The sequence below is a fragment of the Pinus tabuliformis genome, chromosome 7 (assembly GCF_031772625.1).
Source record: "Pinus tabuliformis cultivar Carrire ecotype Pingquan chromosome 7, CPIR1, whole genome shotgun sequence".
NCBI lineage: Eukaryota > Viridiplantae > Streptophyta > Pinopsida > Pinales > Pinaceae > Pinus > Pinus tabuliformis.
This window is the reverse complement of record NC_142293.1, coordinates 465,873,150-466,017,328: the sequence shown is the minus strand read 5'-3', so window position 1 is coordinate 466,017,328 and position 144,179 is coordinate 465,873,150. Positions and strand designations below refer to the sequence as shown.

Below are 144,179 nucleotides of genomic sequence, written 5' to 3'. Positions count from 1 at the left end.
TGCTTCCTATATCCCACACTAGAGTGTCAAGTGATGGTTGCAAGTGGAGGAACCATAAACTGCTCATGAAAGTGCCATAATATCAAGCTATCCATGGGAGAATATGTATTGAATAGCCCAATGCTTTCCATTCCAATGGGTGGTGTTGATGTTGTACTAGGAGTCCAATGGCTACAATCCTTGGGTACAATAGATTTTAATTTTCAAGAACTTTTCACAAAATTCTCTTCAAAAGGAAAGGAAGTTGAATTAAGGGGTATCGCAGGGAAACCAGGAAATATAATCAGCTCTAACGGAATGAAAAAGCTCCTAAAGAAAGAACAAAGAGGCATAATTGCACAATTATTTTCACTAGAAGTTCCCACATCGAAATCATCCATTTCTCCAGATCTACAGAATGTCTTGGAAAATCATTCCATGGTACTTGAGACTCCAAAAGGCCTCCCACCTATTTGTGATTATGATCATGCTATTAATTTGATTCCAGGAAGTGTTCCTCCAAACATCAGGCCTTACAGATATCCCTATGTCCAAAAGAGTGAAATTGAACGTATGGTTGCAGAAATGCTAGAGACTGGTATAATTCAACCTAGTCAAAGTTCTTTCTCTGCTCCAGTAGTATTGGTTCACAAGAAGGATGGATCATGGCGCATGTGTCAAGATTATAGGGAGCTCAACAAGCTCACTATTAAAGATAAATATCCCATTCCTGTCATTGATGAATTATTGGATGAATTGCATGGATCAATTTACTTCAGCAAGTTGGATCTTCATTCAAGATATCATCAAATCAGAATGAAGAGTGAGGACATTCCAAAAACAGCATTTAGAACTCATGAGGGTCATTATGAATTTTTGGTCATGCCTTTTGGCCTTACTAATGCACCTTCTACATTTCAAGGTTTGATGAATTCCATTTTCAATCCCTTCATTAGAAAATTTGTGTTAGTATTTTTTTATGATATACTAATCTACAACAAGTCTTTGATCCAGGTCCAGGTGTGACAAAGGACCCTTCCAAGACCTTTTACTTTTGTGACGTGTTAAATTGCATTCTTAAAAGAACATTAATGAATACATCTGCATGTTGTAAAGAAGAGGAATATGTTAATCACTAGCAATATAAAAACATAAGCATTGATAATGGAGTTCGTCCAGGAGGGACTACGTCTCCGGGCCCCGGTGTCAATATGGTGTAAGCCGCCGCATTAAGTGTTGTCAATAGTGATGATGTACACAAGAGATGATGTTGCGATCATACAAGGAAAATTCCCTCACACAAGAGTGGCTCTAAGAGATGTTCCACTACAGGAACTTTCAGTCAAAAGACTCCTATCAGTATAACACAAACTCATGCATGATGAGCATCCTGCCAACATGGCATAAAGGGATCTCAATGCAAAACATGCATGACGACAACATGAGTATCCCATCAACATACAACAAAGGAATCTCAACACATAACATGACGAATCATGACAGCAAGTACATCACATAGAATATTTCGCATCACATCAAGCAAGGAATCATGAAAACATGTAAGAAACAAAATCCGGCATCAACATCAAAAGGGATCTGTGCAGCACATTGCATGAAGATGAAGTACATGGACACATCATATACTTCACAACCAAGGGCCATCTGAAGAAGAAGATGTCAAATTGTTGAAGCTGTTCGGACCATCAATCACATGACTGCTTACACATGGATGTTGACACCTACATTCCACTTAGAAAATTGGATGAAGAATAGAATGAGAAAATGAGAAATTTGAATGCACCATCAGATTTGTGGCATCGAGTAGTGCAAAATCAACTGTCCAAAATCTGAATTCTGAGAAGTTGAGAATCTAGGGCTCAAGGAATCTTTTAGATTCCCCCTAGATTCCTCAAAGATTCTGCTCCATGGGTGGATTGGAAATCTGCAACTCAAATGGAAAATCTGACCTCGCCATTGCGATCCCTGTGGAAAACCATGAAAAACAAGTATAAACTTGACTATATTCTGTCATGGCAAAATTTTACCTCCTCAGGAAAATTTCAAGGCTCATGGTTCTGCTCCTTGTTTTTACAACGATCATGGTTCCACGTCCATACTGAAAAATGGCCGAAAAATGTAGAACTTTGATGGAGAAACGGACAACGCCATTGCGTTCATGGCGACAAGAGGTGTTGAATCCATATAAAATTTGTCAAAATCTGACAAAGTGGAAATTTGGCCCTCCTGCAAAATTCATGGTTCCACCTGCATTAAAAATTAATTAATTCCCCTTGATTTGCATGCCCACTCCTGGTTCCTCCATCTCTGTCTCGAACTACGTGCACTGCAAAAATTTTCGGGTTTTATATAAAAATATGGACGGATTTTTCCATAAGCCCGTTCGGGCGGATTGGTATGGCCTCTGTTTATTATGGAGGAGGTCGGGTAGTCAAATCCTACCTCCACCCTTCTCTTAACACCAACGTTGTATATTTTTTGGTTAAAAAAGGGGGGTCCAGTCTACATTGGGCGGCTTGCCCCAAAATCCCCGCGTTGTTTCATTTTATAACCAATCGTTTTATATTTTTGGGTGCATGTATTAAAGGCGGTGTTTGTTGGTTTATATTTGGTAAAGTGTATGGGGCTGCCCGCTCAGGGGCCGGCACACATGGGTTGGGCGGGTTCGACCCCCGCGGCCCCCAAATCTTATTACGTTGATTTATGGTATGGGGAGGGTGGTTGGGGTTGGTGGCCCCCACCCCCCTTAAATATATATATATATATATATATATATATATATATATATATATATATATATATATATATATATATATATATATATATATATATATATATATAATAGCACACTTCGAAAATTTCAGAATTTTAGGTCATGAGAGTCAAATTAATAACCCCACAATTTCGCCCGGAATCTGACCGGAGTTGGCCGGAATCCAGTGGCCGGGTTTGGTCTGAATTGTGGCCTCCTTAAGCCTACCCACTGATAAAAAAGTCAACCCAACTTTGACTGCTCCTAACTTTCGCATCCGGACTTGGATTGATGAACCGTTTGCACCGCCGCGATCAAGAAGATGAGATCTATGCTCTGATCTTGGTTCGAGCATAATCCAAGCACTTTGATTTTTGAGCTTCCCTAAGTCCTCCTTATCCTATGTGTGTCTCTGGAGCCACCTAGATCAATCTTGGAAGGATCATGTCCAACATGTTGACATGGTGCTCAAACTATTGGAGGAGAAACAATTATATGCAAAAATCTCCAAATGTTTCTTTGGAGTACAAGAGGTGGAATATCTGGGTCATATTGTATCTCATGAAGGTGTTAAGGTAGACCATTTAAAACCATTAAGGAATGGAAAATCCCCACATCCATAAAGCATCTACGAGGATTTCTTGAGTTGACAGTGTATTATCGCAAGTTTTTTAAGAATTATGGGAGAATAGCAGCACCTCTAACAACATTATTGAAGAAAGATGCATTTTCATGGACTCCAGAAGCAACGAAGGCCTTTGAACATCTTAAAGAGGCAATGTGCCAAGCACTAGTCTTAGCTACACCGGACTTCACAAAAACCTTTATTGTGGAATGTGATGCCTCAGGAAATGGAATTGGTGTTGTTTTAATGCAAGAAGAAAGACCCATTGCTTTCAAAAGTCGTCCAGTCAAAAGAAAGTATTTACACAAAGCTATTTATGAGAAGGAAATGTTGGCAATACTACATGCACTTAAGAAATGGCGACCCTACCTAATGGGAAGACACTAAACAAATCATGATAGTCTTAAATACTTTTTAGAACAAATATTATCTTCAGAAGAGCAGCAAAAATGGGTCACAAATATGTTGGGTTATGACTTTGAAATCATCTACAAAAAATGGAAGCAAAATGTTGTGGCAGATGCACTCTCAAGAAAGGATGAGGATGTGGAAGCATTTCTTTGCGCCATTTCTATTATCCAACCAGATTGGATAAACGAAGCAAGGGATGAATGGAAGAATGACGAGGAAGTGTGGGCACTCATTCAAAAGATACAAGAAGATCCCAGTACATCTGATACATTTAGCTAGAAAAGTGATTCGTTATGGTACAAGGATTGATTATACCTATGTAAGAATTCCTAACTCAAACAAAATATTCTTAGGGAATTGCACACCTCTCCCTTAGGAGGGCACTTGGGATTTCTAAAAACCTACCACAGGGTTAAGAAGGTTTTTTTTTGGGATGGCCTTAAATCGGATATTCAAAAGTTTGTGGCGAAATGTTTGGTTTGCCAACAAAATAAAGTTGAAACAATTAAGACCCCAGGACTATTACAACCTTTATCCATTCCAAGCCAACATTGGGAGGACGTTTCAATGGATTTTATTATAGGTTTACCCAAGTCCGAAGGAAAGAGTGTTATCATGGTGGTAGTTGACAGACTTACCAAGTATGCACACTTTTGTGCATTATCTCATCCATTTAAAGTGAGTATAATTTCTACTGCATTTATGGAAACAATTCAAAAACTACATGGAAACCCAAAGATTATTGTAAGCGACAGAGATCCCATTTTCACTGGAAATTTTTGGACAGAATTATTTCCTTGTCTTGGTACTCAGTTAGCTCATAGCTCATCGTATCATCCTCAATCTGATGTGCAAACTGAGATAGTAAACAAATGTTTGGAAGGACATCTTCGTTGTTTTGTATCTGATAAACAGACATAGTGGGTCAAATGGTTGCCTCTGGTTGAATGGTGGTATAACACTTCCTTCCATACTGCAACAAAAATGACCCCATTTATGGCATTTTATGGATATCATCCACCATCCATCACATCATATTTAAGAGAAAATTCTAAGGTTCAATCAGTGGAAGATCACATCGAGCATCAACAACAAGTTCTCCAACTCTAAAGGATAACCTCACCTTGGTGCAGAATAGAATGAAACAGCGGGCATATCAACATCACAGCGAAAGAAGTTTTGATGTAGGTGATTGCGTATTCCTATGGCTACAACCATATAAACAAATGTCCCTCAAGCAAGCTAAGAAGGATAATAAATTATCACCAAAGTATTATGGTCCGTACAAGGTGTTGCAAAAGATAGGTACTACGGAATACAAATTGGAGCTTCTTGCAGCTTCCTGAGTGCACCCACTTTTCCATGTTTCATGCTTAAAGAAGGTTATAGGTGACAAGCTTCCAGTTCAAACAATATTTCCAGAACTCGATGAGGAAGGAAAAATCATATTGGAACCTGAATCAGTCAAAGAAACAAGAACTCGACAGCTACAAAATCGATCAATTTCAGAGTATCTCATCAAGTGGAAGAACTTAACTGTTGAAGATTCCACATGGGAGGATGAGAATTTTATACAGAAGCATCTAGAACTACTCAAGCGTTGAGGACAACACTTTTTTGAAGGAAAGGGGCATGTTAGGTCCCTATAATACTAGTGATTCCCCCATTACTATTGTCGTTGTATCCCTTATTGTTATTGTTGTGCCCTTATTGTCCCCATATTGTTATTATGGTGCCCCATAGAATCCCACTGTTGTTATTTTTGTGCCTTTATATTATTATTGTTAGGTCGGCTTTGGTTATATTGTGACTCCTTAGACTCCTATATATAGAAAGGAGGTTTTGTGATTTGAATCATCTAAGAATTGTTCATTTGTGTAATGTAAAGGAGGTTTCCCCCTCGAAGAGGCTTATTTCTAAGGTGTTTATCTATCTTTTCTATCTTTTTGTGAGCTGGTTTCATAACATATACAACCACCACGATGGTAAAACCTCATTACAAATAAGATGTCTTCAAGATTACAACAAAATTTCAAGATACAAGTGGATGCAAGAGTTAAGAACATTGTATAACAACGAATTTAATGCCAACGACTTATTAAGAATTTGATTAATGTTTTTACTGTAACTAAAATGAAAGTGAATCAAAGAAATCACCACCAAGTTCCCCAAAGAACAACCATCATTTTAACCTAAGGTAGTTAATTGCAATTGCTTAGTATTGCTCAGTATTTCATGTGCATGTTTTTCTTCAATACAACTCATACTTTCACTATGATAATAAGGGGGAAATTATGGAACTTCCAAATTTTATCTTCTTCATTTAATATTAACAACAAAGAAAGAAATAACCTAAGTGCATTGCAAAAGACAAGACACCAAGTAAAACCCATAAATATGGATATGAATGAACAAAAGGATATCAATGTACAAAGATGACTATCAATATAAAGTTATCTGCAAGGTTAATTGTAATCTAAATTTTACATGTGCAATATTGTTAAAATGCATGGCATGCTCAGACAATGTTGAACCAGGGAACACATCCCCACCAATTTTGATACCTATAGGAGTTTAAGGTTTCCAAGGGATGTGAAATATATGGATGCTTGTAGATACTAGGATCTATGCAGGAAAAAAAGGTTTGTAAATAATTAATTCATAACGACTATAATAAATATCAATCACAAAAAGGCCTGGTATGATTCAGAATTTTCATGATATGAAATTATCAATGAGAATCCATTCAGTTATTCAAGTACATATTCAATGTAAACCTAGTCTCCCAATAATAGATGGTATGAAGCAGATATAGTGGTCGTATTATACATCCTTATCCGGGTTTGGAAAGATATGGAATGAGAATACAGGTGATGAAGAGGATTCATCTCTTCAGACGATGACATTGACATATGGTTGATGGACAAAGTTTCCAAATGGCTAATAAGGAGGCAGGATCAAGAGGGATCTTAGAGCTTCCTACAATCTGCATTGAAGATCAGTACTTCCAAATATTTATGTTATTTCTTTGTGACTCCACTCTTGTTTAGATTTATCATTTTTATATTATTGTTTCCTGCATGCGCATTTGAATATTTCTAACTTCTTGATTGACAATGTGATCAAGGAAAGCAGATCCTTATTGAGGACCATCAAGATGTAGAGCATTGTAGGAATAGTTAGCTCTAAGAGGGAGATGGTGCAAGAAAATGAAGGATCCACCCCATATCTAGAGAAGAAATACAATCCTACCTCATCATTGGGTACACTTTCATTATATTTATTTTGCTCTTACTATTGTTTTGAGGTTATTAGGTACATCTGATGAATGTGAGGACCAATTCCTCTATATCGAGATTGAGGAGGGTATATATTATGGTTAGAGTGGAAATGGACATGATCCCAGACCTTGGAAGAAGGATTGTATTCCCCTTGGTTCATGATTATGAATAACAAGGTTTTCCATTTAGATGGAGTAGATTGTCATGTAACAATGAGATATTATAAGATAAGGAAAAGATGAGAAGCAATATCTCCTTCATGAAAGGATCATTCTAGATGACAAGATATAGTAGTGTCATATGGCTCTGCAATGGTAATTTTATCAGTGATAAGGAATACGCGCTGAGAGGGAAAGGATTATAGCACTTGTTTCTAGATGTGACTGTTATCAAGATGTATGTGAAGTGAGCTTCCTCCATGATCCACTAAAGAAAGAAGCATAGTTAAAGCTATCTCAGGGACTTAAGGTATATAAGAAAGAGGCTCATGATTAAAAATTGAAGAAAGTCCCATATGAACTCAAGCAAGTCCCCTAGATTTAGTATGCTTGGAATGATGGACATCTGATGTGGACTCCAACATCTCTTCATGATGGAAGGTATGTCTTTAATTTTGGTTTTATATATGCTAATAATTTAATTTTGACAGGATAAGATCATCTTCATGTTCAGTGCCAAAGGGAGTTGACCTCTAAGCCCTGATTATCCACTTCTCAATATTTGAAATGTAACAGAGAGATGACGCTTGTTAAGGGGAGTATGTTGTCAAAGACTTTGGCATGATAAATATCACTGAAGCAGTTGAGAGAGACTCCTCTTTTAGATTCATATTTGATGGATCCTATGATGAACTGGAAGTCAGATGGGTCCTTGATTTGCATCATATACTCTGAGCCTGATAGAGCCTAGACATGTATATTGGGTCGCTTCCAAACATGTGTTGAGATATCTACATAAAACTGTTAATCATGGATTGAGATACATTGTCAGACTTCTTGATTCACTGATACTATTTCGGTTGGAAATGTTGTTGATAGGAAGATCACATCTTGATGTTGATTTAGCTAGGTTCTGTCATGATTTCCTAAATGAGATGGAAACATAAGTTTGTTGCTTTGAGTTTAGCAAAGGAAAAGTAAATTGTTTCTAGAATGGATAGCTTTGAGGCGGTGTGGATTGAAAAAGAGAGCTATTTGAACAAGTGTTATGCACAAATGTGATATATTGCAACAATAAGAGTGGGATTCATATTTCATAGAATCTCATGTTTCTTGATTGGTCCAAGCATGTTGATATTATATATCACTATATCTTGGATATGGTTCAGAGAGGAGCAATAAATCTCTAACACATCTCATCTAATGAGAAAATAGTTGACATTCTTACCAACTCTTTTCTGGAAGGGAAGTTCTTGGTCTTCAGAGAGAAGATTGGACTAGGGGATCTGACCCTTCTGGGAAGTGTTCACTACTTATCGAGAAGACTGAGCTATGCTCTTCCCCCCTGTTGAGCTCCAGGGAAAGGAATGGAAACAAATATCTTTTAGGGTTGAGGGAACTCAGAAAATAGGTGTGTGTGATCCTTACCCCTTGCGGTAAGTTTGTATATTTCATATTGTCACTATAGGGTGTGTGTAATCCTTTTCACTTATGGCAAGTTGGGTATCTGCCCCTACTATCAAGTTTGGTACATGACAGAGTATACCCCAATATGCATCCTACCCACAACATGGCAATATAGATATTTCCACCTATTTGGCCAATGAGTGAGGATAATTAAGTGTGTGTTTGATCCTTCCCATTCATGGTAAGTGGTATCTCTCCCAAGTTATATGATGCAGGTGTTCTACCACTTGATTCTTGAGGATCAAAGTGGGAAGATCAGTAGACAATAGGTGTGTGTGATCCTTACCCTCTCTAGTAAGTGTGCATCTCTCCTATTGCCATTGTAGGATGTGTGTGATCCTTTTCACCCATGACAAGTAGTATCTCCCCCCTACTGTAGGGTGTGTGTGATCCTTGTCACTTATGGGAAGTGGCGTCTCCCCGTACTGTCAAGTCTGGGACTTGACTGAGTGGATCATTCTTCTTCTTATTAATATTAAGACATCATTCTTCAGCTGATGATCAAAGGAAACAAGTTAAGGCGATATAGATGTCTTGTTGATGCAACTGAGATGAAGGTCATGAAGTTTGACTTGGAGACCAGTAGGGTTTGGAGGATCTTGACCCTTGTGGTAAATCGATCTCCCCTACCATCGCTTATGGACTACTCTTCTTTTATGAGATGAGATGGGACATGATACAATAATTATGAGGCATTTGAGATGAGACTTATGATGCAGATGGAAATTCCTCCCTAACTAAGAGGGAGTGTTGAAATTTGGGGTAACTATGGTAATAATTTCCCATGAGAGACCCAATAACCCAAAAAGAAGTCCACCTTGCCCCAAAGGATAATTTAAGTTGGACAAAAGAATTATTATTGTTAATAAATTTGGCACTCCTCTTATTATTTATTGTGATATAAATTTCGACAAGCAATTGAGCGAATTTGAATGTAATATTTACCTCCATAAGTCAACCTCAAAAATCAAGTCAGCTTGCCCCAATGGTCATGTATTTCCTCACATTGAAACAACTACAAATTTGGCACCAATCCTCCTTCATTGACACATTGAATTGGGATCTCTCATGTTTGAGGCTAGTAAGATCACTTTGTCTAATATGTCCTAGATTGCAAATTTATATCCCTGTGGTAGCTCATGTTGTGGCTTGCATTATTGTCTTGAAGAGCTCAGATCTATTTATATTTTGGTTCGTATTATCTCATAGTCTCATATCTATATATCTTAGGCTTGCATTATTTAACTATGGTTCGAATTGCCTCATTGGCTCGAATCTATATAGTGGCTCGCATTCTTATGGTGGTATGTATTATTATATAGTGGCTCGCATTCTCACAATGGCTCGCTACATTCATAGTGGCTTACATGGCTCGCAGAATATTCCCGTAGCTTGCATATGTGTTCTATGGCTAGCTAAATACACTCTAGCTCGATATCACTATGCTCGCATTACTCTGAGGCTCACATCCTATTACAGTGACTCTCATATGTACTCTTTGTGGCTAATATTCTATTCATTTAAGGTTATCATTCTACCTAATGTGTCTTGTAATGTATGGCAGATTGCTTTGAAATTATGGGAAACTCGTTGACATTTTTTGTGGCTCACTTTCTATGAGTTGTTCGCTTTATATTATCTATGGATCATCTATGGCTCGTTATTCTCTATGACTCGTTTATATTTTAAAGGCTCATAATTATATTTCAGTGCTTAGCATTGTAACTCTATGGTTCACATTGTTATTTCTATGGCTCACAATTTGATCTACAATAGTGACTTGAGGGTATGAACAATTATCTATATGACTGAGTGACCTGTGTGATTTTTTGGAAGTAATCCTATATCAATGACCTCTAATGATACATGGAAGTGTGACCTACATTGATATCTCTTAATGACAATAATAACCTTAGTCTTGTGACAGTTATATATACCAGTAATATTTATGATGATTGGACATTATACATGGAAGAGATTTTAGTTCTTATAACAGTAACCTAAATGAGTATGAAAGTGACCCAAATGCATGTTAGTGATCTATATGTACATGGAAGTGACCTCTAATGTATGATAGTGACCTTTGATGTACGGCAGTGACCTTGACATGACAGTGACCTCTGATGAATGGCGGTGACCTTGACATGGCAGCTACCTTTAGTGTATGAGAGAGAAACTTTGATGTATCGCTTGACTCTATGTTGATGAGATGATATTGAAGTGTGTATTAATCTATGACAGTGAAAATAATGTATATTATGTTCTTCTGACCATGTGATTTGGAAGTCTGCCTTTTGTTGGATTGTCCAAGTAGGACTAATGTTTTGGAGGATAAAAGATTTATGTTTCATGATTATTGTACTTTATATCTCAGTTGAACATTGATTAATATCTAATAGAATAATAATAATTTATTTATGGGTTCTCCCCCTTGTGGGGTTTTTCCTTGATCTCTAACCAAAATCCTGGTGCCTTTATTGTGTATACTTTTATTTTGTTGTTCCTTACTATTTTGTTGCATTGTTGATGTTATTGTTCTCTCTACATAGTTTCTAATGATGATATGATGTTATGGGGTGAATATAAAATGAAAAATGTTGAAAAAGTATAAAAATGCAATTGCCTACAATAGAGAAAAATCTAGCCCTAAAAATTAACAAATAAGTATTGGTATTCATGCAATAGGTCAAAGATCTATCTGACAGTTTCTTCATCCCAATAGTCTCCAATCACCAAGAACTTAGTGATGTCTTTTGTACCAATATTCACTTTGCACAGTTTAATGAGTTTAGTGTAGTTCATTGTAGTGGAGTCTAGCTGCAGTCCAGTTACTTTATGTTTAATTTCGCACTTCGGAATATGTAAATCATGGGATCCTCCTCATTTTCGATCCCTTCTGGATGTTATAATACTCTCCCAGCTTCCTTGTAGTCTGATAATTCTAGTGAAAAGTACAGATTGGCACCTCCTTCGATTTAATCCTTGGTATTGGTGCAAATATTTTATCCTTTATATTGTACAGTGCTTCATCTACAAATGGATCATCATATTCAAACTGAAAAGTTAATACGAAACTCTTTGTCATAGCTATCCAATCTATAATACCTTGTCGCAGCTCCAACTATGTATACCAATTTTGGAGCACAATGTATAAGGTATGTACAAAGTGGTGTACCCACTCAACCTATAGAATGTCTCCCTCTCTCCATCCCGCAATACACTTATCTAGGTGCGCAGTCAAGGACTCCTTACAAGTGTATAGTTCTTCACAATCCCCAACATCCAATCCAAACTAGATCTGCAATAGGTGTTTGCATTGTTACGAAGTTTCTATTTCCCCTTATGTGTTTCCCACCAATGCGCAGGAGTAGCTTTGAGAGCAATATATAGCGATGAAAACCTAAGGTGATTTAGCACTTGCACTTCAATTTTTTTAACAAAAGCAAAAACATTTATCAACTCGTTAAACTATGGAGGTTCTGAAACTTTTGTGTCATTCCACCACACTGAATTGGTTTATATGTGCACATCTTTGCATGGAAACCTCGTGGAGGCATTGCTACCAATTCTCCAATGCCTAATTTTGATTTTGACGAGCATGAATTAATAGTTCTCTAACTCAATGCACCATATGTTGGTGGGTTGACATAGTCGTCGTGCCAAATTGTTACCTTATAAATGTTGTCAAGGTCCACTACACCAAGGTCCTTTCTCACATATTCAACATAGAAATTTCCTTCCTTCGGGTCCAATGGTGCAACTACTTGCAAATATCCCAAGTCAAATATCATCTGTCATTTCTTCAAAATTATAATGGCATGATTATCAAAAGCCCCCTCAGTACCAAGAAAAGTCGAGTATGTAGAAAATTATGTAGATTCACATGCTCATGTAATCTACTAAAACAAAAGACAAGAATATACTTCTACTCTTTACAACGGAAGCACATAAAGATCGAGAAAAACAATAATCGACAAGAGGAAGAACATCAATGGCACATAACACAATAAATATCTAGGGAAAGCCATAGCTCAAAACCCCACTATCTACATTACATTAATCAGAAATCCAAGATGATAATACAATGCTTGTTCTCACAAGAACAATCCCAGCACTTAGTAAAATCAATATCCCATCTCACAAGCAAGCTCAAGCCAAATCCAGGCCTCTTCTCTGCTCTCCAAGCTTCCTATTTCCTTTCACCCTTGGTCAAATAATTTGGATAAATACAACATGCTCCGCTCAACCTTGATCTTAACCTGCACAAGCATTTCCTATCCTCTGCCTGATAACTTCCTTTGGCCAATACTTAGCCAAATTTCCAAGCCTCCAAGCTTCTAATTCTTTGCATAATTCCTAAGAGAATTAGCCCGTATTTAAAGGGAAATTCCTCATCAATAACTGTGCAATCCCTTCTAGTTTCAGTCCCTAATTGTATGCACCATTTGTACAACTCAGAAAATTATACAACAAATATTACATTGTCCCTGCCCTCTAGTCTCAACTAGATCTTTCTCATAATCGACATGCATGAGTTTTTGATAAGGGAATCTTCAATTAACTGGAGTAGCACTAGTTAAGTGCACTAATGCATCAACTAACTGTTAGCTCACTATTAGTTCCTCAAATAGTTTTGAACTAATTTAACTGGACTTAACTCAGTAAACTAAGTTAACTAATTACCACTCATACTTAACTCATCCTGAACCCCTATAATATAGGAAGAACAAATACATGACTTCAGGAAGACTTCCAACTCGAAATTCCTGAGTTAACTAAGTCAACTCACTCTAGTTAACTATTACAAGTTGTTATGAGAATAAAATTCGATTTTGATTCTCAGTTTTAAGTCAATGACAAATTAAACTAGAATTTCTAGATTCTATTTTTATCATTTCTTGTTGCTATTTTCAAGACTCCATCTTAACAAGAAAGGAATTCAACTCTATCTTGATCTTGAACCTTTGGAATGTTTTTCATGCAACACTTCTCTCTAGTGTTGTTGCTCCAGCAACTACAAAAACAAAAAACATACAACCTGAATCAGAATGATGCCTTTGTCATCAAAGTCTTTGACTACTATTGCCTCTGTCGACTGAAAACTATGTGCTTATGTTGACTCTGCCTTTATGCACTGTTGTCAACCCTCTTTATGCTTCTTCAGTATTTGACTGCTCTAGCCTCTGTCACTTTGATCTCTGGCTGCATCAATCCCACTAATTCCTCCTGCTACTATGTACTTTGGGCTCTCATAGCAAGGTACAATCCATGAGATAAAACCACTCAATGGACCCTGCCCAATTTCAGCCCTCTTGGGACTATCACTTCAAATCGCCTCACCTCACACCTGGAGGTATGTCTGCATGTGATCCCTCTGCCCACATGGCTTGAAATTCCCCCCTACTGGAGGTCTCTGCATGACTGGATGCCTCCACTCGATTTCTCCAATTGTGGCTGCTCCACAATTGTTTAAGACTGCTTCTGGGGCTACATGTTGAGAGGTAATTTACTCTCCCTCTCAACCACCAAGTCTCTAACCTTTATCTTTCTCCTCGAGGCTTTGCATGCATCTTGAAACTCAAGAGCATTTAGGGTCTTGGCTAGCACACCAATATGTTTCATCTATCCCGTTGTCACGAAATTTCTAGAAAAAGAGTTGATTCTAAATCAGCGATATCTCCCTCATCAGAACTCTGATTCGGTCGATTTTTTTTTTAATTTGAGTATGTTTTGGTAAATAAACCAAATATTTAATTTGTTTCTAAAACTTTTGCACAAAATTTTTCATATCTTCTCTGCAAACTCACGGCCCAAAACTCAAAACTTCGAAATCTCCTCTAGTATATTGTTCTCAGCTCTGATACCACGTAGAAAATCCTATATATTCACAAACTCATGTAATCTACTAAAACAAGAGACAAGAATATACGTCTACTCTTTATAGAGGAAGCACATAAATATCGAGCAAAACAATAATCGACAAGAGGAAGAACATCAATGGAACATAACACAATAAATATCCAGGGAAAGCCACAACTCGAAACCCCACAATCTATATTGCATTAATCAAAAATCTAAGATGATAATACAATGCTTATTCTCACAAGAAAAATCCAAGCACTTAGTAAAATCAATCTCTGAGCTCACAAACAAGCTCAATCCAAATCTAGGCATATTCTCTGCTCTCCAAGTTCCCTATTTCTTTGCGCCCTTGGTCAAATAATTTGGATAAATACAATATGCTCTCCTCAACCTTGAGCTTAACGTGCACAAGTATTTCCTATCCTCCACCTGATGAATTTGGCCAATACTTAGCCAAATGTTAGGGTCCCACCCTAACCCCCTTATTTATGTAATGGGATCGAGTCATAGTCAAGAGTCAATAAAGCCCATATTAATAATTGTAAGTGGTTAACCCGCAATTAATGGCGGGACCACAGTTAGTTGCAAATGGGTCGTAGTATTAGATAGATGGTATTAATAAAACCCATGGTATTGATCCTTGGTATTCCATGTATGAGTCATATATAAAGGATAGAGACTCCCTGCGAGGAGCATTGTGTCTTATTTTTGTATCGAGCTTTGCTCTATTGGAGGTTGCCCCCTCGAAGAGGCCAGTGAACATTGCTTTCTGAATAATAAAATATTTGTTGTTGTCTCTCACTAGTCTATGTTCTGGGTATATTTCTTCGCATATTCTATATTTGGGTATCTTTTTGCACGTTAAGAGCATAAAAAGTGGTATCAGAGCACTTTCCAGGGCCAGTGGGATCTCCATTTCTTAGAAAAAAAAAAATTTGGCTAGAGACGTGTTTCGGCGTCTTTAAACCACAGGATCTGTCGTTGAGCGCATAAACCTGCGGATTTGGGGAGGCATGCACGCAGGAAATACAAGAGGTGGTCACGCTTGTTGGACTCCCTTGTAACCCCTGTGGGTACCCCTTCGAGTACTAGCGCATTAGACAGAACCGTGTACAGACTGTCTTCCAAGTACCTTCTAGGTATATCGGAAGCCCCTTAGCTCCTCTGCAACCTCGCCATAGATAAACCGTCGGCTGTCTTGCTGCTACAGTACACCGAGAACAGCACTCGGAGAGATTACTCGCCCGTACGATAAGGTAGTCGGGTTGTACGGCTAGGGGTACTATTGATCCTCCTTAGTTAGAGCCCTGAAACATTGGGCCGAGTACTACTATCAGACCCTTATGTATATTGCGATCTGTAGCACCTGACACTCCTCGATACCATAGTTCCCTTTTCTATCTAGGGATCACGCATCATCTCTGCCAGATCAGCGCGCAAAGAGGTGTAGCAGCAGCAGACATCAGTCCCGCAGTTCCGAGTTAGCAGACCAGCCATTCCGATCTATTAGATCCATCAGATCCGCAGCAGCAGTCTGTTTCGCCACACAAAGTTATCCGATCCACCGTTCATATCTCTCAGATCCACCAAATCTGAGTAGTTGTGTGGGGTTCCTATACCGGGGTATAATTTTCGCAGGACTTTTGGCCGCATTGACATTTTGAGGATTCGGCAACTGCAGTATTCATAAGGAAGGAGTAAAACTCCATTAGGAGTTTTTAGAAAAGAAAAAAAACAAACAAACAAACAAAACAAACAAACAAACAAGAAAACAAAAAAACAAACAAACAAAAAACAAAAAAAAAACAAAACAAAAAACAAAAAAAAAACAAAAAAAAAAAAAACATCACGGGGTGCTTATTGGTGATCTAGCCCATCAGAATCAGGATGACGCTGAGCACAGTGGTACCATTCAATTCTTAGTAAAGAAAAAAAATTTAGGCGGTCCCAATTTTCAAGAACATCAGGTCGGTGCATGGTAGAAACTAGAGCTCAAGCTATGGCCAATGAAAGGATGGACAAACTTGAAGAATCCTTGAAATCCCTCCACATTCAGCTTGACCGACTAAATAGCATGATCCCGAGCATAATCCCGACGGGCAAGGAGGAAGCCCATGAGGAGGCGTATATTGGCAATGGACACAGTGAGGGTGAGTCTATTCACCTCGGGGGCCCCAACCAACAATCCCGTCCGCGACCTCCCAAGTTGGATATGCATAAATTTGATGGTTCTCACCTAGCAGCATGGATTGCACAAATGGAGCAGTATTTCAATCTGAATAAAATCTTAGATAATGAGACTAAGCTTATGGTGGGGAGCATGTACTTGGACAATGAAAGGTGGCAATGGTGGGAATGGCATCAACGTTGCAATGGACCTTTTAGGACTTGGAACTCCTTCAAAAAATCTCTTACAGAACGCTTTGACCAGGAATCTTCTTTTTTGGGTCGTCTTACTAAGCTCCGACAGACTGGCACAGTGGATGAATATATTACAGCCTTTGAATCCTTAGCCTTCCGCACTAGGGGTCTCTCAAATGTGTTCTACATGGAATGTTTTATCAGCGGTCTTAAAGAAGCCATAAAAGCCCACGTCCTACTACACCACCCTCCCACATGGACGGAGGCTTGTAAGGTAGCTTGTAACATGGAACATGCGTTAGCAGCCTAGTAAAATCGCCCAAATTTCACCGCTAAGGGTCGCCCCCCACAGGCTCACAGCACGACTGAAACCCTTAAGGTTCAAAAGGTGTCACCTGCAGAAATGGCCGAAAGAAGGAAGCAAGGATTATGTTACTACTGTGATGAAAAATACTCCCCAGGTCATAAATGCAAGGAGCCCAAATTTTTTCAAATTAATGCCATTGATTACAGCTCATCGGAGGAAGATCCACCACTGGAGGAACATGAGGCGGTGGAAGAGGACAACCAAAAGGACAATGTCCCTGAAGAACCAGTTATTTCGCTGCATGCTTTGGCAGGGATTTCTTCACCTCAAACTCTCAAAATCAGAGGTTTTATTAAACATTGCCCAGTAGTAGTCTTGATTGATAATGTAAGTACACATAATTTCATCCATCAAAAAGTCGCGGAAGCAGTGCATTGTTTTGTACGAGCAGTTTCTAACTTCCAAGTCCAAATTACGGATGGGGGCACAATGAAATGTGAAGGCCACTGTGAAAATGTCAAACTTCAAATGGGGGATTATCAGTTGAAGACCCACATGTTTGCCATACACATGGGAGGGTGCGACATTGTCCTCAGTGCTGAATGGCTTCACACTCTTGGGCCAATCACAATGGATTTCCAGGAGTTATATATGAGTTTTAAGTAGAACAACTCCACACATACCCTCCGTGGACTCCAGGCAGGAGCTCCCTCTATCATCAGCTCGCATAGGATGGAAAAATTGCTAAAAAAGGGCCATCATGGAGTTATAGCTCAATTTAATGCCATCCAGGCAGTCAAAACTAAGTCTCTGCCGATTCATCCTGAGATGCAACAGATTTTAAATAATCATTTGCCGGTCTTTGACAAGCCTCATGAGCTTCCACCCTCGAGAGGGGAACATGATCATAGCATCACCTTGGTTCCAGGGGCCTAACCCCCAAATGTGTGCCCATACAGATATCTGTTCACCCAAAAGAATGAAATAGAAAAAATAATCAAGGAACTTTTGGAAGCAGGTGTCATTCGTCCCAACATTAGTCCTTATTCATCACCGGTGGTCATGGTGCTCAAGAAAGATGGGGAGTGGCGGATGTGTCCAGACTTCAGGGCCCTCAATAAGTTGACATTCAAAGATAAATTTCCCATCCCGGTGGTTGACGATTTGCTGGATGAACTCAATGGGCTCAATTCTTCACTAAGCTAAATCTTCGCTCGGGCTACCACCAAATTCGCATGAAGGAAGTCGACATTCCAAAGACTGCTTTCAGAACTCATGAAGGCCATTATGAGTTCCTGGTCATGCCATTCAGTCTTTGTAATGCCCCCTCTACTTTTCAGAGCCTTATGAACCACATTCTCAAACCATATCTCAGGAAATTTGTCCTTGTCTTCTTCGATGACATCCTCATCTATAGTTGCACTTGGGCCGCACATCTTCAGCATGTAGATCTACTCTTGCAACTGCTCTGCAAGCATAAATTATTTGTCAAGATGTCCAAGTGTTCGTTTGGCATGGAAGAAGTTGAGTATTTGGGCCACATTGTGGGGCGTGAAGGTGTCAAGGTGGACCCCAAAAAGATCCAGGCAATGCAGGATTGGCCTCAACCTAAGACCTTGAAGAGCTTGAGAGGATTTTTGGGTCTCACAGGCTATTATCGTAAATTTTTCCGCAACTATGGTCGCATAACGAAGCCCCTCACTCAACTCCTGAAGAAAAAATCATTCTTCTGGAATGAGGACGCACAACAGGCATTTACAGCTCTCAAAAATGCCATGTGTTCCACTCCAGTCTTAGCACTACCTGACTTCACCAAATCTTTTGTCATTGAATGTGATGCTTCGGGTACAGGTATTGGGGTGGTCTTAATGCAGGAAGGGCGACCTTTGGCCTTCATAAGCCAACAACTAAGTGGGAATAATCTGGGCCAATCTACCTACGAGAAGGAAATGATGGCCATCTTACATGCAGTAGAGACCTGGCGACCTTACTTATTGGGGCGACGTTTCCAAATCCGCACAGACCATCACAGTCTTAAATATTTTTTGGAGCAACGCCTATCCTCCCCACAACAAAATAAATGGCTCGCCAAAATGCTGGGATATGATTATGAGATCATTTACAAGAAAAGGCAAGACAATAGTGTAGCAGATGCATTATCTCGCCAATTTGAGGAGGAAACTACTCTGCTAGCAATTTCCCTCCCTATTCCAGAATGGATTGAAGAGGCTCGCAGGGAATGGTTTTCACATTCCGGGCTCTCCCAACTCATTTCTCAATTGCAGGTAGATCCAAATTCCACCAAGGGCTACTCGTGGCAGGATGAGATTCTTCGCTACAGGGACAGAGTCGTAATATCACCAACATCCACCCTCAAAAGTCGCATTTTGGCATAATTGCACTCATCCCCCATTGCAGGACATTCATGTTTTCAGAAGACGTATGCTCGCACCAGAAGATCATTTTTTTGGACAGGCATGAAAAAGGACATCCTTACTTTCGTAGCAGAATGTGATGCCTGTCAATGCCACAAAGGGGAGACCGTCAACACACCAGGCACATTACAACCGTTGCCCATCCCAGCATCAATTTGGACGGAGGTTTCTATGGATTTCATTACAGGTCTTCCAAAGTTAGGAAACAAGTCAATTATCATGGTGGTTGTGGACAAACTTTCGAAGTATGCTCATTTCTACGCCCTACCCCACCCGTTTACACCGACTTTGGTCGCTCAATCTTTCATGGATCAGATATTCAAATTGCATGGCATGCCCACTTCTATTGTGTCCAATCGCGACCTGATCTTCACTAGTAATTTTTGGAAGGAACTCTTCAAGCTACAAGGCACTCAACTAAAACTCAGTACTTCCTATCATCTGCAAACGGATGGTCAAACTGAAGTCGTCAACAAATGTCTGGAAACCTACCTTAGGTGTTTCACTTCAGAAAAGCAACATCTTTGGGTACAGTGGTTACCTCTGGCTGAATGGTGGTATAACACCAACTATCATGCCACCACCAAAATGACTCCCTATGAAGCAGTATATGGTCAACTCCCTCCTTCCCCTACTTCTTATATCAAGGGGTGCTCAAAGGTACAAGAAGTGGATCAACTCCTACAACACCACGCAACCATGCTCGCCCATCTTAGAGAGAATCTTCATCAAGCTCAAAACCGCATGAAGCAACAGGTAGACCAACATCGCTTAGAGCGCCAATTTCAAGAAGGGGATCAGGTCTTTTTGAGGCTGCAACCATATAAGCAAACATCACTCAAAGACAAGGGTTGTCAGAAACTATCTCCAAAATTCTACGGACCATATCAAGTACTTCAGCGCATTGGAGAAGTGGCTTACAAGTTGGCTTTGCCACCTACTGTAAAAATCCATCCAGTTTTTCATTTCTCATGCCTCAATAAAGTGATTGGGAATAATTACAGAATTCAAACCAGTCTACCTGAATTGGATGAAGAAGGGTCAATCTGGCTCCAACCTGAACAGGTCCTAGACACACGAGACAAGCACCTGCGGGGCCACATGATTAGGGAAGTCCTCGTCAAGTGGAAAGACACCTCTCCGGAAGATGCAACTTGGGAACCAGCCACTATTCTTTAGCAGTTTCCGTAGCTTCAGCCTTGAGGACAAGGCTAGTCTTAAGGGGGAGGGCATGTTAGGGTCCCACCCTAACCCCCTTATTTATGTAATGGGATCGAGTCATAGTCAAGAGTCAATAAAGCCCATATTAATAATTGTAAGTGGTTAACCCGTAATTAATGACGGGACCACAGTTAGTTGCAAATGGGTCGTAGTATTAGATAGATGGTATTAATAAAACCCATGGTATTGATCCTTGGTATTCCATGTATGAGTCATATATACAGGATAGAGACTCCCTACGAGGAGCATTATGTCTTATTTTTGTATCGAGCTCTGCTCTATTGGAGGTTGCCTCCTCGAAGAGGCTAGTGAACATTTCTTTTTGAATAATAAAATATTTGTTGTTGTCTCTTACTATTCTATGTTCTGGGTATCTTTCTTCGCATATTCTGTATTTGGGTATCTTTTTGTAGGTTAAGAGCATAACACCAAATTTCCAAGCCTTCAAGCTTCTAATTCTTTGCACAATTCCTTAGAGAATTAGCCCGTATTTAAAGGGAAATTCCTCATCAATAATTGCGCAATCCCTTCTAGGTTAAGTTCCTCATTGCATGCACCATATGTACAACTCAGAAAATTATACAACAAATAGTACATTGTCCCTGCACTCTAGTCTCAACTGGGTCTTTCTCAGAATCGACATGCATGAGTTTCTGATGAGGGAATCTTCAGTTAACTAGAGTAGCACTAGTTGAGTGCACTAATGTATCAACTGATTGTTAACTCATTATTAGTTCCTCAAAAAATTTGGAACTAATTTAACTGGACTTAATTTAGTAAATTGAGTTAACTAATTACCACTCATACTTAACTCATCCTAGACCCCTATAATATAGGGAGAACATATACATGATTTCATAAAGACTTCCAACTCGAAATTCATAAGTTAACTAAGTCAACTCACTCTAGTTAACTATTACAAGTTGCTATCAGAATAAAAATCAATTTTAATTCTCAGTTTAATCCAATGACAAATTAAACTGGAATTTTTGGATCCTATTTTTATCATTTCTTGTTGCTATTTTCAAGACTCCATCTCAACAAGAAAGGAATTCAACTCGATCCTGATCCTAAACCTTTGGAATGTTATGCATGCAACACTTCTCTCTAGTGTTGTTGCTCTAGCAACTACAGAAGAAAAAAACATCCAACCTAAATCAAAATGATGCAACTGTCATCAAAGTCTCTGAATATTATTGCCTTTGTCGACTGAAAACTCTACACTTCTGTTGACTCTGCCTTTATGCATTGTTGTCAAACCTCTATATGCTTCTTCAATATCAGACTGCTCTAGCCTCTGTCACTTTGATCTTTGACTGCATCAATCCCATTGATTCCTCCCGCTACTATGTACTTTGGGCTCTTGTAGCAAGGTACGATCCATGAGATAAAACCACTCTTTGGACCCTGCCCAATTTCACCCCTCTTGGGACTATCACTTCAAATGACCCACCTCACACCTGGATTTATGGTTGCATGTCATCCCTCTGCCCACTTGGCTCGAAATTTCCCCCTACTGAAGGTCTCTGCATGACTGGATGCCTCCACTCAGCCTCCTCTCGGCTTCTCCAATTGTGGCTACTCCACAATTTCCTGAGACTAATTCTGAGACTGCTTCTGGGGCTACATGTTGAGAGGTAATTTAGTCTCCCTCTCAACCACCAAGTATCTAACCTTTGTCTTGCTCCTCAAGGCTTTGCATGCATCTTGAAACTCAAGAGCATACAGGTTCTTGGCTAGCACATCAATCTATTTCATCTGTCCCGCCAAATTTTCTGGAAAAAGAGTTGATTTTAAATCAATGATATCTCCCTCATCCGAACTCTGATTCGGCTGATTTGTTCTTTGAATTTGGGTATTTTTTCACAAAGAATCCAAATCTTCTATTTGTTTCTGAAAAATTTGCACAAAATTCTTCAAGTCTTCTATGCAAACTCGCAGCCCAAAACTCAAAACTTTGAAATCTTCTCTTGTATATTGTTCTCAACTCTGATACCATGTAGAAGATCTTGTAGATTCACAAGCTTATGTAATCTACTAAAACAAGAGACAAGAATCTACTTCTACTCTTTACAGCAGAAGCACATAAAGATCGAGCAAAACAACAATCGACAAGAGGAAGAACATCAATGCCACATAACACATTTAATATCCAGGGAAAGGCATAGCTCAAAACCCCACTATCTGTATTGCATTAATCAAAAATCCAAGATGATAATACAATGCTTGTTCTCACAAGAACAATCCTAGCACTCAGTAAAATCAATCTCCCAGCTCACAAGCAAGCTCAAGCCAAATCTAGGCCTCTTCTCTGCTCTCCAAGATCCCTATTTCCTTGCGCCCTTGGTCAAAGAATTTGGATAAATACAATATGCTCTACTCAACCTTGAGCTTAACTTGCACACGTGTTTCCTATCCTCCACCTGATGACTTCCTTTGGCCAATACTTATCCAAATTTCAAAGCCTCCAAGCTTCTAATTCTTTGCACACTTCCTTAGAGAATTAGCTCGTATTTAAAGGGAAATTCCTCGTCAATAACTGTGCAATCCCTTCTAGGTTCAGTTCCTAATTGCATGCACCATTTGTACAACTCAAAAAATTATACAACAAATAGCACATTGTCCCTGCACTCTAGTCTCAACTAGGTCTTTCTCAGAATCGATATGCATGAGTTTCTGATGAGGGAATCTTTAATTAACTAAAGTAGCACTAGTTGAGTGCACTAATGCATCAACAGATTGTTAACTCACTATTAGTTCCCCAAACAATTTGGAACTAAGTTTTTTGGACTAAATTCAGTAAATTGAGTTAACTAATTACCACTCATACTTAACTCATCCTAGACCCCTATAATATAGGGATAACATATACATGACTTCAGAAAGACTTCCAACTCGAAATTCCTAAGTTAACTAAGTCAACTCACTCTAGTTAACTATTACAAGTTGCTATGAGAGTAAAATTTGATTTTAATTCTCAGTTTAATTCAAGGACAAATTAAACTGGAATTTCTGGATTCTATTTTTATCATTTCTCGTTGCTATTTTCAAGATTTGATCTCAACAAGAAAGGAATTCAACTCGATCCTGATCTTGAACCTTTGGAATGTTTTGCATGCAACACTTCTCTCTAGTGTTGTTGCTCCAGCAACTCATAAACAAAAAACATCCAACCTGAATCAGAACGATGCCTCTGTCATCAATGTCTCTGGTTACTATTGCCTCTGTCGACTGAAAACTTTTTGCTTCAGTTGACTCTACCTTTATGCATTGTTGTCAACCCTCTCTATGTTTCTTTTGTATCTGACTGCTCTAGCCTTTGTCACTTTGATCTCTGACTACATCAATCCCACTGATTCCTCCCGCTACTATGTACTTTGGGCTCTTGTAGCAAGGTACGATCCATGAGATAAAACCACTCAATGGACCCTGCCCAATTTCAGCCCTCTTGGGACTATCACTTCAAATCGCCCCACCTCACACCTGGAGGTATGGTTGCATGTGATCCATCTACCCACTTGGCTTGAAATTTCCCCCTACTGGAGGTCTCTGCATGACTGGATTCCTCCACTTTTTCTCCTCTCGACTTCTCCAATTATGGCTGCTCCACAATTGTCTGAGACTTCTTCTAACACTGCTTCTGGGGCTGCATGTTGAGAGTTAATTTACTCTCCCTCTCAACCACCAAGTCTCTAACCTTTGTCTTTCTCCTCAAGGCTTTGCATGCATCTTGAAACTCAAGAGCATAAAGGTTCTTGGCTAGCACACCAATCTATTTCATATGTCCCACTGTCACAAAATTTTCTAGAAAAAGAGTTGATTTTAAATCAGTGATATCTCCCTCATCCGAACTCCGATTCGGCCGATTTTTTTTTTTGAATTTGGGTATTTTTCGCAAAGAATCCAAATATGCTATTTTTTTCTGAAAATTTTTCCCAAAAATTTACATATCTTCTCTGCAAACTCGCGACCCAAAACTCAAAACTTCGAAATCTCCTCTAGTATAATGTTCTCAGCTCTGATACCATGTAGAAAATCCTGTAGATTCACAAGCTCATATAATCTACTAAAAAAAGAGACAAGAATCTACTTCTACTCTTTACTTCGAAAGCACATAAATATCGAGCAAAACAATAATTGACAAGATGAAGAACATCAATGCCACATAACACATTTAATATCCAGGAAAAGGCATAGCTCAAAACCCCGCTATCTATATTGCATTAATCAGAAATCCAATATGATAATACAATGCTTTTTCTCACAAGAAAAATCCTAGCACTCAGTAAAATCAATCTCCTAGCTCACAAGCAAGCTCAAGCCAAATCCAGGAGTCTTCTCTGCTCTCCAAGCTCCCTATTTCCTTGCGCCCTTGGTCAAAGAATTTTGATAAATACAATATGCTTTGCTCAACCTTGAGCTTAACCTGCACAAGTATTTCCTATCCTCCCTGATGACTTCCTTTGGCCAATACTTAGCCAAATTTCCAAGCCTCCAAGCTTCTAATTCTTTGCACAATTCCTTAGAGAATCAGCCCTTATTTAAAGGGAAATTCCTCATCAATAACTGTGCAATCCCTTCTAGGTTCAGTTCCTAATTGCATGCACCATCTGTACAACTCAAAAAATTATACAACAAATAGTACATTGTCCCTGCGCTCTAGTTTCAACTTGGTCTTTCTCATAATCGACATGTATGAGTTTCTGATGAGGGAATCTTCAGTTAACTGGAGTAGCACTAGTTTAGTGCACTAATGCATCAACTGACCGTTAACACACTATTAGTTCCTCAGGCAGTTTGGATCTAATTTGACTGGATTTAACTCAGCAAACTGAGTTAACTAATTACCACTCATACTCAACTCATCCTGGACGCTTATAATATAGGGAGAACATATACATGACTTCAGAAAGACTTCCAGCTCGAAATTCCTAAGTTAACTAAATCAACTGACTCTAGTTAACTATTACAAGTTGCCATGAGAATAAATTTCGATTTTAATTCTCAGTTTAATTCAAGGAAAAATTAAACTGGAATTTCTGGATTCTATTTTATCATTTCTTGTTGTTATTTTCAATAGAGTAAGGGTATGTGTCATCCAAAATCTCAATGACTTCAAATTCTACCAAACTCCTTGCTCTGTCAATGTTGACTTCAACATATGGTGGTTGTCTAATAGGAATATTCTATTTTGATTAGAAAGATGCAACTGGATCAATAACCACACAAGTTTTGGCTTGCCCATCAGTTCCCACATCTTCTTTCACAGTATATTTACATGAGATCCCAAATCTAATATAGTGTTGTCCATATCATATTTTAAAATTTGGACACTAAACTGGAATTCTCTATTTGTTCGCCTCTTGAGCAACACTTCCTTTACTTCCCTCGGGGGTACCTACGCAGAACTAACTTCCTTCTCCTATGTGTAGTGATCAATCATTTTGCGTAGTTTCTCCAAATCACGTCCATATTTCATAAAAGTTAAACATATTTGGAGCTTACCTCCCCTGGAGTCACTTTAGGCAGAGAATCATCATAGATCATTGGAGTATCATAAATTGGTGGCTCATACCCTATAGTTGTCGCGTTGATATTGACACACCCCATTCAACTGCCAAAAAATCTCTTCTTGCCTCGTTATATATATATTTTTTTCTTTGGTGGGGTTAAACCTCGATGGAGGATTTTCATCCCTCCAAACCCATTAGTGAGGTTTCTTAGATATATTTACAACATCCATGTCGGTTTTGAATCCTCCCCTTGTCACTGTGCACACCTGAGGGCAGTCTCATCAGAATTCAATTGTAACTAGTAGTACATTTGGTCCTTGTTTCTCCTATCACTTTGCCAATATTTGTGGGAAATCCTACATAGCATGGTTTAGCTACCTGCAATACAATTAAGTAGTGCAGAGTTTCATACAATCCCTTTCCAAATTTTCCAGTTGGCCACAGTTATAAAAAATCATCAGCCCTCTTCCACATCCAAAATCCTCCTTTCCCTCTTGTAAGTGGGCCCTGTCCTCTCCATTGCATTCCTTATCCTTAGGTTTCCATATGGTAGTCTCTAGTTTTATATTTTTGTGTTCCACCATTGCCTCCCTCTGTCTCCTTCATGGGGTAACTGTCGAAGGTCCTCTTGCGCATCAACTTCAATGTATGGAAAGAATGAATGTCATGTCCGATGAACTCGCAGAAATCATAAAAGGGGGTTTGTGTCAAACTTTGTAATTTCTACATCATGGGGTAGTTTGTAAGAAAGTTCCCCCACACTCGGAAAATTTCACACCATAATCCTGTATCCTGGGCTAAGGGATTTTTTGTCCTAGTTGCCACATAGTCTATCACTGTCAGGAATTCATTTCGATGGTGACCCTCTCTCCGGCATATCATACACCACACCTCCTTGTGATTTTATTTCCCCTTTTCCAGGTCCTCAAACTGCAAGTGTCAGGGAAGTGAGTTGTGACTGCACTTGCACCATTACCGTGCCATTTTCTCCACCTTTTGGCATAACCTCCAATTACATGGTTATCTCCAATGCCTTTGGCTGAGTAGTCACCTCCTACTATGTCAACGGGTTTCATATATGTGGTAACAACGCTATTATGAACCTATACATCAGGAATTTGAAATGTTAATCTATCCATCAAAACCTTAAACCATTGGTCATAATCCCAAATTGACTCACCGACATTTGTGATTCAAACTTTGGCTTCTGAAATTTTGTCAACAATGCTTGCTTGATATCTGTCAATGTCTTAGATTGTCCCAGCACTTCAGTAGCCTTATACTTCATTTACCACACCAATGCACAATCAAGAAAAGTCGTTTCTAATTGGGAAAACTTCATCCCCTTGTTTGTAATATGTTTGACAATCTAGATTTTCTCGAAGATGAACCAATGTTGTTCAAGATATTGTGTCCCGATCCCATGGAACACTAGTAACCTTAGTGTAGAATCAACACCGTCCATGTTCTATCATCTCGGTGTTTACGTGCTCAGAATTCAGTGTCTCTGTCGCATGTGGAATAACTTCAACTACTTCTCCTACCTGTACTCCTTGTTCTCCTCCTTGAAACTCTGCTTCTTTTTCTATGCTATCACTTTCACTATTCAACTGTCTATGATGTCCTGACATAGATAATTGAGAAAATACAACAAACAATGAAGAAATTACCTCTGATTCTGAAGGTGCGTGCAAGACCATTGGTTCGATCTAGGGGATGGCCATGGATTTTACAATGGATGTAGCTGATCTTCTGTGTCGATATGATCCTCTTCCTCCTTTGTTCCTTCTCCATCAATACTTGGACAATAAACTTCCCCACCATCTCTTTTGTCACAGTTGTTGAAAATAGCAACAAGAAATGCTAAAAATAGAAGTGCTAAAAATAGCATTGTTATAAATAGTAGTTTGGGTACCAGTGCTGGATTGAGCAACAGGGAATGAAAAATGGAAGTGCTAAATAGCATTCTATTTTTAGCAGTTCGGGATGAATTCCTATTTTAGTCAGTCCCTAAACTAAAATAGTGAAGTAAAATTCGAATTTGAACTTCACAGCTGTTTGAAAGTAAATTAATTAATTCACCATGAGTTAATTAGTTGTGAAAAAACACACATGAGTCTATGTGAGGACATGCAACAGTTTATCCATTAATTGAGGAATTTATCCATCAATTAAAGAGATAAGGATGAGTTTTAATTTGAGTTGTAATTAGTTGGTTCAGTTAACTGAGTCAAGTCCAGTTAGATCGAATTAAATAGTTTGTTTAAATTAATGTGAGTTCAGTTAGTTAATGCATGCTTGCATATAACTGTTGCACTTCAAATAACTGAATATTCTCTCATGAATAAATCATGCATGTCAGTTCAGACAGACCCAGTTGAGATCATAGGAGGGACAGTGTACTATCAGTTGGATGGATTTTTCCTATAAAGGAAACTCATCCATGGAGAAGGATTTATCTCCTTCAGGATTGCGCAGTTAGATCAAAGGTTAGTGAGTGTGTGAAGAGGCCAATTCACACGAGTGGTTGCACTAGACCCCAAGGAAAATTGCGCAAAGAAATAGGAGGCTTGGAGGGTAGAGGAGAAGGTTTGAGAGAGGCCTTTGACTGTCTATGAGCAGCAAAGGGATTGCAGAGAGAACATGATAGCCTGTGAGCTGATTCTTTTTGTAATCCAGACTATATTTACACTTGTATGATAATACAGAGTTGGGGTTTTAGGTTGAGGCTCTCCCCGGGTTATTTCTTCTGTGTTATGTGTGATTGCTTCTCATTCTTAGTTATATGTGTTCTCATTGATCATGCTCAAATTGATTAAGCTTCCACAAAGTGTTGTAGAAGTAGATCTTGTATTTTGTTTTACTATATTGCATAATCTGTTGATCTACAGTGGGAATTTCTACATGGTATCAGAGCTAGCTGATTTGTAGAAAAATTCTACATGGTATCAGAGCCAAGTTTATCGAGCAAAGGTGATCAAGGCGAAGAACAGTATACAAGAAGGAGAAATTAGAAGTTTGGTTCCTGAATATAGAAATTGAGTTCTTATCATATCTCTATTGCACCTATGGCGTTCAGTGGTTCAAGCCTCGAGTATGCCCTTGATGGTAGCTCGAATTATATAACTTAGAAGGATCACATGGAGGCAGTATTAGAGGATAACGGTCTAAAGGACTTCATTGTTCAAGCAGTCCCCAAGCCGACTTATGCTACTCATTTGGCGGAATAGAAGAAATGTGTGGCTAGAGTAAGGAGAATCCTTCTGGAGGGAGTTCGAGATCACATAGTCTCGAGTCTCCATGGGAAGGAGACACCATTTTCAATGTGGAAAACATTGAAAGATCTATATCAGAATAGCAGCAATCAGAGGAAGCTGGCACTGAAAGACAAGCTTCAAAAGATCAAGTGTGAACAAGCTCACCACATGCAAGGATGAGCTCGGAAGTGTAGGGTTCGCGACAGCTGATGATAACATAGTGAGTCTTGCACTCCTCGGTCTTCCTAAGAGCTGGCATAGCTACCAGGACTTGGTTAATGGAAGAGAGAAACTGCCAGATTGAGAACGACTTTGGTCGGATTTAATGCAAGAGGAGATAAGAAGAAGCACCAGAGATGGTTCTTCATCCATGGAGGATGAAGAAAACTGCACCTTAGCGAGTAAGGCGAAGAAGGGGAAGGAGAAGGATTCTCTTTCCCAATCCAGTTCTTCCCATGGTGGGAAGAAGTTTGAAAAATCAAAAGTGTGATGCTTTCGTTTTCATGAGGTGGGCCATTTTGCTACAAATTGTCCACTGAGGAAATCCAAGAAGGGATCCGTGGAAGGATCAGAAGGTGAGGCATTGGCCTCATAGTTCGAGTTGGATTTCACATTGTTCGCATGCATGGTTTCATCCATGGTGGAAAGTGGTTGGCTTCTTGACAGTGGAGCTTCTTTCCACATGACCGGCGACAAGAGTTTGTTCAATACTTTGGAGGAGAAAGATCTCCAGATACTCATATCGATGGGTAATAATGAAAAGTATAGTGTCTCAGGTGTAGGCACAGTTGTTTTTTAGAGGGAGCATGGAGCTCGCATTACCTTGACCGATGTCAAGTATGTACCAGGACTGAAGAGAAATTTGGTGTCTATCGTGATGCTGAAAGACAGCGGTTATAATGTAGTCTTCAGTAAGGGAAAGGTTTTCCTTAGACACATCATCACTAGACAGGTGAAGTAGATCGGTTCACGGGTCAAGAACCTGTATGCTCTTGAGGTTCAAGATGCATAAAAAACCTTGAGGAGCAAGGCAACTGATGGAGAATTGGTAGTGGAGAGAGAGAATACATTACCTCTCAACATGCAGTGCCAGAAAAGTCTCAGACGATTGTGGAGGAGACACGATTGGTGAAGCAGCTTTAGGAGGTTGTGGAGCAGCCACAACTAGAGAAGTTGAGAGGAGATCGAGTAGAGACATTTAATCATGCAAATACCTCCAGTAGGGGGGAATTTCAAGCCAAGTGGGCAGAGGGATCACATGCATCCATACCTCTAGGTAGGAGGTGGGGCAATGTGGAGTGATCGTCCCAAGAAGGCTGGAATAGGGGCAGGATCCTTAAGGTACCCAACCTCTTTGATTCGACTTTGCTACAGGAGCCTCGACGAGGAGTAGCAGGATTGGCTGAGTGGGTAGAGACAGATGTGGATGGAGCGGCAGAGAAAGCTACAGTGCAGGAGTCCCTGGACTATGTAGAGCTAGCAGGCTGCAACAATGTGAGAGGCACATGAGTGTTGCACCAGTGTAGGATGGCACAGAGAGGTGTGCAACAGTGCGAGATGCATGGAGTGTTGCAGCAGCTCAGAGGTCAGAGAGGGAGCACTTGTCAGAAGCAGGTAAAGCTTTAGCATCAGAGTATGTTTCTAGCCCAATAAAGAGGTCAGTGGGGAGTTTTTTTTGTTTCTAGAGTTGTTGGAGCAACCACACTTGGTAGAAGTGTTGCACGCAGAACATTCCAAAGGTACAGGATCGGGTTCGAGTTGAAGCCTTTCTTTTTGAGAGGGAGTGTTGAAAATAGCAACAAGAAATGCTAAAAATAGCACTGCTATAACTAGCAGTTTGGGTACCAATGCTGGATTGAGCAACAGGGAATGAAAAATGGAAGTGCTAAAAATAGCATTCTATTTTTAGCAGTTCGGGATGGATTCATATTTTAGTCAGTCCCTAAACTAAAATAGTGAAGTAAAATTCGATTTTGAACTTAACAGCTATTTGAAAATAAATAAATTAATTCACCATGAGTTAATTAGTTGTGAAAAATCAAACTTGAAGTCTATGTGAGGACATGCAACAGTTTCTCCAGTAATTGAGGAATGTATCCATCAGTTAAAGAAATAAGGATGAGTTCTAATTTGAGTTGTAATTAGTTGGCTCAGTTAACTGAGTCAAGTCCAGTTATATTTATTTAAACATTTTGTTTAAATTAATGTGAGTTCAGTTAGTTAATGCATGCTTGCATATAACTGCTGCACTTCAGATAACTGAATATTCTCTCATGAATAACTCTTGCATGTCAGTTCAGACAGAGACCCAGTTGAGATCACAGGAGGGACAGTGTACTATTAGTTGGATGGATTTTTCCTATAAAGGAAACTCATCCATGGAGAAGGATTTATCTCCTTCAGGATTGCGCAGTTGGATTAGAGGTTAGTGAGTGTGTGAAGAGGCCAATTCACACAAGTGGCTGCACTGGACCCCAAGGAAAATTGCGCAAAGAAAGAGGAGGCTTGGAGGCCAGAGGAGAAGGTTTGAGAGAGGCCTTTGACTGTCTATGAGCAGCAGAGGGATTGCAGAGAGAACATGATAGCTTGTGAGCTGATTCTTTTTGTAATCCAGACTATATTTACACTTGTATGATAATATAGAGTTTGGGTTTTAGGCTGAGTCTTTCCCCGGGTTATTTCTTCTGTGTTATGTGTGATTGCTTCTCATTCTCAGTTATATGTGTTCTCATTGATCGTGCTCAAATTGATTAAGCTTCCGCAAAGTGTTGTAGAAGTAGATCTTGTATTGTGCTTTAGTATATTGCATAATATGTTGATCTACAGTGGGAATTTCTACATGGTATCAAAGCTAGTTGATTTGTAGAAAAATTCTACAACAGTAACCTTCTCCTCTATCTCAGGTGGACAGCCATCTACATGGCACAATGCTCACACTCCCGATGCATGCACTCCTCCTCTGCACCACTCTCTACTCTCTTCCTATAGATCTTCACAACATCTTGAATCTTCTCTAATCTACATACTTTGATTCTCATGACATGCCTCCTTTTGAGTCTTATATCAGGAATCCGCTCCATCATAGTTCACTTACCTCTATTTGAACCATAGACATACGTTGTCTCACTGCATAGAGTGCCAACCGCGACTCTCACCTTTCCATTTCTTGGAAACGACGTGCAGGTATGCATTACCTTTGGACTGACCACACTGCTAACACTTTTACGCCTCTTGTGAGACCTTTTCCCCCTCTATAGATCCTCTTCTAGCGTTGAATTGGATGCACCTCTCATCCCTTGTCTCTTACTCAACATCCTTCCATGTCCTTCCTTTGAAACTTCAACTCTTCTATTGCGCACTACTTTACTCCACCTCTTTGCATCCCTACTCCCTTCTCTAGTTTAGGCCATCCTAAGATCAATTTCCCTATTCCCCGTGTTGCACAATAGCTTAGGTGCTCATCTGATCAGATTCTAGTGACATGACGCCCTTGTCGCAAAGCAACAATTTTATCCAAGTTGATAATATCCTTAAATACCATCCCCTCAATTCCTGAAATAAGTCTCTCTCAACAAAATTAAAAGATTTAGTGCAATCTACTGCAAATTCAACTATATAGCCTTCTAGCACGCTAGCTAACCAAAAATCAACAACTCTATATATTGGGTTTCTTACCATATTTATCCTTCGTAGCAGCTTTGGCGCCCAGTTATATATCTTTGGCAGGGTCCATAATCCTCGTCGCTCTTCCTGTCACTTAAGAAACTCCCATAGGATGAAAAGGAACTCAGCGAATAAAATCTTGTGGAAATCAGAAGATGAAAAATTTGTACCTCTACAACCATTATTTTAGACTGATGTGCAAATTCCTAGATTGTTCTACTGAGAACTCATGTTATCTCTAGTCTTACCATTTTTCTACTTCTTCTCTGGTCAACCTCCACATCCCCTCTCTAACACAAACCTTGAGGTCCCAACAATAGAACCATTGTAAGCATGCGGGGAGGTGACCCAAGGTTTAGAAGTATGCCAACAAAGCCCCCTCAAATATTGGAATTTTCAACACTTGTGAGTAGGTGACGTCTCACCTAAGGTATATTGATGGGTTTGTAGAACCTTTGAAGGTTATGCAAGGAAACAGGGAAAATGGAAGCCACTCTGGTTCATAGTAACCTACCCTAAGCTAGTACAATTGTCATGTGTTGCAGATATACTCATTAAACAAAAATATATTCATACGCCCTTACCGCATACAACAATGATGGGTATTGGTTGATCATAATATATGATTTAATAAGAAAATTAAACATCTTACAAGCATTCATTATGTGAGTGCAAGGCCAACTCCAACATGGAATAGAGGAACCAAATTCCATTCATTTATATAGTGACACAGTTATTTGCATTGCATAAGATATCCCTGCAGAACAATTTCCATAAGCTTTATAGAGACTTTGTAACTCATACATTAATCTCATCATTGGCACAAAACACATATGTGATAGAACCATGGAACTGGAACAAAGCGTCTCAATATTGTGTATTTGTATTAAACATTAGTAACATAAGTTATATGCAATCTCTCTACACCTGAATGCGGGAACTCAAACTATCATTATTCACATTCCACTATCTGGGCAACATCATTACAATGAATAGAGTAGTATTTGACAAAAAAAAAAAAATAGGGTACCAGAGCCACATTACAACAATAGAAAAACAAAATTAGGTTTGAATAGAACTCACATGACAACCACTAATCAGACAATTGAACGGAAATATAAGCAAAAGCAGAACCCTGTATCATCAGCAATAGCTCCTTATATATCTTTTGTCTTTAGTATCCAACTCCATTGAATCTCTAGCCATCTCACCCTGATGATCTATCCTTGTATGTTCTAGGGTGTAACTGGTCGTTGGACCATATCGCACTGAATCACCACCACTGCCCATATCTAACCAACCTTCACAGTGGGAGGATACGCAGTTGAACGAATAATATTTAAGTTATGGCATGGTCTTCCTAGCCTCCTTCGCACATCTGTGTAGTCTGTCGAGCACCTGCACATTATGTTGTACGGGGTGTCCACCATCCTTTGCACAATGTCTCCACACTTTAGGCAAAATTTCAAAAAAAAAAATCCCTTTTCTTCTTTTTCCTTCTTAGCCCCAACAATGCATTTTTCTACTTCTTCCATCTTCATATTTATCTTATTTTCCATTTCATCCAGCCTATTTTCCATGTGCTCCTTATTTTCGTTCATTTTTTTCTCCATTTCAGTTTTAAGGACCTCCTTAGAATGTGATAAATATGCTTGTTTCAACGTACTATGACTCATTTCATCACCTAGTTCTTTAATCAGGAGAACCTATATTCTAAGTCTTCAATTTCTTTGGATGTCATATTTGAGTTTTTATAAATAATATTTCTTGTAGACCCCTTTTCTATATGAGAAAATAATAACAATAATTCTCTTTATCACAATTTTTAGTCACCCAAAAATGGATCTTTCAATCCAAAGTTATACCAGTTATAAATTGTGTACCTTTAAAACCTCAATTTGGAGAAAGTATGGTTGCTTGAACTTTGTCTTAATAAAACTCTGACATTTGGGTCCTTCTTAGTCTGAAATTTTGGATTGTAGCACCTTGAAATGATTTCTTGAACTTTTGAAAATTCAGAATCTGAAGCTTCATTGAAGAAATGTTATACCAAAAATTACTTGTTTGACACTAATTTCAAGATTAGTCAAAAACTCTAATTTACACAATATATATCTCATAAAATATAATCATTCAAAACATTAAAAAAAAAAAAAAAAATTAATATGTAGTTAGCTATGTCATTTCATAATTTTCGATATTTCAGATTTTGTAACTTCACCCAAAAAAGTTACAGTGAAAATTGCATGATGACTCTTTTAAAATTAAATTCAAGATTATTCATAAACCCTATCATTTGGATACTTTTTCACCAAAATTATAGTAGACTAGAACCTAAAATTTTAACCACCTGTACTATGATATTGCCCCTTTGTTTCCACCAAAATCAATCTTTAGAACTTCCCATAAAGATGCTTATAACAAAAATGTGTGGATGTCTCATTTAAAATTGAATTCAATATCAATCACAAACCCTATCTTTCATTGACTCTCTCCAAAGGTATAATAAACTAGAACTTGCAATTTTTACCACCTCTACCTTGAGATTTCAACTTAATATATCAAAATTTCTTACTTCAAAATATCTCAGAAAAACATTATAGAAAAAATTCCAAGATGACATGATTCAAGGAGCAAAATCATAAGATTGTAGTTCTGATACCAAATGTATGATCCAAGCATCAAAAATTTGTATGACTTTCCAATCTACATTGATAAATACTCGCAATGGTTAGTATGGCTCTACACCTCATATCCACAACCATGTAGCTCCCCACACTTCAATGATTTTCTACCTTAATGGCTACACTTCGATGGACAAGTCCTTTAAATGCAAAGATTAGGACAAAAATGGTGATGAGTATTTCCTCAAAGAGGGATACCAAGCTTAGATATCGAATCTCCCTCGCCCCCCACACTCTAGAATCTAGAAACATATCTGAAATAGGGATGGTTCACCAAGAATCAATCATTTTTATTGGTTCATGTTTCATGGCATTTTACTCACAGCTAGGAATCTACAAAGACGTGGGATATGAGGGTTGTCGAGGAGTATTCTTTGTGAAGTGGATCTAAATACTCAAAAGGCATTTATTTTTTGATCCCTCTTTCACTATCAAAATATGGAAAGTAACATTCAAAAAAATCAACCACATAATGTACACCACTCTAACTTGGAAGGATTTGTTCACAAATTGCTCAAAAAAATGCAAAGAAATATTCATCAATAAACCAATTCTCGAAGGGTCTTTGCAAGCCAAGCCAAAAATTTCCTACTAGAAGGTGTGATTAGCTCATAATAAAGCTATATTTGACCTAGGAAATGTGAATCCTAGGTCCACTGTAGCTAAATCACAAGAAATATTGAAAGAAGCATTAAAACTAAGACTCAAGGGTCACAATATCTCTCTTATGGAACAAGAAAAGAAGGATTGGCTTAGTGATCCCTTGATGAGAGATGACACTTAGTGCAAATGCATCTTCTCACAACCCAGTGAAAGATTGAACTAGATGCCTCAAATGTGGGAGGAGAAAATACGGTGGCGACTCTCCCAAGGAAAATATGTTCTCTATTTTGACGGCACCTCAACGGGCAAAACTAGGAGTGGAAAAAGTTGTGCGGGGCGGGGGGGAGGGAAGCAGGGAGAGTGGAGGGGGTCACCTTAATCACGATGGAAATTGAGATGTTAGTTGTAAATGGGGATAGGGAATTGAATCAAACAATCAAGCAAAAGGTCTAACTCAAAAATTCTAGATTCACAACATATGAAGAATCTTATAGTAATTAGTAATTCATCTCTTGTTATTAAACTTATGAGCAAAATGAATCTCCCCTCCAATGGAAAACTAGAAAGACTCATTGCCAAGATTCAGAATGAAGTGAGTCACTGTAAAACCATGGAATATTATAATGTCTTGAGGGTAAACCATCCACAGGTAGACAACCCCACCAACATAGTGTCTTCACTAGAAGTTGCGAAGTTTTAAAAATAAATGAAAGGTCATCACTTTCCACGTCCCTAGATTATTTAATGATGATCAAGAATATGGAGTGCATGCCCTCCAATTATGCTTTCAAAAGGCAATGTATCAAAGGACTCCCTCTCCATAGTTCTATCTCACGTTCCAAACTGAATGAAACATTAACATTATGAAGCGAATAAAGTTCCTTCTACAAATTAATTACTCAAGAAGACTTCGAATATAAGGATATCCATGAGGGTACAAATATTATATTAAATATATGAATAAGAATGAATGATTTACAATGAGAACGAGAGGCTTGCTTATATATCAAGTGCCTCTTCATGAAGAGTCATGTCACATTTAGACGTGCCTCTTCAACCTAATAACTAATTGACTTATAATTATTTATGCTTATTATCATTTCCATTATTTTACATTATTTTACATTATTTATATATATTTTATTCGTTCCATTGCCTTCTTCCTCAAAAAGCTTTGTCCTCAAAGCTTGTTGATGAAAAAGGCTTGATCTCTTTTTCAGCTTCAAATGACTCTCTCTCGGAACAATCATCTTCATCGATACAAGCTGATATGATCTTCTAAGTAATGAAGCGAACAAAGTTCCTTCTACAAATTAATTACTACAGAAGACTTGGAATATAAGGATATCCATGAGGGTACAAATATTATATTAAATATATGAATAAGAATGAATGATTTACAACGAGAACGAGAGGCTTGCTTATATATCAGGCATGTGTCTCTTCATGAAGAGTCATGTCTCATTTAGACATGCCTCTTCAACCTAATTACTAATTAACTAATAATTATTTATGCTTATTATCATTTACATTATTTTACATTATTTATATATATTTTATTCGTTACGCATTATCAGTTAGGCTCAAGATATAAGTGGGAAGTTGGTGGGGTAATGGAGTTGGAGGTGGTCACAGTGTTGGTGGAGCTCATGCAAGTTTACATCTCATCTACTTTGATAAGCATGATTTCCCTAGGCAAATTATTGTTGAAACTATACAATTGGTCTTTAACGAACCATGTGCTACTAGTAGGAGTTGGAATTTAAATGAATCCCAAATGTGGGGTTGAACTAAGAATTTGCAATCTACTTCATGCATTGAGATATTTAATTTTATCTTATTCTTTCTTGAATTTTGAAAACATCAATCTTCCTATCAATTTTTGTCTAGGAAAATTTTGTTCATCATTATTGTCTACATTGGCATTCACAGAGGTGGGGGTTTGTGGAGAAGACCCATTTAAGCAACTTAATGGTAATGACACTTTTTTTGCACTCAAATTATGTGTGGGATAACTCTCCCTTCTTGAATGGATTTGTGTTAGCAAGGAGATTAAAGGTTTGTGTAGAAGACCCAATTGGGCACTTGCAATTTGTGTGACACTCACAAGGCATTGGCACAACCACCTTGAGCTAGTTAGCTAGAAATCAAAAGAACATGGATAGACTCGGCAATGTTGGGCCTTTCCTCTTCTGAAAAATCGTGAAATTCAAAAAATCCTTTGTATGCATGAAGATCTTATTTAGAATAACTCAACCTCCATCCTTTCTATCATAACATGCATAGAAATGAGAAAGAAAATAGTAGTCAACATGCAACGAATATGGATAGCCTTTTTTAACAAATGGAGCAAACTTGACTCTTAGAAGTTGAATATCTCTCTTTCTCAAATTGGTGTTGTAATTTGAATAATGTTTCTCTATCTAGTGTTTCCAATCATAAAATGTTAGCTAGATGAATTCTCATAAAGCTTAATGAAATTGACATTTTTAACCACATTCTCAAAGATGTGAATATACAGAACCAAGAATTGTTGTGTTACTATGTTAGCAAGACAAAGTGCACAATAATATTGCTATATATATATATATATATATATATATATATTGCAAAGGGGGCTAAATATTAAGATTGCTCTTCAGGATTTACACTCGTAGAAATTCAAAGATATCTTTTGTGAAAGACAATGTTATCTTTTTTACATCAAATTCTTTTTTTTACATTATATTAAACTAAACACACAATGATAGCTCTGTTTTTTTATATTGTTACATTAATCAAAATGTACTCATTCTTGTTATTATAAATATAAGGGTAAAGATATTTGAATTGATATGATTAATGGTTACATTTACTAATTCTTTTAATGAAATATGAAAAACTTAGATTTAGGGGACTAATTGGATTCACCAAAAATTGTAAGAATAAAACTTTTCAAAACAGTTTTTATTTTTTCTCAATTTTTTATCATTTACCTATATTTGCAGTCAACAATATTTTTAAACAAATGTGATTTTACGTCAACTCAAAGATTGTGTTTTCTGCAATTCTCAATTGAGAAATAACTCCATAAAAATACCAAAATATGTTGATATTTCAATGACTTTCTAGCAATAACTCAGTCCACTTTTTTTCTCAATGAAATGCACATTTTAGGAAACCCACCAATTGCATTTCCCATTAGTTTGAGGATAATACCTAGGGTAAACAAATTGATTGTAGTTTTGGCAACCTAACCCTAAAGGGGCATTGATTGAGGTCCACAATATCCCCACTTATAACCAATGTCCTTAAACCATGACTTATTTTCCAAAACATATTTGCTGAAAACAAAAAGGAACAAAGTAGTCTTAAAAGTTAATTCTTAAAAGTTAATTCTGATGAACAATATGGTCTTGGGTAAAGTCATAGAAATTAATATATTATGAACAATACACTGGTTTCTGAGTATTTGTGTAATGATGGGTATTATTGATTTCGCATAGACAAGTTGTATAAATGGAAGGTTTCTGAGTATTTGTGTAAAAATGGGTATTATTGATTTCCCAGAGACAAGTTGTATAAATGGAAAAACATGGCATGTATTTTACCAAAAATTGGATCAAGAAATGTAGCTTTTAAGTATAGTTATCGAGCACAAATCATAGTATGCATCAATCGTTCATAAGAAAAGCATAAAATAATAATTAATATATATATGGTAAAAATGACTCAAGTCTTTGGAAATATGAACTTACAACCAACTCAATACATAACTATGTCATGTAATCGAAGTGTTGTTTAACTAACAAATAATCGTATATTTTATGGCAAAACAAGTACATTGATTTTCATAACCATAAGAAGATTGAATCCATCTTCGGCATATCTCAACGTAAAATATCTATTGCATATCTCAAGATTAGCAAGGAAATATCTATTGCATATATCAATATTAAATAGGAGATATATATTGCATATCTCAAGATTAGTTGGCATATATATCTCTCATTTGAAAGATTCGGAGACTAGTTGAAATGAAACCAAATGGCCATTAAACAGAAGATGCTAAAATTTAATGGCCGCGTACACAGACTTTGCAAAATTGACGTCTGAAATATCTTTATCCAAGGATTATGCTTAAGGAATGTGCTTTAGGAAATAGCTAGATCCAATAAATGCAATTTTGAAATAACACATGCATGGCTTTTGTGCGAAAGTATGAAAAATAAGATTTTACACCTGCTTTATCCAAGGAATAGAATTTAGCAAATACGTAGATCCAATAAATACAATTAGATAACACATACATACATGCCAACATGCCTTTTATGTGAACTGCTATAAGTGAATATAAGATTAAGATTCTATACAAGCAGACTATATTAGTGAAAATAAGATTCTACATATGTGGACCAGTAAGAATCTTACTAGGTTGCGGATCCAATGCATGCAAGTTTGACATAATTTGTGGGAACCGCATTCAGTAAAAATAAGATTTTAAAATCCAAACTATTTAGAAGCACATGTTGACAAGAATAGATCAGGGAGTTTTGTGTTATAATGTGATATAATAAAAAAAAAATAGAAGAATTAATTTTGAAAATCTTCATCTTTTACAGCTTTGAAAACTAGCACAAGCTTTTAGAGTACGGCTCACTGTATTTTTTCGTCTGGACAAAAAAAAAGAAATTTTCATATATTAATTAATTTTCATTCCCCTCTGGGGAGTTATTTTTCTTGCAGAAAAACTGGCATTTCATCCCCTTGTGAAATTTAAGAGAAAAGAAAATATTATGGTTGAATGTTTTATTGGAACAGAGCTGGAAGAAACAAACAATGAGAAAAACCTAAACTGTGAGTATTCAAGACCACTACACTCACAATGTTAATTAAGAATCATTAAAATTTTCAAGTGTCCTTAGAGAGATGTTGATCCAATCCTTCCAATATACTGCAAACATTTGGCTGATTCATTTTGGATATCCATAAGCAATTAATTTATACAAAATAACTTAAATCCCTCCATTTAAAAAATGCTCAGATCTTTACAGCACGAGGCAGAATTCATCAACCCACATTACTTGAAACCAAGTGCAAAAGAAAGCTTTGGGCGAGCTTTATTTTTGCCCAGCAGCTTCATTTGCTCTGCACGTTGTTGTTCTTCTTCAAGCTTTTTAAGCCTAATGGCCTCCTCTTTTTGCTGTTGAAGAGCCTCCAACTCGCGATAGCGTTCCTCCTCTTTCTGTTGCTGTTCCAGTATTGCTCTTAGCTGTTCCTGTTCAATTTTACTCTTCTTTTCCTCTATCATTCTATCTAATTCTTCCTTTTGCTTCCGTGCTTCCTCCTGTAATTGAATAGATTTTTGTATCAAAGTTACAAAAATGGAACATAGCAGCCCTTTAATTGAAAGACCAAACACTAACAGTATCCGATGATATTACAGTATTCTCATGGCTACTTTAAACTTACTTCCTTCCGCTTTGCCTGAGAATGATTTTCTTGCTTCTCCTTCTGAAGCTGTATAGCAACATCCTGAAGCATCTTCTTCCTGCCATCTTCTAAATATATCTGTATTTCTAGTTTAACTTCTGCAGACTTTAAGGCTTCCTCCACCCTTTTTAGAATGGCCTCTTCAATTCTCCGTGCTGTCTCCTCCTCCAAAAGCTTCAGTTCTGCCTCTTTCTGACGCCTGTGAAAATAGACACTGCATTAGGTGAGGGAAGATTCCATTTTTAACATACAAGGACACATCATTTCTAAACTTAACCACTTCAGGACAAGCCTACTTCACCAAACACTAAACAAGCAATCAAAAGGGATTTACAACAGGCTTTGCAATCTATCCCATCTATATTATTAATCTAAATGCAAGTTATGCTTTTAGGGCATACCTCTAATAGAATCCAGAGTAGTGAATAAACAATTTTCAGACGTGCGCAACAGTACATAAATGTGGCAGCAAGAGGATCATCAAATTCTAGACCAACTTGAACTTAAACAGTAGCTTCCTTCAGAAAAGCCTGCGTAGAAGAATGTAAAGTAACTTTTTGGCATTTAGAGGTAAACATGAATCACATTGGAATGCGTTAAATATGCAAATTTTTTAAGCATGCAATTATCAATATGTTCTGCTAATATGTAAAGTTACTTTTTAGTGGTATTTGGAGGTCAACACGAATCACCACTGGAATCCCAAAAACTGCAACTTTTTATAAGCATGTAATATGTTCTACTCGTATGTAAAGTAAATTTTCATTGGTATTTAGAGTTGAACATGAATCACACTGGAATCCAATAACTATCCAGCTTTAATTATACATGCAATATTGCTGCTAATATACCGAACATAAAAGTCAGTTGCATAAGTTTATGAGAAGAGAATAGCACTCACTCTTTTTGTACAGCATCTGTACTTGGGATAACTGTTGTATTAAAACACATTTGGATAACAAAATATTGATAATTGAAGATGACCGCATCCCAAAAGTTTTAAAGATCTTATTCATATTTACAGTTATCATCATTTTACTTGAACTCACCGTTTAACACAAATGAAGGAACTGAAATCTGCTTACAAAGGGTAAACAGATTTTAACATTACGAAATGTGTGGAGTTCATTATCTGTTGAGAAAAACTGCTCAAGTATCTCCAGTACACCTTCACTATGAGAAGGTTAAATAAGGAAAATGTAAGTATGTTCGGTGCCTATCTTTTCACAGATATTGTCTCCAGTCAATCCAACAAATTTAAGCTATACACATTTCTAACAATCAATGTTCTATCTGATTGAACCATTTGTGCACACTGCGATGCTAGTCAACTCTTGTATGTCTCCAGTGGTGAAATTTATTGCAAACTTAGCACACATCCAAAAAGTTCTCAAATATTTCATGTTTCAAAATACATGAAAAACTTAAGTTCATTAAAAGGAAAGTATCAGACACAAAATTAGCACATATCCAAAAAGTACCTTGTCTGCTGTGGTATGGTTTAAATTCTTAACTTCGATTGCATCATAAGCACATACAAATTACAATCATAAAAAATGAAGAAAATGGGCTTAGTCTGCCAGAAGCATTTCACAAATTCAAAAATGAGAAAGATAGAACTCAATTCCATTGCCTATAAGCGAGGAAACATCAATTTGAAGTGTCAAAATGTTCACAAACGAAAGAAATGCATCCTCTTGTAACCAGCATTTCAACCAGGGTTCATATCAGGCACCAAACACAAATTACTGTGGCCAATTGATAATACTTGTAAGCTGGATGTTTTCAGAAATGGCTTAAATTAGCTCAAATGGACTCAACTTGAAAATAATAATGATCACGTACAATCAAGCCAACCTAAGATTGACATCTCAAGAACTTGCAGTAGTAAGATGCAAGAATATCTTAGAGAAAAATACACCATTAAACATGCACAACGAGCTATGATTAACAAATAGACTTGTACGAATAAGGCGCGTTAACCTTATATAGAACAAGAAAACAATCTACCAGATAAGAAAGGAAACATTTCTAACTTCAAGAAAGCCATATAAAGGAGGGCAATATTTTTGTCCTAGGGATTCATCATGTAAAAATGTTAGAATTCTAAATGGGGTGGCATACTTCAGATGTGGCAATATTGTGGGTATTTTAACCCATCAGAAGCAACAAGTGACGAGGAGACAAATAATCATGAAGCACAAAACTTGGAAGTATCTAAGACATTTTCAATTGCACATAAATTTAAGATATAAGAAAAATCATACAACGGAATTCCATATGAATATGACTTGACCTTGGTAATTCTGTTTTAATATAGCTCGACCAACGGGAGAGGATGCGGAAGCAGGCTCGACCAACGGGAGAGGATGCGGAAGCAGGCTCGATGTGTTATGTAACAGATAACATATCTAGGACATCTTCAATTGCACATAAATCCAAGATATGAGAAAATCAAAGGAATTTGATATGTATATAAACTTGATAATTCTGTTCTAATATATGATAACATGTAATCTTGGTCATCTTTCAATTGTACATAAATTCAAGATACGAGAAAAAAACAAAGAAATTTGATATGTTTATAACCTTCATAATTATGTTCTAATGTCTAGAAACAGGTGTTATGCAAGAGATAACATGCAGCTTGGGCAATGGAAGGCTGAAAGAAGGGGAACATTTTTAAGTGGTCCAAAATAAACCACCAGGTTTTCTGGGTAATGCAACTGTCAGTACATGTATGAAGCCTTTAACTAACACTCGTTTGTGGATGCACCATATATATCAGGTAGAACACAGTAAATATCCTCTACAAGGGTCATTTATAAGGATTTGAAAGGATGCCACACAAATAGTCTGTATTTTATACTATGTTTTGACGTTCAGAGATTGACCAGCAGCACTATATGCCAACAGTTTCCCAACTAGATCAGGAGATTCAGAGTTGATGCTTGAACGCAAATAAGCAACTTGGCTTTCAATCAGGTTTTCTTCCAAGAAAGCTCAAGCCTAACATTTCTTTAGGTTTCTATAACACTACTTATCAGATATTCTCTCATATCATAAGAAATCATGATTTTGTTATTGCCAATTTCATGTTGTTCAAGGAAGCATGTGGAACAATTAGTAGCTTAATTACTCTGGCTTAGCTGAACTCTAGCTTAATGATGCCCTGTTACGGGGATTGTAATTTTTACAAAGAAGTAACGAAAGTGGAGTGGGTAAACTCAGCATTAGATAGAAGATATATATATTTTATTAATAAACTTGAATGATGAATTACACTATGGGAGGCCCTGGCTTAAATACAAACTTGGGTGCCTCTTTGGTGAATGGGCATGATCTTTGATCATGCCCTTTAATTACTTACTACCTACAATTTATTTAGTTTTATATAACATTGCCTTCACCTTGAAAAGATTTTTTGTCCGCAAAGCATACGTAATGACGAGTGTTGTTGACGAAATGCTCGTCTCCCAAGAAGCTTCTTCTTCTAGTAAGTCCTTCCACTTGATCAAGTATTCTTTGATTACTCGTGATCACAGCTTCTTTTCCCTGATGGAGATGATACCTTCTGGCTCTAGAATAACCCTTCCTTTGCCATCTAAAGTCGGAAGTGTTGTTTACACTGATTGATGTTCACCAAGTGCACTTTTATGGCACGATACATGGAAAACGTTGTGAACGCGACTTTTATTGGGAAGGCTTAAACTATATGATACTTGGATGATCTTTTTGTTGATCTGGTAGGGTCCATAAAACCTTGGTGCCAAAAAAAAATTCCCTTTTGTTTTAAGGACAATTGCTTATAAGGCTGGAGTTTAACAAATACCCATTCTCCAACTTCAAATTCTCTCTCAGTTTTGTTTCGGTCAGATCGCTACTTCATATGATTCCTTGCATTATTTAGATTTTCTTTTAGAGCTTGGACGACTTTTTGGGTTTCTTCTAACTGGTTTTTAACAGTTGGAAGCTTTGTCTCGATGATAGCAAAGTCCTTCCATTTCGGAGGTTCGTAACCGTACAGAGCTTGAAATGGAGTCATTTTTGCTAACATGTGGTAAGTAGAATTGTACCACCATTTAGCGAGATGTAACCACTGAACCCACTTATTTTGTTTGTCTGTGGCATAACAATGTAAGTAGGCTTCTAAACATTTATTGACAACCTTTGTTTGGCCATCCGTTTGAGGATGGTAAGCTGAACTCATGTTGAGGTAGGTTCCTATATGTTTGAAAAATTCCTTCCAAAAATTACCCTTAAATTTGGCATCTCTATCGCTCACAATGACCTTGGGAAATCCATGTAATTTGTAAACATTTTTGCAAAATATCTCAGTGATTTGTTTTGTTGAGTCTGATTTCCTCATTGCAATAAAGTGAGCATACTTGAGTCTGTCGACTACTACAAGAATTTTATCCTTACCATCAAACACAGGTAAACCTTCAATAAATTCCATTGATATTTCCTCCCATTTCTGATTTGGGATGTTTAAGGGATGAAGTAGTCTGGGTGTCATAATATTTTCATTTTTATTCCTCTAGCATTTATCGCATTTTGCTACATATTTTTGAATATCATTACTCATTCCCTTCCAAAAGAATGATTGGCATGCGTTGTAGTAGGTTTTAAAGAATACTACATGTACGGCTTACAGTGAATCATGAGACTCTTTGAGAATCTTGGCTTAAAATTTGGAATCTGCATTCAGATAAACTCTTCCCTTGTACCATAGAATATCGTTCTTCCATTCAAATTTTGAATTCTGAGGATGATTATTGATTATAGCATTTGTTTCTGGATCTTTTGCATATTCACTTCGAAACTCATTAAGCCATTCGAGAACAACCACTGAAACTGCAAGTAATGATGGTCTGTCGTCTTTCCTAGGCAGAGCATCAGCTACTACGTTATCTTTCCCTTTCTTATGTAATATATCCATGTCAAAGGTAGCGATTTTTTCTATCCATTTTTGTTGTTTTGTAGAAAGTGTTTTTTGTTGGAGGAGATATTGAAGACTATTATGATCTGTTCGTATTAAGAACTTACTTCCCAAGAGGTATTGTCTCCATTTGGTTAATGCGCGCATAATAGTAAGCATTTCCTTGTTGTATGTAGACTTGATACTTTCTTGCTTATTGAGTTCCCTGCTTTTAAACGTGATTGGGTGACCATCCTGCATTAGTACTGCTCCTATGCCAAAACCTGACGCATCACACTCAATTACAAATGGTTTGGAGAAGTCTGGGGTTGCCAATACAAGTGCATTAGACATAACTTCTTTCAAGTCTTCAAAACACTTTTTTGTTTCATCATTCCATCAAAATGAGTTCTTCTTTAGAAGGTTCATTAGGGGTGCAGTTATATGGGCATAATTTTTAATAAATCTTCAATAATACCCGATCAATCTTAAGAATCCCCTTAGCTTGGAGATATTAACTGGTTTGGGCCATTCCTTTATAGCCTTGATTTTATTAGGATCTACTTTTACTCCTTCCTTGGATATTATATGTCCAAGATATTCTACCTCTTGTTTCCCAAAAGTGCATTTGGACTTCTTGGCATAGAACTGATGCTCTTCCAATACAGTAAGAACTATCTCCAAATGTTGTAGGTGCTCCCTCCAAATTTTACTATAAATTGAAATGTCATCAAAGAACACTAACACAAACTTCCTTAGATATGGACGAAATAACTCATTCATAGTGGCTTGGAATGTTGTCGGTGCATTGGTTAATCCAAAAGGCATTACTTTAAATTCATAATGACCTTCATGTGTTCAGAACACAGTTTTTGCTATGTCTTCCAACCTTATTCTGATTTCGTAATACCCTGACATTAAGTCCAATTTTGAGAAGTATTTAGCTCCCTGCAGTTCATCCAACATCTCATCGATAAAAGAAATTGGAAACTTGTTTTTAATTGTTATTTTGTTTAGTCCTTGATAATCGATGCATAATCTGAATGATCCATCTTTCTTCTGAACTAATACAACTGGAGCAGCATACAGACTTTTACATTTTGTGATGATGTTAGAGTTTAAAAGATCTTGGACTAATCTCTCAATTTCAATTTTTTGATGATGTGGATATCGATACAGTTTGATATTGATGGGATTTGATCCTGCTTTGACTTCTATTGTATGCTCGATTTCTCTTTTAGGAGGCATCTTCATTGGGAGGTCTTGGAATACTTTTTCGTGCTTTTGAATTAGCTCTTGGACTTCTGGTGCTTCTTCGTTGACCAAATTTGAAGTTAACATTTCTAATTGATGACACTGTACTACATAAGTTGGTGCTCCCTTCTGAATCATTTTCATCATCTGGGATGATGATACAATTTGATTCTCAGGTGGCTGGAATCCATATAACTTGTATTTCTGCCCTTCCCATTTAAATTTTATAAATTGTTCTCCCTTCCAAATCATTTTCACCATCTGGGATGATGATAGAATTTGATTCTCACGTGGCTGAAATCCATATAACTTTATCTTTTCCCTTCCCATTTAAATTTTATAAATTGTTTTTTATGGTAAGCAAAGTAAGTGCCTAGGGTTTGTCGCCATTGGATACCTAAGACCACATCGACTCCTCCTAATGGTACAATGTAGAACGGAGATTCTAGATTATAGTCTTGAATTTGCAATTTGACTTTATGGCATTTCCCTACCTTTTCAATTTTCTTATCGTCAACTACCATAACCTTCATGTTGGGCATGGGAAATGTGAAAATGTTGAGTCTTTTCGCGATGGTTGAGTCCAAAAAATTGTGGGTGCTACCGGTATCGATCAAAACCATTACATTGTTCTTCTTGATATGTCCTTTTAATTTTAATGTCTAGGGTTGTGATATACCTATCATGGCCGATAATGATACCTGCAGAATACTCTCATCATCTACTTCTGGAGAAAATTGTGGTGAATCTTCAATTTCTTCTACATCTGATTCTTCATTGTCTGAATCATTGGTTGCTTCACATGTATACAGGTTCTTGGTTTCTTTCCCTTTAGCACATCTGTGTCTCGGGTCCCATTTTTCGCCACAACGTCTGCATTTACCTTCTTTCATTCTTTGCATTTCCAAATTAGTTTTGTCTCCTTCATGAAGATGTGGTGGAACATATTTTGTGTTATCTGTGTTCGCGGCTTGGGAAAATCTTCGTCTCGAATATACTCTTTCAACCTTCGACCACTGCATTTTTTCGTGTTTCTTTTCAGCAGCTTTTGCCTTCTATCTAGCTACCTCTATAGAAGTGATGTCATGAAGCTCGAGCTCATCCTGGAGATGGGGTTTAAGTCCTGTGGTGTACGATTGAATGAGACGAGTTTCTGATAATCCAAGTACTTGCGTAGCTAAAGTTTCCCATTCTCGAGTGTATTCATCCACATCTCCTTTTTGTTGCAATCTAGTGAGTGTTGAGAAGAACTCTTCTTCCTTGACACCTTGGAACCTTTTAAAGAATGCATTTTTGAATTTCCTCCAACTGATAGCAAGTGTCGTCTTTTTCCACCACATATACCAATTATATGCTTCGCCTTCCATTTGCATGGAAGCATGCCTGATCTTTTCATCATCATTGTCAATACCATAAATCTCGAAATATTCTTCTGCTTTATTGAACCAAGCAACGCTGCATTTTTCGTTACCGTCAAATTTGGATAGCTCAAGTTTTGCTCTTCGTTGATATGTAGCTATCGACGGAGCGAAGAAGGGGTATTGATTTGAAAACGGCATATTGGTGTATGGATTCCAGAGCTGCCTATTTTGAAAATTTGTGTTACTATTTTCTTGATTAGGCATGGAAGATGTCTTTGGAGACTCAAGTTTCTCATGTGAGTCTGACGAGTTTGACAAATCTGGAGAATTGAGATGTTGAGTAGCTTCATTATTCCGAGGTATTTGATCTAGTGTAAACTTCATCTTGTCACAAATATAGGTCAACAATATCATCGCCTGATCCACCTTATCTGAAAGGATTGCCTGATCCTTTTTAAATTCATTTTGGTTCTGCTCGCACTTACTCTCTATTCTCTTTGTTGTATCCTGGAGTGCCTCAATTTTTTCGCCTTGTCCAGTGACCTTAGTCTCAAGGTCTAACAATCTTTTATTGAAATCGGCCATCGACATTGATGAAGCCATAGCACGGGTTTGAGGTGGCGTATATTTATCCAACTTAACTCTTTTTCTTAATTTGACCCTAATTTTTTTTAATAATAATTAAATAATATATATATATATATATATATATCACTTTATTTATAACTAAATATTAATTAATATATATATAGTTATTTAAATAGTAATTATTATATAATTATAAATCATATAACAACTAATAACAAAACCCTATAGTAATTAATATATAGGTATAGATTACATACAAACAATGGAGCCACAATGAAAAAGAAGATCGAGGGTAGCGGTCATGGTGACAGAGGTCGAACAACGGAGTGGATGTCGGGTCACAATGGAATTGGGGCTATTCTGCAGGGCACGGTCGGAGCGGAGCACGCGGGCACAATCAAGAGAGCAGGGAGTCGCTAACTTTCCGAGCGTGGACAGAGGCGAGGCGTGCAGTCAGCTGATGGGCAGTGTAACCGTTGTAATCTGGCGGAAAATAGATGTTGAGAAGGCGGTGGTGGAAACGTGACAGTGGATGATGAGGGTTAGTACATATAGCGGGAACAGTGTGTTAAGAACAACTAACCGAGAAAGGCTGCCTTGAAACTGTGCAGTAGTTACCCAAGAGAGAACCCGCTATGATACCAAATGGAGCGGATAAACTCAGCATTAGACAGAAGCTATATATATTTTATTAATAAACTTGAATGATGAATTACACTGTGGGAGGCCCTGGCTTAAATACAGCCCTGGGTGCCTCTTGGTGAATGGGCATGATCTTTGATTATGCCCTTTAATTACTTACTAACAACAATTTATTTAATTTTATGTAACAGAAACAGTTCAATATCTTTTCAATATCTTGAGAGCTCAATGTCTTGCAGTTTTCCTAGCACTTGTGTTATCTTGTGGTATCAGAGCCAGTCCTGATATCAATAGCCCCTTGCATTCTTATTACTCTGTCTTCTATTCTTCGAGGTGGTAGGATAGTCTGTGCGTAAACATTCTGTTGTAGGCAAAAGCTGAAGGCTGACTGCCATTTAAGTCCCAGTTTAAGTAGTAGTGTCGCATTTGGGCGTTCATGCGACAGGACAAGGGTTGCATCCAAAGTGTGACATTTCAGGTGTTTCTGCACTTATCTATTTTATTTCTGTAATGGATTCTAGACAGAGTTATGAATTTCCTGAATCTAGTTCAAGGAGAGCTGCTCATGAGAAGAGGTGGTCTTGGTTAGCAAAGATTATGAACAAAAATGATAAAGGTTCAATCTATAACACTAGAGCGATATCTCAAGAATATGATCCACAGCCTAATTGGACTCTTCCAGAAACAAAAATATATAATTTGCCTATGTTCAAGTTTCACGCTGCAAGTTTATTTTGCTTTGCCTCTGTAAATGTTCCTATATCTTTAAATCAACAGGTTTACCAGGTTCCTTTGATCAACAAAGAATATGTTGAATGGGGGTTGGAGAATGAATACAGATATATCCATATAGGTTTGATACAGTTTGGGATAAATCCGTTAGTAAGACCAGGACTAAACACATCTTGTCTATCTTGTGTCTTAGATACAAGACTTAATGATTTCAATGATGCCCTGTTAGGTGGATTTCAAAACCCATTAAACAATGGTCCTGTCTGGTCATCCATTATTCCAAGATATCAAGTGTCTCTGACAGACCCATATATTAATGAATTTCTTCAAGCTTTCATACAATTTCATGGATTTAATGCTGCAGACCAAAACCAAATTGCTCAGCTTCATACTACAGTCTGCATACGCTTTGTCACAACAACAATGCCTCCATTAAACCCAAACCTTTTCAAGAGAGCACTGAAAGAAGGTGTTATCGTTGGTCCAGGTAATACTACTCCTTTGCAATTAGGTTTCAGCCAAGTGACCTTACCTGAAGAATGGAGCAGTGATTATAGACCTTTGTCCCAAAAGTATCCTCAGCTCTCTAATACACCTCACCAACTACGAGTTGTTCCAAAATCTGATGGAAGCACAGGATTGAAGTTTCAAAGTAATCCAAACTTTGTGATAAACAATCAAAGTGGAAAAGTTCCCAGTTTTTATGTTCCTCCATGTCTACTTCCAGCATACCTATAAGTAGTTTCCAAAAGCATGTACAGTTACATAGTTTTAGTCCTTCTACTTCCTGTCCATATTGTCAAGAAAATCCAAAAAATTAAAAACAGAAATACCAGTCTCTTAATTTGCCTAGTTCGTCAGACAATAATCATAATGGCCAGCATTCAGATTGCCAAGATTTTATCCAGGTCCTAATTCCTGCGAAGGATATCAAGATGTATAATCTACCTAGGGAAAAGGATGGTACTAAATCTCTAATTCCTGACAGAAGTTTAGAGCCAGGAAACAGTACTCCCAAATTTAAAAATGGAAGTCTACAAAGTGATTTGCAGTTCCCACATTATAGAACTCATGGAGAAGCTGAACCAAATGAAGTAATCAAGATGCACAATTTTGTTAATTATCTTGTAAGGATCAAGCCTGATGAACAAGATAAGGTAGAAGAATCTGTCAAACAATTGTCCAAGATCCAGAAGATAATAAAGCATGCAGAAATACATGGCCAGGAAGTTCTAAAAGAAGTGGCAGAAAAATTGAAAAAAGATTGTACTGCAGATCATCCTGATGCCTTTTGGTTTGGTGACAAATATTTTGTCACATTACCATATAAAGGCGGTAGTTCCTACAGGCCTCAGAAAGCTTCAGGCAATTTTATGAGTCCCTCAGAACAGGAGTTATGCAGGAATGAGATCCAACAACTGTTGGATAGAAAATTGATTGAACCATGCAAAAGCCCTTGGGCATGTCCAGCCTTCTATGTCAACAAACACTCAGAACAGAAACGAGGGAAAAAGAGGTTAGTAATTAACTATAAGGCCTTGAATGATGCTTTATTACCAATCAGATATCCACTTCCCAACAAAGAGTTGCTGCTTTCCAAAATTGCCAAGGCTAATATCTTTAGCAAATTTGATCTAAAAAGTGGATTTTGGCAAATTGGGATTGCACCAGAAGATCATTATAAAACAGCTTTTGTTGTTCCAGGAGGACAGTATCAATGGACTGTCATGCCTTTTGAACTAAAAAATGCTCCATCAGAATTTCAGAAGAGAATGGAGGACATTTTCAGGCAGCTACCATTTGTACTTGTATATATTGATGATTTGCTTGTTTTTAGTAAGGATGTACAGGAGCACGAGAAACATTTAGAAGTTTTTTATAATTTGTCTATAATCGTGGTCTGGCTCTATCAGCATCTCCGGATAAGTTTGTCATAGCACAAACTAAGATTGATTATCTTGGTTTACAAATCTCTCAAGGAAAAATCCAGCTGCAACCACACATTTTGCAATGCTTATCAAAGTTTCTAGACAAGCTGCCAGATATTAAATCCACTCAAAGATTTCTGGGTTGTTTAAATCATGTGAGATAGTTTTATGCCAAGCAGGCAAAGGATACAAAAGTTATAAAGCAGCATTTAAAACCTGGAGTACCTTGGTATCAAGAAATGACAAGGGCGGTAATTACAATCAAGCAAAAAATTCAGTCTTTGCCTCTGTCTTTACCAGATCAAGAATCAGCTTTCATTTTAGAGACAGATGCTTCTGACAAAATTTTGGCTGCAGTCTTATTACAAAACATGGCAAACAAGAAGAGGTTTGTGCCTATACCTCGAAGTTTTTCAGACACTGAACTTAAATATCCTTCATATCATAAAGAAATTCTAGCTGTTAAAAGAGGGATCAAAAGGTTCAGATTATTTCTCAAAAGTGTGCATTTCATAGTAAAAACTGATTTGAAACACATGAAAGGAATGCTCAGCAACAGAAAATTGCTAGAACAAGGTAATTCCAGAGTCCTCAGATGGGCACTATGGCTCGAAGGTTTTGACTTTGATATTATATATAAAGCTGGGAGCGAAAATTATCTTGCAGATATGCTTTCTCGAGAAGGATCTGAAATTATTACAATTAAGGCATTCGAAAGAGGAGAAAGCTCAAACTCAAAGAAAGAAAAGTTTCAGATTGAATTATGTCCACAAAAACAAACTCGATACAATTTCTGCCCAATCAAATCTGCTTCTGCTCGATATGTACATCAAACCCTAGCTTCATAAAACTGAGTTATCTTCCACTCAAGTTGCATCAATCTTCCAGCCATACAACCCTGGTTCAACAAGCAAGTTAGAAGCACTGAAAATCCTAGAATTCATCAGCTGCTCACACAGGCCAATAACTCTGTTTAACTCAACAATAGCTGCATCTCTCTGGTCAAACAACCTAATTCTGCCTCGAAATTTCCAACATCAAACATCATAACTGAGACCAATATAATGAAACCTTTCTGCCATCAATACAATATCAGCTTCAGGCTGACTGTCAATAATGAGATGAAACCCTAGTAGCATATTTCTCAGCTTATTTTGGTCCAATATCATATGCTCTATATATATCCATTCAATGATGTATCATATTTCTCAAATAATCCTTAGCTGATGTATATCAAATATGTAATATCAATTATCATCAAACTGCTCCTTGAAGATTTGCCTGTCAATCTTTTACACAAAATTTGCCTAAATCTTCATACGTTGATTCATTTGTAGATGAAAGATATGCCCTTAGATGTGCCGAGATAAGTCGAACTTTTGTGGACTGCCAGCACCACAGTACTGCTGCCAACTTCACAATCATAAATGACACAACTCACAAATCTTGTCTCATACTTTGATGTAGGATGTACCACATGACTTTGCCAATTATCCTGTTCCAAAGATGCCCTAGAGTAATCTTGTTACTGATCCTTCTGTCACATGGGTGTATCTGACCTCTTTGTTTGAAAGTGTTACAAGTACCCTTAACTTTGCCTCAGTTCAACAGGTTCTGCAACCTTAACCCTTGCGCAAACATAAAGAAGCTTTCAAAGAAACTCTTTCTAAAATGAATCCCAACATGCCCTCAAAAAGGAGACCCTTCACAGTTTATAACAAGAGCCTGCCAAGGAATGCTTCAGATAGTACAGTTTGTCTGCCAGAAAAGAAACCTCCCAACCAGACTTTGACCTTGCTATAGAACTGGTCACAATTTGCTTCAGATCTTCAAGAATGTGCCATAAAAAGGATTGTCGAGGATGGTTATAGCTCTTGGTTGAAATTTGTCAACAGAGATCTGGTTGAGTTGTATTCATCCACTACATATGATTTGCCCTTTATAAGGTGCCCCTGAAAAATCACTTCAACACTAGTCTCAGCATTCGTTAGCACGGATTTTTGGACTCAAACAGAGTCAAGTCTGCAACAATTAGCTTAGAGAAGACATCCCACAGATCTGCTTCAATTTGTTTACAAAAATCTCACAAGACAGACCTCAATTTGAGCCTTAGATAACTTTCAACAAAACTTCTGAAACGTCCTCAGATCTAGCCTTAAAATAGTTAAGGTATATCCCTTAGAGCTGAGCCTCTATTCAGGTCACAGAACTTCAAAGGTACAATGATCAAACCCAGAAAATGTCTCACGAAATATACTCAGGAATTTTTGCACTTGTGACCATAAACAAACCTCAAAAATATGCAGATTATTACCCTGGAACTGAAAGATCAGTTTGAGTATCAACATACCTTAACACTGATTGGAACAGGTCCGAGCTAGGGCATATTCATATCATGTGAAGTCACATGAATATAAGCTATCGATCTGGTCCAAAAGTTCCTATTGAATCCACAGGACTGCCGAATGTCTATGCCACCACACTGATTAAAAGGCCGAAGGTAATCAACATGACACAAATCTCAGAAAGGCCAAAATTTTCTTTGCTTCAGCACCTGCGGCTCTGTGGAAAGGATATCTCAAAGAGGGCCAAAATCTTGCCAGAAGAGAGGTTGCATCTGTGCACAGAACTTCTTAAACCCACAAAAATTGCTTTCAGAATTGTCACAGACTTAAGCCAAGGGAATGCCAAGTAGGCCTCAGTAATCTAAGAACTAGTCTCATCAATTTGAAAAAGTAGCACAGAAATTTGCCACCTAGATCAGCTTCAGAAAACAAAAGGCCGCATGACCTAGCCTTGAACAATCCAAGTAGGCCCCAGAACATATGCACAGGCTCAAACGCAGAACCAAGGATGACAGAGAAACTTCAGATGCCAAGATGGACTCCAGAATTCAGCCTATATCTTTAGATTGGGCGTGACTAAGCAAGGCCATAGGTCGAACAAATTTCGGAGATGATTGCTCCAATTCATGATCTTGGAAGAGCAGCGAGTTGCATATATATACTTGTTGTGGAGGCTTCTAGGAGGGGCCGACATGGCATAATTGCCCTAGAGCCGACCTAACATTAATTTGAAAAATTGAATTTTTGAATTCGAAATATTTGGAGCCAAAACAAATTTCCTTTGAGGCCAACTTTTAATTCAAATTTTTGGTTATTATGCCCTTCATAAAATCCCCTTTTTCTTGACTTTTGACTAGAATAGGATAAGCCCATTGTAATTTAGTTTTCTTAATTGAACAAAGATTGCTTGTAGCATCTCCTTTAGGGCTTGACAACAGAATGGGGCTTCAAGCTTTAACGAGTCATAACTCCTCAACCGTGAAAAATTATGAGGCGTACCACCTATCGTTGGAATTGGCACGACAAGGAGAATCAAATGATGATGATCTCGCGATCAAAATCATTGTCCTTCAAATCCATTTTCCTTAACAAGTGCAAGGCATCTAGGGCTTCCCTTCCTCTCTTCCAAGGCTTCTTATTATTTGGAGCTTCCAATCAATGCAAGCTAGACGAATATTAAGAGCGTTCAAGGTTCGACATTGGCGCCAACGACAACACCATTCAACATATTTTGGGCCGGGATCACTTTCCCGACTGGGCAAGGCTTTGGGATGATTTCATCCGAGGGAAGATTCAAGAAAGTGGTCATAGAGGAGATCAAAAGAAGCGGTTCGAAGAAGAGGAGAACCTTGCTCTCGCAAGCAAGGGTAAGCAAAAGGCCAAGAAAGGGCCAAGCGAGGGGTCTACTTCCAAGAGTGGGAAGAAGAAAGATCTGAGTAAGGTGAAGGGTTTTTGTTGCCACCAGTGCCCTAATAAGAAGGGAAAGCAAAAGAAGCAAGTTGTTCCTACCAGAGAGGTGGACAAGTTTGAAACACAATTCGAGAATGAGTTTTCGCTCATTGCATGTCTCTCAAGCTCAGTTGCCACCAACTTGTGGTATATTGAAAATGGAGCTTCTTAACACATGATGGGAGTCAACGAGTATTTCACCAATCTGAAGGAGGAGTTGGACTTCTACATAGAACTTGCAAACCAATGCCAAGTACCATCCAGTGAGAGAGTCCAACAAACCCTTGTTGGTGAAGGGCGTGTTGTATGTTCCAGGTATGACAAAGAACCTGATCTTAGTTACTACCATAGAGGAAAAGGGTTACATCGTAACCTTTGAAGGTAAAGTGTATATTTGGCCCAAGAACTCCAAGATAGCGAAAGTGATAAGGGTCATGAAGGGCAACTTGTTTCGATTGTAGTTTGAGACGGCACATGCATTAGTGAGTTGTAGCAGAGGGCTGGGAGAGTTATGGCACAGGAGGATGGCGCATCTTCATCATGGAGCGCTTAATGTGCTCAGCGAGATAGTGATAGGGCTGCCAAAACTAAAGGTCGAACAACATGAGGTGTGTAAGGGTTGTGCACTAGGTAAATATGCCAAAACTAGTTTTCCAAGCAGCGACACTAGGTCCAAAGGGATTTAGGATCTAGTACACTCAAACGTGTGTCGGCTTATGTCCACAGTATCCTTGAGTGGGTACCAGTATTATGTGACCTTCATTGACAACTTCTCCAGGAAGACCTGGGTCTATTTCATGAAAAATGAGGTCGAGGTCTTCAGGAGATTCAAGGAGTTCAAGGTTCTAGTCAAGAATCGAACAGGGAGAAAGATCAAGACATTGAGGTCAAAGAATGGAGGCGAGCACACATCTAATGTTTTCAAGGACTTCTATGCACAGGGAGGCATTAAGGAGTTGACAGTACTGTACAATCCTCAGTAGAATGGGGTTGCAAAGCAGAAGAATAGGGCTATTGTTAGAGCTACCAAGGCCATGCTCCATGGCCAAGATCTACCATGTTTTCTATGGGCAGAGGCTTGCAAAATTGTCGTATATCTACAGAACATAAGCCCACACAAAGTGTTGGGAAATTTAACACCAAAGGAGGCGTTTACTGGGAAGAAACCAGATTTGGGGCACATTCACATCTTCGGGTACTTTATATATTTCCATGTTCCCGAGGAGAAAAGGACTAAGTTGGAACCTCTTACCCACCAGCAGTGGCTGATGTTGATTTGGGGTAGCATCAGATGTGCTCTAGCCATGAAAATTGGTGGACAGGCTAAAGCACATGTGATCTCCAAGACCCAGAAATGGTTTGGGCAGATTCTAACTAGTTTGGGAGATATTAAAATAATTAATATTTTTAATAGAGTTCCTAAGTTTAAACTTAGGAAAAATAAAATATTAATTGGTATTAATATAAAATTGGGTTAGAATGTTCCAGAAGTCATGGATCAAGCCAAATCTAATTTTAGTCGTTGACTAGAGATTTAATCTCGGTCGTTGATGGACCAACGAGAAAAGTATAAGAGGAGGCTTGAGAGTCAATTGAAGAACACACCAAGAGAGATCAAGAATTCGATTTTCTGGGGCAGGATTTGCTGAGGAAATCGAGTGAGTGATCTGAGTTGCAGCTGAGGGGCAGTGAATAGATAGCAGAGAGGCAACGCAGAGCCTAGTGAGGTTGACGCAGAGGCAGCTGGAGGCTATGCAAAGGCAGCCAGGAGCTGCACAGAGTCAAAGAGGCCAGCCATAGAGGGTCTAGGGGTTGACGCAAAGGCTCCAGAAGCTGATGCAGAGGGTCTAGAGGCTAACGCAAAGGCTCCAGAAGCTTACGCAAAGGCTACTAGAGCTCACGTGGGGCCTAGAGGCAACGCTAGAGGATTTTGTGGGACAGACTGGGAGCCGATGAGCCAGATAGGATGACGCAATCCCTATCAGAGTGACGCAGAGCAGCAGACGCTGCAATTGTTGCTGTGGGATCGTTCATCCGATGATTAATCAGCTGGAATATCTGTCTCCGAGGAGAGGTACTACTGTCGAGGGCATTCTTTATTGGGTGAGCCATTTCTGGCACCCTAGTTGTATTCTGAAAACTACATAATAATAAACCCTCTGAATGTTGCACCAGTTTTCCCACATTGGGTTTTTCCAGGGACATTGGTCCAAAAATAACGGTGCCACTTGTGTGCTTGTTTACTTTCAGTTGATGATCTGTAGATGTTGATATTGTACTTGTATTTATTTTCAATATTTACATAGTAAATAACTTGTTAAGTAATTGAACAAGTAGGAAGAAATAAATCACATAGAACAGGAAGAAATTCTAACAGGTTAAACTTAGAAATTCCAACATGGTATCAGAGCGTGGTTGTGGATCACAAGATAACTGAAGGCATCAGCCGAGCAGAGCAATAGCAGCATAAACAGTTGTCCCGAGTGACAGAAGTTGTTCCTAGCAGAAAGCAACAAGGAAGGGGTGACGCAGAGGGCCTGCGTCATCAGTTTGAGCCAAGAGGAGGATCAGCGCAAAGGCAGAGAGGAGGAGACCTGACCTACGCAATGCCCGATCATCTTTCTCAGTCAGGGAGGATCGACGCTGTGCCCAGGCGGTGCAGATTTTGTCGGTGTCAGGATTGCACAAAGCCTAGAGGAGCAGTCCTTCAAGTCAATGTGGTATAGGAGATTGCGATAATTTGTCGAGCAAAGTTGGTGGGGTATTGTGGTCAGAACAGTACCTAACAGGGCAAGACCAAGGAGGAGGGATTTCCAGAAGGAAAATCGAGGGTCAGAGGGAGTCGAACCAAGGACTTTCGGGAGGGAAGTAGAAAGACTCAAAGGAGTCAGAAGAGAAACATAATGGCTATGAATGGACTGAGAGATCAGGATAGGTTGGACGAAGCATCCAACTTCGTGGTCTGGAAGGCCAGGATCTTGTCCATTCTAGACAGATATCGCATCAAGGACTTCACCTTGAAAACAATAGCGATCCCAGTTGACCCAGCTGAAAATGAGAAGTACGAGGAGGCAATGGCCAGGGCGAAGTGCATCATCCTTGATGGGGTCAAGGATCATGTGGTGTCGCATATTGCCGAGAAGGACACGGCAAATGAGATGTGGGATGCCCTGAAGAAATTGTACCAGCATACTTCCGTGCAAAGGAAGATGTTACTTGAAAATCAGCTATGGTCATACCAGATGCAGAAGGGAGAGCAGATAGATATCTTCCTCGATCAATTGAAGGAGATCTGGGTCCAGCTAACTTCCATAGGGGCCATGCCGGATAAGGAATTGATGGTGAGGACTGCATTGAACGCAGTCTCAAAGGATTGGGAGGTATTTGTCCAGAGCATACTGGGCAGGTCAAGCCTTCCGGATTGGGAGAAACTGTGGGCGGCTCTTCGTCAAGAAGAGATCAGACGGGTGACCAAGGCGGGGAATAGCGGAAAAGGGGTCAAAATAAAGGAGGAGGAAGAAGAAGATGCGGCTATCGCATTTGCAGGAAAGCAGGAGAAGAGAAGGAAGAAGGACTTCTCCAAGGTCAAGTGCATCCATTGTGGGGAACTCGGTCATTTTGAAAACCAGTATCCTAGGAAGAAGAGCAAGGGAGAGGCTTCTGAGACCAAGGCAATGCCAACGAAGGCAGAAAAAGAAGTGAGGAGGATGACGACCGTGCCATGAGTGCTCATGCGCCACTTGACAGGAATGTTGGAAATAATACTGAGAGGGGGGGTGAATCAGTATTATCAGATCAATCAAACTTTTCTATTTCATACTCAGAAACATATACGCTACTTCAATTAAGTGAACCCGCGTGTACACGCTACTGTGTCTAATGAAACCCGCGTATATCCAGAGATCTTATAATTCAGTTATCTTAATCTTCAGTAAATGCATCAGATCATTATTAAGCATATTAACAGTAAACAGGTGCAGAATAACAGAACAGAACATCACACAAGAGCCACACACATGAACACCATGATATAAGGTGGAAACCCAATGTGGGTGAAAACCACCTGCTGCAATTCGTCTCTTTCTTCTTTAATAAGAAACTTCTTTTACAATGCACTGGTGCAGTCATTTACCAGCACGCAGGCTGCAACCTGCAGAGGGCTACAACCCTCATAGCTTTTGTACTAGCCGATCCATTTACTAGTACGTAGGTGCCAACCCTACAGAAGGCTACAACCTTCACTCGTTTTCCAGCTGCTCCTGGAAGGGAGCTACAACCCCCCTTGGCTCTTGTACTGGCTGATATGTTTACCAGTACGTAGGTGCCGGCCTACGATCTTCCCGGGACCATGTTTCATACATTTTCATACTAGATCCATAAGACAATCATCATTGTAGTACAACCTGCATCATCAATCACTGAAACACCCAATTCTGAATCACTGTAACCCTGTCAACAACAACCAGACAACATAACAACAACCAGATCCAACTCCATCTTCAAATATCATACTTCACATTGTATACGCTACTTGGATGAACCCAACCTGCGTGTATACGCTCTTTTACCAAATCCAACCCGCGTACAGATCTGCAAATTCTAACTTATAGCTCTGCAGCTATATCAGACATCAAAACATACCCAGATCATAATAATAAACATGCGTCAGTAGATCTGATCTATCCACAGTCAAACCATATGAAGATAATCATTCCAAGCCTTGAGATCTCGTTCCATCATTCATCATCCTCCACATGGGTGAAACCTTGGTTCAGATCACCAACCCATAACCAGCACTTGGATCACACACTTCCTCAGATCTTCATCACTCATACACTCTCTCACTCTTGCACTCTTTGGCCTAGTGATCTTTTCCTTATATAGCCTTAGGCCTTGCTCAATACCAAGAGCCAAAACCATAGTAACACAATACCATCAACCTCAAAACTAGGGATCAACACATCCGTCGAGACGCCATGGTCCAAAACCATAGGCACAACTTCCAAGGACTAACTGCCACTGACCAAAGGTACGTTTTCACATGTACGCGCTTTTACTGAAGCCAACTTGCGTGTACACGCTGATTCTCCTTGCTGAACCTGCGTATATCTCTTTCTTGTCCTGCTGTACTGAGATCTGTCCACTAGATAAGTTGCCATCACCTGTACCAGTCTCTGAGCACCTGTACCAACCTCTGAGTGAGTTGCCATCAAGGACAACACTTGAATCATAATGCCAACAAGGAAGTGGGGTGACATCAAGCTATAGTCAGACGAACTACAGGAGATGAGGGGCAGGATCCTTGAGGCACCCAACCTCTTGGATTACACCTTGCTACGGGAGCTCTGAAGGAGTAACAGGACCGGCAAATGTTGGTAGAGACGGATGCAGATGGAGCGACAGAGAGTGCTACAGTGCAGGAGTCCCGGGACAGCACGCTGCAACAATGCGAGAAGTGCGGGAGTGTTGCAACAGTGCAGGATGGCACAGAGAAGTGTGCAACGGTGCGAGATGCATGGAGTTGTTGCAACAGCGTAGAGGTCAGTAGAGGGAGCACTTGTTAGCGACAGAGGGAGCTTCAGCATCGAGAGTGTCTCTAGCCTGACAGGGATGTCAGAGTTGGGTGGATCAGTTACCTACTTCTCCGTAACTGAGTTGTAGTGCAGCAATTAGCAGTGGTAGTGCTATGGGCAGCATGATGAGAAGGGGATGTAGTGCTAGGAGTATGGACCAGCAGCAGCACGGATGCAGAGGGAGCTGCCATACGGATGCACTAGTGGCAGGGCCATGTGCTACTGTACAGGATGCAGCAGTGCAGAGGATGTTGGGCAAGGAGGCCTAACATCAGCACACAGACCGGCGCTGGATAATCTGGGTGATACTCAATGTGGAGTATTACTAGAGCATAGTCCTCGCTAAGAGGGAGTGTTGATTTGGGGTAGCATCGGACGTGCTCTAGCCATGAAAATTGGTGGAGAGGCTAAAGCACATGAGATCTCCAAGACCCAGAAATGTTTTGGGCAGAGTCTAACCGGTTTGGGAGATATTAAAATAATTAATATTTTTAATGGAGTTCCTAAGTCTAAACTTAGGAAAAATAAAATATTAATGGGTATTAATATAAAACTGGGTTAGAATGTTCCAAAAACTATGGATCAAACCAAATCTAATCTTAGCCATTGATTAGACATTTAATCTCAGTCGTTGATGGACCAACGAGAAAAGTATAAGAGGAGGCTTGAGGGTCAATTGGAGAACACACCAAGAGAGATCAAGAATTCGATTTTCTGGGGCAGGGTTTGCTGAGGAAATTGAGTGAGTGATCTGAGTTGCAGCAGAGGGGTAGTGAATACATAGCAAAGAGGCAGCACAGAGCCCAGTGAGGTTGACACAGAGGCAGTTGGAGGCTACGCAGAGACAACCAGGGGTTGCGCGAAGTCAGAGAGGCCAGCGTGTGAGACGCAGAGGGTCTAGTGGCTGACGCAGAGGCTCCAGAAGCTGACACAGAGGCCAGCAAATCTGACGCAGGGCCTAGAGGCAGCGCTTGAGGATTTCGTGGGACAGATTGGGAGCTGGTGAGCCAGATAGGGTAACGCAGTCCCTATCAGAGTGACGCAGAGTAGCAAAAGCTGCAATTGTTGCTGCGAGATCGTTCATCCTGTGATTAGTCAGCCAGAATATCTGTCTTCGAGGAGAGGTACTAATGCCGAGGGCATTCTCTATTGGGTGAGCCATTTCTGGCACCTTGGTTGTATTCTGAAAACTGCATGATAATAAAACCCTCTAAATAGTTGCACCGATTTTATCGCATCGGGTTTTTCCAGAGATATTGGTCCAAAAATAACGGTGTCATTTGTGTGCTTGTTTACTTTCAGTTGATGATCTATAGATGTTGATATTGTCCTTGTATTTCTTTTCAGTATTTACATAGTAAATAACTTGTTAAGTAATTGAACAAGTAGGACGAAATAAATCAGATAGTACAGGAAGAAATTCTAACAGGTTAAACTTAGATATTCCAACATGGTATCAAAGCGTGGTTGCAGACCACAGGATAACTGAAGTCATCAGCCGAGCAGGGCAGTAGCAGTAGAAACAGTTATCTCGAGTGACAGAAGTTGTTCCTAGCAGAAAGCAGCAAGAAAGGGGTGACGCAGAGGGCCTGCATCATCAATTCGAGCCAGGCGGAGTATTAGCACAGAGGCAGAGAAGAGCAGACCTGACCTACGCAGTGCCCGGACATCTTTCTCAGTCAGGAAGGATCGACGTTGTGGCCAGGAGGTGCAGATTTTGTTGGTGTCGGGATTACACAGAGCCTACAGGCTCAGTCCTTCAAGTTGTTGGGGTATAAGAGGTTGTGGATAATCTGCAGGGCGAAGCTGGTGGGGTAGTGTGTTCAGAACAGTACCTAACGAGGCAAGACCAAGGAGGAGGGATTTCCAGAAGGGAAATCGATACTCAGAGGGAGTCGAACCAAGGACTTCCAGGAGGGAAGTAGAGAGACTCGAAGGAGTCGAAAGAAGAGCAGCATAATGGCCGTGAATGGACTAAGAGATCAAGATTGGTTGGACGGAGCATCCAACTTCGTGGTCTGGAAGGCCAGGATCTTGTCCACTCTAGACAAATATCGCATCAAGGACTTCACCTTGAAAACAATAGCGATCCCACTTGACCCAGATGAAAATGAGAAGTATGAGGAGGCAATGGCCAAGGCGAAGTGCATCATCCTTGATGGGGTCAAGGATCATGTGGTGTCGCATATTTCCGAGGGCACAGCAAATGAGATGTGGGATGCCCTGAAGAAATTGTACCAGCATACTTCTGTGCAAACTTCAAAGAAAGATGTTACTTAAAAATCAATAGCGGTCATACCAGATGCAGAGGGGAGAGTAGATAGATGTCTTCCTCGGTTAATTGAAGGAGATCCGAGACCAGCTAACTTCCATAGGGGCCACGCCGGATCAGGAATTGATGGTGAGGGGTGCATTAAACGCAGTCTCATAGGATTTGAAGGTATTTGTCCAGAGCATATTGGCAGGTCAAGCCTTCCGGATTGGGAGGAACTGTGGGTGGCTCTTCGTCAAGAAGAGATCAGACGAGTGACCAAGGCGGGGAATAGTGGAAAAGGGGTTAGAATCAAAAAGGAGGAAGAAGAAGATGCAGCTCTCGCATCTGCGGGAAAGCAGGAGAAGAGAAAGAAGGACCTCTCCAAGGTCAATGGCTTCTATTGTGGGGAACTAGGTCATTTTGCGAACCAGTGTCCTAGGAAGAAGAGCAAGGGAGAGGCTTTTGAGACCAAGGCAGCGCCAGCGAGGGCGGAAAAAGAAGTCAAGGAGGATGACAATTGTGCCATGAGTGCTCATGCGCCACTTGAGAGGAAGTGGGGTGACATTGAGTTGTAGTCAAACGGACTACAGGAGATGAAGGGCAGCATCCTTGAGGTACCCAACATCTTGGATTATACCTTGCTACGGGAGCCCCGAAGAGAAGTAGCAGGACTAGCAGATGTTGGTAGAGACGGATGCTGATGGAGCGACAGAGAGTGCTACAGTGCAAGAGTCTCGGGACAGTAGACTGCAACAGTGCGAGAAGCACGGGAGTGTTGCACCAGTGCAGGATCGCACGGAGAAGCAACAGTGCGAGATGCATGGAATTGCTGCAGCAGCGCAGACGTCAATAGAGGGAGCACTTGTTAGCGGCAAAGGGAGCTTCAGCATCGAGAATGTCTCTAGCCTGACAGGGATATCAGAGTTGGGTGGATCAGTTACCTACTCGGTAACTAAGTTGCAGTGCAACAGTTAGCAGTGGCAGTGCTATGAGCAGCACAATGCAGCATTATAAGAAGGGGATGCAGTGCTGGGAGTATGGACCAGCAGCAACACGGATGCAAAGGGAGTTGTCGTACGGATTCAGCAGTGGCAGTGGTAGGGCCATGGGCAGCAGTATAGGATGCAGCAATGCAAAGGATGTTGGGCAGGGAGGCCTAGCATCAACACAGAAACCGGAGCTAGATAATCTGCGTGATACTCAGTGTGGAGTATTACTTGAGCACAGTGCTCGCTTAGAGGGAGTGTTGATTTGGTGTAGCATCGGATGTGCTCTAGCCATGAAAATTGATGGAGAGGCTAAAGCACATGAGATCTCCAAGACCCAGAAAACGTTTGGGCAGATTCTAACCGGTTTGGGAGATATTAAAATAATTAATATTTTTAATGGAGTTCCTAAGTTTAAACTTAGGAAAAATAAAATATTAATGGGTATTAATATAAAATTGGGTTAGAATGTTCCAAAAGTGATGGATCAAGCCAAATCTAATCTTAGCCATTGATTAGAGATTTAATCTCAGTCGTTGATGAACCAATGAGAGAAGTATAAGAGGAGGCTTGAGCGTCAGTGGGAGAACACACCAAGAGAGATCAAGAATTCGATTTTATGGGGCAAGGTTTGTTGAGGAAATCGAGTGAGTGATCTGAGTTGCAGCTGAGGGGTGGTGAATACATAGCAGAGAGGCAGAGTTGGTACCAGAGAGGCAGCGTAGAGCAAAGGCAGTTGGAGGCTACGCAAACACAGCCAGGCGCTGCGTAGAGTTAGAGAGGCCAGCGTGTGAGACGCAGAGGGTCTAGGAGCTGATGCAGAGGGTCTAGGAGCTAACGCAAAGGCTCCAGACGCTGACACGGAGACTAGCAGAGCTGACGCAGGGCCTAGAGGCAGCGCTAGAGGATTTCGTGGGACAGGCTGGGAGCTGGTGAGCAGATAGGGTAACACAGTCCCTATCCAAATGACGCAGAGCAGCAGAAGTTGCAATTGTTGTTGTGGGATCGTTCATCCGGTGATTAATCAGCCAGAATATTTGTCTCCAAGGAGAGGTACTGCTATCGAGAGCATTCTCTGTTGGGTGAGCCATTTCTGGCACCCTAGTTGTATTCTGAAAACTGCATAATAATAAAACCCTCTGAATAGTTGCACTAGTTTTCCCACATTCGGTTTTTTCGAGGACATTGGTCCAAAAATAACGATGTCACTTGTGTGCTTGTTTACTTTCAGTTGATGATCTGTAGATGTTGATACTGTACTTGTATTTATTTTCAATATTTACATAGTAAATAACTTGTTAAGTAATTGAACAAGTAGGAATAAATAAATCAGATACTACAGGAAGAATTTCTAACGGGTTAAACTTAGAAATTCCAACAAGTGACCCCTATAGAAGTTTTCTCCTAGATTTGTCTTCAGCCAGCAATAGGGAACCCCTTGCAGCCACCAGATAGCCTGATGTGCCATTATTCTCTGCGACCTGAACCAGCAATTGTGCCCTCGCTCATCTGTTATGATAGTATGTTTGAAGGTGGACCTCCCAATCCCAAAGGTGTGACTTTTCATTATGTAATTGGGTGTTTATGCTTGCTTTTCTTAGGCACATTTGGACAAGGATTAGTGGGGGGGTTCGGCGAAAAGAATGCGCTTTAACTGTACTCTTGTTCCCTTACCTCAACTTGGGGGTTAAGCTTGTATCCTAGTCCCATGGGATCTCCTCTATTGGCTACTAGCTTTAGGGTGGCATTACATGGGAAACCCTAATTTTGGTTGTGTGGTCCCACTTCCCAGTGCCTTATATCTCACTCCCCTCCGCTCATTTCTAGCCTTTTTCACATTTTCCCCATTTGGATCCACATTTGTCCATTGGGTCCACAAGGTGTTAGCCTTCCCCTCCCCTTCTCCAAACTTTGGGTCGGGCCTAGAACGATACCCCAGAGGTTGAGGCAACTAAAAATAAAGATAAAAGCATAATTTGGCCACTTACAACAAGAAATGTACCAAAATATGCAAAAGATGGTCGGGACATAAAAATTTAACACGTGGGCAAAAGCCAAATATGAGCTCTACCCCCTATCACTATGGCCATCATCTTGGTTCCCAAAGCCCCTATGAGTGCCCCATGCATCACTAAGGAACCCATGATTGTCCCAACCCATGGTGGGCAATGAACTGCCCAACCTTAAGGAGGTAATCATTGCTACATCATACGCATCATGCTCTCATCCTTGGAACCCCGAGCAGTAAAAGGCAAAAGACATGAAGAAGGGTGGAAAAACGAAGGCCGAGGCAACTCATGTACCATGATTGCTCCTCCTACATTCATATACTCAAAGTGTGAGCCTCCTTCATTATAACTACCTTTATACTATGGCATGTCACTTGGAGCCTCCCTATTGCCCCTACTCAATCCCATCATTAATTCATGTGACACCTACCATTTGATGAATGTACCATGGACCCGTCACTCCCTTAGAGGTTGAAACCACCTAATAGGGTCCTTCATTAACCTCTCCTGTCGAGCAAGGTAACACCTATACCATTTTAAAGCCCCATTTGTTAGGGCATGCCACTATGAAGTGTCCACTTTTGCCCTTGATTATCAAACTTATTTACTCAGTTGCACTAATGATTAATTGTACTGGAAGGTGAGGAGACGCATTGGATCTTATACATGATTGCGAGTGGGTCTTCATCTTGGGCCTAGTCTCCCTATATGGGGTCCAAGCCCTCCAGAGGGTTATAATGGCACTTGTAGGGTGAGCTTTGAGAGCCATGGGGCTCCACCATAGCAGAGCATTGATTGCCACACCATGGGCCTCTTCAATACCACACATTGCTTGTTCGAGCAGTCATACAGAGATGATTATGCACTTGGACCATGTTTACCTAGACAACGACACATTGACACCTGGCACTTGGCAGTTGATCTAAAGCCCAGATGAGATTTTTGTCTTTTATGGAGAGTCACGAGAGGGCATGTGCCATCTTCTAGCCCTCACTGATGGAGCATCGACTTGTTGTGGAGCCATTTGGAGCCCATGAGACCATTGCTTGTGCCCCACAACCACTTGGGAGCACCACAAGATGTTTTGCTTGGAAATCAAGGGGCCACCCCTTGATCATCATTTATGGAGCCCTCCCCTTTATCATGGCACATTGAGGACTCATCTTGGCCTTCCAACGGCTCTTTGCACCATTATTTATCATTTCATTTGGAAGGCTTATTCTACGCATTTGAGCTATTTGGTGGGCTTGTCACCAAATTTATTGTTATTTTGCACATTAAAGTAAATTTAGGGGCTCATTAGGCTAATTTGAACTTGTAGAGGCTCATATAAATAAAGGAGAGCCTCATTTGTATTTCATCATCACTTGGATTTCGATCTCTCTACTTGAGAAACTCGAACCTACAATTTTGGATGTTTGGCACGCACTTTGATATTTGGAAATTTTTCTATCTTTTCTTGGAGCTTTTTTGCAATGTTGATGGATGGATATATTTGCATTGTCTTATAAGTACATTTTGATGCTCTATTTTACATTGATTAATGTCTAATGTATGGAATGTCATTTCATGATTTTTAATGTGCCCTAAATAATGTGAAAGTGTGAGAACATTAAAAAATTTCGAAGTATTGCATGCATTACTCATGGACAATGATGAATGAATGTTCTTAGGGGTTAGCCTTGCATATTGCAACCATGAAACTTGATCAAATATTGAGAGAGAAGTATAAAATTCTTCTGTAGCCATGAAGTTGCCTCCTTTGGGTTTAGCGAAGTTGCATTAGGTCTCCTTGAAGAGCAAAATCATCAAATTTAAGTAATTATTGACTCCATTTTTTTTTCAATAGGCAGGGATTGGTCTTGAAATCTTGAAATCCTTGGTGATCACCTTCTCATTAACAAATCTCTCTTTCTTCACCTACTTCTCTTTCTTTTTCCTCGTCCCTCAAGGCTAGGGGAGCCTCTCTAGGGCTTGGTGTCAAATCCTCTAGGAGAGTGCATTTTGAATTATGTCTGAATAGAATTGTTCCTTAGACTCTCCTCTAGGCATCCTCAAGCTTTGAACAAATTTCATGCCCTAGTTATCGTACCAAGTGGGAACCCTTGAAGTTGCCCTTCAACTTAGGGATTTCTTGAAGGTTTGTACCTTAGTAGCATATCATTCAAAACCTTTTCTCTTGACTATCTTGACCTTGGATGAACCCTTATCTCGTCAAATACCTCAACCCTAGGTCTTGTATAGTACTTCTTTCAAGGGGTTTTTCGTGGAAAGCCATCCTAGCTTCTCCCAAAGCTCACACCTCAATTGAGCCTTTCCATTGAATGAGTCATCCTTGCCTCACTTTAAACCCTAATGTAGCCATATTAATCACAAGTGAGGGATACTGAGACTCCTATCAATGAAAATCTGAGAAGAGAATGGGACATAGGTTGTGGTGACAATGGGTCTTTGTCCCAAATTGTTGTTGTGCCCTCTAGCTCTAGCCTATATACTAGGCATGCTACTTTGTGCAACAACAAAACCTACTGCAAAGAAAGGTATCATTGTGGGGTATAGCGAGACTTCAAAATCCCGCCGTGTTTACATTCCTGCTCTTAGGAAGAAAGTAGTGTACAAGGATCTAAAGTTTAAAGAAGAGAAGGTTCTTCGAAAGTCTGGCAACATGAGTTCTTGTACAATTTAGGTTCAGGAGGAGTAGGCACCAAAGGTTGAGTCAATGCAGATTCCTCAAATCATAGTCACACGGGTTAGTGAGAAAAGCAAACAAGCCAATCAAAGAGATCAAAATGAGGAATAAGGGATTCCCCACACCTAGCCTTAGACTCCAGGCACGGGGCAAAAGAAGGCCAAGTGTACAAAGCAAGCATTGAGAGAGGCCCAGGAATATGTTAGTAATTCAAAATATTCAATCAGATAGAGCAAGACTCCACAGTGTTATTCCAAGTATATGGCATTGATAAGTGAATTGATTGAGGTTGTCCCTACCGGCTTTTAGGAGGCGTTTGAGCATCAGGTATGGATGGGATGTCATGGTGGTAAAGTATTCTTCCATCATGAAGAACAACGTATGTGAGGTTGTGCCACGGCCAATGGATAAGTAAGTGATTGGCTCCAAATGGGTGTACAAGATCAAGCATGTTGCAGATGACAACGTAGAGATGTTCAAACCCTGTTTTATGGCTAAGGTCTTTTCGCAAAAGAAGGGAACAACTATGACAAGACCTTCGCTCTGGTAGCCAAATAATCATCCATCAAGGCAATCATCTCGGTAGCAACGCAGATGGGTTGGAGGTTTCACCAGATGGACGTGAAGACGGCCTTCCTCAACAGTGTTATTGAGGAAGAGATCTACATAGTGCAATCAGAGGGTTTCAAGGTGCATGGGAGGGATTCCCATGCGTGCTAGTTGAAGAGAGCATTATATGAGCTCAAGCAGGCTTCCAAGGTGTGGTATGTGAGAGTTGACAGTTATTTGCAAAGTGTGGGCTTCACCAAGAGTGAGGCAAACCCGAACCTATACTACATTCAGGTGAAGGGTGAGCCTCTCATATTGGTGTTGTATGTTGATGACTTGTTTCTCACAAGGTCTGAGGAGCTCATTCCACACTGCAAGAGGGACCTTGCAGCAGAGTTCGAAATCAAGGATTTGGGGTTGATGCACTACTTTCTGGGGTTGGAGGTGTGGCAGAGAAAGGGAGAGATTTTCCTTGGACAAGGGAAATACACAGTTGAGATCTTGAAGCGTTTCAGGATGGAGGACTACAGACCCATGGCTATGCCACTTGTGACCAATTGGAAGAAGATCGATACTTCCATATCAGAGGCAATGGACCCTACCTTGTATAGACAATTGATTGGCTTTCTCATGTATCTAGTCAACACTAGGCCAAACATTTGTTTTGCAGTGAACACACTCAGCCAATTTGGTAGAGCCTAAGCTAGTTCACTAGGTAGCAAAGCATGTTTTGAGATACCTCCAAGGCATAGTTGAGTATGGATTGAGCAATACTCAGCAACATGCAATGAAGATGAAGAGGTACACTGATGCAAATTCGGAAAGTAGTACAACTGATAGTAAGAGCACTTTTAGGTGCAGTTTCAGTCTATCAAGAGCAATCTCTTGGTACAGTGAGAAGCAAAATTCAATTGCACTAAGTTCTACAGAGATTGAGTACATGGCTGCCAGTATGGCGACATGCAAGGCTATTTGGCTTTGGAAACTCCTTGTTGGGATTTTTGATTAGGATCTGGATCCAATTACCATTCGCAGTGATAATCAGAATTGTATTAAACTCTCTAAGCATCCAATATTCCATGACAAGTCAAAGCATATTGAGATCAAGTACCACTTCAACATAAATTGTGTGCAGACGGGAACAATGAAGTTGCAGTACATTCCCACAAACAAGCAGGTAGTAGACATCTTGACTAAGTCCTTGATAAAGGGCAAATTTGTGTTCTTCAAGAATAAGTTGGGTGTTGTGTCGAACACCTTCCTCGCTAAGAGGGAGTGTTGATATTGTAGCTTGGAAGGTGATTTTGCATGGATCAAGTACCATGACATGCAACGAGTCACCTTAATTATATCCTACGACATTGAATTAATGAATTTCATAAGTCAAGACTTTAGACGACAATTTAATTAACTATTGGTTACCTTTTTACTAAAAAGCAAAGTCAATGATAGATTAAGTCATAGTTGTTGATCTCAGTGCGGCGAGGTCTAATCTTAACCATTGAAATTAGGGATTTCGCTTGAGATTAGGGTTTGATCTTTTTAATAGGGGGTTCAAACCAAATGAGTGATACAGTTGTTTTTGGCACCAGTTAGGATTCAATGGAGCACAATATTTGGCAGTGAGAGCGAGAAGAGGCTAGATCGAGCCAATGAGAGCAAGATCAGAGCAAGTGATATCAGTAGAGAGGCTGAGATACCTTGGCACATGTGGGTTGAGTTATCTTGAGTGAGTACGTCAAGTTTTCTCTAGGGCCATGAGGCCAAGCTTTCCTTGTGCGCAAATGTTCTTCTGTTGGGTCGCACATGTGGGCCATACAAGGGTAGAGTGAGAGAGAGGGTCGAGATCTTTTGTCGTATATTTTCCAGAGCAAATTCTTGTAAGTCTACTATAAAAAAATATTTCTCCTAAAGCTTAATAAGAAGCCCAACGTTTGTTGGTTTTCCCCACACTAGTGTTTCCAGGGTATATCTGTGTTATTATTTGTTGCATGTGATTGCATGTGATTGGTTTCAAGTATTTTCACTTTTATTGCTTATTTGGTTAAAAACCCAGAATATTTGTTGTTACAAATCAAATTAGAAAGCATTGTTTGTTTAAGATCTGTGTTTATTTGTTGAGACAGCAAATTTGTAATTGGGTTTAAAGAAATTAACAAAAATCACACAACATTATGCGCCTTTCAATATTAACAAACCAAGGTAACATTCCATTTCCTCATTTGACGTACCTATTAAAAGTAGGGGGATTCTACTTCCTAAACTCATATCCTAGTTGTCAACACTTGAGTGATTCATCTTTGACCAAGGTCTCTCTTCTACTATTGATCTCTTTTCCATTTTTCGTGACTTCCCCAAGATTCCAATATTCACTTCATATGAAGTAGTTAGGTGGAATGTTCATTAGCTTGGCTCTTCAAGGTATTTACATCTTCGGCTATCTTTTTAGCACTCTGGTGACTATAATGGGAAGGATGGCTTTGGCTAGATTTGTTGTCCTCACCTTGAGCACATGGATTAGAAATATCCATGATCAATCTCCTACTTTAAATTTAATCAATAAAAATCGCTAGTTCTTAGCAGCCAAAGGGTTGAGTGTCATGTACGCACACCATGAATTCTATGATTTGTGACATAGACCAATTTACTAAAGACTAGAAAGTACTTGTCATTTCATAAAAGACAAAGGGTCGTTTCATTCCTTTAAGGAGATATTGCTAAGAGTGCAAGATATAATAGGAAGTTTTGACATTTATCCTTAGCTAGTTGGTATTTTATTTCTTGCAATATTTTAATTTAAATTCCAAATAAAATAATCTTACAATAGTCTCATATGCTCACTCAATATCTATCACATGGTCATGTAAATAATAACAACTCAACATGACATAAGAAGGCTCTCACATCTCTTTAGTGCATTGCACATAGCATGGTGGGCTCTAGAGAGGGTAGTAGATTACCCCGAAGATTGATTGGGTAGTTATGGTGTTATCCAAACTAACCATAGGGAGAGCTTTATGCTAAACGAGTCGTAAGGAGCATGCTAAAACTAGTGATCTCCAAGCTCTCCCTTGTATTTATAGAATCCTACATGTTGTGCAAACTATTCTTACATACCTATGAGATTTAGGGGAAGTTTAAATGATTTGTCATGCAATTTATATGTTGAGTAAAGCATATGCCTATGAAATATAAATGGTGTAAGTTATTATTACATGCATGTGGAATTTAGGTGTTGCAAGAATGATTGAACATGTAATTTGTATGTGGGGCAAAGTAGATATATATGAAATCTATGTGCTATGCAAATTATTTCCTTGTAAAGCCATTTTTCCATTATATTTTATTTCTTATTGTTAATTGAAGTTAGAGAAGGAAGGGTTTTGCTAAATTTAGAAGTGCACTAAATTTGGCAGAAGAACCCACATGTGAAGCTAAGGCGCAATCTTACTTTCTCTTAGTGTTGACTTAGGAAAATTCTCTAATTTTCCTTAGTCAAAAATAGTAAATCAAACTCAGCATGCATGGAGATTTTATCTCAGTTCGACTTTAGTTCAATGAGGCAGTTTGACTCGAGTTCAAGAGGGCATGTTTGCTTGAGTTCAAGATGTCAGTTAGACTTGAGTTCAGTGAGGCAGTTCGACTTGGGTTTAAGGAGCCAGTTCACTTGAGTTGAAGAGTAATCAGATTATATATAGAGAAGGGCGCAGACTTGGTGAGACATGATTATGCACTAGCGAGAATTTGTGTGTTTTGAGCTTTGGAAAATAGTTCCAGATCAGTGCATGAGATCAGGGAGAGCCAGAGCGCATCACTTGAGGAGGTCGAGATAGCTTGCACAAGGAGGCAGTTCAACCTATACAATTGGTACAACCTATCCAAGAGAGGCCGAATTGGTCTAGGGTGTGCAAGATATTGTGTTGAGGAACAAAGAGTTGAAAGAGAATTTTTCCAGTGCTTTGTAATTAATTACTGAGATTTTTCTGAGCAAATCAATAAAAACACACAAATTAGCAAGTTTTCCCTAGTTGGGGTTTCCTAGGTATTTTTGTTGTTTTGTTAATTATGTGTTTGTGTCTTCATAAATTTATTTTCCACTACAATTTCGTTAGAATACTCGGCATATTTGATCAGTGAATTTCACAGTTCAATTTCTAGTTCTTGCATCTTGGAACACTGTTCAAATTAAACGTTGAGTATTAGAAAACTAACATGGTATCAGAACCTACAATCTGATTGAAGACTAGAAAGCAGTATATTTTTTCCTCATGTACAAGTGACAGCTACCGTGTAAGGTGCTTAGTTTCCACAATAGTGCAGTATTTTCCCGTGAAATCAAGTGCACGAGTGTTTTCTCTAGCAGGCTTGCGCAAAGGTGTTTCTTAGCAATTCGAGTTAGAGCATGGCATAATTGGGTCTAAGATTTGAGGACCACCTTGATGGGGCCTTGAATTTCTGTTCTTGGAAGGAGAGGATTGGTATGGTATTGGAGGAGCAAGGAGTTCAGGAATTTATGGAGAGTCCACCAACTACTCCAGCAGATCCTCAGCAACTGGCCTAGCATAACAAGAACTACGCAAAGGCCAGAAGAATAATCCTTAAAGGATCCAAGGATCACATCATACCTCACCTTTCTAAAAAAAGGACAGCTCAGGCCATGTGGACAGTTATCTTAGGGTTGTACCAAGGTACGAGCGAGGCTAGGACGCTGGTGTTATCACTTAGATTTTCCTTGAAGTTGTTAGAAGAAGGAAAGGGGTCCGAGGTAACCACAAACCAATCTTTTAAGTACAGGTTCTAGCCAACCTATGCTCAAAGAGGGCTCTCTCTTTAAGTTTTAGCTTTGTTTTTGAGGTTTTAGGCTAGCTATGACAGCTTGGGAGGGTTGTGATTTTGTTTGGTGGAATTCAAGAGCAGATGGATAGAACAAGGTATTTCAGGCCATTGGGCTATGGAGTCAACTGGAGGATGGCTTAACTGGATCAAGTTGATTTAACAAAGGAGAGTTTCACAGGGCAAGATAGCTAAACAAAAGACAAATGATAGCTTCAAATGGGTGAAATGGTCTTGAACAAGGAGGAAGGGCAACTAAGAATCCTTCAACAGGGTCCAAGATGAGGGAAAGTGGGTGCTCATTAACAAAAATCAATTAAGTATTCTTTGTTAAATGGTCACAGTGATAAACTATGAAAGCAGGGAGCACTTAAGAATTCCCTACCTATAATAGTCTAGAAGAAAACATTAAGAAAAATAAACGATTTGAAGACAGAATGCAGTAAAGCTCTTTCTGAAATATAACTTTTCGTTTATCATTCAAATATGAAACACATATGAATATTGATTAAACCAAAAAAACTGTAAAAACACAAGACATAGAATACTTATTTGTTTCTCGTTTGACACAGGTATCTTGTAAAAGTCCTTTGCTTTATTACTTTGTTCCAGCCAACCATACAAAATTTGTTCAACAGGACTTCAATTCCAAAAGTAAATTGTCTATAGAAATGTCTAAGAATCCACCCTCAATACTTCGAATGAGGAAGTATTTATACAAATGTTTACATCAAAATATCTCCTAACTAAGAGAGACATATTCTAGGAAAACTAAATATCTTTTACATGAATATAGAGACAGATGGTCTCGAATGTAGAAACAGAATGTGAACTGATTATTGTTGTCCCTGTTTTTGTTGAAGGAGCTGGAGGCAAGTCCTATGAATATGCATCTTGCTGTCGTGCTAGTAACTCTGTGCTGGACATCTGATTTTATCTTTTCACTGATACTCTTTCACCTGTATCTGATACTCTTTACCTGTTCACCATTTTTCACCCTTTTTACCAAAATTTACTGTGGTAATTATTTCTCTTTACCTCACTTAAGTCATGGTAATTTACAGGATGTCAGTCATGCTGGACCACCAATCATATTTTGGTATTCTTGTCCTTGTCAGCTTCCTGTAGATTTCATCTGCTTCAGTATATTTTACAAAATTGGGTTGCACCGGGAATAGGTACTTCACTTCATGTTCAATGTAAAAAAGGTTCTCCAAACCATCATAGAGAACTTTCCCTGTGGGCAATGCCTTGGCTGCAAATGAACTGGCCTAACTGTCAGCTTGTTGATGCAACTTGTTGATGTAGTCTATCTGAACCATTAGTTTGTCATTGATGACTAAAGGACTTGGGAGTCCTTTACTTTGTAAGATGCCAAATTTCCTCATGAACTCATCGATATCTTCCTGCATGCTTAGACATCTGCGTTCCAGGCCTTGCATTAGATTCCTTTTGGTCAACACTTTCTTTATTTCGAGGATGGTAGCAGTCCTATCCTCAATGTTTAATTGTTCCAATTGTTGCCTGTTTTTAATGTTTAGAAAATTGATTAACTGGATTGCCTCTTCAGGCTTTCTACCCAATTCCTCTCTGGTCTTCCGAACTTCTTCAAGAGCAGGCTTAACCAAATCAATTTGTTCAAAAATAATTTGAATTGATGACCAAATATCATTGATGGAATCAATGATATTGGTCCACAATATCCTCCTGATCTCTGTCAAGGGCTTTTCAAATGTAAGGTCTTTCTCCAGTGCTTTAATCTGTTGGGTTAAGCCTTTGTTTTTCCTTGTCTCTTCTGCATAATTGATTTTTGATATATCATATTTCTGCTCCAAAGTAGTGAATTTCTCTTTCACTTTCTGTAGTTTTGTGACTTGGAGTTTCATCTCCTCCATGGATTTGATTAAGTCTTCTGTACTCTGTGTTGGTGTACCTGTCTGTGATGTACCTGTTACTTCTATGGGTGTAGCTGTTGCCAAAGGAATATTTGGTGCTAAAGTTGATGCCAATGTAGAAGGCACTGTTGTTGAAACGATAGGTACTACAGTCTGGGGCTGTGTGGTCGACTCACTCTGCCTTGACTATAATGCTTTCTCTAATTCCTGCTCTGTTTCTTTTAATTGCTCATTTAGCTTAAGGACCAAGTCCATAAGCTCTTCTTCATTTTTCTTCTCAATCACTTCAACAGTCTGAGGGTGAATGAGTGGTGGCAATTTCAATTGTTTCCTAAGTGCAGCTATATCTTCATTCTTCTTTTTTATTAGGCTCTCTACTGCCTTGACATCCTTTGGGTCATGGCCCAACTCAATAATCAACTCCTCCAATGATTTGATTATGTTGTCTTTTGCCTGTGAGGAGGCCTTTTCTAGTTGCAATTGGGCAATAGTGTTGCTCAGTGAATTTTGCAACCTATGTGCCATCATTGCCTTGCTAGTCAGTGTAGAATAGACCATCTCTCCTGTTTCTTTGTGCAGTTCTATTTGGTCTATTGGGTGGATGTCTTTAGCCATGACTTCAAAGTCAGTTTTGAGATAATCTGCCAAAGATTTTGGCTGCAGCACTGTGGGCTTTAGAAATCTCATTTGCATTTTGCCTTTTTTGATGTCAAAAGCTGATATCAATCTGGTTTGATTTGTAGGGGCCATATTTAAATACTAAGCATAGGCTTGGGCCTTCAACTGCTCATTCTTTGTCTTTATCTCCTTGAATTTCCCCTTTATGTCTATAATCTTTTCAGAAGAAGATCTGAGGGATGAAACTTCTATGCTCTGTTGCCTTTCCAGTTCTTGCCTCTGTGAGCTTGAAGGTGTCCCACCTATTGGGGATGTATTTAGATTGTCTGTTCCTTCCTTCCTTATGCTCTTTGTGGTTTCATCTATGAACTCCTCCTCTCAATAAGGGTTCAACCTTTGCCTCTTAGCAAAGGTTTGATCTGTAGGTCTGCTAGAAGGGGTAGCTACTTCCCTATCTCTTTTCAAATTCTTTTCCTCATTCAGAGGAGTCTGCACAACTGGGGGATTTCCCATATTTGTAGGAGCTAGGTGTGGCTGTGGTGGAGCTCTTTCTTCAGAGATTTCAGGCTGCTCTGATACCTCTGGCTGTTCTGATACTTGTGGTTGTCCTGTTTGTTCTGATGTAGGAACACTAGTTTCCTGTGTTTGTTCCTGTGATGGCTCTGTTGTGGGAGCACTAGTTTCCTGTGATGGCTCTACTGTGGGAGCACTAGTTTCTTGTGTTGGCTTTGGAGAAGTTTCAACTGGCACCTGTACAAAAGAGTCCAGGTCAAGTCTTTTCTCCAAATCTTTCATCACATTCTCAACTTCAACTTTATCACTATCTTCCTCTATCAATGTCCCTTCTCTCCATTCATTTAAATTGGCATATTGTTCTATCTCAGGGATTTTGTGATGGATGTAGGGTGACAGCTTATGTTTTACCCTCCTGTCACTGATGAAACCATGAGGGTCATAAATCCAAGCAAAGCTTTTCTTTAGTCTCATTGTTGTTTCTATGATTTCTTCTGCTCTTTTCCCTGCTTCTTTATTGTTGCACACAAATGGGCCTAAGTGGTCTTTGATCCTAAATTGGGCTTTCTTCTTTGCCTTAGTGAAATAAATTTGGTCAAAGTTTAACATTTCCCTGTAATATTCCAGGGCAAACAATCTCATAAGAACATACTTAGGCAGTTTGAAAGTAGGGAGTTCACAACCATAGATTCGGATCTCAGTGTGATTCTGGTACAAGTACCAGTCACCTATCTTGTACTGCTTTGACAGTTGAAGGATTCTCTTGATATCATCACTGATTCTTGGGGGAGGATGTCCTGTCAGCATAGTGGTTACAGGATAGACAAATTGATCTATGAATTCATTGTATGAATAGGGAGAAGTGTATGAGTAATCGAAGATGGAAGTCCAGAAAATGACTGATCTGGGATTACCTCTAGTATCGAGCTTATTCACAGAGAATGGGAATTTGTCAGTTTGGTAATACATGAAGAGGTGATACAAGACTGTGGAATACTTGAACACTCTCTCATTTTCCAATCTCATGAACTGATCATGGATTTTGTCAGCTATGAATGTAGCATAGTCATACTTGGCAGCAGGGGGCTGGCTAGGGGTGAAGATAGTCAGATAAGAAAAAGTCATTTCATCCACATATTCATTGCTTGTGAAACCAAGAATACAGGTAATCATGGTAATAATATCCCTCCCTAAGCTTGTAAAAGCACCTGTCATGTAGGGTGGAGGGTTTTCTGAAATGTATTGTTCTAACATGAACATTTTGCAAACTCTGGCGATCTCTGAGCTGGATAGTTTGGAAGATTTGTCAAGTAAATCAGCAATAGACAGAGGGGTAAGGTTCTGACTAGGTTGCAACTGCAATATTTCATTGATGGAGTCTGTTGTAATGGTAAAAAGGATTTGTTGGTTGGGGGACATTACAGCTCTAAGATTAGGGTCATAATTGGCATGGCACTGGTGAACAATGTCTGGGAAAATGTGCACAGAAGGGAATTGGTACTTTGGGAGATTTGATTCCCACAGACCAATATTGTCAACATTATTGAGGTAAAGGTCCCAATATTTACAATGTAGTCTCAAGGGGGAGTCATCAAATGTGAGGTCTTTGATTTGGAAATCTTTATCTACTAAGGGCAAATAATCCAAATCTCTATGAGGAGTAGTGATAGGAGGTACATTGAGGGCCACGGGGGTTTCCATTTCTGGTTCTTGTGGATTCAGAGATGGAAATGGGGCTTTTTGATTGAGATAGGTGAAACAGGGGTCCTGGGAGTTCATCACACTGGAATTTAGGGGTTTCAACGTAATTGCAGAGGAAATTTAGTATGTAACAAGGTTTCTGGAAGAAAATTGGTAAATACCTGTTATGAAGCGATTGGTGATGGTGTATTGGTTGACTGGAGGCACACCGTGGGCTGGAGCGGTGTCGGGCAGCAACTTTCAGGGTGGCTGATGGTTTGGGTACGAGTTGGTCGATTTCTACGTCCTGACTGCATGCATGCGTTTTTCAGAATAAAGGACGAAAATAGATTATACTCTGTTTTTTACGCAAAGTCGATCTTTTGGTGGGTTTTGTGAAACGCACAGGTTGCGTAGCTAGATGATTTGACGTTTTTTGTTGTTTGTGGGGAGGCAATAAGCGGGTTTCATCGCACCGCTTATGGGTGGGAAGTGGTTGTTAGGAGGGGTCGCGCGTTTCCACACATCTTTCGACACGTAGCATCGGCACTGTTTGGGAAACCGCTCTTATCGCACGCTAAATGTCGACCAAAAAGCCCGTGCAATATGCGTGATGGCCGTCAAATCTGAGGGATCCGATCGGACGGTGGTCGGGGTGCTGAGGTGACTATTGTTTAATGGCAGGGGCCCAACGGTACTTAAAATCTTTTAATTACATCGGGGGCGATGTGATTGGTTGAAGTTATTAATTAATCGTGAGCATTAATTAATTCTTTTTAGCATGGCGGGGAGGTCAAGTTCTTAATTAATCACGGATTGACTAATTAATCCCGTTTATGAGTGTTATTAAGGTTATTTCGTAACTAGGGGGGAGATATATAGTTTTTTGGGATTTATTAACAATAATACGGGTAAGGGGTAATTCTTTTCGGGAATTAAATAATAATATAAGTTAATATGACTTTGAAATATGAAGTGCGCTAAGTTAAATGTCTCTAAAAATGTATTTCATCATACAACACTTATACCTTAGGCTAATGATATATGAGGGTTTCATGTAGATAGAATGCTTTTAATTTTCATGTAAATAGAATGTTTTTAATTTTCCTACTTAGGAAAAACTTTATAAAGGGAATGAATGACTTTATGAAGGGGTGAATATTGATGATGGGGATTTAAGTGCTTTAGGTATTTCAAATTATTAGGCTGAGGATCTGGTCTCTCCAAGTGACAGAGAAATGCTCTGAGCCCCTCTAACTTGTTTATAGGTACCTTTAGCACTTAGGGGAAATTAGTGAATTTTTAGGGAAAAATGGAGTAAGGAAGTTAATTAATTTGACTGTCTCCTTGATGAGCTGTTTCCAATGTGAGTTGTGCTTTGTCCAAGTGATGAAAGCAAAAGATTTAAGCATTAAACTTAACCATTCACCACACATCTATTCTGCAACCATCATCTACTTACCCTACCTATTTTATCCTAGCATTTTCACTTCTTTATTAGGGTGCACTTAAACCAGGATTTCCAATGAAAGTGTGAGGTAACCTCACAATTCTTTCTGTCAGTGTTTCTCTCTGTAACTGAATAACCCTGTGAGGTATTCAGAGATGTATTCAAAATTTGCTACTGCTTAATAATAATAAACCCTCAGAGCTGCTGCACCGATTTTCCCTCATTGGGTTTTTCCGACGACTTTTGTCCAAAAATAAAGGTGTCTATTGTGTTGTATTTTCTTTCTTGCTCAGTATTTGTTTTCGCTTATAATTTAATTAAGTGAAGGTTGCAGTAGTATTTACTTCAATATTTGTCGTAGCACACAGTGAATAACTTGTGTGAACTAACAAGTAGGAGAAGTAACATCAGTTTGCTACAGTAGGGGTTCCTCTTGTGGAATTTTCACATGGTATCAGAGTTGCAGGTGAAGCAAGAAGAGCAGAGCCAGTAAATCTAGCGCTGAGCAAAAGAGGGAGTTCAAAAAAGCTGCAGGAGGCAACAGTTCAAAACCCCCAAGGGTTTACGCAGTTCCAAGCCGGGAGTGCAGATTTTCGAGGCAGTCTCTCTCTGAGTGAATCGACGAAGGGAAGGACTTCTAGTTCGAATTTTTTGCAGGGGCAAAGGGAGCAACGTTGAAGCCTTAGCATGAGAGAACTGGTTGGACACAGATTTTCAGCAGGTGGTTTGCTGGGTTGAAAAACATTAGAAGAAGGAAGAGAAGCACCTCGAGGGAACTTTCCCTCCGCAGACTTCTTGCCGAGAAGTCCATTTTCTCATTGGCCTCAGCAGCAGCAATGCGAAGCAGAGGGGATTTTTGACATTTTTGGCAGATATGGCAACCAGTGGCTTGAGGGATCAAGACAGGTTGGACAGAGCATCCAACGACCTCATCTGGAAGGCTGGAATGTTTTTCCTTCTAGATGAGCATGCCCTCAAGATGTACGTCAACAATGTGGTGGTTGAACCTGCGGATGCAGATCCGTTGAAAAAGCACAAGGTTGAGATGGCAAAGGCCAAGAGGATGATCCTGAATGGAGTCAAGGATTACTTGGTGTGTCACGTTGCTAGCAGAGCAACTGCGACGGAGATGTAGGATGCCTTGGCCACGTTATATCTAGGATATTTCGAGCGGCGGAAGATGTACTTGTAACAGAAGCTGAGATCAGCTCAGATGCAAAAGGGAGAGCGTGTGGATCCATTCCTCACGAAGTTGAAGGAAACCCGTGATGAGTTGTTTGTTGTGGGGCATACACCTCAAGATTCAAAGTTAGTTAGACTAGCCCTCAACTTTGTCTTAGATGAGTGGCAAGTCTTTGTCCAGAGTATCCTGGGCAGAGAAGCATTGTCGAATTGGGATGAGATGTGGGCAGCTCTAAAACAAGAGGAGCTGAGGAGAGACCTATTCAAGGTCAAACTTGACAGAAGCAGCAGCAACAACAACAATGGGTCGAAGACCAAGGTGGAGGAGGATAATGCAGCCCTTGCATCGAAGGGACAACAGGAGCAACGGAGACATAAGAAGGACATCTCGAAGGTGAAGTGTTACAGATGTGGCGAGATGGGCCACTATGCATCTCAATGTCCTCTCAGGAAGAAGTACAGGGATGAGAAACACGATCTGAAGGCTGTGTTGAAATTTGGTACCGGAGGACAGGTGGTTCCCTTAGGCTTTGATCTTTGGCCTAGGGAAAAGTGTCCAAAAGAATTTAATTTTTCTCCTAAAGTAACTTTATAATTTTTATAAAGTTAAATCTAATTTAAAAGTGACTTTAAGCGATAAAGTTACTAAGTCTAATTTTAAAGTGATTTTTATAAAGTCAATGAAAAATTAGAAAGGAAAAGTGACTTTGGAAATAAATGACTAAGTGGGTCTTTATTAAAGTGGGGTGAATTAAAAAATAGAAAGTGAGATTTAAATGAGCATTTAATCTCAGCCATTGATCTAAATCTATTTCAGCCATTGGATTTAGGGATCACCCAAAAGTCACTTAGGGTTGGGTTAAGGGAGGAAAAGGAGGAAAAGATCATTAATTCTTTCATGAGCAGATTGAGAGAAGGAGAGCAAGAGAGCAAGGGAGATTTCTGGACAGCTGAAAGCGGAGTTTCAGCAAAGCGGAGTTTCAGCAGCTGAAAGTGGAGTTTCAGCAAAGCGGAGTTTCAGCAGCTGAAAGAGGAGTTTCAGCAGTGGAGTTTCAACAGCTGAGAGCGGAGTTTCAGCAGTTGAAAGCGGTGTAATAGCAACAGCCGCGGTGTAACAGCAACAGCCGCGGTGTAACAGCAACAGCAGCGGTGTAACAGCAACAGTCGCGGTGTAACAGCAACAGCTGCGGAGTATCAGCAAGGCTGAGATATGTTGTAAAAGTTTGTTTGCTGATTTTTTGCTGAACATTTCTCCTACTGTAAAAAGGCATTTTCCAGAAATAAAGAAGAGCTCTCAAACTGGTTTTCCCCAAGAGTTGTAGGGGGTTTTTCCAGGGTCACATTGACCAAAAATCTCAGTGTTTAAATGTGTTTTAATGGTTGTTTATTACTGCTGATTTTTATTTCTGCAATCTCCAGCATTCTGTAAAATTTTCAGAATTTGTGTTTTCAGCAAATTTATTTTTTTCAGCTTGTTAAATGTATGGTTATGGGAAAGGGCATTTAACTATATGGGAAAAATAAGGAGAAACTGAAAACCGGGGTGGGAAAACAGAAATTTATACATGGTATCAGAGCTTGAGTGCTGAAGGGCAGTTTGGGACAGCAAAAGAAAAAAAATTACAGTTGCTGATTTTTCACTCAGAAAATTCCAGCAAGCTGATTTTTTTATAAACAGCAGTTTTATCTTTACCACAGCAGTGCTATTTTTCAGTTTTAGGACAGCAAGATGTCATTGGGATTGAGGGTGGAGGATAGGTTGGATGGGCATACAAATTACAGCGTTTGGAAGGAGAGAATGCAGAGTATCTTTGAGGAGGCAGAAGTCTGGGATATCATGGTGCATACAGCACAGAACCCTGTTGTTGTGCCTACTGATGCTACTCAGTTGGCTGCTTATAATAAAAAGAACAACAAGGGTAAGAGGTTGATTCTAGACGGAATCAAAGACCATTGCATTCCTCATGTGAGAGGAAAGAGCAATGCCCATGAGATGTGGACAGCATTGTCCAATCTCTACCAGAGTACCAATGAGAACCGGAAGATGGTCCTGAAGGAGAAGCTGAAGAACATTAAGATGGGTAATGATAGTGCAGTTGGATATCTCACAAAGATTACCAATGTGAGAGATGAGTTGGCAGCGATTGGAGAGGCCATTCCACCCACTGAGTTGGTACGGATTGCAGTGAATGGCCTCCCCCGTTCATGGTTGAACTTTGCTCATGGCGTGTGTGCACGTGAGACCCTTCCCACATGGGAGAGGTTTTGGGATGATTGCATTCAAACAGAGATCAGGAAAGGACAGCTTGGGGCAGCCAAGCCAGTTGAGCAGGATGAGGACGTAGCACTGGTGGCAAGAGGCAAGAAAGGCAAAGGGAAGAAGCAGGCTTCCACAAACGGTGGTGGGGGCAAAGGCAAAGGTAAAGGTAAACAGGGGAACACACAGAAGGACTATTCCAAGGTGAAGTGTTGGAATTGTCAGAAGATGGGACACTATGCAGTTGTGAGTCCGGAGAAGAAGAAGAAGAAGGGGAAGAACCAGGACGTGGCAGCTTCACCAGAGATTGAGGACTTTGCAGGTCGTTTTGACCGGGAGTTTGCGTTCACTACATGTGAGTCCTCTAGTGCAGGATCACCTGCCACACAGGTTCAGAGGGAGCATGCTTTTCCCTCGACTAGTGGAGCATCTTCAGGTATCTGGTATGTGGACAGTGGGGCTTCACGTCATATGACAAGAGTCCGGGAGTACTTCTCAGAGCTTTCAGAGAGTGGCACTGATATTGAGGTAGTACTCGGTGATGACAGAGTTGTTAGAGCAGTCGGGTTGGGGACAGTGACATTTCAGAGGGAGTCCAAACCTCCCTTGAAGGTGTCAGAGGTTCTTTATGTGCCAGGGATGAGGAAGAACCTCATATCCGTCTCAGCTTTGGAGGACAAAGGATATGAGGTACTGTTCAGGGGAGGACAGGTGTTGATGTATCCCAGGGGCACTCCAGCTGATTCAGCTAGAGTGATAGGTGTATGCCATGCAAAGGTGTACAAGTTTGCATTCCAGCCCCTTTTGGCATTGAGCAGTAGTACCGACAGCAGAGCTAGCAGTTCTGAGCTGTGTGAGATTTGGCACCGCAGGATGGGACATATGTATCATGGAGCCTTGAGGACATTGCAGGAGATCACTACAGGTGTGCCAGATTTCAGTACTGATCACTTTGATACTTGCAGAGGTTGTGCTATGGGCAAGTTTGCCAAATCCCCTTTTCCCAGCAATGACAGCAGAGCGATGGGGGTACTTGATTTGATTCATTCCGATGTGAGCGGTCGGATGTCTCATGTTTCCTTGAGTGGATATGAGTACTATGTTTTATTCATTGATGATCACTCCAGGAGGACCTGGATTTATTTTTTGAAGACCAAGAGTGAGGTCTTCAAGCGGTTTCAGGAGTTTAGAGCTCTTGTGGAGACACAGACAGGTCGAAAGATCAAGTCCCTGAGGTCGGACAATGGAGGAGAGTACACCCTTGGAGAGTTTGTTGACTATTGTGCGGAGGCAGGCATTAGGAGGGAGTTCACTGTTCCTTACAACCCCCAGCAGAACGGGGTTGCGGAGAGGAAGAACAGATCCATCATAGGGGCTGCCAAAGCCATGTTACATGATCAGGGGTTGCCATTGTTCTTGTGGGCAGAGGCCTGCAACACAGCTGTTTACTTGCAGAACAGGAGTCCGCATCGTGCCTTGGGGCACATGACTCCGGAGGAGGCTTTCTCTGGGAAGAAGCCTGATCTTGGTCATCTTCATATCTTTGGATGCATTGCATACTCCTATATACCCAAGGAGAAGAGGACCAAACTAGAGCCCACCGCAGAGAAGGGTATCTTTGTGGGCTACAGTGAGACCTCAAAGGCCTTTCGGATTTACATTCCTGCACAGAGGAGAGTTGTTGTCAGACGGGATGTGAAGTTCGAGGAGGACAGGGCCTTTAGGAGGTCACGGGAGTTAGAGTATTTGGATCAGCCAGACGCTCAGCAGCAGTTGAGTCAGTCGCAGGGATCCAGTGGGCAGGGATCAGGAGGATCCGGAGGTACATCTATGAGGATGTCAGGTCCATCAGTGAGCAGTGGCTCGCCGAGCCAGAGGGGTGGTGCTCCGGGCAGCATGCAGAGCAGTTCACTAGGGAGTCCACTGATGGACAGTTCACACGGTACCTCAGCTTCTACAGGTTCAGGTGCAGGCAGGAGGACAGCAAACAGACAGTCAGGAGTTCAGGCTACTGATGGTGATGAGGAGGAGGAGTTTCATTCTCCTATGGGAGAAGCATGCTCAGGGAAGAGGAAGCCCAAGTGGCTTCAGGACACCTTGAGAGATGCCACATCTGTTGCTGAGCCGAAGAGGCCGGTCAGAGAGAGTAGACCACCTGAGAGGTTTTGTAGTTATATGGCGATGGTTACCAGCATCCTTGACTCTGAGCCTTCTAGCTATGAGGAGGCAGCTAGCCAGCAGGTCTGGAGAGAGGCCATGCAGGAGGAGTATTCTTCTATCATGAAGAATGATGTTTGGGAGGTGGTGCCGAGGCCTGAGGGCAAATCCGTGGTTACTTCCAGATGGCTTTACAAGGTAAAGCATGCTGCAGATGGCAGCATTGAGAAATTCAAAGCAAGGTTTGTGGCTAGAGGGTTCTCCCAGGTAGAGGGAGTTGATTATGAGGAGACCTTCGCTCCCGTGGCTCGATATACTTCGATACGCTCCATTATATCGATAGCAGCAGAGATGGGTTGGAAGATCCACCAGATGGATGTGAAGACCGCATTTCTCAATGGCTTCATACAAGAGGAGGTGTACATTGAGCAGCCACAGGCCTTTGAGGTGCATGGGAAGGAGTCCCATGTGTGCAGACTGAAGAAGGCCCTTTATGGCCTGAAGCAAGCTCCCAGAGCTTGGTACTCCAGGATAGATACATATTTGCAGGGGATGGGTTTCACAAAGAGTGAGGCAGATCCGAACCTTTACTTTATTGTGATTGGTGAGGAGCCTCTCATTCTGGTGCTGTATGTGGATGACTTGGTCATTACAGGTGCAGAGAGACTCATAGAGCACTGCAAGAGAGATCTTGCGGCGGAGTTTGAGATGAAGGACATCGGCTTGATCCATTACTTTTTGGGTTTGGAGGTGTGGCAGGAGGAGGGGCATTTCTTCCTGGGGCAGGGGAAGTATATTGTGGACATCCTTAACAGATTCCACATGGAGGATTGTAGACCCATGTCGACACCGATGATCACCAATTGGAAGAAGCTTCATGCTTCGGATTCCAAGTTGGTGGATCCCACATTGTACAGGCAGCTGATTGGTTCCTTGATGTATTTGGTCAACACTAGACCAGATATCTGTTTTGCAGTCAACACGATGAGTCAGTTTATGTGTGAGCCTAGGAAGGTTCACTGGGTGGCTGCAAAACACATTTTGCGGTACTTGCAGGGGACAGTGGATTATGGTCTGGACTACAGGCAGGGAGATGGAGTGAGATTGGCAGGATACACTGATTCTGATTGGGCAGGTTGTGCTTCTGATAGGAAGAGCACTTCAGGGTGCTGTTTTGGGTTGGGTTCAGCAGTAGTGTCATGGTTCAGCCGGAAGCAGCAGTCAGTAGCACTGAGTTCAGCGGAAGCTGAGTATATGGCAGCCAGTCTAGCTAGTTGTGAGGCCATCTGGCTTCGCAAGATGTTGTTTGGCTTATTTGGTCAGCCGTTGAGACCTTCAGTGATTTACTGTGATAATCAGAGTTGCATTAAACTCACGGAGAATCCAGTATTTCATGACAGGTCAAAGCATATCGGGATCAGATATCATTTCATCAGAGACTATGTTCAGAAGGGAGCTGTGAAGCTTGAGTATATTTCCACTGATGAGCAGGTTGCAGATATTCTTACCAAAGCCTTACCACGGGGCAAGCATGTCTATTTCAGAGACAAGATGGGCGTGTTGAGGAACACCTTCCTCGGTAAGAGGGAGTGTTGAAATTTGGTACCGGAGGACAGGTGGTTCCCTTAGGCTTTGATCTTTGGCCTAAGGAAAAGTGTCCAAAAGAATTTAATTTTTCTCCTAAAGTAACTTTATAATTTTTATAAAGTTAAATCTAATTTAAAAGTGACTTTAAGTGATAAAGTTACTAAGTCTAATTTTAAAGTGACTTTTATAAAGTCAATGAAAAATTAGAAAGGAAAAGTGACTTTGGAAATAAATGACTAAGTGGGTCTTTATTAAAGTGGGGTGAATTAAAAAATAGAAAGTGAGATTTAAATGAGCATTTAATCTCATCCATTGATCTAAATCTATTTCAGCCATTGGATTTAGGGATCACCCAAAAGTCACTTAGGGTTGGGTTAAGGGAGGAAAAGGAGGAAAAGATCATTAATTCTTTCATAAGCAGATTGAGAGAAGGAGAGCAAGAGAGTAAGGGAGATTTCTGGACAGCTGAAAGCGGAGTTTAAGTCAATTTTAAAGTGACTTTTATAAAGTCAATGAAAGAAAAGTGACTTTGGAAATAAATGACTAAGTGGGTCTTTATTAAAGTGGGGTGAATTAAAAAATAGAAAGTGAGATTTAAATGAGCATTTAATCTCATCCATTGATCTAAATCTATTTCAGCCATTGGATTTAGGGATCACCCAAAAGTCACTTAGGGTTGGGTTAAGGGAGGAAAAGGAGGAAAAGATCATTAATTCTTTCATAAGCAGATTGAGAGAAGGAGAGCAAGAGAGTAAGGGAGATTTCTGGACAGCTGAAAGCGGAGTTTCAGCAGCTGAAAGCGGAGTTTCAGCAGCTGAAAGTGGAGTTTCAGCAAAGCGGAGTTTCAGCAGCTGAAAGCGGAGTTTCAGCAGAGTGGAGTTTCAGCAGCTGAGAGCGGAGTTTCAGCAGCTGAAAGCGGTGTAACAGCAACAGCCGCGGTGTAACAGCAACAGCCGCGGTGTAACAGCAACAGTCGCGATATAACAGCAACAGCAGCGGTGTAACAGCAACAGCCGCGGTGTAACAGCAACAGCTGCAGAGTATCAGCAAGGCTGAGATAAGTTGTAAAAGTCTGTTTGCTGATTTTTTGCTGAACATTTCTCCTACTGTAAAAAGGCATTTTCCAGAAATAAAGAAGAGCTCTCAAACTGGTTTTCCCCAAGAGTTGTAGGGGGTTTTTCCAGGGTCACATTGACCAAAAATCTCAGTGTTTAAATGTGTTTTAATGGCTGTTTATTACTGCTGATTCTTATTTCTGCAATTTCCAGCATTCTGTAAAATTTCCAGAATTTGTGTTTTCAACAAATTTATTTTTTTCAGCTTGTTAAATGTATGGTTATGGGAAAGGGCATTTAACTATATGGGAGAAATAAGGAGAAACTGAAAAGCGGGGTGGGAAAACAGAAATTTCTACAGGCTGCGCCAGTGAAGATCGAAGAGGAGTTCGCCATGACAACCGAGATACCTCCAGGAGGGAGGTGGGTTGATTTGGAGTTGTAATTTGAAAGAGCTACAGATGGGCAGGATCCTTGAGGAGTCCACCTCTCTGATCAATAGCTTGCTACAGGAGCCCAAATCAAGAGTAGCATAATGGACCAGTGTCGGTTGGTGCCAAGGAGTGTCAGGGAGACAGTTGCAGTGGCTAGGAGCGCCAAAGTCTAAACAGCGCAAAGCAGAGTTGGCAACAGTGCAGATGGCACAGAGCAGAGTTGGAAGCAGTACCTTCTTCGGTGCCTCGGGCTCAGAGGCCATGGGAGGGGCCGCATTGGGTTTTTCTGGGGGTTTTTATCCAAAAATAACGGTGTCTATTGTGTTGTATTTTCTTTCTTGCTCAGTGTCTTGTTTCCGCTTATTATTTAATTAAGTGAAGGTTGCAGTAGCATTTACTTCAATATTTGTCGTAGCACATAGTAAATAACTTGTATGGATTAACAAGTAGGAAAAGTAACATCAGTTTGCTGCAGTAGGGGTTCCTCTTGTGGAATTTTCGCAGTGCCAAGGTTATGTTGAGTAATCAATTGTGGGATTATGTTGGGTGTACAAGATCAAGCATGCAGTTGATGGGAGTGTGGAGAAGTGTAAGGCTAGATTTGTGGCCAAAGGGTTCTCTTAGGTCAAAGGAATTGACTATGATGAGACATTTGCGTCAGTGGCCCGATATTCGTCCACTAGGACTATTCTGGCAATTGCAGCGCAGATGGGGTGTAAGATCCACCAGATGGACATGAAGATCGCCTTCCTTAATGGAGTTGTTGAGGAAGAGATTTATGTTGAGCAGCCTAAGGGATTTGAGACTTTCAATAGAGACATGCATGTTTGCAGGCTGAGGAGAGCTCTTTATGGGCTCAAGCAGGCACTGAGGGCATGGTATGCCCAAATAGATAGCTACCTTCTTGAATTAGGCTTCACCAAGAGTGAAGTTGACCCTGACCTATATTAAATTATGGTTGAGGGCTAACCTCTCATTCTTGTGTTATATGTTGATGATTTCATATTGACAAGGGACGAGGAGCTCATCTGTGATTGCAAGAGAGATCTTGCAAAAGAGTTTGAGATGAAGGATATAGGGTTGATGCCATATTTCCTTGGGCTAGAGGTATGGCAAGGTGATGGACAGATATTCTTGGGACAGGCAGATACACACAAGAAATTCTTAAGAGGTTCCACATGCAGTATTGCAGGCCTATGACCACGCCTCTAGTCACAAACTAGAGGAAGGTAGATGTTACCAGAGGTGAACCAGTGGACGCCACTCTACAAGAATCGCGTAGGGTCATTGATGTATCCTATCAACACACAACCAGACATTTGCTTTGCAGTTATCCAATTAAGTCGACCAAAGTGCATTGGGTTACTTCCAAGCACGAGTTGAGGTATCTCAGTGGCACAACAAATTATGGGTTGTTGTACAGGCAGGTTGATGGAGTGAGTCTTCAGGGAAAAGCACTTCAGGTTGCCAGTGTTGGGTCACCAATTGTTTCCTGGTTTAACAGGAAGCAGATATAGTGGCAATGAGCTCAACTAAGGCTGAGGACATCGCTGCCAACTTGGCAGCTTGCGAGGTTATTTGGTTGAGGAAGCTTCTTGTCGAGTTGTTCAATCAGAGGTTGGCGCCCACGATCATACACTGTGATATTCAAAGTTGCATCAAGCTCTCTAAAAATCCAATGTTTCATGAACACTCCAAGCATATCGAGATCAGGTACCACCATATCAGAGATTGTGTTCAAAGGGGTAAAGTCAGACTTCAGTTCATACCTATAGAGGAGCAAACAGTAGATATCTTGACCAAGGCATTGGCAAGAGGCAAATTTGTCTACTTCAGAGACAAACTGGGTGTAGTATAGAACACCTTAATCTCTAAGACGGAGTGTTGATTGAAGTTAGAGAAGGAAGGGTTCTACTAAATTTAGAAGTGCACTAAATTTGGCAAAAGGACCCGCATGTGAATCCAAGTCGCAGTCTTACTTTCTTTTAGTGTTGACTTAGGAAAATTCTCTAATTTTCCTTAGTAAAAAATAGTAAATCAAACTCAGCATGCATGGAGATTTTGTCTTAGTTCAACTCTAGTTCAGTGAGGCAATTTGACTCGAGTTCGAGAGTCTTGTTTACTTGAGTTCAAGATGTCAGTTAGACTTGAGTTGAGTGAGGCAGTTCGACTTGGGTTTAAGAAGCTTGTTCGCTTGAGTTGAAGAGCAGTTTGATTCAATATAGAGAAGGGCACAGTCTTGGTGAGACATATCATTATGCACTAGCGAGAATTTGTGTGTTTTGAGCTCAAGAAAATAGTTCTAGATCAACATGTGAGATCAAGGAGAGCCAAAGCGCATCACTTGAGGACATTGAGATAACTTTTAAAGGAGGTAGTTCAGCCTGTACAATTGGTACAGCCTACGCAAGAGATAGGCCGAATTTGTCAAGGGTGTACAAGATATTGTGTTGAGGAACAGAGAGTTGAAAGAGATTTTTCCAATGCTTTGTAATTAATTACTAGGATTTTTATAAGCAAATCATTAAAAGCACACAAATTAGCAGGTTTTCCCCAGTTGGAGTTTCCTAGGTATTTTTGGTGTTTTGTTAATTGTGTGCTTGTGTCTTCGTAAATTTATTTTCCGCTGCAATTTCATTTAAATATTCAATATATTTTATTAGTGAATTTCACAGTTCAATTTCTACTTCTTGCATCTTAGAATGTTGTTCAAATTAGTTGTTGGGTATTAGAAACCTAACACTTCTGGAGAAGAGTTTCTCTGTGGTAGCGAATTGTTGTTGTTATATAGACTATCATGGATATTACTTTGCAATAGTGCATCACAACAAATCTTACAAGTTCCTGCAAACTCTTGGTTATGTTGTGTTTTCTTTTTTTGTTGGTTGACCCACGAGGAGGTTTGAACTAGAATCTCATGGAACATAACACTACATTATCAAGGTGATCGCCAATTGAACTACCCCCGTGGGTTGTTATGTGGTGTTTTAATTAAGATTTAATATTACTAGCTTAGCCCTCACAATACAAAAAGCAGTTGACATTGAAATAAAAAAAAGCTAAAACAAATACCAACACCATTCACACCATGAACAAAAGATGTATCGTGGGAAACCCAACATGGAGTTGCAATTGACAATGTGCCTTGTAAAGTTGTTACAGGGTCTTCTACTTCCTTTGTTCTACTCCAATATCCAACTCCCTTGCTCTGCTCAACTATGGAACAATAATCAATATACTAAGAACGGAACCCCTTCCTTTCCTAATAATCCAGTGCTTACCACATATGTTGGTCATTTGGGGTTGTGGTTTGGGTTTCTACATCCCACAATTCCCGATTAGGGCTAGGGTTTTGGACCCTCGAAAGTCCACACATCACTAGCTCCGCGTGTGAGTAATGGAAGCTGATGTAGTATCCACTAGATAACATGGTATAGTTCAACTTGTAGGGGGCATAACTTCCTCGTGCTATTTTTGATTGAGGCTAAGGACTACGTCTATAAAGTTTTGACCCCATAAAAGGTAATCTAATGCCCCAAAAAAGCTCCAGAAGATTTTGAAACCCAAATAATCACAATAGACCCTACCCTTGTAATGGACCCTACAAGTCATTAGCTCCAAATTTTCCACTCAAAAAATTACCAACACAGATGACAAATTATATGATGATCCATTTAGAATCAAATGTTGCACCTCCAAATTGTATGTGTAGTTTACTTATGATATGAGAAAATTCTTAAAATATCCTTAGGACGTATCACAACTAGGTGATCCAAAATATGAAACAATCTCTTCACATGCAATTACTCCAAAAAAATCATCAGCAATATGAGAATAGTTTTTATGTTGTACCTAATTTTTGTTGCACCTCCAATTTCATAGGATTTCAATGTATTGATTTTACTATTCAACTCATATTTGTTATGGTTTTGTAAGTTCACTCTAAGTAATTCAAGGAACTTTTCTGGAGTTGTTAATATTTTTTCTAAGTATTTTATATTTTACTAATTTTATCAAAGTTGTAGTAGACTCCCCTTTAGAGAGGATTATATAGACCATTATTCATGGTGATTGCCACTAGCTAATAACCCATGATGTCCCTTGGAGGAACTGCCATATACCCAATAACAATAGACAACATAGTATTAAACGAATTATATATATATATATATATAAGACCTGAGATTAATTAATCAATTCATATTTTTATAATCATGTTTTACTAACGTAACATTTCCTACTATATTCCCCCTATAGCGGATGACCGTCTATTCTCAACTGAAGATTGATTAGGACTAAGCGTCATCGGGATCATTGGGGAGTGGTGGATCCCTCTGTTGGCAAAGATACAAACATAGGACTCATGCAAATCGCGAAGTGAAGTTAATGGTGCAACATGCGATAATGATCTATGTATGGTTCAATGATATGGTGCTTCTCCACTCAAGGGATTCTCAACTTGCTCAAAGGAGATTTGTTCACAAAGGGGATATCATGCGGCCAATTGATTCTCAATGGTGAAGGATTGTGAAAAAAAATGTCTCATTAAGGAATCATTGCACTAGGTAACTTCGATCCTACTGGCTTTTATGGTTGGGTAAGCACTTATATAGTAAAATGTTTGTTAGCTCATTGTTGGTTATTAAGTATGGCAGTAAGCTTGGTGGTTCTTTCCCTGACTGGAGTGGTAGCTCAATAGCATCAATCAAGGAGAGTTTGAGCCTTCCATTTGGTAGTAGTAAGAACTAAGGCCACTCGTAGTCCTTTGTTTTCTCTACAAGTTTCATATCCAACATTGTTTGGTTCTGTCGAGATCCACATCTGGTGAATAAGTTCTAGGAAATACTTCCTAATAGTTTCAATGGTATTCAACAATATCTCTAGCATCTTGAATACAGTGGTTAGGTTTTCTTATGCCACAAATTTTGGTCTCAATGTTTAGCTCCTTGTTACAGCAACAAGGTCTTTGTCTTAATCCTTTTGAAATCAATGTCTCACAAATTGGGTGGAAGTCGTCAATTTCGACCTTGTTATTCCACTCGGCTATGTCTTAAGCTTCAACAACTTCATCTCAAAAAGGTAATCCTTGGTTTGAACTTACGGTGTCTCATTTATCTTGGCATTCTTCTTTGATGCTTCTAATCCTCAAATTGGGGCTATACTTGTAGCAAGGTTAAGCTTCATGATCGAGTCTTTGTTGTAGTGTCAAGATCTCTCTTTTCTATTATCTCGAGTCCACTTTTTCTATTGTGGATGATAGCCACCCCTTGTCTAGTCTCTATGCTTTGGATCTTGAGTTAGACAAAGTTAAATTGCCTCATGTCTTGTTTTGGCTAACTTGGAAAGGGTGGGATGAGCTTCAAACTCATCCCTCGAAAAGTTTAGGCCTTAGTTTCTCTCACCGAGTTTTGAGTTGGCCTTTATTCCAAGGTGGGTGGTCTTTGTTCTATTTCGAGCAGACTAGCTCAACCTTCTCTTTCTAAGGATTGAGTTGTTGTCTAATCCTTATTGAGTAGTTGCCATCCTCCTTTATTCAACCTTCAATCCTATACTTATTGTTGTTGAAGAATTATGCATCGGGGAGGAGGTTCTAGTGGTGCTAGGAGGGGTCATCATTTCGCGAGAATACCAACTACCTCTCGTGCATAGATGGCAGCGGAGCATTCTACTACAGAAATATCCCTCCAACAATTTGCATCTCTTTATCTTTGCCAACACTAGAGAGTGTTTTTTAAAGACCTTAGCATGTCCAAGTCCATGAGAGTTAGAGGGTGAAACTTACGATGGTTGTAGTGTACTCCATATCAATTGAAAGTACAACATATAATATATCAAATCAAATGCATGAAAATCATCTATCCAATGGTGTCGGTATGATGGCAATCGAAGGCCACTCTCAAAAGTTCTGAGCTTCATAGTCCACAATCATCACAAAAAACCCTAGAAATAGCTAGTTGTAAATTGATAATACTTTGACCTCCCAAACTCCAAAAGAGATGGATTTTTTTTAATGAGTGATTTTTCAATGAGGAATTCAAATCTATAACTTGTTTTTGCAAATTCAAACCTCCTTTTTTTCCTAGAAAAAATCCACAAAAAGAGAAGAAAAAAAACATGCCCCACTTTGGCCAACAAAAGGGATCTGATTCTACTTCTTAAGTACCTAAGATCTAAATATAAAATCACACGCAAGATATCCAAGAATATGATTAAAAAACTCAACATTTTAGTATTATCAAATGCTTAAGGTAGGAGAACACCTTACAATTGATCCTTCTATGGAAAAAATCCACTTCAATCCACTTACCTCTTCGAGGGCGCAACCTTCTAATGAGCTAAGCTCAATTACAATAATCTTCCCACATCTCAGATGGAGTTCTCCATCGTTATTTATAATTATCGAGAGAAATCTAATCATAACAAACTCTTAACAATCTACTAGACCTTCTTTAATGAGATCCCATTAAATTTATTCAATAGACTAACATAGTGGGTCTTATTTAATAACATAATGGACCCCATCCACATTACGTTGAATGGCCTCCACTATTATTCTCCTTGGGTACCTCCTTAAGTACCTTATATTGCCCCCTAGGTACACTACAAAGAGAAACACAACGCTTGTGATTTTAACCTAAGAACCTCCTTCATAAAAAGTGTTGACACCTAATCTTTGGGATTAGGTAAACTGATGTAAATATTGTAAATAGTAAAAATAAAAGGAAGTTTGAACACGAAGAGACATTGAGAGATGAAACCCAATAGTCTCCCTCTCCTTGTATATATTCATATTCTCCCTCTCTTTGATTCCCTCCTCTGTGTATTGAATGCTCTGTCGATTCTCTATCTCAAACCATACGGTGTTTCATCTATATTCACAATTGATTTCCTCGGGTCCTCCTTGCTCGTTCTCCCTCTGAACGCTGGACTAAACATTGCCAAGAGAAGGATTGAATGTTGCCTGCCTAAATCACATATGTTGTGGATTTTATTGAAGGTCGTGCAATATTTTCATTGAAGTTCTAAGCGCTAGTATGGTGGTATCGTCGTGTCGTAAAGCTAATACCATGAATAGTTGTGCGATGTTTAAATTTGGAGGACCAGACAGCGTTTGACTGTGCCACGTTTGAAGGCGTTGAATGGCTTGAGGTATGTTGTGAAAGCGTAAGACCCTGCAATGGATACGGTGGTCAGCAGTCATTCTTTAGATTTCGTGTTATTGTTATTTTGCCATAGTTAACAGAAAGGAGCATATAGTATATAATTTATGTGATTGGTATGTGATTACCAGTGGATTGTTAATTATGGCTGAAACGTAGAGAGGAACGCAAAGAGAAGACCTTTTCATACCCACCTCCATTTAAAGATCCAGCTTGGCAGTACGCTGAATTTGGAAGGATGTTGATCGGTTTTGAAAACCGTGTATTCAAACCAAAATTGTGACATGTGCGTTGAGTTTTTTTTGGTGTGGTCAAATTATTTAAGGCTATGGTCGTATGGTATTTTTTAATGGTGAACGGTGATATATATGAAAGGTTATATAAGTGGTGGCATATTTAATATGGTAACATTTAAAAGATTGCGTTGAGTTTTAAAAGGGGGTCGTACGGTCATATAAGTGGTGGCAAATTTAATGGCTCATGAGTAAAGTTACATAGTATGCTTTGTGTCCCTTTTAAAAAAAATCATAAAGCGTATGGAGTAAAGAGTGTGTATGGAGTGTTTTTTTTTAAAAGGTGTATATGAAGTGATAATACATTCCAACTCATTTTTTAAGAAGGTCATGTGTGGTACGTTATGTGATGATATATGATGGTATATATTGTATGAATAATGAGAGGTTGCATGCTTAGTTGAAGACTTTTTTTGAAGACATAGTTGTATGACTTAATTACAGAACACGTCAATTTTTATTGCAAGTATTATAATTATTTTGAGCCGAAATCAAATCATATGATGCATTCACTCATGTCCACAATGGGAGTAGTTCTCACTGGCAAAGAGAACTACCATGAGTGGTCCAGGGAAATAAAACACACCCTCATTTTCAATGAGCTTTGGAAAGGAATTTGTGAAGGAGAAGGAAACAATGCACCTGAAAAGCCTACTTCAGATAAGGAGGTTGTCATCTGGGAAAACAAGAACAGCAAGGTCTATGCCTTGATTGTAGCGTTAGTATATGAAGAGGTGAGTCGTCATATTTCGCCATTTTCAAATTCTTTTGAAGCCTTAAAGAAGTTGAAGGAATTGTATGACTCACACTCTGAACTTGAAGTTGTTCAATTGATGATTGAATTGTTCAATCTTGAGTTGAAAAATGATGACACTCTTGCCTTAGCATCAGAAGTAAGATGCATTATGCATGACGTAAAAGCCACTAGTGTTGAAATAGATTGATTCAGGTGGATATTGGTGGCCACCTGCCTATTCCACTTAGACCCCCAACACTGTCTCTTTCATTTTTTCGGTTTCCTTAATTGTAGCACAATTTACTATTTTTGGCAGTTTTTCGGGTCCTAAACTTCTGGAGCCATTTTGAGGCCCTAAACATCGTTTTTAGGGAAAACGGAGAGACCAGAGACGTCCCAAACTAGCCAACCATTTTGTTTTCGGCCTTCTCTTCGAGATATTTGAAACAGGTATTATGATAGACAAACAAAGATCGTATGCCAAAGTTACAACCCTGGGAAGTTGATGTACCAATTTACCCAAACGGAGCCCATAGTTTTGGCGCTTCATCTCCTAGGGTTACGTTTTTGGATGTTTAGGGTTTCCCATTGTTTCTCAATAATAAATAGGCCTTTGAGCCTCATTGTAACACAGTTCAGAGGCATGTAGCCGCCACATCTCTCCTCGAAGATAAGCTAACATCGCATGAGCTATCTTAGTTCCATTCTGTTTGTAAGCATAGTTCAACATTTTTCCATTAATAAAATGAAGTGTTTTTCTGCCGCATCTCTATGTTTATGATTATATATGTAAGTTGTTGCGTCCCTGTTGAAATTTGGATCAGTGATATCAGAGCGATCTGCGCTTTCCTTGTTTTTCTTTGCATGTCCCCAACGAGGTCAGGGTATAAGGAATTAGGTCTTGATCTGGTTGAACCATTGCAAGATCAACCTCGCAACCTCCCATGGCGGAAGAAAAGAAAAACAAGGGGGCAGGAGATCCTTTCAAAATGTTGCTCGAAGAAGCTCTCGAGCGACAAAGGGACGCGATGATGGATAACTTTGCCCAGATCCTTCGACGGCTACCCACAGGCGATGCATCTTCATCCAGCAACCACTTTGGAGGCGCCACTCCTTTTAAGGTACAAGTTAACTTCGATATTCCCATATTCGAAGCCCTGATAGATGCAGACGTCGTAGATAAATGTTTGAATCTATTGGAAGGATATTTTTCAATTCATGACTTTTCTAATCGGGAAAAGATTACGTTTGCACTTCTCAAAACCGCCCCACACGTCAAGGATTGGTGGGAAACCTACTGTGAACAAAGGGACGAGAGTGAACCCTTGTTGTTTTCAGCTACACCCACTTAGAATTCTTTCCGAGACGTACCCTATTGGGAGCTATGAAGATAAATACATAAAATGGACCATGCTACGGCAAGGAAGGGACCAAGATGTGTCGAAGTTCACAAACACTTTCCATACCCTTCGCAAGAAGCTAGGTATCAAGGATACCGAGCGACATTTGTTGCTCAAGTACTGCAGCTGTCTACACAAGTACATCCAGGACGAGATGGAGTTCCTGGACATTTCCTCGCTCGGCACGACATATCAGTACACTGTAAAGATTGAGCAGAAGTTTAAACAGAAGAAGCGGGACTTTGGAGTTGCGAATCCAAAGCAAGGAAAAGGCGCCCCCAAACCACAGAACAAGGGACCAAGCCAAGGCGGGGCTACCCAGGATAACCCGCCAAAGCCGCAAGCAAAGAACAACACCACAAAGACGAAGAAGGACACGAGAAAATGGTGTGAGTTCCATAAGAGCTCCACTCACAATACAAGTGAGTGTCGGACCAAGCAGTCACTGGTGGCCGAGCTGAAGGCTTCCGAATCAGACGCAGGTTCCGACTCTGAATCAGAACCTGATAAGGGGACTAACAAAGGGAAGCAAATCATTGATGCGGAGCCCAATGCCACTGTGGCCACCACAAAGATCCAAAAAGTTGAACCTAAAGATCCAGAGGGGGAACGCCTCTTCCACTCACAGATGTGGGTGAAGGGTTCTCCATTGCAGTTCATTGTCGACAGCGGGAGCCAAAAGAACCTCATTTCAGCAGAAGTCGTGAAGCGGCTGGGCCTAAAGACTACAGCACATCCACAGTTGTACACCATTGGGTGGCTTCACCAAGGACGAGATCTTCGCATCAGCCAGCAGTGTCGCCTTCCCTATAGCATCAAGCCCTTCACAGATGAGGTATTGTGTGACGTTGCTCCTCTTGAAGTTTCTGATGTATTGTTAGGACAACCATACTTGTGGAAGCGACATGTTGTATATGAGTCTAGACCTCACTTTGTGATTATTACTTTGGCTAATAAGTTGTACAGGATACCGGAGGTAGCCCCGCCTACCGCCATCTCTTTGATCACTACAAAGCAATGCAGTAAGATCATTTCCCAGACTAGGAAATTTGTTTTCCTTATGATTCGCCCCCAAGGCAAGAAGAAGGTTGTGGCCACAGCTTCCAGGCAAGGCTCCTCTGCACAGCAACAACAGATGGACAAGGTCGTGGAGGAGTACAGGGACATTTTTGCCTCACCCACAAGGGTACCGATGCACTGTCAGGACAAGCACTCCATCGACCTGACTTCGGGCACGCCGCTACCCAATGGACCGATCTATCGACGCTCTATTCTGGAGAACGATGAGATAAAGAGGCAGATTCAGGGACTACTGCAGAAAGGGCACATCAAGCCAAGCTCATCACCCTGTGGGGGCGCGATTGTATTAGTACGAAAGAAGGATGGGACCTAGAGACTCTATATTGACTATCGGACGCTGAACAAGATCATTGTCCAGAATAGGTACCCAATCCCACGAATTGATGACCTTCTGGACTAGCTCAATGGGGCCGAATATTTCAGCAAGATTGACTTGAAGTCAAATTATCACCAGGTGCCTACCGAACCCTCCGATGTGTGGAAGACTGCCTTCAAATCCAAGGAGGGCCTTTTCGAATGGTTGGTCATGCCGTTCAGATTGACGAACGCCCCTGTAACCTTCATGAGACTGATGGACGACATCTTGCAGCCCTTCACCAATGCATTCGTGGTGGTGTATCTAGATGACATCTTGATCTTCAGCCAGAGTTGGGAAGAACACCTCCACCATATTCGGCAAGTCCTTCAAACCCTTTGACAACACAAGCTGTGTGCTAACTTGGAGAAATGCACCTTTGGCCTGACCTAGGTACATCATTGATGAGGAGGGTGTACATGTGGACCCATCCAACATACAAGTCATTCAAGATTGGCCAGCCCGAACCACTCTAATAAAGCTCCGTAGCTTTTTGGGTCTTGCCAATTTCTACCGCAGGTTCGTGTTGCAGTTCTCTCATATCGCTTGGCCTTTAAGTCAAGTCACCAAGGACAGAGCGAAAGCAAAGTTCCTTTGGTCAAAAACCCAGCAGAGAGCGTTCTACGAGTTGAAGAATCGCCTCTGTTCTGCACCAGTGCTCACATTACCAGACCTGCAACAACCGTTTGAGATTGAGACAGATGCCTCCGACTATGCTATTGGGGCAGTTCTTACTCAACATGGGCATCCAATGGCTTACCACAGTGAGACACTTTCAGACACAGTCCGAAAGTACCCCACTTACGACAAAGAAATGTATTCCATTGTGCAGGCATGTCGTCAATGGAAGCATTACATTCTGGGGAAGGAAACGGTCATCCACACAGACCACCAGCCTCTACAGTTCATACAGACACAAGGGAAGTTGCAAAACAATCGCCATCAGAAATGGTCCACCTATCTGCAACAGTTCCATTTGAACATTAAGTATAAGAAGGGCAGCACCAATAATGTCGTTGATTGCCTCAGCAGACCACCGTCATGGCGCTGATCACTGTGCTCGACTCCTGTGGGCACGAGACATCGGGGTGGCTGCATGTTTACAAGAGCGATTCAAAATTCGGTGGCATATACCAGACACTCTTGGAAGGGAAGAAAGTTCCAAATTTTCACCTTCAAGATGCATTGTTATACCACTTGGGACACATATGTGTTCCTTCAAGTGAGTGTGCCAAGATGATTTAGGAGGCGCACTACAGTCGGGTCACTGGACATTTTGGAGTAGACAAAACAGTGGCGGTATTGCAGAAGTATTTTTATTGGCTGAAACTTCGTCAGGATGTTGGGAAGTACATTAGATCCTACACTACATGCGCCATTGCCAGCCCAACCATCAAGAAGCAAGGCTTGTATACTCGTCTACCTACTCCTAACCGGCCTTGGGAATCTGTCTCTATGGACTATATGTCGGGACTTCCTTCTACTAAGCACGGCAACAATTGCGTTTTCGTGGTCATCGACAAATTCTCTAAGATGGCCATCTTGGCGGCCTGCAAGAAGAGTATCTCAGCAAAGGCCACTACTAAGCTCTTCTTTGAGCGAGTGTGGGTATACTTTGGGATCCCACAGTCCATTATCTCAAATCGGTACAACAGATTCCTGAGTTCATTTTGGTCAAGTCTCTGATTGATGCTGGATACAAAACTCACTAAGTCCACAGCTTTCCATCCCCGAACTGATGGCCAAACAGAGGTTGTCAACAGAATGATCGTACACATTCTGCGCATGTACAACTCGAAGCATCCATGCACATGGGATGAAAGTCTTCCCTATGTCCAACACAGTGACAACAGAGCTCCCCATAGCTCAACTGGCCACAACCCCTTTCAAGTAGGGCTGGGATTTCAGCCATTATGCCCCATTGATGTGGCCATACCATTTACAGCCACTCAGGTAGATTCGGCTCACGTGCAGTCTAAAGTTGAAAGGGCTAACAACTTCATTGAGCGCATTCAACACATTTGCCAACAGGTCCATGATATATTGGACAGATCCAATGCTAAGTACAAGCAATGCCATGATCAACATTGAGTGTCGCACAAGTTCCAGGTGGGCAACAAAGTTTGGCTTCATTTGCAGAAAGAGCACCTTGTTGGGCCCCACCGCAAGCTTCGCTCACTCTAATATGGGCCATACACCATCACCAAGGCTGTCGGTGACAATGCCTTCGAGCTCAGCATCCCACCGTTCCTTGGTCTGCACCCAGTGTTCAATGTAGATCGCCTTCGGCCATACTTCCCACCATTGTTGGACACATCTGACATTGCAAAACAGCTCACACCAACAGAGCTAAACCCAGACTGCATGGAACAAGCCACCACTGATCGGATCATGGACACATAGATCAAGAGCACTCGCCAGTAGAATATCCAACTATATCAGGTTGTCAAAGCTGGCCAACTCCTTCACCAAGGCAAGTGGCTCACTAGGGACCAAGTTCAGCAGAAATTTCCCCATCTCATGGAGGCACTCAATGCAATGGGGACCATTGCTTCCTAAGGGGGGAGGAATGATCCAAGTGGATATTGGTGGCCACCTGCCTATTCCACTTGGACCCCCAACGTTGTCTCTTTCAATTTTTTGGTTTCCTTAATTGTAGCACAGTTTACTATTTTTGGCAGTTTTTCAGGTCCTCAACTTCCGAAGCCGTTTTGAGGCCCTAAACAGCGTTTATAGGGAAAACAAAGAGACCAGAGATGTCCCAAACCAGACTGTCGATTTGTTTTCGGCCTTCTCTTCGAGATCTTTGAAACGAGGTATTATGATAGCCAAACGTAGATCATATGCCAAAGTTACAACCCCAGGAAGTTGATGTAACAATTTACCCAAACGAGATCCACAGTTTTGGCACTTCATCTCCTAGGGTCAAGTTTTTGGATGTTTAGGGTTTCCCATTGTTTCTCAATAATAAATAGGCCTTTGAGCCTCATTATAACACAATTCAGAGGCATCTAGCCGCCACATCTCTCCTCAGAGATAAGCTAACATCGCCCAAGCTATCTTATTTCCATTCTGTTTGTAAGCATAGTTCAATATTTTTCCATTAATGAAATGAAGTGTTTTTCTGTTGCATCTCTGTGTTTATGATTATATCTTTAAGTTGTTGCATTCCTGTTTAAATTTGGATCATAGATATCCCTCTCATTGATTATGCCAAAGCACTATATCCCACTTATTCACATTATCTTGAGTCATTGCAAGCAAGTGACAAACTTCAGGAGATTACTTTTGACTCCCTTGAAAAGATGTTTGTTGAAAGAGAGAAGGCTTTTGGGAAGAAAACAACTCCTCAGGCTTCTGAAGTAGTTGTGTGCCTTGCACAAAAAGAGAAGAATCATGCACAAGATTCTTCTAGAGGAAGAGGTGGCTAAAGAGCAAGAGGAAGGAAGAATTTTAGAGGCAAGTGGGGCAGACATTTCCAAGGAGAAAGGTTTGATCTTCATTGCATACAATGCAATAGAGATGGACATGATGCATCCACATGTAAGCTGCCTTAGGACAGAATTGAGCAGAAAATAAATGAAGGAAAAGGTAAAACACCTGACAAAGAAAAAGGAAAAGCACCTGAGTCCACTCATTATGCTATGGCACATTGCAACAATGGAGTAACTGAAGACTTATTCAATGCTTCACTTGCTTCATGGAAAGATGCTTGGTTGCTTGATTTAGGAGCAACTTGCCACATGACTTTCAGGAGATATTTCTTTGAAGAATTCACTGACAATGTTGATGGAGTAGTATACTTTGCAAACAAGTCAAAACTCAAGCCATCAGGGCTTCGCGCCATCAGGCTCAAACTATCTGGTCTTCCAGAATTTATTCTACATGATGTTCTATACCTCTTGGAGCTGAGGAGAAACTTGTTGTCTTTGTTCCACATCCGCCAGCAAGGACACTCCATTCACATCTTTGGTGGCAAGGTTGAGGTCAGAAAAGCATCAAATCACTCAAATGTCATCACTGGGATAGAAGAAGAAAGACTTCTGAAGCTGCAAGGAACCTTTGCTCGTGCGCAGAACTTTTCATACAGTTCTCATTATGATGAAGGTACATTTCCATCAAGTCTTTTATGGCATGCTAGATTTGGACACTTGAACTATGACAATATCCATTTGTTGAAGAAAAATGGTGTTACTGGTTTGCCTACAATTCCTAGGAAACTTAAGCAATGTGATGCTTATATCTTAGGAAAGCACAACAAACAGTATTTTCATGATTCTCAGTTAAGAGCACATAGAAAACTCGAACTCATTCATTCTGATTTATGTGGCCCAATGCCTCTATTCCTTCTGCAAATGGTAATAAATATATGATGGCATTTATTGATGGCTACACCAGAATGTGTTGGGTTTATTTGTTGAAGAACAAATCTGAAGCTTTTGAAACATTCAAGAACTTTCATGCATGGATTGAAAATGATGCACAATCTCATATTGACTCTATTCTTACTGATAACGGAAAAGAATACACTTCAAATGAATTTTAAAACTATCTTCGCCAGCATGAGATCAAACATCAAACAAACATGCCTTATAATCCCCAACAGAATGGAGTAGATGAAAGAATGAATAGGACAATCTTAAATATGGTACGTTCGATGATATTTTTCAAGAATATTAAGTTGATGTTTTTGGTTGATGCAGTTCTATGTGTTGTGTATATAAAGAATAGGTGTCCATCTAATGCTATCAAAAACAAGACTCCCTATGAAATGTGGTATGGCCACATTCCTTCGATGAGGCATCTCAGGGTTTTTGGTTCCACCTGTTATGCCTTGATACCCAAGGAACAAAGAAACAAACTCGGTGCAAGGAGTCGCAAATGTATCTTCTTGGGGTACTCAAATACCTCCAAAGCATACAGTCTCTATGATGAAGTGAATAAAAAATTTATAATATCTAGAGATGTGATCTTTCTTGAATCTTCCAAGACTGACAATGTTGTTGAGTGACAACTTGATCGCTTGGATAGATTTAGACATGCAAAGTCTTTTCATGGGTTTGATAATGAGATTCCACATCTTGAAGGGGGGATTCCTATACTTGATCAATCTGTGGAATCTTCTTCTGAAGCACTCTCCCCCGCATGAAGTTCCAGCCATTGATGACACTTTGAGTGATGTGATTGACATAATTAGGAGACTAAATCTTGATTCAGCCCCAACTCATTCAATTGGGCAGTCTGGGCCATCTAAGAAAGGTCCTCCAAAATAGCTGACAAAGAAGCTTGAAAGCGTTCGTCCTGATGAGGTTGGAAGGACATGAACAAGAATCTCAACCAGACAGAATGGAGGTGATGTAGACGATTTTGATTCACCTGTTGATATAGATGTTTCTTATGACTAAGAACTAAATTTCTCTGCAAATTTTGAACCAACTTCCTTCAAAGAAATCGCTTCTCATGATGAATGGAAAAAAGCGATGCAAAAAGAATATGATGCTTTGATAAAGAATGGCACCTGGAAGTTGGTTGATCCTCCATTAGGAACCAAACCAATAGGCTGCAAGTGGGTCTTCAAGAACAAGTATAAAGCAGATGGCTCACTTGACAAGCACAAAGCCAGGCTTGTGGCAAAAGGCTTTGCACCAAAGGAAGGGGTCGACTATGAGAAGACTTTTGCCCCCACAGCAAAATGGGCTACCATCCAGACACTCTTTGCCACAGCTCAGAACGATTGGATTCCGTTGGAAAGTCCATCACATTAATGTAAAAACTGCTTTTCTAAATGGAGATCTAAAAGAGAATGTTTTTATGTCTCAATCAAAAGGATTTGTTGTGAAGGGTCGGGAACACAAAGTATTCAAGCTTGTAAAATCCTTGTATGGCCTCAAGCAAGCACCGCGAGCCTGGTACGAGAAGTTAACTGAGCATCTTTTGAAACTCAATTTCAAACATTATGATCTTGATGATGCAACTTTGCTTGTCAAGAAAAGCTGGTAAAACAATTGCATATCTTGTGGTGTATGTAGATGATCTCCTGATGACATGGAACAATGAGAGCTACATTGCATCCATAAAGAAATTACTGAGGAAAGGTTTTGAAATGACAGATTTGGGCTATGTTCACTACTATCTTGGTATTGAAGTAACTCAACATCCGAAGTTTATATTCCTCTCTCAGAAGAAGTACATTGGAGATCTGTTGAACAGGTTTGGCATGGTTGAGTGCAATCCTTTGACTACTCCAATGGAACAGAACTTAACGCTCATATCCACTAAAGGAAAAGAATTTGAGGATGAAACAAAGTACAGACAACTCATAGGAAGTTGTCTTGACTACAGACAAGGAAGTACAGACAACTTCTTGACTACTACCAAACCGGACATTTCATTTGTTGTTGGAATCCTCTCCCAGTTTATGCAAAAGCCTTGTGAGGGTCACTGGTCTTCTGTAAAAAGAATTCTAAAGTACTTGAAGGGAACTCAAGACTTTGGACTCAAGTATACACAAGTGGATGACTTGAGCTTGATTGGATACTCTGATTCAGATTTCGATGGAGATGAAGAAACTAGAGTATCTACTTCAGGTTATGTTATGAGTCTTAGATTAGGAGTTGTCTCCTAAAGATCACGCAAACAATCAATTCCAGCAGATTCCACAACTGAAGCAAAATATGTGGCATCAGCTAAAGCAACAAAGGAAATTGTGTGTCTCAGAAAAATTCTGAAAGATTTGCAGGAGAAACAAGTGCATTCAACTCCTCTTTTGATTGACAACACTTCTGCAATAAAGTTGGCCAAGAACCCAAAGCTTCATGATCGAACCAAGCACATCAATACAAATTACCAACTAATTCGATATCATGTCGAGGCCAAAACAATCCACCTACTGCATTGTTCCACAAATGAGCAAATTGCATACATCTTCACCAAAGCGCTTGGAAGGGAAAAGTTTGAAAGATTCGGAATGATGCTTGGACTCAACAATATCCCTTCAGATTTTGAGGGGAATGTTGACACCTAATCTTTGGGATTAGGTAAACTGATGTAAATATTGTAAATAGTAAAAATAAAAGGAAGTTGGAAGACGAAGAGACATTGAGAGATTAAACTCAATAGTCTCCCTCTCCTTGTATATATTCATATTCTCCCTTAATGCAAATTAATTCAAAATTCGTGGAGTTACTCCTAGCCTAACAAAAAGAGTTAAGTACATGGGGATCCAAAAGATGAGGTGCTCCTCCAATTCCATCTCTTGCAAGTAGCAAAGTTGGGTGATCCTATTGTGATGAAGAAGATGGTCATTCATTTCAACCCAAAGCCAATGACAGCACACTTCACACTAACCAAGGGAAATCCTGAGGGTGTGCATTCTCTACTCGCATGCATATGTAGGTCAGACAATAAGGCCAACTCTCTATTGCATGAAGCGCATAGGTAGAAAGCCATCTTGGGTCCAAGACATTCTTGAGGTGCAATCCATGTGACCTGAATATATTGTCTATAAAGGTCCTCTCTGATTTGTCCTCTCTCAGTTGCATGAGGTGCACAAGGTAGAAAGCCATATTGGGTCCAAGACCCTCTTGAGGTGCAACCCACGTGACCTGAATAGACTATCTATAAATGTCCTCTCTAATTTATCATATCCAAGTTGTTTTGACAAGATGATGTGCCCTAGTGCATTTGAAAAGTACCTAAAAGGAGGGAAGGAGAGGAACAAAGATGCTTGATTGACAAAGATCAAAGAACTAGTCATTCATCTCCTAGTCCTCGGAGATGGCCACCCACTGAAGCAACTTGGATGTCTATGAAAACTAGATTGAACCTGCTTCGATGAGCTTATGATGGCATGGGAATTAGAGGAGAAAAGCGCCAGATATGGGTATTGAGCTCTCCCCAGAGCTTAATCAACAAGAGTCTAAACTCAATAGAGAAAAGAGACCAATCTAAAAATGGCCTCCAAACATAGAGAATCTGCCCTGACCTCCACATGGATGATGGACTTGGATAACAAACAACACAGAGAACTAACAATGGAACTGCTACTTGATGCCTTAAAAGGGATCCAGAATACTATACATGGGGTATTGAACATGCCTTCGTCCAACCACTTTTAACATGATAAAAGGTAAACTATCAACTTATCTTTATAAAGGCAAGTCATTGACACAAACATAAGTCATTATCCGTTAAAATACTGCTAAGGTCCAAAGAATACCATGTTGTGTAGAAAATATCCATATAGTCCACAATGATAACAACAAGAAAGTATGAGATATCATTTTCAAGATTATTTGCATACATTAAGTCATTAATCTATGACCTATATCCACAAGTATTAGTCGCACCTGAGCAATTTCTCATGATTTTGAATAGTCCACTTAGCACTCATTGCATCAAGTGATGTTCACATGGGTGAAAAAGTGGAATTCAAACTAGTGAAATGAAACGCATAGCATCTATCATCACCTCCGGAGCTTGTACCCTATAACTAGGACTTCCTGAGAGGTCACCCATCCCAAAACTTCTTTGATTCAAGTGCACTTAACTACAAAGTTTTCCCCACCATCAACCCCACTTAAACTTGCTACCCCATTTGCAAAATGTTGGCAAATATTACGCCTTATGAACTACTCAATTAGAGCTCCTTTCACTTTTTTCCTTTAAGCTCAAGGGGCTTTCGCAATCCAACATATCAGATATCAATTTTGGGATTATTTATGTACAGTAAGTCATTAATTTATGACTATTATCCATGAGTATTAGTTACAACTAACTAATTTCTCGTGATTTCAAATCACTTAGCCCTCACTCCATCAAGTGATGCTCGCAGGGGTCAAGAAGTGGGATTGAATCTAGAGAAATGAATTGCGTAGCATCAACCATCACCTCCAAGGCTTGCAGCAAGTATCCAGGACTCCCCAGAAGGTCACCCATCCCAAGACTCCTTTGGCTCAAGGATGCTTAATAGTGGAGTTTTCCCCACAATCGAGTCCAATTTGCTACCCCATTTTCAAAGTATACCTCCATAATTTGTAAAAGAATATTAATTAGGAAATAAAAACAAAAAAACTCCATATATAGCGAATGTAATGAATTATTCCAAAATCAAACATATATGCACTTCAATTCCATAAAAAAACTAAAATAGTCGATTAAAGCTCCATAAGAATTGATCGGCTTTTTTTTTATTAAACATGTCCACTATCAAACATATATCAGTTAGAAATTAGAATTAGAAATTAATGGAATAAAACACCCCATTATAAATTTCAATTACTTTAAAATTTCAGCCTATCATGTATTAGATCAGTAGTATAATTTAGTTTATATATATATATATTCCATTAATGTAAGCAAATTCAAAAATACTTAGCATTAGACCATAGAAATTCCTTTACTTCAACCTAGCTAAACAAAGTATATATATATATATATATATTATCACCATGACAGCCACATTTTAAGGTGTTCTTTCAAAGGGCAAGATATCACCTCTTCTTCTCTTCTTCTTGTTGGGCCTTCTCAAGAGCCCGTTTCCGCTCAGCCAATCCAAGACTTGGGCTTCGAGACTTTCTTATTGGAGACCTTGAAACACTCCTACTTCTATGCTTCTTGTGCACTCGTCGTCTTGGAGACGTTGAACGACTTCTATGTCGTCTTTCAGAGGGTGAACGACTTTTGCGCCTGCCACATAACAAATAATTCAAATCAGAGAGAGAATCTTATAGAAAGTAAGTAATATCATCATATCATAAACTTCATCTATCAGTATGCTTGAATTTTATCTGTTTTGGATCGTCGCTCTAGGGGTTTCACATGCCCTATGTCTGGTCAATCTCATTTAATCAAAATTTACAACACCTCATTTGCCTAACCAACATTTAGGTTGTTCAGTGCCACCTTTTGTTCCCACTTGCACATTTTGAATTGATTGTGATATACTTAGAGAGCTTGCCTCTAACTTTATGTATTTCTGTATGAGCTAATAGATAGCTTGGATGTCATTAATTTCTCATCTAACACTTTACCCTCATGAACAAATGAATATGTGCAGCAGTCTTTCAACAATCACAATCCTGTACTCATGGAAATCAAGCTTGTGACCCAGGCCTTGTTAGGCTTGATTGAAACAATGGCCTAACTTAAAGCTCACCAGCATTTCAATGTAATGTAATGTAGAAGGAAAAAAAATGCCATCAATGGACAGGAAGTGTGCATCCAAGAGTTTTGTGCTTCTATCCAAAACAACAGCAAACTTCCAACATAGTTGCAAATGTTTTGTTCTATACGAATTTGATATCTTTTTCCATTTATGAGTTCCCTGGAACTGTCCTGACAATCATAATGCCCATAGAATAAAACAAGAAAAAGTGCTTGGGATATATAAGCATATCTGCAATAAACATACCTAATATGAGAATATCGATAAGGAGAACGGCTTCTGTCCCTCCTGCTGTGCCTCCTGATGTGTTTTTCATTTGGGGACCTTTTCTTAGAAGGAGATCGAGACATTGCTCTAGGCATTTTTGTTAAATAATTTCACCGCAACACCGGCAATCCTGCAACAATTCTGATTTTTAAACATGGTGAAAATGTTCTTAATACATTATAACTCCTCAAATAGCAGTGGCAGTATAGTACATAAACACTAGCTTCAGAAATCTCATGTGACTGCAATATATAACATCCCAAAATGGTAAAATTTTGGGATAAGCGATCCGCAGACCCTTACTAGCTCCCAAGTGGAAATCTAGCTCCCAAGTCTTATCTTATGTGCATCCAAATACCAGAAAATCAGGTATTATAAATGATAATCCAACAATGGCATTTTGGAAGAGTAGTTTGCAAATCCATCACTCGAACTAAATTACAAGTAACAGCATGAAATTGAAATAAATATGTACTGTAACTATGGCTATATAAAATTAGACAAAAACTCTCAGCAGAGTCAGACTGAAGACATAATTCAGTTTAACAAAACTAAACTGCCACTTCCAAACAAATAATATGAAATTAGTTCACCTTTGACGGGGTCAAGCTATTATCGTAATTCAGCTGAGAAAATAAGCACAGGATCAATTCCCGCCCCGGCCAACATTGCAATAACTCAGTTTAGAATAGTACTGTGACTAGAATCCAGTCTAGCATACCAGTTATAAGGATCTGCATACAAGCACGCATCTGAACACTCCAAGATTAAACCCTAAACATCAGAATTAAACACACTGCACAACCGTAAAACCTTATTAACCCTGATTAGTCACAACAATAGGAAAGAAAAAAACTCCAAATCAAATTCATCAGAGCCGAACAAAAATCTTACCTGACCAGAAGCACAGATTAATCTTCTACAAATCCAAGAAGAAGTATCGAATCCTATCGAAACCTGTAAAACAACGAAGCCCTGGACATTTTAGATTCCAAATTATATGCACTGGAAGCCCTGTGGTGGCCTCAAAATCCTGGTATTGTTGCGAACGTTAAATCTGTTATTGGGCGCAGGTAGTTGAGTTGCTATATAGCAGACAGTAAGAATCAAACCTAGTCCCTCATGAGCAGAGGAAGTTGGGTAACCACAACGCAACTTCGCTCCGATTCAACGAAATCGACGGAGTCGATGGACTCTGATCAATGGTGGCAAGGGATTGAATGACTACCATAGCATATATGGTAAGGGATTGAAGGAATACCACGGTATATATATATCCTAAACGTCGTAGAATATATTATACGAATAAGTAGCATATGTGTATATCATACGTATGAGTTTGTGTCTTGCTTACATACATACGATTCCTCTTTACCACAAGAACTAATTTATAAACCCTAACATAAAATAAAGCCAACCTTCGTGTCTCGCCTGCATTGACTAAAGCGAGTGTGAGGTTAAGCATGCTAAATCGAACAAAGAGCGTGAGTTTAAGTGTTTCAACTTAGCATGGGATCGTAAGTTAAAGTGTTTCAATTTAGCATGGGACAGTAATTTTATATTATATTGGGCAAGAGTGAAAATTCGCTTTCTTTGGGGGAAAAGTCTCTTTTTTCTTATATATCCATTACAAAGTAATTAGGAATAGACCCATGTATATATAGTTTTGTAATAAATGATGAGATAGGTTGTCTTGGTTAGTTAGAAAGGTTTTAGTGTGAATGGTTTAGGCACCAATGAATAAGAAAATAAGAAATTGATAAGAATGGCATGTTTAGTTTAACCATATTGATGGTATGGGGAAAAGGTGAAATCATTGGTATACTAAAAAAAAGTTTTTGAGTAAGATGTAAATTATTTCACTTAACATGAGTTGTAAGCTTTATATTTAAAAGGTAGGTGTATAATTTGGCGATAGTGAAAGTTTGTCTCCTTTATGGTCTATTATGGGGTAATTAAAAATGGTCTCATGCATATAGTTCTATAGTGTGTTATGAAACAAATTACTACAATCATCTAGAAAGGCTCCAACAAAATTGCTCAAGCATTAAAGAGCAAGAAACTAACTACCTTGCATAGTTTAACCTATGTGATAGTATAACAAAAAAGTAACATGGTTAGAAGGATTCCTACTTAGTGTTATATGGGATTTACGTTTGCAGACAAAAGTATCTCCCCTAGGTCGATGGCTAACCTAGAACAACAGGGAGATAAGGAACACAATGCTTTTCCTTAAAGTAAATAGATGAGGGAGTGAGGCCTACCTGGAATCCTTCGTGCACTTCGCTCCTTCTTTAGCTTGGAAGCTCCAATTCCAACTCTGAATGTCAAAATTAGAACCTGCACAGTCAGATAACACAAGTCAAGAAACTACGAGCTCTATGCAGTATCATCTACATACATCATTCAATAGATCAACATGGTATTGAAATATATGAAATAGCAACATCACATATAGGAAAACAATGAATTATTTGCATTAATATAAATGGAAGGAGATTACAACCATAAGTAACTGTTGATCTTGTAGAAGAGCTCCTCCAAGTTGTTGCTTTGTCCTTTCCTTGTCACAATATGCACCTCCAATCACCTGATATGCATGAGATGATGACCACTCACTACAGTAGCATAAGGGCATAATCACTCTCCAAAATCCAACCCCCAACCACATAGAAGGTTGGGAATATATAGAGAAGTAGGGTAAGTTGGGAGTTCTTATCTAATTACCAATCTAGGGTTTGAGATCCACCTTTGATGGAGGGATAGTATCAAAGGATAAGTGGTGAAAACTTCAAAGTAGGGAAAGATAGGATTTGAATGTTTTATCCAAGGTAAGTAGTTAAAACAACTTTTGTAAACTCCTAGAAGGGGAAGCTTTTGGAATCCCCATCATTCTCCTGGATTTCTAGAACCAATGCAGGTGCAAAGGGGAGCAACCTGCTAGTGACAAACGCATGCCACGATGGAGCAACATGTAGGTGAACGCACACCAATAGGCTTACAGGATCATTGGTCCTCAAACTTAGTCAAAAGATACAGTTTAGGGTTGAAATTATGGGGGATGAAGGAAACATGCTTGGGGCTTTATGCAAGATGGTGACAAGGGGGAATAAGATGTTGATTCATCCCATTAGGAGGCTCACTGATCAGATGTGAAAAAATGGCCTATAACAGAATGCCCCTTAAAGCACAAAGTCAGAGATGATGATTGATGACTGAGATGCTTTACTTGTGACAAGTGAGGATCAAGGACAACTGACAAGCTTCATCTATTACAATACATTTACAACATGGCATTTTTGTTTGTTGAAGGAGGCATACCCATACTTAGCTCATGAGCTAACATAACATGTATAATGATTAAAAGACGTGTCCACAGATGGAACTAGTGGACCCATGATTGGATGATTGTCTATATGATCATAGCCACCATACATAGTGATATTTTTATAACTCCTGAAATCACAACCCAGATGGATGAAACTAGATCTAGGGTCTTCTATCTCGTTCACATGACCAACCAATGTATGAGTCTAACCATGTGAATCAATGAGTTGGAGTAGAACATGTTATACACCATCTAATTACCAACCAATGATGTAAGTTGTTAACAGACGCGAGAGAAACCACCGATGATGTTAATGGCTCTCAAGGTACTATAGTGTAATCCATATGGTGTGAATACATGAGTTGATGTCAAACACCACACATAATCTTTCGATCGAAGGCCATTGATGTAAACCTATCGCAGAGAGCAAGGAAACTTGTCGTTGATGTATGCAAGCACCAAGGTACCAAAGGTGTGTTTCTAAGTCAACTTCCTAGATGTTGTGATGATGTCAACAGGAAGTGACCCGTTGCAGGAGGGCCTTGATGTATCCCCCATCAACAACACGAAACGGGTATCATGATTGCGACAAAATGATGTTGACATGGAACTAGATCAGAAAAGGCAGACATGAAATGAAGGCTTAAGAGTATTATAGCAGAGATCAACTGAATGACTTCTCTTGAACACACCAGTGACACTTAATGGAGTTGGCAGCATTGACCCAAAATCGAAATAGAGGCTCTGAAAACGGTATGATAACCAAAAGACAAGTTTATTACCCAACCCACCAGCCACGAAGATGAAGTGGAAGAGTGTCGTGTTCAAGAGTGACTCGTTTCCATTAGCAAAATGGAATCCCTTATTTTCCCAATTTCCCCAACCATACTGATCAGTACCTCTTTTTTTTTTAACAAGCTTGAGGAGGATAACACATGTTTGATCTGTAATTTCATCCTTCGGATGAATCCCTCTAGGTATATTTAATGAACCCTGAGAAGGAGTGGTTTGGCATTGTCATGCTCGACAAGTCCATCATTGTTTGATGTTTTAACGAGTCCAGCTAAGGGAGAACTCAACATCTTTTTCATGTTTACAGAGTTTGAAAAAGAGGCGAAAAAGAAAACTCCAAATGTCCATTTTCATAAGTAGTCCCTTAGGTCCGAAAAGGTAGAAAAAAGTACCCAAGAGAACCTCTTAGTCATGTTCGAATAAGGTATTCATTTTTCGTAGCTAGTCTATCTCAATCCGGAAAAGGGTTAAACTTATACTGAGTAGACGTCTTTTCATTTACTTTTATGAGTTCGAAAAGACAAGTGCTCGACAATATTTTCATATTTTGGGAGTCTGAAAAGAGCTAAAAGAGGACTCCTCCTGGAGGAACGAGTGGTATAAAAGGTAGCAACTAGTTTCGATCATGATGGAACTGCTCAAAACACACAAAGGTCAAGATGTTGGCTAATAAGACCACTCATCGCAGCGGTTCCTCGAGAAAGGGTAAATTAACCAAGTGAAAGTGTATGATCAACCAAGTAGATGGTGACGATGGAATGAAAAAACTAAGGCTCATCTTAAAAAAACAAGTTGATAAAAATGGCAATCACGAGGGATAAAATGGGAATGGTTTCATTTTTACAGAAGCTTGAAACATGGGAAACCACGCTTGAAATTGGTTTCATTTTTACACAAGCTTGAAATAAAGAAAAACTATGCTTGAAATAAGTTTGCATGCCCCCATCATAATGACTCAATTCGAGGTACATGCCCCCCAAACTTCATTTCTTTCACCTAAGCAGACTACCAGTTATTAACAGGTGGATAGAATGAAGGTTCATTTACAAGATCAAGTGATTTGAAATTGGATTAGGTGATTTCTTCCTCTTTTCCAAATTCAAATAAAACAAAAACTTAGGACCATGTCAACGCTTTGCAAGCATAAAAATGGGTCTTGAAACAAGAGGTTTTACAATGACTCTTCAAATCATGAATCAATATTCATATGTAACTTAACATAATGAACATAACACACATAATCCATGAAGGCATAAAGAAGAGCAAGCCAAAGGTTTGTTGACAGAGTTCACCCCTAATTGGCTACATCTTCGGGCTTGTCAACATGACTAGACCACCCATATATTTAGTATCAAAATGAAGTACATAAACATTTGCCGCAAGTAAATAAGTGGTTATTACCCCTACAAGGTAATGTTATCCTATAAAGAACTCTCACAATAGCAACAACTCAAAACATCTCCTATAGATGACATATTTCAACTGAAATGAGCTAAAAACATCATGTGCATCCTTCAATTACACATTGAAGCACATAATCAAAACTTCATGTTAAGATAAGTTAAACCTAAGTTGAACCCCGTTGGTTATAGTTGTTGCAGTAGCCTTCTGGAAGTGAGAATACTCCTATAAATTCTTCTCCATGCCCAAATACCTCCCGGAACTACTTCCAAACCCTGATTGATCCATACACCTTTAGTCTCAAAACTACAAAAGGACTCTGAAGATATGTTCAAATCATAAATTAGAGGTTATCAATGGATTCAGAACATCCAAAAACGCCTAAGCAACCTCTGTTTGAACTCCATTTGGATAAAAACTCCAAAAGTTATGAACTCTAAGCTCTCCCCTCAACTTGATTGTTAACCATCCTACAAATTTGACCTTTTGGCTAATTGTCATACAAATCCACCCCGAAAATCACTAACAAAGTGACAATTTAGCTCTTCGCAAATGCATTTTGTTGAATCATTAATTTAGACTCTAACACCTTGAGGCCAAAAATCGTGGTCTTATAGCCAAATATGGTCGCAAGTTGGGCCTTAATGCCCGCCCCCACTGGCCTAGCCCTCAAACTTCGGGTGAACAGTTACATGGGGTCACAGGTCCATGGGTTGGGCCTTAACACCTGCCCTACCCGCCGAAACTCTCAACCTGTTGCGTGCACGATCTCGTTGGTCGTCATACGACCATGGGGCTAACCCCCTTCCTTGACGCCTCCCGTAAGCGCCCCAAGATTTGTGTTGTGATCACATTACATGTTCCACGACCAAGGGTTGGCCCCTTTGCGCTAACACCTATGACCTCTACCTTTGGTTATATGCGGTACTTGAGACCTGGGGCTATGACTCGTTTCTCCACCCTTCTCCTTAGCACTTTTATGGTTATGTCTGCGGACCTATGGTGTATTGCCATGGGCGTCAAGGCCTTGGGTCAGGTCTAAGCCCTAACCCTTGGTGCCCCTTGCCTGTGGTCCCGTGAGAGTGGGGTGGTCAGGGGCTAGGGCTTAGCCCTAGCCCCTTCCCCCAATTACAATGCGCAAAAAACTTTATATAGTGCATTAGCATTATGGCTAATAAGGAACATGGTGTGACCTAGTGGTAAGGCTCTTGATTGTTGAGTGGGAGGTCTCATGCTCAATTCCTATGGTGCCCATCCGACCCTTGACAATAATTTTGTTATACCCTTGGGAGACCACGTGGCAACCATCCATTGGCCCACGTGGCTCCCAGTTATTAGGCTATAAATACACCAATCAAAACACAGGAAAATTCAACCAAAGGAGAGAGGCCAAGTGGTAGCTTGCCACTGGCCCATAAAAACCCAAAAACACCGTCAAACTGCCCAATTGCCTTTTTTTTGCATGTTTGAGAAAACGATCAACGGACGATAACTTGAGCATCCGGTGTCAGATTGAGGGGAAACAAATGTCATTGGATTCATAACAACGAGAAATTCGATTTGGTGTCAGTTTCAAGAAGTTATGGGCACTTTCATTTTTTAGTATAAATTGATCACCTAATCATCCAGTGAAAGACTCGATTGGGAATTTACGAGATCTAATCAAAGACTCTAATTGAAAGGGGATTTGTTTCATTTTTTAACGAGATTGACACAGGAAAAAAACTATGCTCATAGGAGCCTATTTCATTTTTTAACAAGATTGACATAGTAAAAGAACTATCCTCATAAGAGCTTGTTTCATTTTTTAACAAGCTTGACAAAAGAAAAGGAACTCTGCTCCGGGAACCTTGTTTCATTTTTTAAGGAGCTTGACATAAGAAAATGAACTCTGCTCCAAGGACCTTATTTCATTTTTTAACGAGCTTGACACAAGATAAGGAACTCTACTCCAGCTCTTTGTTTCATTTTTTTAGGAGCTTGACACAAGAAAATGAACTCTGCTCCGAGGACCTTGTTTCATTTTTTAACGAGCTTGACACAAGAAAAATAACTCTGCTCCAAAATTAGATTATGACCTCCAAGAGACCATCGCTTCCAAGTGGTTCTCATTAGATGGGAGAACAATGCTCTGGAAGGGATACATATCAAAAGATCCGATGGAGATATTAGGCTTCAATGCCCCTAGTAAATGATTCACCATATCACCTACTGGATCTAGGTCATCAGTAGACGTGGGCATGGAACAAGTTGCCACATAATTAACTTGTGGCAGGGGAGATACCACTTGCATATAAGGAATATTTAGGGAAGATGGTTGATTGGGAGTCAAATTAGGACCAATGAACTAAAGTTGGTCAATAGTCACTATGCTTCCTTCATGCGGGAAACACATCACACGAAAGAGTGAAGAGACAAGAGCTACCATGACATAAACATAGTCACGTCCAAGGAGTAAATTGAAATCCAAAGGGCCTTGGACTACCATCACATTGATATAGACAGTCTTTCCTCCCAAAGTAATAGGTAAATTAGGAAGGATCCCTAACGGTTGACTGGTTCCTTTATTAAAAGCCAATAGATTTTGGGTAATGGGCACAAGCTGCAGAGAACCTAAAGTTTGCCAAGCAGATGATGAGAGAATATTAACAGATGCGCCTTCATCTATTATTGTGTTAGGTATGACCACATTATAAGCATGTACTATGATTTGGAATGGCACGTCAGGAGGAAGACGATATACTGTTAGTCAACTCCAATCAAAGGAAGTGACCATACTACTTGGAGAGAGTGTCATGGGAATGGGAGAACTACCCCCTTGTGCTGTGGGAATGGGAAGATTTCCTCCATGTGCCATTGGAACAGGAGCATTGCCCCCAGTTCATTGGAATCTTAAAAAACAAGAAGAACTTGAGCAATATGAAGTTCACTCTCTACAAGAAAGGTACGATCAATTGAAGGTGGAACCATTTTCTTAACCAATGGTTGGTCGAGAACAGACTCATGGGATTCATGTTCAGAGTGTACATTTTTTTGTAAATTCGACAACTTATGTGATTTGCTAAAAAACTATAAAATAATCTACTCTACTCTTCTTAGCGGAAACCAAAAATGATTGATGAAAACAATAAGCAGAAAGAGGAAGAATATCAATCGCACATAACACAATATTTATTTGGGGAAAGAAACTACTAAAAACCCTGACTATCTATATTGCATTAACCAAAAGATCTGAGAAGAAAATACAATGCTTGTTCGTCCTAAACAATTCTTGCACAAGTACAATCTAACTCTCTGCCTCACAAGCCAACTCAAGCCAACACTTAGCCAATTATGCTGCCTTCCAAGCCCCTACTTCCTTGCACAATTCCTAGAGGAATTAACCCATATTTAATGGGAAATCCACTCTCCATAACTATGCAATCCAAACATAGGTCCTCAATTGATTGCATGCACCATCTGTACAACTCGGAAAATTATACAATTGATAATACATTGTCCCTGAACTCTAATCTCAACTGGGTCTTCATCTCAATTGACATGCATGAATTATTTGTGAGTGAATCTTTAGTTAACTTGTGTGGTATTGGCGATGCGCTCGTGCACTACTCCACTACTAGACCTCTACTAGTTCCTCCAAGAGTTAGAACTAGTTTAACTGACTATAACTCAGTTAGACTGAGTTATCTAATTATAACTCCAAAGAACTCAACCTGGTCCCCTTAAATTTAGGGATCACTCTACATGACTCTAGATAAACTTCCAACTCGAATTTCCTAAGTCAAATTAACCTAATTAACTATTACAAGTTGTTATGAGAATAGAATTGCAATTTAATTCAAGGACAACTAAATTGGAATTTCTTCTTGCTATTTTTAACCCTCCCTCTCAACAAGAAAGGGATTATCAGCTACCTCGATCCTGTCTCTGTGAAACTCAAATTTGCATCTTGACAATGCCTTTGTCAAAACATCTGCATCATGCACCTCTGTGGGAATGTAATCCAACAACATAATTTTCCCATGCACACAATCTCGAAGATGATGATACTAGTTATTAATATGCTTGGAACGATCATGAAAAACTGGATTTTCAGAGAGTTTGATACAACTCTGGTTGTCACAGTAAATCACAGTTGGATCCATATGCTGACCAAACAAACCAACCATAATCTTCCTCATCCAGATAGCCTCACAAGCTACCTGACTAGCAGCTATGTACTTTGCCTCTACTAAACTGAGTGTAATTGATATTCGTTTCCTGTTGTACCAAGAAACAACTGCTGACCCAATACTAAAGATCCCTCCTGATGTGTTCTTCCTGTCGTATGGACTCCCTGCCCAATCTGCATCGGTGAAGCCTTGAAGCTTTACTCCCTCTGTCTGTCTGTACCATAAACCATACTGAGTAATGCCTCTCAGGTATTTCAACACATGCTTGGCTGCCTTCCAATACAACTTGGTTGGATTAACCATCGCTTGACTAAGTTGGTTAACTGCATAGCACATGTCTGGTCATTTGTTCACTAAATACATGAGTGAACCCCCAAGTTGTCTATAAATAGTAGCTTCCACTACTTCACTTGAAGTAGCATCCTCCCTCCTCCAGTTACTTGCTAGAGGAGTCTCCATGGGTTTACTGCCATGTGAAACCTTTTCAATATCTCATTGGCATACTTGCCCTGAGAGACAAAAAGTTCCTCATCACCTTGCCATACTTCCATGCCCAGAAAGTAGTGCATGAGCCCCAAGTCCTTCATTTCGAACTCTCTTGCAAGGTCCTCTTTGCAAAACTTGATCAACTTATCATCACCTGTCAGAATCAAATCATTGACAAATAAAACAATAATCAACAATTTACCTTCAACCACAATATGGTAAAGGTTCGCATATGCTTCACTTTTGGTGAAGCCAAACTCGGTGAAGTAGTTATCGATCTGTTGTACTACGAAACAACCCCCCCCATTTATAAAGAACAATAGCTAAGGTTAGAGTTATAAATGGGGACCCTTTTAAATTTTTAGGCTTAGGATAATAATACCTAACTCTAAGAAAATACCTAGCAAAACCTTGCAAAACGAACGAAGGATGAAATCTGCATCACAAATCACGAATCGCACTTTTCCACGTGACTATCTTAAAACATCTTCAAAAAATTGCGATCTACGATTAAATCTCCTGCTGCGATAACTCAATAGATAGCACCTTGTCATTTCGCAATCGCATTTTGCACTTCACAAATTTCGTAAGAAATTTAGCTATGCCATTAGAATGTCCATTAGCGATATTGCAATATTCGCACTCGCATTTCGCTTTATGCATCTAGTAGCGCTATTCTGTATCCATTTAAAGATTGCAATGTGCGATTAAGAGCAGTAAAATGTGTGAAATAATTACGTTTTAAATATCAAAACAAACAAATTGATAGGTTAATAAATATTTAGCGGCCCGAGGAAGGATAATCATTTTCCAAGTTATGAGTAGTTAACATTGAGTATCTCATTAAACCTTTCTCATGATCCAAAGTCATTTCGAAGAAGCTTTCAGTCTTAATTACCATATACTGTCTATGCTGATATATCTTGTCTATTTCAGGCAAGCTACAAAAGACATGTCACTAAGGAAGGTGATGCAGAAATAGAGCAAGCAAACCATTGTTGAATCCGAATTTACAGAGATGGCTCCTATTTTCGCTGATACAATTTGCGACACTTCCGGAGGCGCAACAACTTGGGAGGTCATACACAATAGGCTTGAGGATAAATGCCCTAAAATCACAGTCACGAGAGAAAAAACTGACTCAACAAGGCCTTCAGGACTTCAATACAGAGATGCTCCCTGTTCTTTCCTTCATAGGATAGGAGCAAGAGCTAAAATCCTCCCATACACGGATATAATCAGGTGGGTGATTGAAAACTTCATCATTAGAGATATGCAATTCAAGAATTCGAGAATGGAGCTCATAGGGTCGTTCAGTGCAGAGGACTTGAAGAAAATGTACCACATACCTGACCCTCAAGATATCTGCGACAACACATTTGTGGCTAACTTCGCAAAGAAGAACCCAAACCCCTTCAAGCTGATTCAGGGTTGGAGAGTGTTGGACAACAAATTCAAATATGAAAAATCGGGTATGTCTGCTATAGCCTCTTTGGCAAACCCCTACAACTATGCAACAGCTATGTTATGTAGATTATATGGGCTACCAAATAATACTAAGTTTTCCATAGAATGGATTCCTCTAATTGATGCCTATGCTAATTCCCACATCATGAATTAGCCCTCCATCCTATCTGATAACCTAGCCACCACCATTACAGAATATGGACAGAAGAGAACCTCCAGTCCAAATAACCTCCGTCCGTTCTATTTTAGTGCCTACATTATGAATGCCATCTGTTTTTGCACGACATTTCCAACCATGAGTTGGAAATGGACTTTACAGGACCCCTACCCATTCCATCTCATTCATAAACAAATATGGGAATCACATTATATTCCTCACTTCTATAAGATATTTCATGATGTTGTGTTGCCCCTACATCAAATAATTTTCAATAAGAAAGCCCCCAAGTTTTCCCAAGAAGCTGCAACAGACTTGTTTACTATCGGCAAATATTTCATTAAAGAATGGTTCACCTACATTAGGGTTTTTGGTAGCACAGCCGATCCGCATGTCCTTCCTTTATATGTTTCTGATAAATTATTAGCAAGAGAGATTGCCTACCAGACACTGGGAAAAGGCTTGACTAAAGTTCTCAAAGAGAGCAATAAGTCATTATGGCCCTCTTTCCCTGTCAAGTGTGGTTCTTTTTCTTTAGCAAATTTTGTTCATGCTACTAAAGAGTCAACACAGATGGAAGCCCTCGGGCTTCATACATTGCCTAAGAGGCAAGTTGATCCAAACAAAGTGGCATATAATGTCACCACTGGAGTAAAGCTCAAGCCATAAAACCATGAAGATAGCTATTTTGAAGACTTGTTATAGTCGACCGAATCCTTCGAACAAGCGTTCGAATGGGAAAAGGAAAATTTGAAACCTAAATATTTTCAAAGCTTTCAGGAATTCAGAAATGAAAGGCTCGAAGTGATCCTAGTGCATTTGTTAAAGCCTGAGGATAAGCCTACACCAAGTGTCACTGTTGATAGTAAAGGTCCTAGTTCTCGAATAGATTCTCAGGTAAATACTGAGAAGACACCAGACACAGGGAAACCCCAAGACGCAAATAACATAGTTGAGTCCAACAGGAAGTCAGCTGAGAAACAAGTGATGAGCACCCTGACTACAAAGATTAGTTCAGAGGTCAAAGGCAGTAGTTTGGATCAAGAGTGGGATCAGTTTAATCCAAAATTGCAAGGCACTCCCAAAGCGACAAATACCCAAGAAATAGTGGAATATAAAACTCCTCTACATGTTCATAAGGATACAGAGCCCAAGTCTATCGGTGATCAATCCAAGCCTATGAAGGAACAAGCGACAACGTCCCAACATACTGAAATTATCCCTGCTCTGCCCACATCCAAAATTGTTTTCAAAGTAACTGAAATACCTCCACTTGATGTGTTTTATAGCCCTCTCCACAAGGGTGTAGTAAGAAGGCAGAGAAAAAGGAAAAGGGTAGACACACTCGAATTCCCACCTGGAAATGAGCCTATGGACGTTGTTTGGAAGGACATTCCTTTCAATCCGACCGAGAACTTGACTAGACTATCACAGTTCACATGAGCATATGCATCGACCACTGTGGACAAGGCTACTGAAGTCTCTACTTTGTTAAGAAAAGGAGGAGAGGATTGCACAGCTCGAGCAGTAGCTCGAAGCAGATAAAGCAAGCGTAAACAGGCAAGCGGCTGAGCAGTTCACACAATTACAACAAGACATGGAAGTCCTGAAAATAAGCCATGAAGCTGATATATTAGCAAAAAACATGCAACTCCAAGAAATGCAGCAAATCATGGAAAGATACAAGGATGTTCCCACTACTGAGGAGTTTATTAAAGAGGCACTGGAATTAAATTCCCTTCTGGTGAAACAACAAGAATATTTCTGCCAAAGGATGTCACACATTACTCCCTATCTGACTACTAGCGACCAGCTAACAGATAAGGCAATCAACCAAAGAACCGAGTTTAACGATTTAAACCACCAAAATCTCTGAGTTCATCGAATGGCAGGAAATGGAAGATGGAAGGAAATCCAATCTACCCGAGATCGAGGAAACTCATAAAGACATCCTCTTCACAGATTGGGATGTGAGAATCAAATAGGTCGAGTTAGCAGTTGTAAGGGCAGCTGGGGTATCAAAGAATATCATTAAGGCCGTGAATCACACCCTGTTTTCCACCAACCTGATTAAAGAAGGCAATCTGAAAGAAATGCCCGGTTTAAATGCTTTGTATAAAAGTTGGCAAGAAAACGCAGAGACTCAAAGGGAGGCTATTACAAAATTGACCAGGACCGACTGGGAGTCGTATTGGCAGTATCTTGTTAAGCCATACAACTAGATTATGACTCTCAACTGTTCCCTTCATACGACTCAGCGGATGCTGCCACCTCTCACCAATGCGATTTTCACAAGATAGCTCAAGACACATTTTGGGGCACCTCAAATTCAACCAGTGACCAATATATGTGATTTAAAGGACATGCTGGCAGACAACAAGTCATCCTCTTAGTTCTGTTCATTTAGCCTCTGTTTATTTTTGGAGTTAGTTATCTAGTTAGGAGGAAGGTTGTTTGAAACCTCCTCAAATTTTGTATAATCTATTTTTTCACATTAGTTAGAATAGTATTTATACCCTTCTCATGCATTTAGAGAAGGGTCCAGAATTTTATCAAAAACATTTGCAAAGAATGCACTATTGTAATTTTGTGAATGCTTTGGTGAAATTATGGAACATGATCGTTTCTTTTAGATATCAGACTACTTTCCTTTGTTGATGCACTATTGTATTATTGGGAGATAATTTGATTTGAAGAAAGAAGTTGGTCTATGTCATTTGTCACATGAGCAGTACTTCGCACATATGGTACTATTATCTTGTATGATTGATTCCGTTTACATTTAATTAGTGGCAAAACTTCACTTTCATGAATTGTATGTGATATTTATTGTTTTTGTTAAGCGTTAATTGCACTTTTGTATGATGCCTAGCTGAAATTGTGATTTTCATATATAACTCATCATATATGTGATATATTTTATAAATTTCTTTGACTAACTATTTAGTCAAAGAAATTATCTTTATATGTTATCATCTCTGTTTAATTGTGATCAATCTTTATTATCACACGTTAAGCAGATATCTTTGTAGATCGCATACCACACAGGAATACCCAGGTTTATATTAGAATAAGTTAGTTAGAGAATTGCATCATAGAATAAGTCATTTAGATTATCATTATTCTATTGCAAACACTCATGAACCACCCACTCTCATCTTAAAACCCACACTGGGAAACTGGTCCCATTATCCCCAGTCGGAGCCACCACTTTAAACGGAAAAGGAGTTGTCTTAAGGTTCGGACCGGGTGGTTATCCCCCATGTTTCGGTAGCAGAATTCTGAGGCCGCAACATTTTGGCGCTAGAAGGAGGGCATTCAACTGTGAATGGCATATAAACCTAAAGATCATTCGAAAAGCATTCATAAGAGTCAAAACCCCTCCACAATTTCTACACCTTCTAGATCTCGTTCAGAATCTCCTGATCAGAAGTATGAAATTGTAGAAACATCTCCCTCGTCTCTTGAAGTAGTAAGGCAACCACCCTCTCCAGATTACATCCCCGAGTTTCCCGAAGTTCATTCTTTGATACAGAAATTGGAACAGATATCCATTTCTGCCGAGAAACCAGAGAGACCTGAAGTTTCTGAAGAAAGTGTTACCTCCTTATTACAACAAACTAGTGTATTGACTAAACTACAAAGTGAAAGGCTTGGGGTCACCCCTTTCGAGTTCCCCATCCCTCCACGACATAGGAAAGTTACTTCATCAAGATCTAAATCAAATACCAACGAGATCACATCACCTTTATATCCATCCACTTCTACTCAATCCACGACTTCTCAACTATCCACTTCTCCAATTAGTACTACCATTAGTAGTATTAACCCAGTAGTAAGTTATTTGCCATCTATACCTACTTCTGGACTGACCTTCCCATCTTCTTAGTCTCCAACTCAAGTTATGGCCAATCAACCTTGGACAAGCCCTGGTGCTATCCTAGTTGCAAATCCAAATGCACTCCTAGCAAACCCCGAAAAATGGCTGCCTAAGTACAATCCTGACGATGCTCTCCCGACCGAAGAACATCAAAATAATTTTATGTTAGCCATGAATCTTAATGGGGTCACACATGAAGATGTTGTAATCAGACTGTTTCCTTATACTTTCCAAGGATCTGCTGGGTCTTGGTATTTTTCCCTTCCAGTGGGTTCAATTAGAGATTGAGATACTTTTTAAGAAGTATTTCTTGCAAAAGTTGGTGATGATAGGACCATAACATCCTTGATCAATGATCTTTCTAATTTGAAAGCTAATCCAGATGAAAAGATCAAAGATTTCAACTCCAAATTTAACAAATTGCTAAATAAAATCCCAGCTGCCTCTAAACTTGTTGTAGATGTACAAATAAAATGGTATATATCACCCCTTCCTTCTAATATTGCAATTTTTGTAGATAAAGCCAATAAGGCTGCCCTTGTAGAAAACATGAAAGAAGCCCTGTCTGTAGAAAGAAAAATTATTGCCTTGGATAAGAGATCACAATAGACGAAAAGAAGTCATAGAAAGTAACATTTAAGGATGACTCTATGAAGAAATCTTCAAAGGACCCTTTCGATCTTGAAGGCATTCAGAAAGTGTTAAAAACAATTTCTAATGAAATGGTCGAAATAAAAAAACAGGTCGCAGAATCCTCTACTCCCAAGAAACCTTTTCACTCATTCAAAAGGAACTCTTCTTTTGCATCGCAACCCCCAAACACCATTTCAAATGCCGAGTCTGATCATGAAGCAGAAGAAGATTCACCAGACGAAGAGGAAGCTGAAACAGAAGAAGAAATTGAATTAAATGGAATGTGGGATTTCATCCTCCCAATTGATGAAGAGGCACAAGCAATGCTAGTGACTACAAGAAGTAAAAACTCTCATAACATGTCTATCACAAATCAGAAACAAAAAACTGATGCTCCTGCAAAGGAGAAGTCTAAGACTAGCCAAACCGATCCTATTCCTCTACATTCCCCAAATGCCTCAAAAACATTGGTAATCTCAGATACAGTGGAATACAATATAGTTGAAGACATGAAAAAGACTAGGGAAAACATCTCATTGCATGAGCTCACTAAACTCAAGCAACAACAGAAAATTCTAGTAAAAGAGTTGAAAGTAGTTCCTGTATCTCCTCTGCCATCTGTTGTAGTTACTCAAGCTGCCTATGATATGGGAAAACCTCCCTCATCCTCAAACAAAGTAGATCCTTCAGGTCTAGTTCTAATTGGTGATAGGTCTATTTCTCATATTCCTCCATTTCTGCTCACTTATGAATTTTTCAACAGAAATGTTCATTACTGCCATGTTGATTCAAAAGCCTCCTCAAATATAATGCCAAGAGCTGTGTGTACCAAATTGAACATTACACCTCAAAAATTTGCAATACACATAGTTCAGTTAGACAAGACAAAAGTAGAGGTTCTTGGAGAGATAACATTAGTTTCAATTAGGCTTTCCTCTAATCCAAAAGTTTCACAAATAATTGATATTTTAGTGGCTGACATCCCTGAATTTTACGGTTTAATTCTCAGTAGGGATTGGTCTGAAAAGTTGCACAATTATTTCGAAATTGATTGGTCTCACATGTGGTTGCCACAGAATGGTAAACCAAACCAAATCAGGGTAGACCTAGAGACACTCATGAAATATACAGTCACTAACCTCGAGGGGAGCAACAAACCTGTTTCCTTCACCAATAATATCATTCGAAAGTACTCAGCCGAGTCATTTTTGGGATCCTTTAATGCTCAGAGGTCTCCCTTTCCAGATAAAGGTATAGTTTCTCAGACCTAATTTTTTTCACAAAGAGATGCTTCCAAATGTCTAAATTTAGTAGATAAAGTTTCAAATAGTTCTTTGTTATGGACTCTCTATTTTGACGGTTCTAAATTTGAAGACGACGCAGGTGCAAGATGCATTTTGATCAATCCGCAAGGAGAGAAAACCATGCTAGCCTGCAGACTTGAATTCCAGTGCACTAATAATATCGCTGAATATGAAGCACTGATCCAAGGACTGTATAAAGCCATCGGTCTTAATGTCAAATACCTACAAGTCTATGGTGATTCTGAAATAATTGTGAAACAAGTGAGAAATACAATTCATTGTGTCTCTCAGCACCTTAAACATTATTAATCGTTAGCCTAGACTTTGACTTCTCATTTTTCTGCTTTTAACATTTCTTCAGTCCCTAGACTGCAAAACACAAGTGCTGACTTACTTGCTAATGTGGCATCCAGGCTTATACCCTCAGAAGACTTTAGTCTAGACTTCAATAGAGTTAATATTTAGGCCATCTATTCCCGACAATGTAACAAATTGGAGAGTATTTAACAACGATGCGGATATAGTTAATTTCCTTACATCAGAAGGGTCGTATGAAGAACAGATCATAGATGAACATGAGCATGATCTAGAAATCAAACATAATCATGATAAAAACCCAATCCCAAAGTTTGTAGTTAAGATGGAAGATCTCTATGATCTAATGGATAGGTTCAAGAAAATTACCAACTCCAAAACTCAAATTTCTACTTTGAGATTTGAAGTAGTAAACCTAGGGTCAACTGAAAAACTCAAAATGTCAGCCTAGGTCTTGGCCTATCATCTGAAGAAAGAATATCATTCATTAGGTTGTTAAAAACATACAAAGGTGTCTTTGCCTGGGATTACACAGATCTCAAGACCTACGATACCTTTGTAATTCAACATACCATACCTATGACTTCGAATGAAAAGCCAGTTCAACAAAAGCTTCACAAAATTCACCCAAACCTTGAGAGTCAAATCAAATCTGAATTGAACAAGCTTCTGAAGGCCAAAATAATCTTCCCTGTTAGACATTCTAAGTGGGTATCGAATATGGTACCCGTAAGGAAAAAGAACGGTGATATTAGGATTTGTATTGATTTTAGAAACCTGAATAAAGCTTGTCAAAAAGATAATTTTCCCTTGCCTACTATGGAACAAATATTGCAATCAGTTGCAGGTTCTGAATTAATGTATTTTCTAGATGGATTCTCAGGATATAATCAAATTCTTGTGCATCTAGATGACAGATTAAAGACAACATTCAGGACCAAGTGGGGAACATATGCCTATCAGAAGATGCCTTTCGGACTCATTAATGTTGGTGCCACATTTCAACGTGCTATGGACATTACCTTTAAAGGTCTAATTAATAAATCAATTGTTATTTACTTGGATGACATCACAGTCTATTCTAAGGACAGGAACACTCATTTAAGCGACCTGAAGCACATTTTCGAAAGATGCAAGAACTATGGCATTTCCTTAAACCCCAAAAAATCTTATTTTGCTTTACCAGAAGGCAAACTCATTGGGTTCATAATGTCCAAGAAAGTAATTTACATTGATCTTGATAGAGTCGAAGAGATCAAAAAGATTCCCCTCCCACACAACAAAAAAACCATGCAATCATTCCTATGCCAAATAAATTTTGTAAAAAGATTTGTTCCAGATTTTTCACAAATCGTCCTACCCCTTCAAGCAATGATAAGAAAAAATGCAATTTTCAGATGGAACAAGGATGAAAGAGGGTCATTTGAGTTGATTAAAAAAGCCATTATTAATGTTCCTTCATTAACAACCCCTCACTTTCTCGAACCTTTTGTATTATATAATTTTTCATCTGATACATCATATGTAGCAGTTTTGACACAGCTGAACGATGAAAATATTGAGGCACCCATCTCTTTTTTCAGTTCTAACTTGCAAGGTGCCGAATTAAATTATTCAGCTATTGAGAAACAAGCATTTTCTGTTTTTAAAACTTTGAAACATTTCAGACCTTTTCTTCTTAAAGGCCATACAAAAAAAATTGTACCCTACCCTGTAGTAAGACAATTATTAATCCAAAGAGAAGTAGGGGAGAAAAGAGCTAATTGGGTGATTGCGCTTCAAGAATATGATGTAGAAATCCGACCAGCTAAAATTGTCAGGGGCCAAGGTTTTTGCAGGATGTTAACAGGAGCTTCCTAGTTACCAACAGAACAAGATCAAGGTAATGAAGTGCAAATATCAGAGGTAAGCCTCAATGATACGCAATCACAATATGTTGATTTGAAATTTTATCTAAAAAACGGATATGCTCCTATACATCTTAATTATAAAACAAAGCTAGCTTTAAGATTGAAATCAAATCAATATGAACTAGTCAATGATGTATTGTTTAGAAAAAAATATGATTAGGTATTGCTAAGATGCCTGGAGAAACATGAAGCCGAAAAGGTCGTGCAGGAATTACATGATGGACCAGCTGGAGGACATTTTAGGGGAAATACCACAACTCACAAAATCCTGCATGCAGGATATTATTGGCCAACGATATTCAAAGATGCACATGAATATGCAAGAAAGTGTAAAACTTGTCAGACCACAGCCGAAAGATAAAGAAAGCCAACATTCCCTTTAGAACCAGTTAACATCCAACAACCATTCAAACAATGGGGATTATACATAATTGGTGAGATTGTTCCTAACTCTTCCAAACAGCATAGGTACATCCTTACAGCTACTGATTATTTTACAAAGTGGGTAGAAGCTGTACCATTAAAGATAGCTAATACATAAAACATCATAGACTTCATTGATTAGTACATAATTACCAAGTTTGGCTTACCCTCAGCTTTAATGTTTGACAATGCATCTTACTTTTCTGGAAATACAATGGTAGAATTTTCTCTAAAGTGAGGTTTCAAGTTCAAATATTCAGCCAATTATTATCCACAAGGTAATGGATTAGCAGAATCAACAAACAAGAACCTCATCAGAATTATCAGAAGGATTATTGATCAAAATCACAAGAATTGGTAGAAAGCGTTAACATTTGCTTTATGGGTAGACATAATTACTCAAAAAGCCTCTATTGGTTCTTCTACTTTTGCTTTAGTTTATGGAAAAGAAGTTGTTCTTCCCACAAACATAGCAATCCCATCTCTTGCCCTAGTACAATTCATTGATGAAAACCCTTCTTCTTCTCTCCAGGCTAGACAATTTTAGATTCTCAAGCTTGAAGAAGAACGAGAAAAGGCTAAAGCAACCCACTTCCATCATCAACAACTAGTCAAAGCTTATTTTGATACAACTTCTACCAGTCAAAAAACTCTTGAAGTAGGTGACTAGGTTTTGAAATGGGACAAAGCACACGAGGAAAAAGGTAGACATACCAAATTCCGAAGATTATGGCTTGGCCCTTTTCAAATCATTGAAAAAATTGGACAATCAACCTTTCTTTTACAAGACTTGTCAGGTAAGAAGGATTCTTTGCTCATTAATGGGAAAACTTTGAAAAAATACTTTTCTTAAGAGATAACCTCTTCCAATTTTGTAACATATTGCTTTTAGGATTCTTAGGAAAATAATAGTTAACTAGTAATCGCTTTTGGCTTTTCAAAATAAAATCTTTGATAATATTTATGTTTTTTCGCTTTTATAAGTAAGTAAGGGTTAAAATAAATAATTAGGGCATTTGAGTACTAAAGTAAATTTGATTTCTTTAGAAAAACTTGATTTTGCTTAAAACATTTATTCTACGAACAAACTCTTATCTTTATAGAATATGAATGTTTTGTTATCAGTCAAGAAAAGAATCTTTAACCAAGTAAGCACTTTCTGCAGATGAGTATCTTAAAAAACTCTATCATTATCACCCAAAATTCTCAAAAGAACCAATGATTCACCCCATCTAATAAAATTTTCTTTTCTTAGAGTGTAATTCTAAAATATATGAAACTTCGAAGATAAAAAGTCTCATTACGAGCTTGTTTACCATGTTCATAGGGAAATGATTAAACTGATATTACCAATACTGCATATCAAACAGGGTAAGAGCTAATGATCTCCTTGATCAGAAGACAAGGGGTCTCATCAAGAGCCAACTTGTTCAGTTTAGTTACAGCCAGGGAATGGCATTGTCATTATTAGGTTACCACGCCTAGACAATGTCTTGTAAGAAACCAAAAAGAAAAAGATTATATTCAAAAAGGAAAAAAGAGACAAGATCCAAGTGAGATTCAAAGCAAGTGAATATCATTTTGAAATTTGAAAATTCTTACAGATGGGATAATGAATCATTGTTGGTTAAAAGATAACCCTGTCGAGGCTATGAACGCCTGCTGGTAGCAGAGGCTCTATATGTGATAAATGAGTAAACACCAAAAAACTAATCTGCAGAAGGCACCTACTATATTACTTTAAATCTTATTATTGGCTGATGTGAACGTTTATATTTTTATCATTACAAGAGTAAAGTAATTAAATAAATAGAGTAAGCAAGTAATGATGATTCCAAAGAAATGTTGTTTACCTTATAGCTCATGTAATCATTATTCTTATAACTCTAATTACTTTGAAAGTTTTTAAAAATTTCAGAAAACTACTCAGAGATAACTAGTTCTCCCAAGCGAATCACCAATTGTTGTACTACGAAACAACCCCCCCCATTTATAAAGAACAATAGCTAAGGTTAGAGTTATAAATGGGGACCCTTTTAAATTTTTAGGCTTAGGATAATAATACCTAACTCTAAGAAAATACCTAGCAAAACCTTGTAAAATGAACTAAGGATGAAATCCGCATTGCAAATCGCGAATCACACTTTTCCACGTGACGATCTTAAAACATCTTCAAAAAGTTGCGATCTACAATTAAATCTCCCGTTGCGATAACTCAATAGATAGCAGCTTGTCATTTCGCAATCGCATTTCACACTTCGAAAATTTCGCAAGAAAGTTAGCTATGCCATTAGAATGTCCATTAGCGATTTGCGAAATGCGATATTGCGATATTCGCAATCACATTTCGCTTTATGCATCTGGTAGCGCTATACTGTATCCATTTAAAGATTGCGATGTGCGATTAAGAGCGGTAAAACGTGTGAAATAATTATGTTTTAAATATAAAAACGAACAAATTGACGGGTTAATAAATATTTAGCGGCTCAAGGAAGGATAATCATTTTCCAAGTTATGGGTAGTTAACATCGAGTATCTCATTAAACCTTTCTCATGATCCAAATTCATTTCAGAGAAGCTTTCAGTCTTAATTACCCGATACCGTCTGCACTGATATATCTTGTCTATTTTAGGCAAGCTACAAAAGACATGTCACTAAGGAAGGTGATGCAAAAACAGAGCAAGCAGACCATTGTTGAATCCAAGTTTATAGAGATGGCTCCTATTTTCGCTGATACAATTTGCAACGCTGCTAGAGGCACAACAGCTTGGGAGGTCATATACAATAGGCTTGAGGATGAACGTCCTAAAATCACTGTCACGAGAGAAACAACTGACTCAATAAGGCCTTCAGGACTTCATTACAGAGATGCTTCCTGTTCTCTTCTTCATAGGATAGGAGTAAGAGCTAAAATCCTCCCATACACGGATATGATTAGGTGGGTGATCGAAAACCTCATCATTAAAGATAGGCAATTCAAGAATTCAAGAATGGAGCTCATAGGTTTGTTCAAAGCAGAGGACTTGAAGAAAATGTACCACATACCTGACCCTCAGGATATCTACGACAACACATTTGTGGCCAACTTCGCAAAGAAGAACCCAGACCCCTTCAAGCTAATTCAGGGTTGGAGAGTATTGGACAACAAATTCAAATATGAAAAATCGGGTATGTATGATGTAGCCTCTTTGGAAAACCCCTACAACTATGCAACAGTTATATTATGTAGATTATATGGGCTACCCAATAATACTAAGTTTTCCATAGAATGGATTCCTCTGATTGATGCCTGTGTTAATTCCCACATCATGAATTGGGCGTCCATCCTATCTGATAACCTATCCACCACCATTACATAATATTGACAGAAGAGAGCCTCTAGTCTAGATAACCTCCCTCCATTCTATTTTAGTGCCTACATTATGGATGCCATCTGTTTTTGCATGACATTTCCAACCATGGGTTGGAAATGGACCTTACCGGACCCCTACCCAATCCATCTCAGTCATAAACAAATATGGGAATCACATTATATTCCTCACTTCTATAAGATATTTCATGTTGTTGTGTTGCCCCTACATCAAATAATTTTCAATAAGAAAGCCCCTAGGTTTTCCCAAGAAGCCGCAACAAACCTGTTTAATGTCGACAAATATTTCATTGAAGAATGGTTCATCTACATTAGGGCTTTTGGTAACAGAGTTGATTCGCATGTCCTTCATTTATATGTTTCTGATAAATTACTAGCAAGAGAGATTGCCTACCAGACCGTGGGAAAAGGCCTGACTAAAGTTCTCAAAGACGGCAAGAAGTCATTACGGCCCTCTCTCCCTGTCAAGTGCGGTTCTTTTGCTTTAGCAAATTTTGTTCATGCTACTAAAGGGTCAGCACAGATGGAAGCCCCTAGGCTTCATACATTGCCTAAGAGGCAATTTGATCCAAACAAAGTGGCATATAATGTCACCACTGGAGTAAAGCTCAAGCCATACAACCATGAAGATAACTATTTTTAAGACTTGTTACAATCGGTTGAATCCTTCGAACAAGTGTTTGAATGGGCAAAGGTGAATCTGAAACCTGAAGATTTTCAAAGCTTTCAGGAATTCAGAAATGAAAGGCTCTAAGTGATCCCAATGCATTTGTTAAAGCCCGAGGATAAGCCTACAACAAGTGTCACTGTTGATAGTAAAGGCCCTAGTTCTCGAATAGATTCTTAGGTAAATACTTAGAAGACACCAGACACAGGGAAATCCCAAGACACAGATAACACAGCTGAGTCTAGCAAGAAGTCAGTTGAGAAATAAGTGATGAGAACCTCGACTACAGAGATCAATTTAGAGGTCAAAGGTAGTAGTTTGGAGCAAGAGTGGGATCAGTTTAATCAGAAATTGCAAGGCACTCCCAAAGCGACAAATACCCAAGAAACAGTGGAATATAAAACTCCTCTACATGTTCATAAGGATACAGAGCCCAAGTCTATCAGTGAGTAGTCCAAGCCAATGGAGGAACAAGCGACAATGTCCCAACATACTGAAATTATCCCTGCTCTGCCCACATCATAAATTGTTTTGAAAGTAACTGAAATACCTCCACTTGATGTGTTCTATAGCCCTCTCCACAAGATTGTAGTAAGAAGGCAAAGAAAAAGGAAAAGGGTAGACACACCTGAATTCCCACCTGGAATCAAGTCGATGGACGTTGTTTGGAAGGACATTCCTTTCAATCCGGCCGAGAACTTGACTAGGCTATCACAGTTCACAGGAGCATATGCATCGGCCACTATGGATAAGGCTATTGAAGTATCTACTTTGTTAAGGGAAAAAGAGGAGAGGATTGCACAGCTCGAGCAGCTGCTCGAAGTAGAGAAAGCAAGCGTAAACAGGCAAGCGGATGAGCAGTTTGCACAATTGCAGCAAGACATGGAGGTCCTGAAAATAAGCCATGAAGCCGATATATCAGCCAAAAACATGCAACTCCAAGAAATGCAACAAGCCGTGGAAATATATAAGGATGTTCCCACTATTGAGGAGTTTATTAAAGAGGCACTGGAATTAAATTCCCTTCTGGTGAAACAGCAAGAGTATTCCTGCTAAAGGATGTCAAACATTACTCCCTATCTGACTACTAGTGACAAGCTGACAGATAAGGCAATCGACGAGAGAACCGCATTTAACGATTTAAACACCAGAATCTCAGAGTTCATCGAATGGCAGGAAACGGAAGACGGAAGGAAAGCCAATCTACCCAAGATTGAGGAAACTCATAAAGACATCCTCTTCATGGATTAGGATGTGAGAATCAAATAGGCCGAGCTAGCAATCGCAAGGGCAGCCTAGGTATGAAAGAATATCATTAAGGCAGTGAATCACACCCTGTTTGCCACCAACCTAATTAAAGAAGGCAATTTGAAAGAAATGCCCGATTTAAATTCTTTGTATAAAAGCTGGCAGGAAAAGGCAGAGACTCAAAGGCAGGCTATTACAAAATTGACCAGGACCGACTGGGAGTCATATTGGCAGTATCTTGTTAAGCCACACAACCATATTATGACTCTCAACTGTTCCCTTCATACGACTCAGCAGACGCTGCCACCTCTCACCAATGCGATTTTCACAAGACAGCTCAGGACACATTTTGGGGCACCTCTTCAAATTTAACCAATGACCGATATATGTGATTTAAAGGACAAGCTGGCAGATATCAAGTCATCCTCTTAGTTCTGTTCATTTAGCCTTTGTTTATTTTTGGAGTTAGTTACCTAGTTAGGAGGAAGGTTGTTTGAAACCTCCTCAAATTTTGTATAATCTATTTTTGCACATTATTTAGAATAATATTTATACCCTTCTCATGCATTTAGAGAAGGGTCCATAATTTTATCAAAAACATTTGCAAAGAATGCACTATTGTAAGTTTGTGAATGCTTTGGTGAAATTATGGAACATGATCGTTTCTTTTAGATATCCGACTACTTTCCTTTGTTGATGCATTATTGTATTCTTGGGAGATAATTTGACTTGAAGAAAGAAGTTGGTCTATGTCATTTGTCAAATGAGCATGACTTCACACATATGGTACTATTATCTTGTATGATTGATTATGTTTACATTTAATTAGTGGCAAAACTTCACTTTCATGAATTGTATGTGATATTTATTGTTTATGTTAAGCGTTAATTGCACTTTTGTATGATGCCTAGCTGAAATTATGATTTTCATATATAACTCATCAAATATGAGATATATTTTATAAATTTCTTTGACTAACTATTTAGTCAAAGAAATGATCTTTATACGTTATCATCTTTGTTTAATTGTGAGCAATCTTCATTATCACACGTTAAGCAGATATCTTTGTAGATCGCATACCACACATGAATACCCGGGTTTGTATTAGAATAAGTTAGTTAGAGAATTGCATCATAGAATAAGTCATTTAGATTATCATTATTCTATTGCAAACACTCATGAACCACCCACTCTCATCTTAAAACCCACATTAGGAAACTGTTCCCATTATCCCCAGTCAGAGCCACCACTTTAAACGGAAAAGAGGTTGTATTAAGGTCCAGACCGGGTGGTTATCCCCCATGTTTCGGCAGTAGAATTCCGAGGCCGCAACACGATCCTGGTTTACCAAGCACGGGGTGCTTACTTCAGCCCATACAACACTTGCTTGAGTCGGCACACATGCGACTCTCGGACAAAGGTCTCAAAACCTTTAAGCTGCTCAATATATACCTTTTCCTCAATCATGCCATTAAGGAAGGTTGTCTTTACATCCATCTGATGTATCTTCCTTCCCATTTGCGCTGACTGTGCCAATATGGACCTAATTGATGAGTAACTTGCAATAGGAGCAAAGGTCTCATCATAATTAATCCCCTCTACCTGAGAAAATCCTCGGGCCATAAACTTAGCCTTATGTTTTTCCACACTACCATCTGCTGCTTGCATTATCTTGTAAAGCCATTGGGAACTCACCACTGACTTGTCCCCCGGTCTTGGGACCACATCCCAAACATTGTTCTTGACAATGGAGTAATACTCCTCAACCATGGTATCAACCTAAACCGATTGCTACACTGCCTCCTCAAAAGAAGATGGCTTTGTCTCAACACATCCACTCATAAGAGACATGTATCCAGTGTACCTCTCTGGTGACCTCCTCTTCTTACGTTGTGATGTGGGTGCTCCCACATTCTCTCTCGCATCATGCAATAACTTGTCAACCTCTCTGGTGTGCTTTCTCCCATCTCTGGAAGACTCTGCCTGAGTGGGTGTCTCCACTCCTTGATCCTCTGCATGTGGCTACTCCACATCAATCTGAGGTTCCTCCTTAGGAGCTAAAAGCTCCTCAACCGCATGTAGCTGAAGCTCCCTCTCAAGGGAACATCTCATGGCCTTCTCTTCATCGAATTTTACATCCTTGCGAACCACTGTCATCCTGTTGGTCGGTAGGTACACCCGATAGTTGTGAGGTGTATCAATTTACCCCACAAATATCCCCAACTTTGATGTTGGCTCAAGCTTCTTCCATGCATCTTTGGTCACGTGGCAGTAGACCGATGACCCAAAAATCCTGAAGTGACCCACATCTGGTCTCTTTCCTAAAATAGCCTCTTCCGGTGTACTCATCCCAAGATTTCAATGAGGGCTTCTGTTATGCAAATAAATAATTGTGTTGCATATCTTGGCCCACAAGCGTAGTGGTAGGTCTTGATCATGTAACATTGCTCGTGTTTCCCCTATTATGCTTCTATTCTTCCTTTCATCCACCCCATTCTACTGTGGGTTATGAGGTGTTGTCAACTCTCGCTGAATGCCTTCTGCGGCATAGAAGTTTTTAAACTCATTCAACACATACTCTCCACTGTTATCACTCCTGAGAGCTTTAACCTTATTGCTAGTATCTTTCTCGACCAATGCTTTAAATTCACAAAACTTTGCAAAAGATATTTCTTCTACATGAAGAAGATCCAACATTTATGGGAAAAATCATCAACAAATATAACATAATACCTGTGCTTGGTCGTGGATGTTTTGAGAACGATCCACACACATTTGAATGGACTCGATCGAGGATCACCTGTGCTCGACTATCTTTGTCATGAAAGGAAGCCTTGGTGTATTTTCCCAAAGTACACCCTTTGCATGTGTCAACTTGCTCTAGTGTACCTTTGGGAAGACCGGTAGAAATTTGCTGCATGATTTTCAAAGCGCCATGATGCAAGTGACCCAACCGCCTGTGCCACAACTCACTGATGTCTCGGCTCTGCACCTTCTCTGCTTTCATGCTCAAGGCAGCACAATCTTCTACCTCCAACTTGTAGATATTCTTCACCCAAACCCCTATCCTCTTTACCTATCTCGTGGCTATGTGACGAAGGAACGCCTTTCCCTTACTAAATATCACATCATAGCCTCTATCCTCCAACATGGCAACATATACTAAGTTCTTCTTCAAACTATGAACATACATAACATCTTGTAAAGTGAGTGGAGAACCTGACTCCCTCTAAAAGGTAACTCTACCAAGCCTGGTAGCACTATACCTCCTGTCATCACCCTTCTCGATATCCATCTGAAGATCCTTCTCCTCCAAGTTACTGAAGAATTCCTTGTAGCCAGTCATGTGGAAAGAAGATCCACTGTTTAGGTACCATACACTACCCATCATCGATGACACCATACATGCGATGAGGGTAAAGTTAAGTTTGAATTGTGAGGCAAGCACCTCACCTCCTGCCGCTCCTCCTAAGGGCTTCTTTCCAACCTTCTTGAGCAAACACTTTGTGGCATAATGTCCCAACTCATGACAATGAAAGCACTTGACTTTTAACATGTCCGTCTTCCTTCCTCCATGACAAGAATCCGGTTTGGAATGGGATGTCTTCCCCTTCCCTTTCTTTGCATTACCCGCTAAGACACAATTTTCCTCATCATCAGTCTTTGATGAGGATCCATCTCTGGTATTCCTCCGAATCTCTTCCTATAACAAATCTTACCACAGTCATTCTCAATCTGGTAGCTTCTCCCTCCCATTGACTTAGTCCCCATAACTGTGCCAACTCTTGGGAAATCCTAGAAGAGATAGGCTCACCATATCATCCTCGACAACAGTGATCCTGACACTTCCAAGCTCATCTCGACAATGAGTGAACTTGGTCAAGTACTTCATATTAGATTGCCCTTCTCCATTTTGATATTTCTGAGTTTGTCCTTCAGGCCAACTTCCTATGGTCACTGCTATTCTTAAATAGGTTCGTCAATGCCTTCCACATTGAGTATGGAGTATCCTTGCAATGGAGACTCGAGACAATGTGGTCTCGAACTCCCTCTAGGATCATCCTTCTCTCTTTTGCCACACACTTTCTCCATTCAGCCAGATCTTTAGAATATGACGTTGGAGGCTTATGAATGTCATGATATATGAATTCCTTGAGGCCATTGTCTTCCAACATTGCTTCCATCATGTCCTTCCAAGCTATGAAATTCGAGCTTCCCTCCAAGGCATACTCAAGTCACAACCCGTAGAAAGACATATTGCTGCTCTAAAGTATGAACTTGCAAATTTGATTTTCACTTGCACACCAAACTCAAAATCTCCTCTTCTATACTGTCTTCATCTCCGATACCATGTAGATTTTTTTTGTTGATTCAACAACTTATGTGATTTTATAAAAAAAAAGACAAGAGTCTACTCTACTCTTCTCAATGGAAACAAAAAATGATCGATGAAAACAATAAGCAGAAAGGGGAAGAATATCAATCACACATAACACAATATTTCTCTGGGGAAAGAAACTGCTAAAAATCTTGACTATCTATATTGCATAACTAGAAGATCTGAGAAGAAAATACATTTCTTGTTCATCCTGAGCAATTCCTGCATAAGTACAATCTAAATCTCTACCTCACAAGCCAGCTCAAGCTAACACTTAGCCAATTCTACTGCCTGCCAAGCCCCTACTTCCTTGAGCAATTCCTAGAGGAATCAAGCCATATTTAATGGGAAATCCACTCTCCATAACCACACAATCCAAAGATAGGTCCTCAATTGATTGCATGCACTATCTGTACAACTCGGAAAATTATACAACTGATAGTACACTGTCCATGAACTCTAATCTCAACTGGGTCTTCATCTGAACTGACATGCATGAATTATTTGTGAGTGAGTCTTCAGTTAACTGGTGTGGTACTGGTGATGCACTGGTGTACTACTCCACAACTAGACCTCTATTAGTTCCTTCAATAGTTAGAACTAGTTTAACTGATTGTAACTCAGTTAGACTGAGTTATCTAATTGCGACTCCAAAGAACTCAACCTGGGCCCCTAAAATTTAGGGATCACTCTATAAGACTCTAGATAGACTTCCAACTCAAATTTCCTAAGTCAATTTAACTTAATTAACTATTACAAGTTGTTATGAGAATATAATTACAATTTAATTCAAGGACAAATTAAATTGGAATTTCTTGTTGCTATTTTTAACACAAAGAGAGTGGGATTGATGGGGTTCAATTCTTATCAATCACTTCATCAACTAGTGGAGGATTGGGAGAAAGCTTCCGGTAACCAACTGGAAGTCGTGGTTGAGAAGCTATGAGGTTTTCCAACACTTTTGATGCTTCATCCATATAAGGACAAAGGGGAATATGATGATTCCCTTCACATAACTCACATGGAAATTCGACTATACCCTTTTTCCCATGGACCTTACTATCTCTAGTTGAGGGTTTGTCACCAACATGATCTCTAGAAGATGACAAAAAAGGTTAATGTGAGCCTGTGGACCACACTTCTAATACCTTGGGAATACCAGGACAATCTCTAAGAAGGTGGTCACCCTTACATAACATGCAAGGGAATTTAATTTTGTGGGGCTGATTGGAAGATTTCTCCATACTAGTTGCATCTGTAGCAATGGCTGCTTGGTTGCCCCCTTGCTTATTTTGCTTCTTCTTCTTCTTCTTCTTACCTTCTTTGTTACTAGAATCAAGACTTTCACCGGATGAAGAGGAAGAAAGGGATGAAGAAACAATATGTGAAGAAGGAAAAGGGTCAACTTTAGGATCAACATGAGGTTGATATTGTTCAGGAGGAGGAGAACTCAATTGAGAAGTAGTTTGGACATTCAGAACCATAGGGGTCAAAAATAACCAGACTAGAAAACCAATGGTAAATTTGAGGGACAATTTTTCCATATTAGGAGCACCAATACTTCCAAAAGAAGGAAAAAGGAGCAGGATTCCTGTCAGAGGGGTTCCCTTGATTGGTAGACTCTGGAAATGTTGTCATTAGTTCCACCTAAGATCCACTAAGGAGTTGTTCCACAGGGAGGATGTTGTTCTGCAGTTAATTAATTGATTTTAGAAATTAGAAACATAGACAAAACAAAGGGGTAACTAGGCATAAAGTTTTACCAAGCAACCATGAACTGC

The 144,179-nt window shown here is 39.6% G+C and overlaps 1 protein-coding gene across 10 annotated transcripts; it reads right to left on the bottom strand.

Moving 5' to 3' along the window:
• Nucleotides 1-41,421: 41,421 nt before the first annotated feature.
• Nucleotides 41,422-113,721, bottom strand: LOC149247966 (uncharacterized). 10 transcript variants are annotated; one of them, XM_089458313.1, is made up of 7 exons: nt 113,579-113,721; nt 113,361-113,423; nt 113,060-113,262; nt 112,446-112,596; nt 111,530-111,721; nt 42,049-42,268; nt 41,422-41,923 (listed from the first exon to the last, which is right to left on the bottom strand). In XM_089458313.1, the coding sequence occupies exons 4-7, from the start codon at nt 112,559-112,561 to the stop codon at nt 41,657-41,659; spliced, it is 795 nt and encodes a 264-aa protein (XP_089314439.1). In that variant the 5' UTR covers nt 112,562-112,596; nt 113,060-113,262; nt 113,361-113,423; nt 113,579-113,721; the 3' UTR covers nt 41,422-41,656. The 10 variants fall into 10 exon arrangements, with proteins under 10 accessions (XP_089314439.1, XP_089314446.1, XP_089314438.1 ...); XM_089458320.1 differs by having other exon boundaries at nt 113,188-113,262; XM_089458312.1 differs by having other exon boundaries at nt 113,060-113,218.
• Nucleotides 113,722-144,179: the final 30,458 nt, after the last annotated feature.

Excerpts from the sequence above, each read along its gene's own strand:
- LOC149247966 (XM_089458313.1), bottom strand. The coding sequence starts at position 112,561 with ATGCCTAGAGCAATGTCTCGATCTCCTTCTAAGAAAAGGTCCCCAAAT. Across the intron at positions 111,722-112,445 it reads TATCGATATTCTCATATTAG|GCGCAAAAGTCGTTCACCCT; the intron begins GTATGTTTATTG and ends GTTATGTGGCAG. Across the intron at positions 42,269-111,529 it reads CAAGAAGAAGAGAAGAAGAG|GCGTCAGAAAGAGGCAGAAC; the intron begins GTGATATCTTGC and ends CTATTTTCACAG.